At 38.3% G+C, this 110,000-nt stretch overlaps 1 protein-coding gene across 1 annotated transcript; it reads left to right on the forward strand.

The window, feature by feature from the left end:
* Positions 1–22,927: 22,927 nt before the first annotated feature.
* On the forward strand, positions 22,928–91,741 carry MIS18A (MIS18 kinetochore protein A). Its single transcript, XM_053705973.1, has 5 exons — positions 22,928–23,215; positions 60,632–60,698; positions 77,929–78,051; positions 81,165–81,261; positions 89,619–91,741. The coding sequence occupies exons 1-5, from the start codon at positions 23,020–23,022 to the stop codon at positions 89,694–89,696; spliced, it is 561 nt and encodes a 186-aa protein (XP_053561948.1). The 5' UTR covers positions 22,928–23,019; the 3' UTR covers positions 89,697–91,741.
* The last annotated feature ends 18,259 nt before the right edge of the window (positions 91,742–110,000 follow it).

The raw sequence follows: 110,000 nt of genomic DNA on the forward strand, positions 1-110,000 counted from the left end.
GTAGTAACTTCCTGACTTGTTGCTGCAGATGGTCCAGGAGTGAAACGGGAACTGGCTACACCCACAGCTTCAGCCTCCTGCTTACAGATCAGCATTCCCTCCTGTTAACAGAGCCTGCGCTCTGCTTGTCTGCCTGAAGCTGTCTATCCTTTCCCCTTACCACAGTACATGTAACTGCAGATAAGAGGAAATAGAATCTACACTGCATAACTCCAGCAGCAATAGGAAAGGGGCTATAGGGTACACTGAAGTATCTCTCACTGACATGCTGCAGGCACTCCCACCCCCGGCAGACAAAATATGCTAATGAGCTGTGCCTGTGTCTGCAATGAGCTCCGTAACTGCACTGACTGAAGCTGTATCTCTGTCAGAATCTCTCACTCGCTGTGCATTTTTAAAAAAATCAGATCTCTTCTGCTAGTGCTGTGCTGTGTATTGCAGGCTGTTTATTTGCAAGATAATCTTGCAAATAAACAGCCTGCAATACACAGCACAGAACTAGCAGAAGAGATCTGATTTGAAAACGCACAGTGAGAGAGAGATTCTGACAGAGATACAGCTTCAGTCAGTGCTGTCTGTTACAGAGCTCAGTCTCCACTCTCCTGCAGAGCGTCCCCTCAGTGACTGTCTACCTAAGCAGCACGGTTCAGGCAGTAACCCTATTTCACGCCCGAAATGACTAAAGTACCAGGCAATCTTACTTACTCCCTAACTCAGTCAGATTCTGCATGCCGCTGCCCCCCCATAAAAAAGCACAATTAAAACAATAAAAGTTTTCACTTAGCTGCTCTGATTCAGGGCCCCCTTGCCTGGCAGTAAGTCCACTCCTGCACATGCTGGCTGCTATCTTCTGGCTGCTGCCTGAGATGCTCCTCCCAAACACACAGTTCTTAGTGTGCGAGTGTCACGTGACAGCTGGCTCCCGCACACTAAGAGCTGTGCGATAAGGAAGGCAATGGGCTGGCCTGTAGGTGGCGCTGCAGTCAATGCAGGCTGAAAGTGGAAAAAGCTATTGCCTATACTTCTATCTATCGCACGTGCGATAGATAGAAATATAGGCAAAACAGCCCTTTCCACTTTCAGCCTTAAGAATTAAAAACTGCAGTTTTAATGTTTTTTTACTCAAAACTGCAGTGGAGCCTGCAAGATTGTTTTATTTTATCAACAATAAAGTTTTAAAAATGTATTTATTTATTTTTATTTCTAACTTTTTTTTTTTCATTAGGGGTCAGGGGGTTCCAGGGGTCAGGGGTTCCAGGGGTCAGGGGGTTCCAGGGGTCAGGGGTTCCAGGGGTCAGTCAGGGGGTGCACGTGCTCAAGTGCTCCTAGCCTCCACTGGGAGCTTCTCTCATAAGTCATTCAATGAACTGCAGAAAACATTTTTACTTGTGTGCACTACAGAATATAAAGCAGAATGCAAAAATAGAGGTACAGTACAGCTATTAATGAACAGAGGATTTCATAAAATGAACAGAAGATTTTATATACAGTACTGTGAAAAAGTTCTAGGCCACCATAATATTTCTTGTTTTAGCAATGGAATAATAACCATATATAATTATTTCTCGGTCTCTTTATTAGAATACAACCAGAAAATACAGGATATTTGTATGCAGTATTAAAAAACAAAAAAAAGTCAGACAAATGCTGCTAAAGTGGCAAGTATTTAGTGTGACCTCCCCTTACACTTGAGCAATAGCAGGAACCTGGCTCTCGTAAACATAAATGGAACCCTAATTAATGTCATTGCTAACACCTGTATGTGTCCTACTATTTCATGTCAAAATGACTGCTGTGAAAAAGGTCTATTACATCAGTTTTGTGCAAGACATGCTTCAGCATTACATACACAGGTGGTATGAGTTTAATTAATTGGACGCTTGCTAATAAGACAACCTTACAATCACATTATTCCATTCAAGAGGCCAAAGATCGCAAAATTTGACAGACATAAAATCATACTTTTGCATCAGCAAGACCACGAAAAAGGGGGGGGGGGGGGATAATTAAAATATATTGTAAAGTTGTTTTATTATGTATAACAACATTTTATATAAAAATCTCAAGGTGTTTACTGTCCCTTTAACCATGTCTTGTTTTTTTTACCTAATTTGTATATGTGTATCTTATTTATCTGCAATTAAACACTGCATTGCAAAAACTCTATACACAATAAAATTTATAAGCAATTCAACAGTTCTTTATTTTCAAATGGACATGAAACCCAAAAATGTTTTTTTTTCTTTTCATGATTCAGATAGAGCATAGAATTTTAAACAACTTTCTAATGTATTTATATTATAAAATTTGCTTCATTCTTTTTGGTATTCTTTGTTGAAGGAGCAGCAATGCATTATTTGGAGCTAGCTGAGCACAGTGACAATAGGCATATATGTGCAGCCACCAATCAGCAGCTATCTTGTTAGTCTTTTAAGGTATGATTTTTCAATAAAGGATACCAAAAGAGCAAAGCAAATTAGATAATAGAAGTCAATTGGAAAGTTGTTTAAAATTGTATGCTCTATCTTATTCACAATATATATTTTTTTATGTTCCATGTCCCTTTAACATAATTATCATTGTCTGCTTATGATATCAGCTCTGCTGTTTCCATTTAGAAAAAATATAAATGCGTTTGTGCACTGATCAAGTAATGACTTTGTAGCATATTGCAGGGCAAATTTTCACTCCTGAGTCATTCCAACTTAACATAACGAATATATAGATGTGTCATGAGTGTTTGATGGGCGTTCCATGGGAGTAACCTGTATTTCAATGGGGAAACATCTCTGGGAGTTTCTAATTTTCAAAGCACTGTCTTCCATGTTTGGGCTAGATTACAAGTGAAGCGCTATATATCGCTTTCAATAATGTGCTCTGGTATTACAAGTTAGCCGCAATGCGAACATGAGCTTGTGTTTGCATTACTAAGAAGCATTGTGCTCACGAGAGTGCACTTCCAAAGGCTCCTATGGGAGCCACAATCTGATGAGACAGAGACGGCAACAGAACTTCTGCACCTGCAAAGTGGGTAAGTCGCGCAGCGATGGCAGCAATTAAATATATATGTATATGCTGATAAACATATAAACAGTGGATATAAAAAGTTTCTGTGATGTAAAAAAAATAGACAAAGATAAATAATTTCAGAACTTTTTCCACCTTTAATGTGACCTATAAACTGCACAATTCAATTGAAAAACTGAAATCTGGGGGGCGGAGCCAGCCGTCGAAGAGACTAGCAGCACATTCAGTGAGCTCCTGGCTCTATATTTGATTATTGAGCTTTAATACTGAAAATTGAGCCTCTTTGGGGATTATTCTCAACATTTGTGTCAACATAGATTTAGATCTCCAGTTGAGAACGCATACCATACTTCTAAACAGGCGGAGAGGGCACTTTACATATGTGAGCCTGAACGCTGCCCAAACTGATTGGGAGACAGCGATAGCTAAGCTGTGATAGCAGACGATACCCTTGCTATAGAGCTTTGTGGTGGAATACCTTTTTCAAGGCAACAATGAAAGAGTTACTTGAAGACACACTCTGTAATTTACTAGGGGATTATATACTGGACTTACATCTAGTGCTTTTGGAGTGGCGTGAGAAAATAAATGTGCGCCACACATCCCAAGATGGCGCCGAATTACAGCTTAACACTCCTTCCCAGGGGGTGCCTTGCATTGTACCTGCTAAGGGGATCGCTATGGTGGAAGACAAAAAGGAGACAAGCTTTGGTGGTCAAGCGGAGGGGTTACTGGATGTACAAAAATTGAATGGCTATACACCTCTGTACCAGAACTATACTCCGGAGCTGATGGAAACATGCGTGAGAGAAGATGGAGGAGCAGCAGTTACCTTGAATCATATGGATGTCAATTTTGTTACTGGGCCTGGAGATAGTGCGATACCTTGCGATCTCCAGATAGAGGCTGGCCAGGCTCAGAGAAGGCGGAGGGACGACGGAGGTAGCCTGAAGCAAACTGGAAGGAAGCTGATTCTGAAGCCCGGCGGGCAAGATGACTTATACTTGCTGCTGCCAGAAATCCCCATGCACCTGGACTGTGTTCTCCAGTATTGTTCCGGTTCTGTGATTCAGAAACATAATGTGGTCTCTATGCTAAAATGGGCAGCTTGTGGAGGTGTGATACTGTGTAAGGCACAATCATTGTCACAATACAGATATGGCATCGGGTAAGGACATTTCTGACTGTACCTGATCCTTGCTGCCAGTTGTTTGAACTACCTAAGCTTACTACTGTCAACGATGCCTTTATTAGTTAGATGTTTTCTACCTCAAGTTCTAGAGTAGCACCCGATTACAAGACTCAGACTAAACAAAATAAGCATGGGGAAATCCTCTCTCAGCATGGGAACCCTTACACAGTTATTCTACAGAGTCTGCACATACTAGTTTATAAATATGCAGATGCCCTATCTCTGTTTTTGTTCTTTTTTTTGTTTTCAAGGTTTACTTCTGCTGACATGCTTATGTCAGTCATTTCAAGCTACACACTCAGCAATCTACTCTGTGACTAACCTCGATTAGTTAAACATTCAAGTTTGTCCATCCTATGGCTCTGGAGAATCGGAGTGGGCTATAATTTACCGGACACTAGTTTTGGGTTGTGTCAGGTGAACTTTATTATTCCAGCAGGAAGACATGTTAAAATGACTGCTAAATGTGTAGGGTACACTGCTAGTTGCAGACAGTTCCCCCCTCTATGTTATGCGTATTATTGATTTACTACATGTGTTGTTCTTTTTCTCTAATTTTTCACAGGTTATTTTATGTTTATCAGTCCTGCAGGCTGCTAGTCTATTCTATGATAACCTTTATATTGATTGGTGCTCTGATATATCATTGGCGACATGTCTGTATTACCTAGTTAGAAAATGTTTGCTTCTCTGTTTGTGAACATATTAATATCTGTGCATACAGTCTATTTTACTATACAAAAATTGCTGAGAATTCCGCTAGGCTTATTAATAACAAAGTTCTCTCATAAAAAATAGGTACTGTTGAATGTACATTATATTTTGTCTGATATTTTGGCCTTCTAGATAACTCAGATTGTGGGCTCATATATTGCACGGGCCAATACCTTGCATTGAACAATGCCCTGTTATGCTCCAATATTAATTTTATCCTTTTATTACTTTATAGTTAACGAGCATTATGGTTGATGTTATAGGATAGTATATTCATATATATTTTTGGCTTATACAGATTACTCTGATAGAGGACGGTACATTTTTGAGATCCAATACGCTTTCTAGATGTCACCACAGCCTAACTCACGATACCTAAGAGGCCATTTTCAAAATAATGTGTTATTTCTCCCTGAAACATATACATGTGTTAATGGTGGAAGTTTATTTGCTGAAGGATAGGTGAAGTGACACAATGTTAATTCTATCTAGGTCTGAACACGTGAACCGCCTTGTTGCGTGGCATAGGGCCCATGTCCACGCGATGGGGGGGTTTGACTTAAGTATAGACGACATTCACATACTTCACCATAGCTCAAGCACAATAGTATCTGAATTTATAATTTCCCTGCAAATGTGTTTTATTGGATGTTACAATTGTACCCCCATCAAGTTCCTTAGACTGTTTAATTGTTAATATGTATGTATACCCAATGATCTTATTGCTCTTAGCTCTCTATGTTTATTTACTCTTAAGATATGTAAATTGTTATTTAATGCCTGGCTGGCTGGCTCCGGTTTTCCCCCCCTAAGGGGTCTCCCCTTAGTAGTAGTTTAATTATTAAACATGGGAACACTGATTCCATTGAAAACCTCCCACTTATTATTCTTAAAGATGTGACAAGACAGCGGCTAATGATATTTTCCCCCCCTATTTGGTTTCAATCTGATAACTTATCTATCTATAAGCCTGAGGACCCAAAAAGAGTCCTATATGTTTGGTTTCAATCTGATAACTTATCTATCTATAAGCCTGAGGACCCAAAAAGAGTCCTATATGTTAAAGAACTAAAAAACCTGAGGCCAGCTGTTACGTTTCTTTTGACCACATAGAAATTACTACACTCCATGCAATATTTTTGTACCGATTTTAGGTATGGTTTGTTATGCTTAATGTATTGGAGGAGATGTATACTCTGGATAATTGTCCTTACGGGCTAAGGGCATATGGTTGTGGTTGTATGGTTATGCACTGTATTGTTTCTTTTTTTTGCCTCAATAAAAATATTTAAAAAAAAAAAAAAAAAAAAAAAAAGAAAAACTGAAATCTTTTAGGTTGAGGGAAGAAAAAAAAAAAAAAACTAAAATATTGTGGTTGCATCAGTGTGCTTATAACTGGGGATATAGCTGTGTTCAGAATTAAGCAATCACATTCAAAATCATGTTAAATAGGAGTCAGCATAAACCTGCCATCATTTAAAGTGCCTCTGATGAACCCCAAATAAAGTTCAGCTGTTCTAGTAGGTCTTTCCTGAAATTTTCTTAGTCGCATCCCAAAGCAAAAGCCATGGTCCACAGAGAGCTTCCAAAGCATCAAAGGGATCTCATTGTTAAAAGGTATCAGTCAGGAGAAGGGTACAAAAGAATTTCCAAGGCATTAGATATACCATGGAACACAGTCAAAACAGTCATCATTAAGTGGAGAAAATATGGCACAACAGTGACATTACCAAGAACTGGACGTCCCTCCAAAATTGATGAAAAGACGAGAAGAAAGCTGGTCTGGGAGGCTACCAAGAGGCCTACAACAACATTAAAGGAGCTGCAGGAATATCTGGCAAGTACTGGCTGTGTGGTACATGTGACAACAATCTCACGTATTCTTCATATGTCTGGGTTATGGGGTAGAGTGGCAAGACGAAAGCCTTTTCTTATGAAGAAAAACATCCAAGCCAGGCTACATTTTGCAAAAACACATCTGAAGTCTCCCAAAAGCATGTGGGAAAAGGTGTTATGGTCTGATGAAACCAAGGTTGAACTTTTTGGCCATAATTCCAAAAGATATGTTTGCCGCAAAAACAACACTACACATCACAAAAAGAACACCATACCCACAGTGAAGCATGGTGGTGGCAGCATCATGCTTTGGGGCTGTTTTCCTCAGCTGGAACTGGGGCCTTAGTTAAGCTAGAGGGAATTATGAACAGTTCCAAATACCAGTCAATATTGGCACAAAACCTTCTGCTAGAAAGCTGAACATGAAGAGGAACTTCATCTTTCAGCATGACAACAACCCAAAGCATACATCCAAATCAACAAAGGAATGGCTTTACCAGAAGAAGAAGTTTTGGAATGGCCCAGCCAGAGCCTAGACCTGAATCCGATTGAAAATCTGTGGGGTGATCTGAAGAGGGCTGTGCACAGGAGATGCCCTCGCATTCTGACAGATTTGGAGTGTTTTTGCAAAGAAGAGTGGGCAAATCTTGCCAAGTCAAAATGTGCCATGCTGATACTCCAAAAAGACTGAGTGCTGTAATAAAATCAAAACTTATGCAACCATATTATTTTATTTTTATATTTTTTCTTCCCTCTACCTAAAAGATTTCAGTTTGTTTTTCAATTGAGTTGCATAGTTTATAGGTCACATTAAAGGTGGAAAAAGTTCTGAAATGATTTATCTTTGTCTCATTTTTTTACATCACAGAAACCTGACATTTTAACAGGGGTGTGTAGACTTTTTATATTCACTGTATATGTATATATATATATATATATATATATATATATATATATATATATATACTCTGTATATATATATACACCATATATTGTACCCAGGCCAGAGGCACTTTCTAATAATAGTGCAAGAAGGTTCTTGGTGAGGGTGGAATAAGCAGCTCTCTTTACCAATGAACAAAAAGTGAGCGTTCTTGATTATAATGCCCTTAGGTCTTCATTCATAGGGGCCTATTTATTAAAGTACGGACGGACATGATACAATGTAGCTTATCATGTCTGCCACACATCGATAAATGCAGCATACTCTGTCAGCATTTATCATTGCACAAGCAGTTCTTGTGAACTGCTTGTGCATACCCCCCCTGCAGATTCGCGGGCAATCAGCCTGATCGTATAGGATCGGGCGGATTGATGTCCGCAGCCTCAGAGCAGGCGGACAAGTTATGGAGCAGCGGTCTTTAGATCGCTGGTTCATAACTGCTGTTTCCGGTGAGCCTGAAGGCTTGTGCGGAAACAGGGGCATCAACCTCCATTTGGAGCTTGATAATTCGGCCCCATAGTATGCTCTTCTTTAAAGTGGCAACAAAATAAAATTCACATGAATACATTACTAGAGAATTGTGAACAATAAAAGTTATTACTTAGGGGCCTTCAGGACAGTAGCCGCATAAGCATTTGCTCTTGGGTATTTAAAGGGACACAAAACCCCTAAAAATGATTTCATTATTTAGATAGAGCATACATTTAAACAACTTTCCTATATACTTCTATTATCACATTTGCTTCCTTCTCTTGGTATAATTTGTTGAAGGAACAAGTATGGAGTACTGGGAGCTAGCTGAATTGATTGGTGAGCCAATGACAAGAGGCATACAGGGAGTGCAGAATTATTAGGCAAATTAGTATTTTGACCACATCATCCTCTTTATGTATGTTGTCTTACTCCAAGCTGTATAGGCTCGAAAGCCTACTACCAATTAAGCATATTAGGTGATGTGCATCTCTGTAATGAGAAGGGGTGTGGTCTAATGACATCAACACCCTATATCAGGTGTGCATAATTATTAGGCAACTTCCTTTCCTTTGGCAAAATGGGTCAAAAGAAGGACTTGACAGGCTGAGAAAAGTAAAAAATAGTGAGATATCTTGCAGAGGGATGCAGCACTCTTAAAATTGCAAAGCTTCTGAAGCGTGATCATCGAACAATCAAGCGTTTCATTCAAAATAGTCAACAGGGTCGCAAGAAGCGTGTGGAAAAACCAAGGCGCAAAATAACTGCCCATGAACTGAGAAAAGTCAAGCGTGCAGCTGCCAAGATGCCACTTGCCACCAGTTTGGCCATATTTCAGAGCTGCAACATCACTGGAGTGCCCAAAAGCACAAGGTGTGCAATACTCAGAGACATGGCCAAGGTAAGAAAGGCTGAAAGACGACCACCACTGAACAAGACACACAAGCTGAAACGTCAAGACTGGGCCAAGAAATATCTCAAGACTGATTTTTCTAAGGTTTTATGGACTGATGAAATGAGAGTGAGTCTTGATGGGCCAGATGGATGGGCCCGTGGCTGGATTGGTAAAGGGCAGAGAGCTCCAGTCCAACTCAGACGCCAGCAAGGTGGAGGTGGAGTACTGGTTTGGGCTGGTATCATCAAAGATGAGCTTGTGGGGCCTTTTCGGGTTGAGGATGGAGTCAAGATCAACTCCCAGTCCTACTGCCAGTTTCTGGAAGACACCTTCTTCAAGCAGTGGTACAGGAAGAAGTCTGCATCCTTCAAGAAAAACATGATTTTCATGCAGGACAATGCTCCATCACACGCGTCCAAGTACTCCACAGCTTGGCTGGCAAGAAAGGGTATAAAAGAAGAAAATCTAATGACATGGCCTCCTTGTTCACCTGATCTGAACCCCATTGAGAACCTGTGGTCCATCATCAAATGTGAGATTTACAAGGAGGGAAAACAGTACACCTCTCTGAACAGTGTCTGGGAGGCTGTGGTTGCTGCTGCAAGCAATGTTGATGGTGAACAGATCAAAACACTGACAGAATCCATGGATGGCAGGCTTTTGAGTGTCCTTGCAAAGAAAGGTGGCTATATTGGTCACTGATTTGTTTTTGTTTTGTTTTTGAATGTCAGAAATGTATATTTGTGAATGTTGAGATGTTATATTGGTTTCACTGGTAAAAATAAATAATTGAAATGGGTATATATTTGTTTTTTGTTAAGTTGCCTAATAATTATGCACAGTAATAGTCACCTGCACACACAGATATCCCCCTAAAATAGCTATAACTAAAAACAAACTAAAAACTACTTCCAAAACTATTCAGCTTTGATATTAATGAGTTTTTTTGGGTTCATTGAGAACATGGTTGTTGTTCAATAATAAAATTAATCCTCAAAAATACAACTTGCTTAATAATTCTGCACTCCCTGTATATGTGCAGCCACTGATCAGCAGGTAGCTCTCAAGAGTGCAGCAGAATTTGTAGTGCCTAGGGCAGCAAAAAAACCTTATACATAAGCCACATATTTTAGCCATTCAGTGCTGACGCAAAAATAACTCCATGGGAGTGAGCACAATGTTATCTATATGGCACACATGAACTAGCGCTCTCTAACTTTGAAAAACTGTCAAAATGCTCTGAGATAAGACATAAGAGGCAGCATTCAAGGGCTTAGAAATTAGCATATGAGTTTATCTGGGTTTAGCTTTCAACAACAAAAACCAAGAGAACAAAGCAAATCTGAAGATAAAAGTAAATTGGAAAGTTGTTTAAAATTGCATGCCCTATCTGAATCATAAAAGTTTTATTTTGACTTTACTGTCCCTTTAATTCCTCATTGCATAGAAGATATATACGCATCACACAAAAAAGCCCTTGAAACATTACAGATTAAAGCAAACAACAACAAAAACTCCCTGTATAAAATATCCCATTCTAACATATACACTACAGAAAACTTGAAAACTATTAACCCCTGTAGTGTATATGATTGCACATCTGTAGTACATATGATGACCATCTGTTGTCATCCAGCGGGTGCTTTTGGAACTAATCGCAGCACCCCACGCACTTACCCCCACATACGATGTGGCCAAGTGGCCTCGATTTCCCGGGATGCCGGTAACGTCATTACACATGGTTGTGATAACGTCACCAGCCCTGGAGACCCAGAAGGGACTAGAGACCCACAAGAACCCTTATTTTAAAGCTCAGAAGCCCCTCTTGAAAAAAGTCCCTTTTAAAGGTCATAATAGCCGAGAGATGACTGTGGTAATAATGATCACCTAATGTGAATAAATGTGCACTTGAGTAGTCTCATGGTAGCCCCTATGTGCACCTCAAAGTTATATAACTATACCCAAAGGATCTTATTTATATGAGGATATCCCCCTTCTTGTTTTTATTATAGAGTTTAGACAAAAAAACACACACACACAATTTTTTGCAATCTTGTTTATTAAAATGTTAATGAAAATATTTATTTTTTCCTACACATTTTGATGTAGATTTCTAACATGTCATGCAATATACATAAAATAATGGTATAGTTTGAATCAGCTGGGACTTCTGAAGAAAAAAAAAACGCCAATATATAATATATATATATATATATCACATATATTTATATATATACATATATAAATGACCTACAACGTGAGCAGCATCTAAAAACTCCAAAACAGCTCAGCACAGGCTTTGAAATAGTGAGACTTGACAGTTCACAGGACAATAGAGTCTATGAATTCTGCATGTTGAAAAACCCGAACTCCATCTCTAGAACAACCTCACCAAGCCGATCCTGCTTGTTCTATCTAGAGACACTACTTTAATAAAACAGGCTCTGAAGCGTTATTTGTTTTCCTGTTGCTAGCAGTTCTTCTTTGAGGCATGCAATATTATGTATATGAGGCACTTAACCCAAAAATGTTATTTCATTATTCAGATAGACTACTGCTTTTCAAACCTCTCCTCAAGCCTCCCTAACAGGCCATATTTCCAGGATTACCTTGGGTGACAGCAAGTAAAATAACTATGTTTATTAATCAGCTGATTATATCACCTCTGCTCTAGTTCACATGTCCTCAAAACCTTGCCTGTTAGGGAGGCTTGATGACAAGTTTGAAAACCAGTGAGATAGAGCAGGCAATTTTAAACTTTCTAATTTACTTCTATTATCAAATGTTCTTCACTTTCTTGGTATCTTGTTGAATAAAAGAGATGTAAGCTTAGGAGCATGGCTGTGTCTGGAGCACTATGGTAGCAGGTTAGCAAGAATGTTATACATTTGCAAGAGCAATAGATAGCAGCACTATTTCCTGCCATGTAGTGCTCCAGACAAATACCTAGGTATCTCTTCAACAAAGAATACCATAAGAACAAAGGGAATTTGATAATAGAAGTAAATTGAAAAATAAATTGTATGCTCTTTCTGAATCACAAAAATAAATTTTGGGGTTCATGTCCCTTTAATGACAGGAATGCTCCCTAGAACAGATAGGGGATGGTAAGCTTCTGTGAATTTCAAACAAGATCTCATCTTTAAAGGGATATTATACAGTATGCGACTGTAATTTAAAATATCTAATCCCTTTACTTCTGTGAATTTCAGAGAAAAATTTGCCCAAAATACCAGAGAAATTTTAGCATTTTTGCTATCATTCCATTTAAACATAAATAGAGCCTTATTTTTTTGTATTGACCTATGAAAACTATATATATATATATATATATATATATTAAGTAAACAAGCCAAAGTATTGATCTAGGCCCGTTTTGGTATATTTCATGCCACCATTTTGCCGCAAATGAAACCAAATTTAAAAAAAATGGTTAACTTTTTTACAAACATTGGGTTTCTCACTGAAATTATTGTAAATGATTTAGATACGGTTGTGCAGTCATAACAATTAGTAATTAAAGGGACAGTATACACTCATTTTCATATAACTGCATGTAATAGACACTACTATAAAGAATAAGATGCACAGATACTGATATAAAAATCCAGTATAAAACTGTTTAAAAACTTACTTAGAAGCTGTCAGTTTGGCTCTGTTGAAAAGGTAGCTGGAAAGCCCACTGCAAGTGGCAAATAAGACACTTCTCCCCCTCCCCCTTCTTTTGCATATGAAAAGACCCTTTACACAAACAGGAGCAAGCTGGAGAAGGTAGCTGACCGTATTCACATAAAACTTTGGGGCTTGGTTAGGAGTCTGAAAATCAGAGCAATGTTATTTAAAAATAAGCAAAACTATACATTTATTTAAAAAAAAACGGGCTATATAAATAGATCATCTACAAAACATGTATGCAAAGAAAAAATGAGTGTATAATGTCCCTTTAAGTGGTAAGGGTAATAGTATTGTAACTTAACTGCAAAGGGCTCCAATGCACTTATATATATGTATGCATATGTATTTAAGTGTTTATATGTCTGTAAATATGTATATACACATATAAATCCATATGTACACACATATATATGTATATGAATACCAAGTGACAGCACTACCTTTCAATCAGTCCTTACATTAAATATGCTCATGCACGGGATAGAGTCTGGTCCCTTACTCTAAACTAATATCAAATAAATAAATCCCAGCATTCGAGTCTTAGAAATTTATGATTTTTATTCTCCAGAAAAAAATATATCAAATATATGGTGGATGGGGTTTGTGTGAATAAGAGCAGACGAACATTTGTACTCTTCAGACTATGCATATTATTTGATATATTTTTTCTGGAGAATAAAAATGATAAATTTCTAAGACTCGAATGCTGGGATTTATTTATTTGACACATATATATGTGTATGTGTATATATATATATATATATACATGCATATACATATTTAGACATGTGTATATATGTAATCTCTATGTTAAAGCCCTTTGCAGTCTTTTTTTTATATAACACCTCGTATCTTTGAGCCCTTATAACTTTTTAATGCAATAATTTTATTTAATATTTTTTTTATCAGATAGTGTTATTATGAGTGTAACTGTACTTTTAAATGTTGATGTGTTTTGTGACTTCAGCAAAGTATATCAAGGGAATTAAGCACATTTGATAATAGGAGTAAATTGGAAAATCGTTTAAAATTGCCTGTAATGTTCTATTGAATCCTGAAAGAACAAAAATGGGTTTCATATCCCTTTAGTAGGTCCCATAGAATGTAACCTGTAGTGTACTGCAAACATTTAACAATAAATGCTCTCAAGAATTAGAACATTATATTTTTTTTATCAAGGCATAAAGAATTTACTAGACGTGCAAAAATTCATACTTTATTATTCAGTTTGTAAACAAATAATGTAGTTATCCTCCTTCTTTGGCAAGTACTTTGATCAGACACCCGGTATTTGATATCAAAAGTGCAATTTAAAATATCTAAATAGCTAATTTCTAAGTATTAATAAGGCTGTTTTTCAAGTTCTCAGTATACTGTAATTAAGCCTTCTTTACTAGGTGTGTTACAGTTTGATGAGCTTGTTTTTTACATCATATATGAAAATGTGAGGATTTTGAAGTTTACATTTATGCAGTGTGGGTTACATTTTCTAAGGGAGGCCTGTCTGTTTATCCGAGTAGTGGTCCTATTATCGACCATTATGGCACTCACATAATGTAGTAGGCAACTTGGAAAATGGAGGCCTGCACTGAAATAAGCATGGACATAACTGCTAGGCATTTTAAAGTAATCCAGTTCCTGCTATCATTAACAGTTATTCTTTGTGTCCTCATATATAAATATACAAACATATTTATTGCAGATATGATATGTGCAGAACATCTGACCATTTAATAGTTTTAGGTAGGAACCCTTTTACTATGTCAATGGCACTTGGAAATCAGGCAACATCTTGAATCTTGAATCTGATATATGGAAACCTTATTATTGTATAGTAGTTCTGCTTACATACAAACCCAGTACAAAAAGAATGGTGTCTTGCAGGGGAATAATATATTGTAATACTACAAATGTAAAGGTTTTTTTCACTATAGGAAGGTTGTTTTGCCCTCGTTGGGGCTCTTCAGTATGATGTAGATGCTATGTTATTGGACTCAAGCATTGATTTTAGGTTTACAGCTTTATGCCAGTTTTGCTGATGATTACATTAATTTTTGTAACCACATTCACAAAGCGTGAAATTAATGCTTGAGCAGAAAAGCAGCACCAACCATAGACAGCCTGTTTGGCCCATTTGGGGCTCATCCCTCCATTGTATTAATCTTAGCAAAAAAATAAATATACTTATCTGTGCAAAATTGTAACACTTATAATTCAAAATCCATTTAAATATAATGGGCAGCCACATAGCAAAGGATAAAATGCTTGAGGACATCAGCATCAACCATAATGACTTGAGTAAGAAAGAGTCCAAACATAGCAAAACAGGCTGCCTATGGTTAATGCTGTGTTATTTAAGCCTCATGTATTTCACAGTTTGCTACACTTCTGGTTTAAACTGACAGGAGCATAAGGGTGTCATATTAAAAATGCATTTTGAATTAGTAATAATCTGGGGATAATTTGTATATTCTATCCATTCTATATTTAGTCCTTGCTGAACTAATTAAATGGAGGGTTTATCTCACTCTATTAACAACAAAACATTTATTTGGTACAATAGGAATCCCTGCTCTAAAGGATTCCCATGGGTGTAAGTGCAGACCCTGTTCCAAGGAGCTTACAATCTAGTATTTCATTTGTTTGATCAAAGAGCTTACAATCTTTATTTAAGGAGAACTTACCTCTGGCTACTTAAAGTGTAGAGAAATAAAATAAATCCCTGATGTAAGACTGCACAAAGCATGTCACATAACACAAGTCCCTCTGAAATCTTCAATCTTCCTGCCACTGCCATAGAGTATTACAGTCTTTGTTATACTGCTTGCCAGATATGAATCAGTCTATGCACATCTTGTAAGGATTTTTTATCCAATGCAAGAAAATAGGTGCATGACACACTATAACTTATAATGCAGTATTTTTTTTCATTTCTAATCTGAGGTATAAAATACAGGACCCATCCCATGACATATCGAATCTTGTGCTTCACTAGGACTCTCTGCTTCAAAAATCCAACAGTAGTATTTGTCCCGCGGTGACTGTAGACATTTAAAAGGGCAGTCAAGTCCAAAAAAAACTTTCATTTTTCAAATAGGGCATGTAATTTTAAACAACTTCCAATTTACTTTTATCAACAATTTTGCTTTGTTCTCTTGGTATTCTAGTTGAAAGCAAACCTAGGAAGGCACATATGATAATTTCTAAGCCCTTGAAGGCCGCCTCTATTTTATTTACTTTTCACAGTAGGGGAGAGCAAGCTCATGTAGGCCATATAGATAGCATTGTGATCACGCTTGTGGCTAGTGGCAGACACTGCACTAATTGGCTAAAATGCAAGTCAATAGATAATAACTAAAAGTCATGTGATTAGGGGCGGTCAGAAGATGCTTAGATACAAGTTAGTCACAGAAGTAAAAAGTGTATTAATATAACAGTGTTGGTTTTTCTTCATAAACAGCTCTCTAACCCCCCCCTTCTCCCACTATTGGCATCCATCTTAGGTACTGGCAGCTATCTGCCAGTGCCCAGTTTAAAGTATTTTTTTTTGTTTAATTTATTTATTAATTTTTTTTCTGATTGTGCTCCATTACTATATGAAGGCAGATACTGGAAGACCACAAACAGTAAGTCTTGGTTGTCACTTGACAACTGAGATTGCTTGGGGTTCCAGCATTATAGATTTATGTTATGTGGTACAATGTGCTATGTACCACATGATGTAGATCTATGTCCTTTTGGGCAAAGGGGACAATTAGGGTCCGATATAAAACAGGCAATAAAAGAGAGTGTGCAAGCAATGCTGTGTGGTACATATGGTTATCTAACAGGGTTCCCACCCAGTCTTCTTTGTATTGTATTTTATTGCATGATCTATATCTGTCCATAATTGTTCTCAGCAGAAGACAAAGATAGAATAGAAATAGAAAAGTAGTTCAAACATGGTGGCGCCCATTACGTTCTAGAAACTAAACCTTCACACTTATATATTTAAAGGGTTATAACACTTTTAGTTAGTTTAGTTAGTTAGTTTAAACATCACACTTCTTAATCAGCTTACTTTTATTTGTAAACAAAGCTTAATTTCCCATATAAATTATATTATTACATAAGCTGAAAACGTCTCTTACGACCGCCCATAATCGAAGGAAGGCTTACAAATAATATACGCAAAGCTATCATCCAATCGTGCAGCAGAACTCTATATCTTATTTAAATATTCATAAACGCCTTTCTTTTCCAACATCGCATGCGCATTGTACAGCTAATGCCATTGCCTCCATTTTTCTTTACCCACTGCCCCGCATGCTCACATAGCATAATCCATATACTCGTCAGTCTAGGGGGTTATACAAAAATTAAAAAAATTGCTTGTCAGTCTAGGGGTTTGAAAAATACTTACAGATGATGCTGCTGCTCCGTGCGCTTCTGACTGCCTCCGCTGTGTCTTTGCATCTTCAGCCACTCCCACTGCAACGTCACCAGCCTTCATCAGCACCCGGCACTGTGTTGATGATGCACCGGCTATCACTGAAGGAGTGAAGTTAGTTTTGCGCATGCGTTGCCACAGACTATTGCAAATGCGCATGCGGGCCACCATCATTGTTTTCCCTAAGTAGAACTCAGTTATTCACTCTGCATAATGATGTCCAAGTGGGGTTTGGCACAAAAAATAATTTCAAGAGCAAATTACAGGTAAACGCTAAAAAATGCCTAATATATGTTATTTGCATAATTAAACAACAGGATGTGATGCTTAGAAAAATGTAAAAACATTTTTTGGGTTTACTATCCCTTTAATATTTAAACAAAAATATAATTGTAAAAAATACATCTACATACTATTCTAAGGCTAATCTTTCCTTAGAATACATCAGTAAAGGGATAGGGTATGTTCTTTTGTGATTAAGACAGAACATACCATTTTTAAAAAGGTTTGCAATTTACTTCTATTACCAAATTTGCTTAGTTTCCATGATCTGTTTTGAAGAGATACCTAGGTAGACATCTGAAGCACTACATGGCAGGAAATAGTGCTGCCATTTAGTGCTCTTGCAAATGGATAACATTCTTGCAAAACTGCTGCCATATATTGCTCCAGAAATGGGACGGCTCCTAAGCTTATATCCTTGCTTTTCAACAAAAGATACCAACGGAACAAAGTAAATGTGATAAGAGACGTAAATTAGAAAGTTGTTTAAAATTGCATGTTCTATCTGACTCATAAAAGAAAATTTTGGGTTTCATATCCCTTTAAGTCTAACATGTATATACTGTTTAATATCCCTTTAAAAGGACATTGTAGTGGAAGATTATGGTCTCAAATTCATTAGAGCACATAATCTAATTCATTAGAACAAGTAATTAAAGGAGTTAAACATATATTAAAAGTACCACTCAAAAGCTGTAGAGCCCTGCTGGTCCTGAGTGGAAACTGCCGGTATTTTACTGACATGACCGGTATTTTTAAGTTTCAGGAAAAATAAATAAATACATTTAGAAATAAAGAAGCTATCATTGTCAAACGTCTTCTAATTGTATTGGAATCCAATTATAAACAAAAGTACATTTAAAATCAGGTCCAGCATCTTTAGTTCCTAATTTATTCTGTATAATTATATATGCAACTTTATGCTAGTAATGAGCGTGGCCTTGGACTCATGACATGAACATGACCTTTCATGACATGAACCATGACACTGACCCACCCCTCCGGATGTTGCCCTGTCCACAACAGCAATGGGCCACAATCCACAAGTTCCCTAATCTCCCAGAAAGACTCTAAAAAATCTTGTGAGTTATGCTTTCCCATAATTTACCTATTCAAAACTAAAGTTTTCTATTTATGAGAATTGGAAAGTAGGCTTCAGTTGCCTAACCTTACCCCATGTCTGTACCTAATTGCAGAGATTATAAGAAAACAAAAATGCCAAACAATGTACTGTTGGTGGCAAAACGAATGTGACTAGCTGTGTCTACTCCAGTAGAAAGTGCTGATTGGCTTTTCCAAATAAGGCAAGTGGGAAGGAGTGTAGCTATCGAAAAACAGTTGCAGTAAACAAAACATTAACATTTTAATCACACTCTCTCAGGATGTTAATGTAATTACAAGGTGTCTACTTGGCTTTGTAAGATTATTAAACTATTTCAGTATATTTTTTGTGGTTGTAATGTGACAGAACCATGTTTGGTGTTATATTATATAAAGTTGTTGCATATTTTTGAGCCTGTGGATCACACATTAAAATTGCACAATTTGATTTATTTTATAGTAAAATTGCACTGATCCATAGTGGCATCTGGATCTTATACAGGAAACAGACCTCAAATAGTGCATTACACCACCTTATAATGCAGTTTCTCTCACCCCCCCCCCCCTATATAATTCACTATAACACCAAATTTGTTTAAAGGTACAGTGTACTGTAAAATTGATTTTCCCTTCATGTGTTTCCAATGAATTGTTATACCAGCTGCAGTTTAAAATGTATAGGAAATTGCTCCTTTATGCTTATTGTTGTATACAAAATTACTGTATCTGCTATTGAAACCACAAACCAATTAAATGGGCTGAGTGTGTACAGAGAGCAGGCATAATTATCTTATCTGCCTAATTATTTACACATAGTCCTCCTTATCTTATTTCTCACTGTTTGCTCAGTGAGAAATAACTGATTACTTTCATCTAAACCTTCTGGCTTTTTATAACCGGTACTTAAAGGGACATTCCGGTCAAAACTGAATAAAATATTTGAATAGAAACATATTTGCAATATAAATTTAATGGAAAAACTGCTTCTAGTAAAAGTTATCCCTGTTTTAGTACTAGCATTTTTCTCTGCATGTGAAGCACAGCTAAATATCCTCAGTGCACCAGCATGATGATAAATTTCAGACTTTAAGATTGTTGCAATGAAAAATATATTAGTGTACTAGCAAAACCCCATAACTATTATTTTTTTTAAAAGTGTTTATATATATTAGAATAAAAGATATAATCCTACTTGGTATCTTCTGTTACTCCGCCCCCTTCATTTCCTCTTTTGGCTGGTGGACAGTGACATAAACGGCAGTCCCACCCACTCTCTACATAGGGGTAGATTTATGAAAGCCATTCTCCTTTATATCGGTCCAAAATATTGCATATGAACTGATTGTCATATTCATCAAAGCACTCTGCGCCTATAATTGCGCAAATCTGAGAGAAACTTCTTCGCACCCCACTTGCATTCGCCTAGGCGTACCGGTGTGCTCCCGAGTGCAACAATATACATTAGTAATAGGCCTAATTTAACAGCCTGACCTATAAATACGCCCAATTTCTTATTTATCATTGCTTTGCGCCGATAGGGAACTGAAATTTCGGCTTCAATTGTGTGTTGTATATTTCGCCATACAGACTGAGGCGAACACCATTATAATACATGCTTTCACATCTTGTGATGCAGTACTTTCTTCTTTTAACTAATTTTTCAAAGGCTCAGCACCAAGAAGAGACTGTTACTGCCAGAAATTTGCGCTTCCACAGGCGCATATGGGTGCCAACAGTTTTATATATATATATTGATATATTTATTTTTGCGATCTTAAATTATCAACATATGGCAAAAACAGCACAGAAACATTATATAATATAAATATAAGCTAAATAGTTAGCTAAAAAACGCTTTTTAATAATCAAAACATATTTATAGGGATGTACTGTAATAAATAGGGAGTAAATAGGGAGTAAACGCTTTTTCCGACAAGCGAAATTTATCATTATTACGCCCTAGCTCACCTGCACAAAGTTACGTCTATTTTTTTTATAAATTCAGGCGCACATGTGCGCTTATCAGGAGCATAGACTTCCTAAGGCAGTTATCCCAACTCTTCCGGAAGGTCCCGGAGTCTCCCGCATTGAAATAGCGGCTCCCTGACACCTGCAAATTAAACACAATCTCCCGGAAATAGCAGTACCAGAGAAAATCAAATGTGTGCCTGCACTTTTCATTTCTACCTCTAGATGTCACTGTTCCGCTATAGCTCAATGTAAATAGTTACTGCGTTCCTCTCTAGAGACTTTCCCCCCCCTTCCTGATCTCTACTCTAGTGCGGTACGAGACAGCAGCAGACCTGATATATATAGGTGAGATGTGCAGGCTCGACCCATACTCTTAAGAGGTCAGGTGGCCGTGGAGCAACCTGCCTGTTACAGAGGGGAGGGTGTCTTGTAATGGTGCGAGAAAGGTCATCTAAAAAATTATGTTTTCTAGTTCAGTTTTAAATTTCTGCCATGAACTGTACAAAGTGTGGATAACATTATATATATATATATATACACACATATATATATATAATTTGGTCAGGTAACAATTTAAAGGGACATTAAACCACTTTTTTCTGGGGGGGGGGGGGGGGGGTTGCGCAGTAGCTGGTGAAGCCACCTCCCTGAAATGAGTTTTTGCAGGTTGGGATGTCTGCTAAGGGCTCTTAAAGGGCTGGACTTTAAGAGTGTCATATGAAACACACACTGATTGGATGTTCATTGGAATTAAAAAAAAAATAATAAAGAGTTTATCGCATGTGGGCCGGTGTTCTAAAGTTAGTTGTCTACCGCGTAGGAATGTGACTACCGCGTCACTTCCGGTGACTTTAATCAGCTGCTGGAGGTTTGTGGCACTCACTGCTCATGCGCTAGAGGCCCAACCTCCTACAAACAGCTGTTTAAGGCAGAATAGCTGACAACTTACTTGAGAACATCGGTGTTGTAAAGTAAGTTGTGTACCGCGTAGGAATTGGCGCCTGATCGTTCTGTCCTTCTCTCCATAACATAGATTTTATTTTGCAATAGTTTTGAAATAGTTTTTACTTGCTGTATTTATTTCTTTTTTTTGCCGTTCTATACCTTTATAGCAATATCGCAAATTAGTCAACGCTGTACTGTGCTGTATTTTTGAGTTTTCTGAATGATCATTTCCTAAAGCCTCCAATATAATCCTCAGTCGTTTTTACCTCGTTATGAATTATCTTCTTGCTTCCACCAATGTCTAATGGAGGCTTTAGGAAATGATCACACAAAAATACAGCACGGTACAGCGTTTACTAATTTACGATATTGCTATAAAGGTATAGAACGGCGAAAAAGGAACTAAATACAGCAAGTAAAAACTATTTCAAAATGATTGCAAAATAAAATCTGTGTTATGGAGAGGACAGAGAGCGATCGGGCGGTAATTCCTACGCGGTAGACAACTTACTTTAGAACACCGGTGTTCTAAAGTAAGTTGTCAGCTATTCTGCCTTAAACAGCTGTTTGTAGGAGGTTGGGCCTCCAGTGAGCGCTGTTTATTGTGCCGTAAACATGCGCAGAGAGCGCCACAACCCTCCAGCAGCTGGCCACACGTCACCGGAAGTGACGCGGTAGTGAAATTCCAATGGTAGACATATTAATTTAAGACACCGGCATAACTTTCTAATATAGGCATTACTATAGACACTGATTTAACCCGTTTCAAGGACAGATGAGGCGGGGAAAAAAGGACACATACTTTTTTAATGGAAAAGATTACATTTATGGCACTCGATTAGCTAACGTTTACCATCACAGAGAGCTTATGTCAGAAATTAAGCAAATTGAATCAAAACATTACCAGATGACACAAGTACCCTAGCTCTCTGAGCAAGTGCTGTGTTTAAAATGATGGTGTACAGAGCATACTGAAGTACACTCTTAAAGCAGCTATAATACATGTACAGTATATTACAAAAATACTTATATTCAGAATAGAATCAGGATTCCACAGGCAATGTCGGCTATTTTTTTATGCTAAAGGTTTTTTTTTTTTTATAAACAATTTAATATATTATAGCAGATAAAAAGAACATTTGAAACACATTAAAGGAGCGGAAAAAAAAAATACAGCACTCCGTCCCTTTAAACTGATCTAAAACAGCGCCCGGAAATAATAACACCCTACATGACCCCTTATAGGAACTGTATTTCACTTTCTGTCTTCTTTAGAAAGTTTGCGAATAACAGCCCCATAGATTAAGATATACATTGGTTTTTCATCAACAAGCGCTGCCTTTTACAGTAGGTTTTATTCTAATATTGAAATCAATTCGCGAAACAGCACAGCTAATATCGCTACACCCATTCAAAGTCAAACACATGACAAAAAGTAACCACAGAGATACGGAAGTAGGCTAACGAGCTTTTAGCAGGAGACGCTCTATCCGTCGATCTCTGTGGTACAAGTCAAAACAGTCAGCGTTTGAATAAAGATGGCGGGAGTTATTAATGGCAGCGTTACAATGACATTGGATTCTACACAGGGGGATGATACGGAGACGCTGCTTGACAAGACCGGTGAGGATGATCCGCCCATGGTGTTCCTGTGCAGCAAGTGCAAGAGGCCACTGGGAGACACCTATGGATGGATGGGCAGTGACATGGAGGATCATACTATACTGCTGAAAGGTAGAGGAGAGGTTGCACAGAGGGGTCAGAATCATTATGTTGGTCCGATGTAGGAAAATTATAGGGGGTGGGACCATACCTCTGTAACCTACCCTAATGGTACATGCGCTATTAGACTACTATGTGTTTTAACATCTGCAAAGGGGTTAAACACTGGAGTCAAGCTATCAGACAGTTTAAAAATCCAAGTCAAGCTATCAGACACTTATTTGTTAGTACTTTCTTAAGACTATTAAAGGCTGTACCATACATATATGCTAATAAGAAATGTTTTAATGAATACCACAAGCATTTTTGTTGTAAATGTCACTCAAATGTAAAAAAAAAGTCATATTCCAGCATTTCTCTAAGCGTTAAAAACAAAATTCCCCATTGTGCCACTACATTTTCACCACAGCTAGTTCAAACAATGACCCTACTAAGATATCACAAAGTATGGAAACTTTTTAGTGTGGAATTTTAAAAATATAGGGCCCCAAACTTCCCTAAAATTGCAAAAATCATCACTTTCAAGCAATTTCACTTAGGGATAAAAGCAAAATCTCCCATTGTGCCACTACATTTTCACAATAGCTAGCTCACACAATGACCCCTCTACGATATCATAAATTTTGGAGAGTTTTTACTGTGGAATTTTAAAAATATTGGGCCCCAAATGTCGCTCGAATTGCATAAATTGGCCCTTTTCAGCAAATTCACTTAGGAATAAAAAAGAAATCTCCCATTGTTCCACTAAAATTTCACCACAGCTAGCTCACACAATGACCCCTCTACGGTATCACTAAGTTTGGACTATTTTTACTGTGGAATTTTAAAAATATTGGGCCCCAAATGTCCCTCAAATTGCAAAAATAGTCACTTTCCAAACATTTCACTTTGGGATAAAAAATAAATCTCCCATTGTTCCACTAAAATTTCACCACAGCTAGCTCACACAATGACCCCTCTACGGTATCACTAAGTTTGGACCATTTTTACTGTGGAATTTTAAAAATATTGGGCCCCAAATGTCCCTTGAATTTCATAAATCGGCCCTTTTCAGCAAATTCACTTAGGAATAAAAAAGAAATCTCCCATTGTTCCACTAAAATTTCACCACAGCTAGCTCACACAATGACCCTCTACGATATCACAAAGTTTGGAGACTTTTTACTGTGGAATTTTAAAAATATTGGGCCCCATATGTCCCTCGAATTGCATAAATAGGCCCTTTTCAGCAAATTAACTTAGGAATAAAAAATAAATCTCCCACTGTTCCACTAAAATTTCACCACAGCTAGCTCACACAATGACCCCTCTACGGTATCACTAAGTTTGGACTATTTTTACTGTGGAATTTTAAAAATATTGGGCCCCAAATGTCCCTCAAATTGCAAAAATAGTCACTTTCCAAAAATTTCACTTTGGGATAAAAAAGAAATCTCCCATTGTTCCACTAAAATTTCACCACAGCTAGCTCACACAATGACCCCTCTACGGTATCACTAAGTTTGGACTATTTTTACTGTGGAATTTTAAAAATATTGGGCCCCAAATGTCCCTCAAATTGCAAAAATAGTCACTTTCCAAAAATTTCACTTTGGGATAAAAAATAAATCTCCCATTGTTCCACTAAAATTTCACCACAGCTAGCTCACACAATGTCCCCTCTACGGTATCACTAAGTTTGGACCATTTTTACTGTGGAATTTTAAAAATATTGGGCCCCAAATGTCCCTTGAATTTCATAAATCGGCCCTTTTCAGCAAATTCACTTAGGAATAAAAAAGAAATCTCCCATTGTTCCACTAAAATTTCACCACAGCTAGCTCACACAATGACCCCTCTATGGTATCACTAAGTCTGGACTATTTTTTACTGTGGAATTTTAAAAATATTGGGCCCCAAATGTCCCTCAAATTGCAAAAATAGTCACTTTCCAAAAATTTTACTTTGGGATAAAAAAGAAATCTCCCATTGTTCCACTAAAATTTCACCACAGCTAGCTCACACAATGACCCCTCTACGATATCACAAAGTTTGGAGACTTTTTACAGTGGAATTTTAAAAATATTGGGACCCATATGTCACTCGAATTGCATAAATAGGCCCTTTTCAGCAAATTCACTTAGGAATAAAAAAGAAATCTCCCATTGTTCAACTAAAATTTCACCACAGCTAGCTCACACAATGACCCCTCTACGATATCACAAAGTTTGGAGACTTTTTACTGTGGAATTTTAAAAATATTGGGACCCATATGTCCCTCGAATTGCATAAATAGGCCCTTTTCAGCAAATTCACTTAGGAATAAAAAAGAAATCTCCCATTGTTCCACTAAAATTTCACCACAGCTAGCTCACACAATGACCCCTCTACAGTATCACTAAGTTTGGACCATTTTTACTGTGGAATTTTAAAAATATTGGGCCCCAAATGTCCCTTGAATTTCATAAATCGGCCCTTTTCAGCAAATTCACTTATGAAAAAAAATGAAATCTCCCATTGTTCCACTAAAATTTCACCACAGCTAGCTCACACAATGAGCCCTCTATGATATCACAAAGTTTGGAGACTTTTTACTGTGGAATTTTAAAAATATTGGGACCCATATGTCCCTCGAATTGCATAAATAGGCCCTTTTCAGCAAATTCATTTAGGGATAAAAAATAAATCTCCCATTGTTCCACTAAAATTTCACCACAGCTAGCTCACACAATGTCCCCTCTACGGTATCACAAAGTTTGGACCATTTTTACTGTGGAATTTTAAAAATATTGGGCCCCAAATGTCCCTTGAATTTCATAAATCGGCCCTTTTCAGCAAATTCACTTAGGAATAAAAAAGAAATCTCCCATTGTTCCACTAAAATTTCACCACAGCTAGCTCACACAATGACCCTCTACGATTTCACAAAGTTTGGAGACTTTTTACTGTGGAATTTTAAAAATATTGGGCCCCATATGTCCCTCGAATTGCATAAATAGGCCCTTTTCAGCAAATTAACTTAGGAATAAAAAAGAAATCTCCCATTGTTCCACTAAAATTTCAGCACAGCTAGCTCACACAATGACCCCTCTACGGTATCACTAAGTTTGGACTATTTTTACTGTGGAATTTTAAAAATATTGGGCCCCAAATGTCCCTCAAATTTCAAAAATAGGCACTTTCCAAAAATTTCACTTTGGGATAAAAAATAAATCTCCCATTGTTCCACTAAAATTTCACCACAGCTAGCTCACACAATGACCCCTCTACGGTATCACTAAGTTTGGACCATTTTTACTGTGGAATTTTAAAAATATTGGGCCCCAAATGTCCCTTGAATTTCATAAATCGGCCCTTTTCAGCAAATTCACTTAGGAATAAAAAAGAAATCTCCCATTGTTCCACTAAAATTTCACCACAGCTAGCTCACACAATGACCCCTCTATGGTATCACTAAGTCTGGACTATTTTTTACTGTGGAATTTTAAAAATATTGGGCCCCAAATGTCCCTCAAATTGCAAAAATAGTCACTTTCCAAAAATTTCACTTTGGGATAAAAAAGAAATCTCCCATTGTTCCACTAAAATTTCACCACAGCTAGCTCACACAATGACCCCTCTACGGTATCACTAAGTTTGGACCATTTTTACTGTGGAATTTTAAAAATATTGGGCCCCAAATGTCCCTTGAATTTCATAAATCGGCCCTTTTCAGCAAATTCACTTAGGAATAAAAAAGAAATCTCCCATTGTTCCACTAAAATTTCACCACAGCTAGCTCACACAATGACCCCTCTACGATATCACAAAGTTTGGAGACTTTTTACAGTGGAATTTTAAAAATATTGGGACCCATATGTCCCTCGAATTGCATAAATAGGCCCTTTTCAGCAAATTCACTTAGGAATAAAAAAGAAATCTCCCATTGTTCAACTAAAATTTCACCACAGCTAGCTCACACAATGACCCCTCTACGATATCACAAAGTTTGGAGACTTTTTACTGTGGAATTTTAAAAATATTGGGACCCATATGTCCCTCGAATTGCATAAATAGGCCCTTTTCAGCAAATTCACTTAGGAATAAAAAAGAAATCTCCCATTGTTCCACTAAAATTTCACCACAGCTAGCTCACACAATGACCCCTCTACAGTATCACTAAGTTTGGACCATTTTTACTGTGGAATTTTAAAAATATTGGGCCCCAAATGTCCCTTGAATTTCATAAATCGGCCCTTTTCAGCAAATTCACTTAAGAAAAAAATATGAAATCTCCCATTGTTCCACTAAAATTTCACCACAGCTAGCTCACACAATGAGCCCTCTATGATATCACAAAGTTTGGAGACTTTTTACTGTGGAATTTTAAAAATATTGGGACCCATATGTCCCTCGAATTGCATAAATAGGCCCTTTTCAGCAAATTCATTTAGGGATAAAAAAGAAATCTCCCATTGTTCCACTAAAACTTCACCACAGCTAGCTCACACAATGTCCCCTCTACGGTATCACAAAGTTTGGACCATTTTTACTGTGGAATTTTAAAAATATTGGGCCCCAAATGTCCCTTGAATTTCATAAATCGGCCCTTTTCAGCAAATTCACTTAGGAATAAAAAAGAAATCTCCCATTGTTCCACTAAAATTTCACCACAGCTAGCTCACACAATGACCCTCTACGATTTCACAAAGTTTGGAGACTTTTTACTGTGGAATTTTAAAAATATTGGGCCCCATATGTCCCTCGAATTGCATAAATAGGCCCTTTTCAGCAAATTAACTTAGGAATAAAAAAGAAATCTCCCGTTGTTCCACTAAAATTTCAGCACAGCTAGCTCACACAATGACCCCTCTACGGTATCACTAAGTTTGGACTATTTTTACTGTGGAATTTTAAAAATATTGGGCCCCAAATGTCCCTCAAATTTCAAAAATAGTCACTTTCCAAAAATTTCACTTTGGGATAAAAAATAAATCTCCCATTGTTCCACTAAAATTTCACCACAGCTAGCTCACACAATGACCCCTCTACGGTATCACTAAGTTTGGACCATTTTTACTGTGGAATTTTAAAAATATTGGGCCCCAAATGTCCCTTGAATTTCATAAATCGGCCCTTTTCAGCAAATTCACTTAGGAATAAAAAAGAAATCTCCCATTGTTCCACTAAAATTTCACCACAGCTAGCTCACACAATGACCCCTCTATGATATCACAAAGTTTGGAGACTTTTTACTGTGGAATTTTAAAAATATTGGGACCCATATGTCCCTCGAATTGCATAAATAGGCCCTTTTCAGCAAATTCACTTAGGAATAAAAAAGAAATTTCCCATTGTTCCACTAAAATTTCACCACAGCTAGCTCACACAATGACCCCTCTACGATATCACAAAGTGTGGAGACTTTTTACTGTGGAATTTTTAAAATATTGGGACCCATATGTCCCTCGAATGGCATAAATAGGCCCTTTTCAGCAAATTCACTTAGGAATAAAAAAGAAATCTCCCATTGTTCCACTAAAATTTCACCACAGCTAGCTCACACAATGACCCCTCTACAGTATCACTAAGTTTGGACCATTTTTACTGTGGAATTTTAAAAATATTGGGCCCCAAATGTCCCTTGAATTTCATAAATCGGCCCTTTTCAGCAAATTCACTTAAGAAAAAAAATTAAAACCTCCCATTGTTCCACTAAAATTTCACCACAGCTAGCTCACACAATGACCCCTCTATGATATCACAAAGTTTGGAGACTTTTTACTGTGGAATTTTAAAAATATTGGGACCCATATGTCCCTTGAATTTCATAAATCGGCCCTTTTCAGCAAATTCACTTAGGAATAAAAAAGAAATCTCCCATTGTTCCACTAAAATTTCACCACAGCTAGCTCACACAATGACCCCTCTACGGTATCACTAAGTTTGGACCATTTTTACTGTGGAATTTTAAAAATATTGGGCCCCAAATGTCCCTTGAATTTCATAAATCGGCCCTTTTCAGCAAATTCATTTAGGAATAAAAAAGAAATCTCCCATTGTTCCACTACAATTTCACCACAGCTAGCTCACACAATGACCACTCTACGGTATCATTAAGTTTGGACCATTTTTACTGTGGAATTTTAAAAATATTGGGCCCCAAATTTCCCTTGAATTTCATAAATCGGCCCTTTTCAGCAAATTCACTTAGGAATAAAAAAGAAATCTCCCGTTGTTCCACTAAAATTTCACCACAGCTAGCTCACACAATGACCCTCTACGATATCACAAAGTTTGGAGACTTTTTACTGTGGAATTTTAAAAATATTGGGCCCCATATGTCCCTTGAATTGCATAAATAGGCCCTTTTCAGCAAATTCACTTAGGAATAAAAAAGAAATCTCCCATTGTTCCACTAAAATTTCACCACAGCTAGCTCACACAATGACCCCTCTATGGTATCACTAAGTTTGGACCATTTTTACTTTGGAATTTTAAAAATATAGGGCCCCAAATGTCCCTTGAATTTCATAAATCGTCCCGTTTCAGCAAATTCACTTAGGAATAAAAAAGAAATCTCCCATTGTTCCACTAAAATTTCACCACAGCTAGCTCACACAATGAACCCTCTACAGTATCACTAAGTTTGGACTATTTTTACTGTGGAATTTTAAAAATATTGGGCCCCAAATGTCCCTCAAATTGCAAAAATAGTCACTTTCCAAAAATTTCACATTGGGATAAAAAAGAAATCTCCCATTGTTCCACTAAAATTTCACCACAGCTAGCTCACACAATGGCCCCTCTACGGTATCACTAAGTTTGGACTATTTTTACTGTGGAATTTTAAAAATATTGGGCCCCAAATGTCCCTCAAATTGCAAAAATAGTCACTTTCCAAAAATTTCACTTTGGGATAAAAAAGAAATCTCCCATTGTTCCACTAAAATTTCACCACAGCTAGCTCACACAATGACCCCTCTACGGTATCACTAAGTTTGGACCATTTTTACTGTGGAATTTTAAAAATATTGGGCCCCAAATGTCCCTTGAATTTCATAAATCGGCCCTTTTCAGCAAATTCACTTAGGAATAAAAAGGAAATCTCCCATTGTTCCACTAAAGTTTCCCCACAGCTAGCTCACACAATGACCCCTCTACGATATCACACATTTTGGAGAGTTTTAACTGTGGAATTTTAAAAATATAGGGCCCCAAATGTGCATTGAATTTCATAAATCGGCCCTTTTCAGCAAATTCACTTAGGAATAAAATAGAAATCTCCCATTGTTCCACTAAAATTTCACCACAGCTAGCTCACACAATGACCCCTCTACGGTATCACTAAGTTTGGACCATTTTTACTGTGGAATTTTAAAAATAGTGGGCCCCAAATGTCCCTTGAATTTCATAAATCGGCCCTTTTCAGCAAATTCACTTAAGAAAAAAAATGAAATCTCCCATTGTTCCACTAAAATTTCACCACAGCTAGCTCACACAATGACCCCTCTATGATATCACAAAGTTTGGAGACTTTTTACTGTGGAATTTTAAAAATATTGGGACCCATATGTCCCTCGAATTGCATAAATAGGCCCTTTTCAGCAAATTCACTTAGGGATAAAAAAGAAATCTCCCATTGTTCCACTAAAATTTCACCACAGCTAGCTCACACAATGACCCCTCTACGGTATCATTAAGTTTGGACCATTTTTACTGTGGAATTTTAAAAATATTGGGCCCCAAATTTCCCTTGAATTTCATAAATCGGCCCTTTTCAGCAAATTCACTTAGGAATAAAAAAGAAATCTCCCATTGTTCCACTAAAATTTCACCACAGCTAGCTCACACAATGACCCTCTACGATATCACAAAGTTTGGAGACTTTTTACTGTGGAATTTTAAAAATATTGGGCCCCATATGTCCCTTGAATTGCATAAATAGGCCCTTTTCAGCAAATTCACTTAGGAATAAAAAAGAAATCTCCCATTGTTCCACTAAAATTTCACCACAGCTAGCTCACACAATGACCCCTCTATGGTATCACTAAGTTTGGACCATTTTTACTTTGGAATTTTAAAAATATAGGGCCCCAAATGTCCCTTGAATTTCATAAATCGTCCCGTTTCAGCAAATTCACTTAGGAATAAAAAAGAAATCTCCCATTGTTCCACTAAAATTTCACCACAGCTAGCTCACACAATGAACCCTCTACAGTATCACTAAGTTTGGACTATTTTTACTGTGGAATTTTAAAAATATTGGGCCCCAAATGTCCCTCAAATTGCAAAAATAGTCACTTTCCAAAAATTTCACTTTGGGATAAAAAAGAAATCTCCCATTGTTCCACTAAAATTTCACCACAGCTAGCTCACACAATGACCCCTCTACGGTATCACTAAGTTTGGACCATTTTTACTGTGGAATTTTAAAAATATTGGGCCCCAAATGTCCCTTGAATTTCATAAATCGGCCCTTTTCAGCAAATTCACTTAGGAATAAAAAGGAAATCTCCCATTGTTCCACTAAAGTTTCCCCACAGCTAGCTCACACAATGACCCCTCTACGATATCACACATTTTGGAGAGTTTTTACTGTGGAATTTTAAAAATATAGGGCCCCAAATGTGCATTGAATTTCATAAATCGGCCCTTTTCAGCAAATTCACTTAGGAATAAAATAGAAATCTCCCATTGTTCCACTAAAATTTCACCACTGCTAGCTCACACAATGACCCCTCTACGATATCACAAAGTTTGGAGACTTTTTACTGTGGAATTTTAAAAATATTGGGCCCCAAATGTCCGTCAAATTGCAAAAATAGTCACTTTCCAAAAATTTCAATTTGGGATAAAAAATAAATCTCCCATTGTTCCACTAAAATTTCACCACAGCTAGCTCACACAATGACCCCTCTACAGTATCACTAAGTTTGGACCATTTTTACTGTGGAATTTTAAAAAAATTGGGCCCCAAATGTCCCTTGAATTTCATAAATTGGCCATTTTCAGCAAATTCACTTAGGAATAAAAATGAAATCTCCCATTGTTCCACTAAAATTTCACCACAGCTAGCTCACACAATGACCCCTCTACGATATCACAAAGTTTGGAGACTTTTTACTGTGGAATTTTAAAAATATTGGGACACATATGTCCCTCGAATTGCATAAATAGGCCCTTTTCAGCAAATTCACTTAGGAATAAAAAAGAAATCTCCCATTGTTCCACTAAAAATTCACCACAGCTAGCTCACACAATGACCCCTCTACAGTATCACTAAGTTTGGACCATTTTTACTGTGGAATTTTTAAAATATTGGGCCCCAAATGTCCCTTGAATTTCATAAATTGGCCATTTTCAGCAAATTCACTTAGGAATAAAAATGAAATCTCCCATTGTTCCACTAAAATTTCACCACAGCTAGCTCACACAATGACCCCTCTAAGGTATCACTAAGTTTGGACCATTTTTACTGTGGAATTTTAAAAAAATTGGGCCCCAAATGTCCCAATGACCCCTCTACGATATCACAAAGTTTGAAGACTTTTTACTGTGGAATTTTAAAAATATTGGGACACATATGTCCCTCGAATTGCATAAATAGGCCCTTTTCAGCAAATTCACTTTGGGATAAAAAAGAAATCTCCCATTGTTCCACTAAAATTTCACCACAGCTGGGGGCGGGTCCTAGAGGCTGACATGATCGGTCGCATTTTCATGGGCTCCTACCATATTATAAGCAATAAGCTGATAATATAATCTTCAGGCAATCCATTATATTGTTTGATACCTCTATTCGCATTACAAGCTATCAGTGCAAAATACTGAGACCATTATCTACAGTTTGCAAAGACCAGAAGCCTGCAAGTCGGATTGTTAGTACCAGCGGCAGAGAGGGGCCTACCGGACATATATCACGATCTCCCCCCCCCGGTTCCCCGGGTTAAAAAAGGAGCACACTGCTACAACCATGAAGGGATACTACACAAATCTCTTTAATCTGCTGGCAGAACTAGAAATTAAAGCTGTGAAGGAGTTCAACAATCTCATGGACACTATCAAAAATGGCGGCATGGAGGAAGATGCGGAACAACAGAGGGCTCAGGAGACTATTTCGGCAACACAGCTGGCAGAGCTTACAGACGCTAAACAGACTGCAACATCGCTTCCCAAGGCCTCAAGCTTGACCGCGGCACTAACAGGGCAAAATCCCCTAGCCTCAACTACAGAGAATATGACCCTGTTCATTTCGCTAAATCTCCACAGTATGGTGTCTTACAGGGAGCAACCACATTCGATGCATCTCATACACGTGGCCCTTGGTTGCGGGAGTGCGGCCGGCTCCTGCGGCTGGGGGGTGAGACATATCTGCGGGCTTCATCTGCCTTGCGGAAATATCGGATCAGAGTGGAGGAGATGGCGGCTTCTAGTCACGAGGAAAACATTACTACCCTTCATTTTTGTCTATGGCTGGGATCTCTGTGGCAGAGGGAATCGATGGCCACGCTTGGGGGTAGGATAGAGCTGGACTCTCGGTTTCATCCTTAAAAGATCTAGGGGAGCATTGGGTCAGCAAGATATGACTTTAACCCCTATTTAATATTCCTCCCCACAGGCAAAGTTTATGACATTGGTCTTATCAGAGACTATCCATACTCAATCCAAATAGCTCAAATTATTCTAGTAATATTATTCAACATTTATTATAGTTCAGGGTGCATGTTTGTTTGTTTTTAGATAACTGCTGGACTGTATAAATTATCATGTACCTGTTTAGGTGCTTTTTTCTTCTTGGTGTGTATATGTGAAGTATATTATAGCATCTCAATAATTTGCTCCACAAATTTAGGTTAACTCTCTGCACTCAGACATAATGAGGTCACATATAACGTCTGGCAGGGAAAGATTGTCACTACCTCCTCAGCGCACCTACTAAGAACGTGGCACAAATTCAGCTGAGCTCCCTACTTTAAACATAATACATGTGCCAGCTCCTGGAGCACGTTCTGTATTTTTCCTACTTAAGAATATTGGGGCCGCTTTTGGTATAGATAACATAAACCATGAGATGGATATGGATGATATAATGTCAGCTGCACATTGTTTTTCTCTTTTTTCTTTTTCTCTTTTTCTCCGCTTTCCTCTCTCCTTCATGAACACCTATTCCCACCCTATTTTCAGGGCTATATATACCAAAGAGTTGTACTCTACTATTTTTAGCAATCTATTTGTGTAGCTCCCAAAAACATAAGATTTTACACAATAATTACCTAAAATGGTAAATACCTAAGCGGTATTAATCCGCTTTTATGCACCCCCACACACAAGGCTGTCAAATAGTAATACCTCTCATAAATAAGTTTAATGAGGCTTATAAAGGACAGATATAAATTATCACTCTAATAGGCAGCAATGCATACTAAAGAGGTATAGGTATTTAGTTACATCATAAATTTAAAAAGAGGTATCAATATATTGTTGTTACATGGTAAAGTCTACATTAGTGTTAGAGACTATGTGAGTTAATTTACTGTATAAGATTTTATGTGTTATTTTCAGGTATGTCTGCTGGGTAAATTTTCTTTTTGTCTTTCAGTAGGAAATATGTATAACACTAGTATGCATAGGTTGTTTGCTGGGATCCCCCCAGATTTGAATTCTACAAATATGTTAACACAAGATATATGTTGTTTTATTGCATCACTAAGCCTGATTTACTGTTAGCGATAATGGGTATTCCTGTATTCTATAAGATTTTACATGTCACCCACAAGTATATTAGCTGGGTAAATTTTTCCTGTGTAGTAGAAAATGTGTAAAACCCTAGCATGTTTTTTTTTTTCTGTCGGTTATTGTGATCTTTACAAATCTGCATTCCACAATTATGTTGACGTAAATGTTTGATGTTTTCTAACATACCTCAATAAAAAAATTTGATTTAAAAAAAAAAATTTCACCACAGCTAGCTCACACAATGACCCCTCTAAGGTATCACTAAGTTTGGACCATTTTTACTGTGGAATTTTAAAAAAATTGGGCCCCAAATGTCCCTTGAATTTCATAAATCGGCCCTTTTCAGCAAATTCACTTAGGAATAAAAAAGAAATCTCCCATTGTTCCACTAAAATTTCACCACAGCTAGCTCACACAATGACCCCTCTACGGTATCACTAAGTTTGGACCATTTTTACTGTGGAATTTTAAAAATATTGGGCCCCAAATGTCCCTTGAATTTCATAAATCGGCCCTTTTCAGCAAATTCACTTAGGAATAAAAAAGAAATCTCCCATTGTTCCACTAAAATTTCACCACAGCTAGCTCACACAATGACCCCTCTATGATATCACAAAGTTTGGAGACTTTTTACTGTGGAATTTTAAAAATATTGGGACCCATATGTCCCTTGAATTTCATAAATCGGCCCTTTTCAGCAAATTCACTTAGGAATAAAAAAGAAATCTCCCATTGTTCCACTAAAATTTCACCACAGCTAGCTCACACAATGACCCCTCTACGGTATCACTAAGTTTGGACCATTTTTACTGTGGAATTTTAAAAATATTGGGCCCCAAATGTCCCTTGAATTTCATAAATCGGCCCTTTTCAGCAAATTCATTTAGGAATAAAAAAGAAATCTCCCGTTGTTCCACTAAAATTTCACCACAGCTAGCTCACACAATGACCCTCTACGATATCACAAAGTTTGGAGACTTTTTACTGTGGAATTTTAAAAATATTGGGCCCCATATGTCCCTTGAATTGCATAAATAGGCCCTTTTCAGCAAATTCACTTAGGAATAAAAAAGAAATCTCCCATTGTTCCACTAAAATTTCACCACAGCTAGCTCACACAATGACCCCTCTATGGTATCACTAAGTTTGGACCATTTTTACTTTGGAATTTTAAAAATATAGGGCCCCAAATGTCCCTTGAATTTCATAAATCGTCCCGTTTCAGCAAATTCACTTAGGAATAAAAAAGAAATCTCCCATTGTTCCACTAAAATTTCACCACAGCTAGCTCACACAATGAACCCTCTACAGTATCACTAAGTTTGGACTATTTTTACTGTGGAATTTTAAAAATATTGGGCCCCAAATGTCCCTCAAATTGCAAAAATAGTCACTTTCCAAAAATTTCACATTGGGATAAAAAAGAAATCTCCCATTGTTCCACTAAAATTTCACCACAGCTAGCTCACACAATGGCCCCTCTACGGTATCACTAAGTTTGGACTATTTTTACTGTGGAATTTTAAAAATATTGGGCCCCAAATGTCCCTCAAATTGCAAAAATAGTCACTTTCCAAAAATTTCACTTTGGGATAAAAAAGAAATCTCCCATTGTTCCACTAAAATTTCACCACAGCTAGCTCACACAATGACCCCTCTACGGTATCACTAAGTTTGGACCATTTTTACTGTGGAATTTTAAAAATATTGGGCCCCAAATGTCCCTTGAATTTCATAAATCGGCCCTTTTCAGCAAATTCACTTAGGAATAAAAAGGAAATCTCCCATTGTTCCACTAAAGTTTCCCCACAGCTAGCTCACACAATGACCCCTCTACGATATCACACATTTTGGAGAGTTTTAACTGTGGAATTTTAAAAATATAGGGCCCCAAATGTGCATTGAATTTCATAAATCGGCCCTTTTCAGCAAATTCACTTAGGAATAAAATAGAAATCTCCCATTGTTCCACTAAAATTTCACCACAGCTAGCTCACACAATGACCCCTCTACGGTATCACTAAGTTTGGACCATTTTTACTGTGGAATTTTAAAAATAGTGGGCCCCAAATGTCCCTTGAATTTCATAAATCGGCCCTTTTCAGCAAATTCACTTAAGAAAAAAAATGAAATCTCCCATTGTTCCACTAAAATTTCACCACAGCTAGCTCACACAATGACCCCTCTATGATATCACAAAGTTTGGAGACTTTTTACTGTGGAATTTTAAAAATATTGGGACCCATATGTCCCTCGAATTGCATAAATAGGCCCTTTTCAGCAAATTCACTTAGGGATAAAAAAGAAATCTCCCATTGTTCCACTAAAATTTCACCACAGCTAGCTCACACAATGACCCCTCTACGGTATCATTAAGTTTGGACCATTTTTACTGTGGAATTTTAAAAATATTGGGCCCCAAATTTCCCTTGAATTTCATAAATCGGCCCTTTTCAGCAAATTCACTTAGGAATAAAAAAGAAATCTCCCATTGTTCCACTAAAATTTCACCACAGCTAGCTCACACAATGACCCTCTACGATATCACAAAGTTTGGAGACTTTTTACTGTGGAATTTTAAAAATATTGGGCCCCATATGTCCCTTGAATTGCATAAATAGGCCCTTTTCAGCAAATTCACTTAGGAATAAAAAAGAAATCTCCCATTGTTCCACTAAAATTTCACCACAGCTAGCTCACACAATGAACCCTCTACAGTATCACTAAGTTTGGACTATTTTTACTGTGGAATTTTAAAAATATTGGGCCCCAAATGTCCCTCAAATTGCAAAAATAGTCACTTTCCAAAAATTTCACTTTGGGATAAAAAAGAAATCTCCCATTGTTCCACTAAAATTTCACCACAGCTAGCTCACACAATGACCCCTCTACGGTATCACTAAGTTTGGACCATTTTTACTGTGGAATTTTAAAAATATTGGGCCCCAAATGTCCCTTGAATTTCATAAATCGGCCCTTTTCAGCAAATTCACTTAGGAATAAAAAGGAAATCTCCCTTTGTTCCACTAAAGTTTCCCCACAGCTAGCTCACACAATGACCCCTCTACGATATCACACATTTTGGAGAGTTTTTACTGTGGAATTTTAAAAATATAGGGCCCCAAATGTGCATTGAATTTCATAAATCGGCCCTTTTCAGCAAATTCACTTAGGAATAAAATAGAAATCTCCCATTGTTCCACTAAAATTTCACCACTGCTAGCTCACACAATGACCCCTCTACGATATCACAAAGTTTGGAGACTTTTTACTGTGGAATTTTAAAAATATTGGGCCCCAAATGTCCGTCAAATTGCAAAAATAGTCACTTTCCAAAAATTTCAATTTGGGATAAAAAATAAATCTCCCATTGTTCCACTAAAATTTCACCACAGCTAGCTCACACAATGACCCCTCTACAGTATCACTAAGTTTGGACCATTTTTACTGTGGAATTTTAAAAAAATTGGGCCCCAAATGTCCCTTGAATTTCATAAATTGGCCATTTTCAGCAAATTCACTTAGGAATAAAAATGAAATCTCCCATTGTTCCACTAAAATTTCACCACAGCTAGCTCACACAATGACCCCTCTACGATATCACAAAGTTTGGAGACTTTTTACTGTGGAATTTTAAAAATATTGGGACACATATGTCCCTCGAATTGCATAAATAGGCCCTTTTCAGCAAATTCACTTAGGAATAAAAAAGAAATCTCCCATTGTTCCACTAAAAATTCACCACAGCTAGCTCACACAATGACCCCTCTACAGTATCACTAAGTTTGGACCATTTTTACTGTGGAATTTTTAAAATATTGGGCCCCAAATGTCCCTTGAATTTCATAAATTGGCCATTTTCAGCAAATTCACTTAGGAATAAAAATGAAATCTCCCATTGTTCCACTAAAATTTCACCACAGCTAGCTCACACAATGACCCCTCTAAGGTATCACTAAGTTTGGACCATTTTTACTGTGGAATTTTAAAAAAATTGGGCCCCAAATGTCCCAATGACCCCTCTACGATATCACAAAGTTTGAAGACTTTTTACTGTGGAATTTTAAAAATATTGGGACACATATGTCCCTCGAATTGCATAAATAGGCCCTTTTCAGCAAATTCACTTTGGGATAAAAAAGAAATCTCCCATTGTTCCACTAAAATTTCACCACAGCTGGGGGCGGGTCCTAGAGGCTGACATGATCGGTCGCATTTTCATGGGCTCCTACCATATTATAAGCAATAAGCTGATAATATAATCTTCAGGCAATCCATTATATTGTTTGATACCTCTATTCGCATTACAAGCTATCAGTGCAAAATACTGAGACCATTATCTACAGTTTGCAAAGACCAGAAGCCTGCAAGTCGGATTGTTAGTACCAGCGGCAGAGAGGGGCCTACCGGACATATATCACGATCTCCCCCCCCCGGTTCCCCGGGTTAAAAAAGGAGCACACTGCTACAACCATGAAGGGATACTACACAAATCTCTTTAATCTGCTGGCAGAACTAGAAATTAAAGCTGTGAAGGAGTTCAACAATCTCATGGACACTATCAAAAATGGCGGCATGGAGGAAGATGCGGAACAACAGAGGGCTCAGGAGACTATTTCGGCAACACAGCTGGCAGAGCTTACAGACGCTAAACAGACTGCAACATCGCTTCCCAAGGCCTCAAGCTTGACCGCGGCACTAACAGGGCAAAATCCCCTAGCCTCAACTACAGAGAATATGACCCTGTTCATTTCGCTAAATCTCCACAGTATGGTGTCTTACAGGGAGCAACCACATTCGATGCATCTCATACACGTGGCCCTTGGTTGCGGGAGTGCGGCCGGCTCCTGCGGCTGGGGGGTGAGACATATCTGCGGGCTTCATCTGCCTTGCGGAAATATCGGATCAGAGTGGAGGAGATGGCGGCTTCTAGTCACGAGGAAAACATTACTACCCTTCATTTTTGTCTATGGCTGGGATCTCTGTGGCAGAGGGAATCGATGGCCACGCTTGGGGGTAGGATAGAGCTGGACTCTCGGTTTCATCCTTAAAAGATCTAGGGGAGCATTGGGTCAGCAAGATATGACTTTAACCCCTATTTAATATTCCTCCCCACAGGCAAAGTTTATGACATTGGTCTTATCAGAGACTATCCATACTCAATCCAAATAGCTCAAATTATTCTAGTAATATTATTCAACATTTATTATAGTTCAGGGTGCATGTTTGTTTGTTTTTAGATAACTGCTGGACTGTATAAATTATCATGTACCTGTTTAGGTGCTTTTTTCTTCTTGGTGTGTATATGTGAAGTATATTATAGCATCTCAATAATTTGCTCCACAAATTTAGGTTAACTCTCTGCACTCAGACATAATGAGGTCACATATAACGTCTGGCAGGGAAAGATTGTCACTACCTCCTCAGCGCACCTACTAAGAACGTGGCACAAATTCAGCTGAGCTCCCTACTTTAAACATAATACATGTGCCAGCTCCTGGAGCACGTTCTGTATTTTTCCTACTTAAGAATATTGGGGCCGCTTTTGGTATAGATAACATAAACCATGAGATGGATATGGATGATATAATGTCAGCTGCACATTGTTTTTCTCTTTTTTCTTTTTCTCTTTTTCTCCGCTTTCCTCTCTCCTTCATGAACACCTATTCCCACCCTATTTTCAGGGCTATATATACCAAAGAGTTGTACTCTACTATTTTTAGCAATCTATTTGTGTAGCTCCCAAAAACATAAGATTTTACACAATAATTACCTAAAATGGTAAATACCTAAGCGGTATTAATCCGCTTTTATGCACCCCCACACACAAGGCTGTCAAATAGTAATACCTCTCATAAATAAGTTTAATGAGGCTTATAAAGGACAGATATAAATTATCACTCTAATAGGCAGCAATGCATACTAAAGAGGTATAGGTATTTAGTTACATCATAAATTTAAAAAGAGGTATCAATATATTGTTGTTACATGGTAAAGTCTACATTAGTGTTAGAGACTATGTGAGTTAATTTACTGTATAAGATTTTATGTGTTATTTTCAGGTATGTCTGCTGGGTAAATTTTCTTTTTGTCTTTCAGTAGGAAATATGTATAACACTAGTATGCATAGGTTGTTTGCTGGGATCCCCCCAGATTTGAATTCTACAAATATGTTAACACAAGATATATGTTGTTTTATTGCATCACTAAGCCTGATTTACTGTTAGCGATAATGGGTATTCCTGTATTCTATAAGATTTTACATGTCACCCACAAGTATATTAGCTGGGTAAATTTTTCCTGTGTAGTAGAAAATGTGTAAAACCCTAGCATGTTTTTTTTTTTCTGTCGGTTATTGTGATCTTTACAAATCTGCATTCCACAATTATGTTGACGTAAATGTTTGATGTTTTCTAACATACCTCAATAAAAAAATTTGATTTAAAAAAAAAAATTTCACCACAGCTAGCTCACACAATGACCCCTCTAAGGTATCACTAAGTTTGGACCATTTTTACTGTGGAATTTTAAAAAAATTGGGCCCCAAATGTCCCTTGAATTTCATAAATCGGCCCTTTTCAGCAAATTCACTTAGGAATAAAAAAGAAATCTCCCATTGTTCCACTAAAATTTCACCACAGCTAGCTCACACAATGACCCCTCTACGTATCACTAAGTTTGGACCATTTTTACTGTGGAATTTTAAAAAATATTGGGCCCCAAATGTCCCTTGAATTTCATAAATCGGCCCCTTTTCCCAATACATGTGCCAGCTCCTGGAGCACGTTCTGTATTTTTCCTACTTAAGAATATTGGGGCCGCTTTTGGTATAGATAACATAAACCATGAGATGGATATGGATGATATAATGTCAGCTGCACATTGTTTTTCTCTTTTTTCTTTTTCTCTTTTTCTCCGCTTTCCTCTCTCCTTCATGAACACCTATTCCCACCCTATTTTCAGGGCTATATATACCAAAGAGTTGTACTCTACTATTTTTAGCAATCTATTTGTGTAGCTCCCAAAAACATAAGATTTTACACAATAATTACCTAAAATGGTAAATACCTAAGCGGTATTAATCCGCTTTTATGCACCCCCACACACAAGGCTGTCAAATAGTAATACCTCTCATAAATAAGTTTAATGAGGCTTATAAAGGACAGATATAAATTATCACTCTAATAGGCAGCAATGCATACTAAAGAGGTATAGGTATTTAGTTACATCATAAATTTAAAAAGAGGTATCAATATATTGTTGTTACATGGTAAAGTCTACATTAGTGTTAGAGACTATGTGAGTTAATTTACTGTATAAGATTTTATGTGTTATTTTCAGGTATGTCTGCTGGGTAAATTTTCTTTTTGTCTTTCAGTAGGAAATATGTATAACACTAGTATGCATAGGTTGTTTGCTGGGATCCCCCCAGATTTGAATTCTACAAATATGTTAACACAAGATATATGTTGTTTTATTGCATCACTAAGCCTGATTTACTGTTAGCGATAATGGGTATTCCTGTATTCTATAAGATTTTACATGTCACCCACAAGTATATTAGCTGGGTAAATTTTTCCTGTGTAGTAGAAAATGTGTAAAACCCTAGCATGTTTTTTTTTTTCTGTCGGTTATTGTGATCTTTACAAATCTGCATTCCACAATTATGTTGACGTAAATGTTTGATGTTTTCTAACATACCTCAATAAAAAAATTTGATTTAAAAAAAAAAATTTCACCACAGCTAGCTCACACAATGACCCCTCTAAGGTATCACTAAGTTTGGACCATTTTTACTGTGGAATTTTAAAAAAATTGGGCCCCAAATGTCCCTTGAATTTCATAAATCGGCCCTTTTCAGCAAATTCACTTAGGAATAAAAAAGAAATCTCCCATTGTTCCACTAAAATTTCACCACAGCTAGCTCACACAATGACCCCTCTACGGTATCACTAAGTTTGGACCATTTTTACTGTGGAATTTTAAAAATATTGGGCCCCAAATGTCCCTTGAATTTCATAAATCGGCCCTTTTCAGCAAATTCACTTAGGAATAAAAAAGAAATCTCCCATTGTTCCACTAAAATTTCACCACAGCTAGCTCACACAATGACCCCTCTACGATATCACAAAGTTTGGAGACTTTTTACTGTGGAATTTTAAAAATATTGGGACACATATGTCCCTCGAATTGCATAAATAGGCCCTTTTCAGCAAATTCACTTAGGAATAAAAAAGAAATCTCCCATTGTTCCACTAAAAATTCACCACAGCTAGCTCACACAATGACCCCTCTACAGTATCACTAAGTTTGGACCATTTTTACTGTGGAATTTTAAAAATATAGGGCCCCAAATGTCCCTTGAATTTCATAAATCGGCCCTTTTCAGCAAATTCACTTAGGAGCTAGCAGCTAGCTCACACTTAGGAGCAGCTAGCTCACAAATTTTAGTGGAACAATGGGAGATTTCTTTTTTATTCCTAAGTGAATTTGCTGAAAAGGGCCGATTTATGAAATTCAAGGGACATTTGGGGCCCAATATTTTTAAAATTCCACAGTAAAAACGGTCCAAACTTGCGCCTAGATTTAGAGTTTTGTCGGTAACGACCCGCGTAGCTAACGCATGCTTTTTTTTCCCCTGCACCTTTTAAATACCGCTGGTATTTAGAGTTCACATAATGGCAGGGTTTTCAGTGCGTTAGGCTCCAAAAAGGGAGCGTAGAGCATAATTTAACGCCACTGCAACTCTAGATACCAGCGGTGCTTATGGACGCGGCCAGCTTCAAAAACGTGCTCGTGCACGATTCCCCCATAGGAAACAATAGGGCTGTTTGAGCTGAAAAAAAAAACTAACACCTGCAAAAAAGCCGCGTTCAGCTCTTAACGCAGCCCCATTATTTCCTATGGGGAAACACTTCCTACGTCTGCACCTAACACTCTAACATGTACCCCGAGTCTAAACACCCCCTAACCTTACACTTATTAACCCCTAATCTGCCACCCCCGCTATCGCTGACACCTGCATATTTTTTTAACCCCTAATCTGCCGCTCCGTAAACCGCCGCTACCTACATTATCCCTGTGTATCCCCTAATCTGCTGCCCCTATCACCGCCGACCCCTATATTATATTTATTAACCCCTAATCTGCCCTCCCTAACATCGCCGACACCTAACTTCAAGTATTAACCCCTAATCTGCCGATCGGAGCTCACCGCTACTCTAATAAATTTTTTAACCCCTAAAGCTAAGTCTAACCCTAACACTAACACCCCCCTAAATTAAATATAATTTAAATCTAACGAAATAAATTAACTCTTATTAAATAAATTATTCCTATTTAAATCTAAATACTTACCTGTAAAATAAACCCTAATATAGCTATAATATAAATTATAATTATATTGTAGCTATTTTAGGATTAATATTTATTTTACAGGCAACTTTGTATTTATTTTAACCAGGTACAATAGCTATTAAATAGTTAAGAACTATTTAATAGCTACCTAGTTAAAATAATTACAAAATTACCGGTAAAATAAATCCTAACCTAAGTTACAATTAAACCTAACACTACACTAGCAATAAATTAATTAAATACAATACCTACAAATAACTACAATTAAATAAACTAACTAAAGTACAAAAAATAAAAAAGAACTAAGTTACAAAAAATAAAAAAATATTTAAAAACATTAGAAAAATATTACAACAATTTTAAACTAATTACACCTACTCTAAGCCTCCTAATAAAATAACAAAGACCCCCAAAATAAAAAAATGCCCTACCCTATTCTAAATTAAATAAGTTTAAAGCTCTTTCTTCTGTTATGTGTGATCAGTCCACGGGTCATCATTACTTCTGGGATATAACTCCTCCCCAACAGGAAATGCAAGAGGATTCACCCAGCAGAGCTGCATATAGCTCCTCCCCTCTACGTCACTCCCAGTCATTCTCTTGCACCCAGCAACTAGATAGGATGTGTGAGAGGACTATGGTGATTATACTTAGTTTTTATAACTTCAATCAAAAGTTTGTTATTTTACAATAGCACCGGAGCGTGTTATTGCCTCTCTGGCAGAGTTTGAAGAAGAATCTACCAGAGTTTTTACTATGATTTTAACCGGAGTAGTTAAGATCATATTGCTGTTTCTCGCCATCTGAGGGAGGTAAAAGCTTCAGATCAGGGGACAGCGGGCAGATGAATCTGCATTGAGGTATGTAGCAGTTTTTATTTTCTGAATGGAATTGATGAGAAAATCCTGCCATACCGTTATAATGACATGTATGTATACTCTACACTTCAGTATTCTGGGGATGGTATTTCACCGGAATTACTCTGTTAAAAGTACATTAAACCTTTTAATAGGTATTTATTATGTTAAACGTTTTTGCTGGAATGTAGAATCGTTTGCATTTTCTGAGGTACTGAGTGAATAAATATTTGGGCATTATTTTTCCACTTGGCAGTTGCTTGTTTTAATTGTGACAGTTTCGTTTCTCTCTCACTGCTGTGTGTGAGGGGGAGGGGCCGTTTTTGGCGCTCTTTGCTACGCATCAAAAAATTCCAGTCAGTTACTCTTGTATTTCCTGCATGATCCGGTTCATCTCTAACAGATCTCAGGGGTCTTCAAACTTCTTTGGAGGGAGGTAGATTCTCTCAGCAGAGCTGTGAGACTTATATATTGACTGTGATTAAAAACGTTGCTCTGTAATTTTTATGTTTCAAATTTAATTATTGTTACTTTACTAATGGGAACAAACCTTTGCTAAAAGTTGTGTTGTTTTTAAGGATTGATGCTATAACTGTCTTTCAGTTCATTATTTCAACTGTCATTTAATCGTTTAGTGCTCTTTGAGGCACAGTACGTTTTTGTTAAATAAGATTGTAACCAAGTTGCAAGTTTATTGCTAGTGTGTTAAACATGTCTGATTCAGAGGAAGATATCTGTGTCATTTGTTCCAATGCCAAGGTGGAGCCCAATAGAAATTTATGTACTAACTGTATTGATGCTACTTTAAATAAAAGCCAATCTGTACAAATTGAACAAATTTCACCAAACAGCGAGGGGAGAGTTATGCCGACTAACTCGCCTCACGTGTCAGTACCTGCATCTCCCGCCCGGGAGGTGCGTGATATTATGGCGCCTAGTACATCTGGGCGGCCATTACAGATAACATTACAAGATATGGCTACTGTTATGACTGAAGTTTTGGCTAAATTACCAGAACTAAGAGGCAAGCGTGATCACTCTGGGGTGAGAACAGAGTGCGCTGATAATACTAGGGCCATGTCTGATACTGCGTCACAGCTTGCAGAACATGAGGACGGAGAGCTTCATTCTGTGGGTGATGGTTCTGATCCAAACAGATTGGATTCAGATATTTCAAATTTTAATTGGAGAACCTCCGTGTATTACTAGGGGAGGTTTTAGCGGCTCTTAATGATTGTAACACTGTTGCAATACCAGAAAAATTGTGTAGGTTGGATAAATACTTTGCGGTACCGGTACTGACGTTTTTCCTATACCTAAGAGACTAACTGAAATTGTTACTAAGGAGTGGGATAGACCCGGTGTGCCGTTCTCACCCCCTCCAATATTTAGAAAGATGTTTCCAATAGACGCCACCACACGGGACTTATGGCAAACGGTCCCTAAGGTGGAGGGAGCAGTTTCTACTTTAGCTAAGCGTACCACTATCCCGGTGGAGGATAGCTGTGCTTTTTCAGATCCAATGGATAAAAAATTAGAGGGTTACCTTAAGAAAATGTTTGTTCAACAAGGTTTTATATTGCAACCCCTTGCATGCATCGCGCCGATTACGGCTGCGGCAGCATTTTGGATTGAGTCTCTGGAAGAGAACCTTAGTTCAGCTACGCTGGACGACATTACGGACAGGCTTAGAGTCCTTAAACTAGCTAATTCATTCATTTCGGAGGCCGTAGTACATTTAACCAAACTTACGGCTAAGAACTCAGGATTCGCCATTCAGGCACGTAGGGCGCTGTGGCTAAAATCCTGGTCAGCTGATGTAACTTCTAAGTCCAAATTACTTAATATACCTTTCAAGGGGCAAACTTTATTTGGGCCCGGTTTGAAAGAAATTATTGCTGACATTACAGGAGGTAAGGGCCACGCCCTGCCTCAAGACAAAGCCAAAGCTAAGGCTAGACAGTCTAATTTTCGTCCCTTTCGGAATTTCAAAGCAGGAGCAGCATCAACTTCCACTGCACCAAAACAGGAAGGAGCTGTTGCTCGTTACAGACAAGGCTGGAAACCTAACCAGTCCTGGAACAAGGGCAAGCAGGCCAGGAAACCTGCTGCTGCCCCAAAGACAGCATGAACCGAGGGCCCCCGATCCGGGACCGGATCTAGTGGGGGGCAGACTCTCTCTCTTCGCCCAGGCCTGGGCAAGAGATGTTCAGGATCCCTGGGCGCTAGAGATCATATCTCAGGGATACCTTCTAGACTTCAAATTCTCTCCCCCAAGAGGGAGATTTCATCTGTCAAGGTTGTCAACAAACCAGATAAAGAAAGAAGCGTTTCTACGCTGTGTACAAGATCTGTTATTAATGGGAGTGATCCATCCGGTTCCGCGGTCGGAACAAGGACAAGGGTTTTACTCAAACCTGTTTGTGGTTCCCAAAAAAGAGGGAACTTTCAGGCCAATCTTGGATTTAAAGATCCTAAACAAATTCCTAAGAGTTCCATCGTTCAAAATGGAAACTATTCGGACAATCTTACCCATGATCCAAAAGGGTCAGTACATGACCACAGTGGATTTAAAGGATGCTTACCTTCACATACCGATTCACAAAGATCATTACCGGTATCTAAGGTTTGCCTTCTTAGACAGGCATTACCAGTTTGTAGCTCTTCCATTCGGATTGGCTACGGCTCCAAGAATCTTCACAAAGGTTCTGGGTGCCCTTCTGGCGGTACTAAGACCGCGAGGAATTTCGGTAGCTCCGTACCTAGACGACATTCTGATACAAGCTTCAAGCTTTCAAACTGCCAAGTCTCATACAGAGTTAGTTCTGGCATTTCTAAGGTCGCATGGATGGAAAGTGAACGAAAAGAAGAGTTCTCTTTTTCCTCTCACAAGAGTTCCATTCTTGGGGACTCTTATAGATTCTGTAGAAATGAAGATTTATCTGACAGAAGACAGATTAACAAAGCTTCTAAATGCATGCCGTGTCCTTCATTCCATTCAACTCCCGTCAGTAGCTCAATGCATGGAGGTGATCGGCTTAATGGTAGCAGCAATGGACATAGTACCCTTTGCACGTCTACATCTCAGACCGCTGCAATTGTGCATGCTGAGTCAGTGGAATGGGGATTACTCAGACTTGTCCCCTACTCTGAATCTGGATCAAGAGACCAGAAACTCTCTTCTATGGTGGCTTTCTCGGCCACATCTGTCCAGGGGGATGCCATTCAGCAGGCCAGACTGGACAATTGTAACAACAGACGCCAGCCTACTAGGTTGGGGCGCTGTCTGGAATTCTCTGAAGGCTCAGGGACAATGGAATCAGGAGGAAAGTCTCCTGCCAATAAACATTCTGGAATTAAGAGCAGTTCTCCATGCCCTTCTGGCTTGGCCCCAGTTAAAAACTCGGGGGTTCATCAGGTTTCAGTCAGACAACATCACGACTGTAGCTTACATCAACCATCAAGGAGGGACAAGAAGCTCCCTAGCAATGATGGAAGTATCAAAGATAATTCGCTGGGCAGAGTCTCACTCTTGCCACCTGTCAGCAATCCACATCCCGGGAGTGGAGAACTGGGAGGCGGATTTCTTGAGTCGCCAGACTTTTCATCCGGGGGAGTGGGAACTTCATCCGGAGGTCTTTGCCCAAATACTTCGACGTTGGGGCAAACCAGAGATAGATCTCATGGCGTCTCGCCAGAACGCCAAACTTCCTCGCTACGGGTCCAGATCCAGGGATCCGGGAGCGATTCTGATAGATGCCTTGACAGCACCTTGGGACTTCGGGATGGCTTATGTGTTTCCACCCTTCCCGCTGCTTCCTCGATTGATTGCCAAAATCAAACAGGAGAGAGCATCAGTGATTCTAATAGCGCCTGCATGGCCACGCAGGACTTGGTATGCAGATCTAGTGGACATGTCATCCTGTCCGCCTTGGTCTCTACCTCTAAGACAGGACCTTCTGATACAGGGTCCATTCAAACATCAAAATCTAACTTCTCTGAAGCTGACTGCTTGGAAATTGAACGCTTGATTTTATCAAAACGTGGTTTTTCTGAGTCGGTTATTGATACCCTGATACAGGCTAGGAAGCCTGTCACCAGAAGGATTTACCATAAGATATGGCGTAAATACCTATACTGGTGCGAATCCAAAGGTTACTCCTGGAGTAAGGTTAGGATTCCTAGGATATTGTCCTTTCTACAAGAAGGTTTAGAAAAGGGTTTATCGGCTAGCTCATTAAAGGGACAGATCTCAGCTCTGTCCATCTTGTTACACAGGCGTCTGTCAGAAAATCCAGACGTCCAGGCCTTTTGTCAGGCTTTAGCTAGGATCAAGCCTGTGTTTAAAACTGTTGCTCCGCCATGGAGTTTAAACTTAGTTCTTAACGTTTTACAGGGTGTTCCGTTTGAACCCCTTCATTCCATTGATATAAAATTGTTATCTTGGAAAGTTCTGTTTTTAATGGCTATTTCCTCGGCTCGAAGAGTCTCTGAGTTATCAGCCTTACATTGTGATTCTCCTTATCTGATTTTTCACTCAGACAAGGTAGTTCTGCGTACTAAACCTGGGTTCTTACCTAAGGTAGTCACTAACAGGAATATCAATCAAGAGATTGTTGTTCCATCCTTGTGTCCAAATCCTTCTTCAAAGAAGGAACGTCTTCTACACAATCTGGATGTAGTTCGTGCCCTCAAGTTCTACTTGCAGGCAACTAAGGATTTTCGACAAACGTCTTCCCTGTTTGTCGTGTATTCTGGTCAGAGGAGAGGTCATAAGGCTTCGGCTACCTCTCTCTCCTTCTGGCTTCGTAGCATAATTCGTTTAGCCTATGAGACTGCTGGACAGCAGCCTCCTGAAAGAATTACAGCTCATTCTACTAGAGCTGTGGCTTCCACTTGGGCCTTTAAGAATGAGGCCTCTGTTGAACAGATTTGCAAGGCTGCAACTTGGTCTTCGCTTCATACTTTTTCCAAATTTTACAAATTTGACACTTTTGCTTCTTCGGAGGCTATTTTTGGGAGAAAGGTTCTTCAGGCAGTGGTTCCTTCTGTATAATGAGCCTGCCTATCCCTCCCGTCATCCGTGTACTTTTGCTTTGGTATTGGTATCCCAGAAGTAATGATGACCCGTGGACTGATCACACATAACAGAAGAAAACATAATTTATGCTTACCTGATAAATTCCTTTCTTCTGTTGTGTGATCAGTCCACGGCCCGCCCTGTTTTAAGGCAGGTAAATATCTTTTAAATTATACTCCAGTCACCACTTCACCCTTGGTTTCTCCTTTCTCGTTGATTCTTGGTCGAATGACTGGGAGTGACGTAGAGGGGAGGAGCTATATGCAGCTCTGCTGGGTGAATCCTCTTGCATTTCCTGTTGGGGAGGAGTTATATCCCAGAAGTAATGATGACCCGTGGACTGATCACACAACAGAAGAAAGGAATTTATCAGGTAAGCATAAATTATGTTTTTACCTTACCAGCTCTGAAAAGGGCCCTTTGCGGGGCATGCCCCAAAGAATTCAGCTCTTTTGCCTGTAAAAAAAAACATACAATACCCCCCCCCAACATTACAACCCACCACCCACATACCCCTAATCTAACCCAAACCCCCCTTAAATAAACCTAACACTAAGCCTAACACTGAAGATCTCCCTACCTTGTCTTCACCTCACCGGGTCCCGATCTGTCCAGAAGAGCCTCCGATGTCTTGATCTAAGCCCAAGCGGGGGGCTGAAGAGTGACGTCCATCCTCGGGCTGAAGTCTGGATCCAATCGGCGGCTGAAGAACTCCATCATCGGGCTGAAGTCGGAAGTCCATCATCGGGATGAAGTCTTCTATCAAGCCGCATCTTCAATCTTCTTTCTTCCGGAGCGGAGCGAGCCATCTTCTTCCAAGCCGACGCGGAACATCCTCTTCAACCGACGCCTACTAGCCGAATGACGGTTCCTTTAAATGACGTCATCCAAGATGGCATCCCTCGAATTCCGATTGGCTGATAGGATTCTATCAGCCAATCGGAATTAAGGTAGGAATATTCTGATTGGCTGATGGAATCAGCCAATCAGAATCAAGGTCAATCCGATTGGCTGATCCGATCAGCCAATCAGATTGAGCTCGCATTCTATTGGCTTTTCCGATTCTGATAGAATCCTATCAGCCAATCGGAATTCGAGGGACGCCATCTTGGATGACGTCATTTAAAGGAACCGTCATTCGGCTAGTAGGCGTCGGTTGAAGAGGATGTTCCGCGTTGGCTTGGAAGAAGATGGCTCGCTCCGCTCCGGAAGAAAGAAGATTGAAGATGCGGCTTGATAGAAGACTTCATCCCGATGATGGACTTCCGACTTCAGCCCGATGATGGAGTTCTTCAGCCGCCGCTTGGATCCAGACTTCAGCCCGAGGATGGACGTCACTCTTCAGCCCCCCGCTTGGGCTTGGATCAAGACTTCGGACCCTCTTCTGGACAGATCGGGACCTGGTGAGGTGAAGACAAGGTAGGAAGATCTTCAGGGGCTTAGTGTTAGGTTTATTTAAGGGGGGTTTGGGTTAGATTAGGGGTATGTGGGTGGTGGGTTGTAATGTTGGGGGGGGGGGATTGTATGTTTTTTTTATAGGCAAAAGAGCTGAATTCTTTGGGGCATGCCCCACAAAGGGCCCTTTTCAGGGCTGGAAGGTAAAAGAGCTTTGTACTTTTTTATTTTAGAATAGGGTAGGGCATTTTTTTTATTTTGGGGTCTTTGTTATTTTATTAGGGGGCTTAGAGTAGGTGTAATTAGTTTAAAATTGTAATATTTTTCTAATGTTTGTAAATATTTTTTTATTTTTTGTAACTTAGTTCTTTTTTATTTTTTGTACTTTAGTTAGTTTATTTAATTGTAGTTATTTGTAGGTATTGTATTTAATTAATTTATTGCTAGTGTAGTGTCAGGTTTAATTGTAACTTAGGTTAGGATTTATTTTACCGGTAATTTTGTAATTATTTTAACTAGGTAGCTATTAAATAGTTCTTAACTATTTAATAGCTATTGTACCTGGTTAAAATAAATACAAAGTTGCCTGTAAAATAAATATTAATCCTAAAATAGCTACAATATAATTATAATTTATATTATAGCTATATTAGGGTTTATTTTACAGGTAAGTATTTAGATTTAAATAGGAATAATTTATTTAATAAGAGTTAATTTATTTCGTTAGATTTAAATTATATTTAACTTAGGGGGGTGTTAGTGTTAGGGTTAGACTTAGCTTTAGGGGTTAAAAAATGTATTAGAGTAGCGGTGAGCTCCGATCGGCAGATTAGGGGTTAATACTTGAAGTTAGGTGTCGGCGATGTTAGGGAGGGCAGATTAGGGGTTAATACTATTTATTATAGGGTTATTGAGGCGGGAGTGAGGCGGATTAGGGGTTAATAACTTTATTATAGTAGCGGTGCGGTCCGCTCTGCAGATTAGGGGTTAATAAGTGTAGGCAGGTGGAGGCGACGTTGTGGGGGGCAGATTAGGGGTTAATAAATATAATATAGGGGTCGGCGGTGATAGGGGCAGCAGATTAGGGGTACACAGGGATAATGTAGGTAGCGGCGGTTTACGGAGCGGCAGATTAGGGGTTAATAAGTGTAAGGTTAGGGGTGTTTAGACTCGGGGTACATGTTAGAGTGTTAGGTGCAGACGTAGGAAGTGTTTCCCCATAGGAAATAATGGGGCTGCGTTAAGAGCTGAACGCGGCTTTTTTGCAGGTGTTAGTTTTTTTTTTCAGCTCAAACAGCCCTATTGTTTCCTATGGGGGAATCGTGCACGAGCACGTTTTTGAAGCTGGCCGCGTCCATAAGCACCGCTGGTATCTAGAGTTGCAGTGGCGTTAAATTATGCTCTACGCTCCCTTTTTGGAGCCTAACGCACTGAAAACCCTGCCATTATGTGAACTCTAAATACCAGCGGTATTTAAAAGGTGCAGGGAAAAAAAAGCATGCGTTAGCTACGCGGGTCGTTACCGACAAAACTCTAAATCTAGGCGTAAGTTTGGACCGTTTTTACTGTGGAATTTTAAAAATATTGGGCCCCAAACGTCCCTTGAATTTCATAAATCGGCCCTTTTCAGCAAATTCACTTAGGAATAAAAAAGAAATCTCCCATTGTTCCACTACAATTTGTGAGCTAGCTGCTCCTAAGTGTGAGCTAGCTGCTAGCTCCTAAGTGAATTTGCTGAAAAGGGCCGATTTATGAAATTCAAGGCCCATTTGGAGCACTATATTTTAAAAATTCCACAGTAAAAAGTCTCCAAACTTAGTGATACCTTAGAGGGGTGATTGTGTGAGCTAGCTGTGGTGAAATTTTAGTGGAACAATGGGAAATTTCTTTTTTATTCCTAAGTGAATTTGCTGAAAAGGGCCTATTTATGCAATTCGAGGGACATATGGGTCCCAATATTTTTAAAATTCCACAGTAAAAAGTCTCCAAACTTTGTGATATCATAGAGGGGTCATTGTGTGAGCTAGCTGTGGTGAAATTTTAGTGGAACAATGGGAGATTTCTTTTTTATTCCTAAGTGAATTTGCTGAAAAGGGCCGATTTTATGAAATTCAAGGGACATTTGGGGCCCAATATTTTTAAAATTCCACAGTAAAAACTCTCCAAAATTTATGATATCGTAGAGGGGTCATTGTGTGAGCTAGCTGTGGTGAAAATGTAGTGGCACAATGGGAGATTTAGCTTTTATCCCTAAGTGAAATTGCTTGAAAGTGATGATTTTTGCAATTTTAGGGAAGTTTGGGGCCCTATATTTTTAAAATTCCACACTAAAAAGTTTCCATACTTTGTGATATCTTAGTGGGGTCATTGTTTGAACTAGCTGTGGTGAAAATGTAGTGGCACAATGGGGAATTTTGTTTTTAACGCTTAGAGAAATGCTGGAATATGACTTTTTTTTACATTTGAGTGACATTTATAACAAAAATGCTTGTGGTATTCATTAAAACATTTCTTATTAGCATATATGTATGGTACAGCCTTTAATAGTCTTAAGAAAGTACTAACAAATAAGTGTCTGATAGCTTGACTACTGTTTTAAACCTGTCTGATAGCTCCAAAACAGTGTCTGATAGCTTGACTTGGATTTTTAAACTGTCTGATAGCTTGACTCCAGTGGTTAAACACATAGTAGAAATACCACTTCGTACTTGCAGAGCACCATTGGTTCAGAGTAAAAAACTCTGCTAATCTAATCAGCAACTCTAGTTTCATGTCTAAGTCTTGCTTTTAGTGCTGCTGATTGCTCAGTGGCTTATTCTGCGCTGGACCAGCATTGCTCTGCGAGTTATGAGCAATATTTCTAATTTTTGTTTTAAAGTCCTAGGGTGTGGTGGGGTGGTATATATCACTGAAAGTTCTGGGGTTGTTTAGGAATGCTATGTATACCTGAAAGTCTGTGGGTTGTGGTTGAGCAGTATGTATTGCTGAAAGTCTGGGGGTTGTGGAGAAATGCTACGTATCCCTGAAAGTCTGGGGAGTGTGGAGCAGTGGTACGTATTGCTGAAAATCTGGTGAGTGTGGAGCAGTAGTACTTATTGCTGAAAGTCCGGGGGTATTGGAGGAGCGGTTATGTATCTTTGAAAGTCTGGGGGTTGTGGTGGAGTGGTAGGTATCACTGAAAGTCTGGTGTTTGTAGAGAAGCAATATGTATCACTGAAAGTCTGGTGTTTGTAGAGAAGCAATATGTATCCCTGTAAGTCTGGGGAGTGTGGAGGAGCGCTACGTATCCCTGTAAGTCTGGGGAGTGTGGAGGAGCGCTACGCATCCCTGTAAGTCTGGGGAGTGTGGAGGAGCGCTACGTATCCCTGTAAGTCTGGGGAGTGTGGAGGAGCGCTACGTATCCCTGTAAGTCTGGGGAGTGTGGAGGAGCGCTACGTATCCCTGTAAGTCTGGGGAGTGTGGACGAGCGCTACGTATCCCTGCAAGTCTGGGGAGTGTGGAGGAGCGCTACGTATCCCTGTAAGTCTGGGGAGTGTGGAGGAGCGCTACGTATCCCTGTAAGTCTGGGGAGTGTGGAGGAGCGCTACGTATCCCTGTAAGTCTGGGGAGTGTGGAGGAGCGCTACGTATCCCTGTAAGTCTGGGGAGTGTGGAGGAGCGCTACGTATCCCTGTAAGTCTGGGGAGTGTGGAGGAGCGCTACGTATCCCTGTAAGTCTGGGGAGTGTGGAGGAGCGCTACGTATCCCTGTAAGTCTGGGGAGTGTGGAGGAGCGCTACGTATCCCTGTAAGTCTGGGGAGTGTGGAGGAGCGCTACGTATCCCTGTAAGTCTGGGGAGTGTGGAGGAGCGCTACGTATCCCTGTAAGTCTGGGGAGTGTGGAGGAGCGCTACGTATCCCTGTAAGTCTGGGGAGTGTGGAGGAGCGCTACGTATCCCTGTAAGTCTGGGGAGTGTGGAGGAGCGCTACGTATCCCTGTAAGTCTGGGGAGTGTGGAGGAGGAGGAGCGCTACGTATCCCTAAAAATATTTTGAAAACAACTGACACTATTATGAGTACTTCCTCTGTATCTTTTTGGCAGATTAAATTAGGTGGAGCTGGAAATTATTTAAAAGGAATATATTTAGGCTCCCCTTAATAACAAAAACCTCCCACTTTCTTATTCCTTTCTCTGAGTATTCAGGGTTTCCGAAGGCAGGACAGTATAAATAGAGGAGAGTAGATTGAGGCGGTATAGGTATGACTGAAAAAGCCCCAGTTGGGTTTCTCATCACGCTTCCTCGGGGGGATACAGAGGTAGTACTCATAATAGTGTCCATTATTTTCAAAATGTTTCTATTGCACATACTTGTAGCACAGTATTGTTTTGAAACCAGAGGCAGCAAAGTCACCTGTTAGTATTTTGTATGTTTTTAAATGTAATACTAATAAAAGCTACTTTTTAAATATACTCTATTCTTGATATACTCTGTGGAAGCTGTAGATCTCGTTGGTTGTCTGATTATAATGTTCAACAATGATAAAATACATGCGTGATTTAGAGGGTTGCACCAGCTGCACCTCCGATGGATAATGGATTATCAGCCATACTGACGAAAAAGTAGGGTAAACATGGAGGATATGACCAAAATCAAAATGGTCCATCTCATATTAAAAACGGATCTTTTTATAGTAGAACAATCTTCATATAAACTTTCCATATTAGTTTTTGATCAGGTATTTTACTCCATTATATACAAGAGTGAAAGGATAGGGAAACTCTTATTCCAATCAACCCACTTACTAATAATAAAGACAATAATCCTATAAAAATGTGCCAAAAAATATATAACAAAAACAAAGGGAGAGAGCAAGAGGCATATAAAGAGCACTCGCTTAAAGTGATACACGGGAAGGAGACTATCACAGGTAAGTACTAAAACTTAACTTTTATTATACAAAGAAAAGAAAAATAAATTATTAAAATTCTTCTAATCCAAAGTGGATAGAATCCAAACAGCAGCAGAATACAAAAACACTCATCAGCAATAGAAAAGATGAGAGGTGCAGACATGGAGGAATCGGCAACGGTTGTCCCATTATGTGAGTTCCACTAAAAGCCATTTAGTAACTAAAGCGGACACAGTCCCCCAGACAATTAACTAAATAAAGGTAGAATTCACACAAATATTAAAACTGGTGGTTGGGTCAGTGCATCCATATACTGCAAAAATATTCTGACACCAAAAATACAATTAGGATACAAATAAGTGTGCTGTAAGGATTCATGATACGCCTGATGCGCATTTTGCTGTTAGGAATTCTACCTTTATTTAGTTAGTTGTCTGAGGGACTGTGTCCGCTTTAGTTACTTCATGTTTTTGGTTAGTGTGACCACATTGCCGCTTTAAAAATGGACACATATGAAAAATACATATGTCAGGGCTGTTTAAATAAATGTTTTGTATAAGAACCCTGGCATATGTATTTTTCATATGTGTCCCTTTTTAAAGCGGCAATATGGTTACCCTACTTTTGGTGGAACTCGCATAATGGGACAACCGTTGCTGATTCCTCCATGATTGCACCTCTGTCATCTTTTCTATTGCTGATGAGTGTTTTTGTACTCTGGTGCAGTTTGGATTCTTAGAATTTTTTTTTTTAATTTTTTTTTTTAGGAGGGTGTCATCAACACTGGAGACCACTTTTGGGCCTCCAATGATCAACCTCATTTTTTATTTTAAACAAATAGTTAACCCATATAAGCGAGTGTCTTAACTGCAGAAAAATAAATCCCCATATGGGAAACAATGGCCTCGCCTAAACCAATAACATCAACGTATATTATGTACAATGGAGCAAGAGGGGAAACACATCAAGTATTAGGTCTATAAGGCATCTCTTTGGACTCTTTACAAGCTTCTTGGGTTAGGAAATAGGTGAGCAACTATATTAATATAAAAATGCAAAATTGGCCGTCATACAATGGAAGTGTTAACACTTCTGTCGGTATCTAACATACATAGGGCATTATTATTTAATCTGATGCTGATGGAGCTAAAACAACGTGGGATGGGGAGGAAGTGGACTTAGCTTGCTTTTAATAAGTTACGTACACAATATGGCTCTATAAGGCTTATGTTATGAGGAAACATTGGGATACCAAACTATGGCGGTTACATATGGGCTAGAACATTATATTTAGTACTAATACTAAACGTAAATAGTCATAAACGTGTGAATATGCAGTTATGTACCAAAGGATATCTAAAGATCATCAACTCTAATGTACTCCATTTTAGGTATCTACATAGAAGGTAGAAAATGATAGCGCTTTTAAATAGGAGCTGTACTGTGTATGAATTAAGACAGACATATTTTACCAGACCAGGCTATCCCGACAATAGCCATCATGAAGTTCTGTGTCTGGGACCTATAGCTTAAGCTACTTATTACAAGAGAGACATGTCCACATTATATCACTTAAAGTACTTCAGTGTGACAGTTCTCTGAGGTAGCTGTATGATCCAGCAGCCCTTCAGCCCACACCAGACCGCCAGGCCAAGTGGTTCCCTGCAATCTCAGACCCGAGTTGGGACAACAATCGAAAATGACTTGTGGTGGCCATGATATCGAGGTCCATGGGCAAGATCACCTTAATATGAGCAGGTAGGATACTTGGTAGGAGCATCGGCGTGGGTGGCGGGATAGTGGACACGGGATGTAATACTTGCAATGGGAAAGCTTCTGTGACTAGAGCAGAGTTTACACCCGTGGTCCCTGTAGGTGCAAGGCCTCAGAGCTCCCGGAGCAGCACTGAGACCTGTCTGCCTGTATCTCCAGTGCCTACGTGTATACTCAGAAATGCTGACCCAGCTGCAATTTTCTCCTTCCACGCTGCAAAGCCCACATCAGTTGATTCCGGCTTGATCTGAGAGTCGTAAGGTATGGGAAGCGAACACTGGGGCTCCTTATCAGCCTCTCTAATATGCTCCGGAGAGTCAAGCTTAGGCAGGGTAGGTTTCTGAGCAGGGCAGCCGCCATTAGTACCCAGTGCTGCTGACAGTGATTCCTCAAATGCCACGAGGTGGTCAGCTAGTAGGTATTGCAGCTCCGCAAGAAAGCCCTCCTTGGTATATGGTTCCATGTTAGAAGCGTTAGGTAAAAAACTTATGTGGTGAACAGCCCACAATGGGGGCTGCGCGACAGTGGTTACCCGTATGGGAGTCACTGGGGGGGGGGGGGGTTCTGAAAAGGCCTCAGCCTCGAAATAGCTCCGGTAACCGAAAGTGCTGCACGATCCTAAGGAAGGAGGCATCAAATGAAAGACAAACTTTTTATAGTCTTGATTCTGACAATTTGAAGCCCAAATAATAGCTATATCTCGCTATATTCTGTAATCTCAGCAGGAAGGTGTGAGCAGCTAGCAGTTTTGGCGTCCATTGATGGCCGCTGCCCGGAAGGTCCCCGGATTCTTAGAATTTTTAATAATTTTAATATTTTTTTTTCTTTTATTTCACTCATAATGTCAGATTATTTTGTATATTTTTTTTTTATGTACATACTGCATGTTGAATGGCTATAGCACAGCTATCGGCTAAGAGATGAAAACGTCACCTTATAGAAAAATATAGGGTTCTGCCATGGGCGGCCGGAGGCAATCAGCTCGGCATAAATTCTCAGGCAGTTAAAGGGACATTCAACACCTGACACAACTGGATTCCATATGTTTATAACGCAAACAAAGATCCGCCTGCACCGGCTTCCTTCTCTACCTCTATCCTTGTCCTAGGAATCCTTCCAAATACATACGTTACTCTAGTCGAAATATGGCCGCCAAACTTCCCCCACGGTTACGTACTAACCACTTCTTTCAATCCATCCTCCAATCAGAATGGAATCCTCGGTCAGAATCTTCAAACTTGTTCACGTTGTTTCGCGCATGCACGATTCAATAGGAACCAAAAAAGCGGAACTTTATTCTCCCCAATAATTTCCGACGTATTACTTAACACCGATCTAATTAATTGGATGCTTCAAGTCCGATTGCTGTGTATGATCTGACAAATTTACGCATGCGCAATGACATATCGTGCGCGTCATCAATCCCTTCATGAACAAGCGGGATTTGGAAGTGAGATGGAGGAGGAGTTTGGCGGCCATATTTCGACTAGAGTAACATATGTATTTGGAAGGATTCCTAGGACAAGGATAGAGGTTATAGAGAACGGAGCGGTGCAGGCGTATCTTCGTTTGCGTTACAAACATATGGAATCCGGTTGTGTCGGGTGTTGACTGTCCCTTTTTAAAGGTACTTTCAGCATGAAGTATTTTTTATAATTCATGACTAAAAGTCCCCTTTTATTTATAGCACTGGTAAATCCTAACGTTTCAAAATCACTATGTGCAGAATTATGTAACATTTTTTTACATTTACTGTCCCTTTTAAAGGGACAGTTTACTCAAAATTTTTCTCCCCTTTAATTTGTTCCCAATGATCCACTTTACCTGCTGGAGTGTATTAAATTGTTTACAAGTAGCTCCTTTACCCTTATATTGGCATTTGAAATTGTTAATTTAGCATGTGGTATCCCCACCTATTCTGAAAGTTTGTGGCCGCGCGTACCAGCTATAGATAAGCTTTGTAAACACAGCCAGCAGAAGATATTACACTCCCAGTGTGATAAAGCAGAGATAAGGTAATAAAATGTTGATTTTCCATTGTTCTCTCAAAGTAATGGTGATTGTTTTAAGGACAGATATAAGATAAAGAAGCAGATATATGTGCACAATGTGATACAGTAATGAGATCTGATTATATCTACAAGCTCAACCCATTTTATTAGGTTGTGGCTTCAAAACACAAAATCAGAGCTTTAATATACACAAATAAACCTTAAAAAGCTAATTTTCATATATTTTTTACTCTGCAGTTGGTAAAAAAAGAAATTGTAAACACATTAAGGGAAAAACTATTTTACAGTATACTGTCCCTTTAAGTACTCCATGTTGTCACATTAGTGTGATCTTGAATAATTTTAACACATCATTTGATTTCCTTCTAGCCGTCTCTACATATGTTGCTGTTGAAAAGGTGCAAATTGTTTCAAAAGTTTCAAGTGACTATGGCTGGTAAGTAAAACATTACATTACTCTCTAATCCAACCATGAGTAGCTGTGATAGGAACATCATCCGGCAACTCCATTCTATGTAAAAAAGGGATTAGCACTAAAACAAATGTCTCTGTCTCTCTGTCTGTCTCTCTCGTCTCTCTCGTCCACATAGACCTGTTGCAACTTTCTTGTTTGCAGAGTCAAGTGCCATCCTTTATAGTTTTCATAGAGGAGGCGTGATCGCATTAGTCAGAGAAAAACATTTTTGTACAAATCCTATATAATAAAAGGCCAAGTATGTTTGTCCGACGCAGTCATGCGCAGTAGAGACTGCGCAAGACAAACATATCTGACCTTAACAATCAGCGCTGATGCGCAGTAGAGACTGTGCTAGACAAGCGCGAGGACAGCGCTGGTCATTAAGCCCCTATGGACCTCGGCCGCAATCTGGCTAAAAGTAGCAAGATTGCACTATTGCACAAGTGGAGCAGTGCAGAAATAGTATTGCAGAGGTACCAAAGTAGATGGGGACACTCTGGGTCCCTCTCTGCATCGGGCAGCAGTGGTGCCGATCGTTGGTGGCGTGGGAGGGTTAGGAGTGAGGCGGGTGGGCAGCCCATCGCTGGATGGGCGTGAACAGATGGGACCGTTACACTACAGAAAAAATGTATGGTTGGGAGGTGGAAGGAGGTGCCGGGGGATCCTTAAGTGAAGGGGGGGGGGAATAAAGGATAGGTTAAGGATCTTCGAGGAGGACATTTTGGCCCGTGTACACAGGCTTTAACACTAGTTTGTACTTAAAGGGACAGTCTACACCAGATTTTTTTTTATTGTTTTAAAAAAATAGATAATCCCTTTATTTCCCAATCCCCAGTTTTACATAACCAACAGTTATATTAATAAACTTTTTACCTCTGTGATTACCTTGTATCTAAGCCTCTGCAGACTGCCCCCTTATCTCAGTGCTTTTGACAGACATGCAGTTTAGCCAATCAGTGCAGACTCCTAAATAACTCCTTGGGAGTGAGCACAATGTTATCTATATGACACACATGAACTAGTACTGTCTAACTGTAAAAAACTTACAAAATGCTCTGAGCTAAGAGGCGGTTTTCAACGGTTTAGAAATCAGTTTGAGCCTAGCTAGGTTTAGCTTTTGAAAAATACATCCAAGGGAACAAAGCAAATTTAATGATAAAAGTCAATTCGAAAGTTGTTTAAAATGTCATGCCCTATCTGAACCATGACAGTTTTAATTTTGAGTAGACTGTCCCTTTAAATTAACTAATGTGTAAAGCTGCAATGTGCGATTTGCTGCATACTTTTACATGTTGGGAATTAATGCTATAATACAAGCATAACACAAAAGGATTTTTATTGTGTTTATTTAAAGCAGTAATTTAGGAGTTTTGTGAATAGCTACTTTGGTATTGGGGAAAAAAGGAATTGTATGTATTTCATTATCTACCTTCCCCATTTTGTGTTTATTGGGTATAGATTTGACCATTCAGGGGACATGAAACGCAAATTTTCTTTCATTTATCAGAGTATATAATTTTAAAAAAGCTTCCAGTTTACTTCAATTGTCACATTTTCATCGTTGTCATGTTATTCTTTATTGAAGAGATATCTGGATAGGTAACATGCAGATTTCTAGAGCTCTACATGACTGAATTGTGCTGCAGACACGTGCACACGACTGAACTTACCTTCCTGCTTTTCAACAAAGGGTAACAAGAAAACAAAGGCAAATTGATAATAGAAGTACATTGTTTAAAATTGTATGTTCTATCTGAATCATGAAAAAAACATTTGCGTTTTATGTCCCTTTCAAGAGGGGATAAAGTAATATTTTAGATATTTTGGGGTGAATAACGCTAAGAAACAAGTTTATGAATGGTAATTGTGGGAATACGCCAAGAAAAGTAACTTATATTACACATTTTTAAAGCTTTTTATTTCTACCATGAATGACTGGAAAACAGAAAACCATGTTTGTGGCCCCTTTAAAAAAAAAAAAAAAAAAAAAAGGGGGGGGGGGCGATTGTAAACACTTTTTTTGTTTTTTTTTTTTTTTTTTTTTTTTTTTAATATATATTTATGTGTTTAATAGATTGTATTATCAAATCTCTTAAATTTTTTTAAGTTCCTATTTTGCTTAAACCTATTTTTCCTTTCATGCTTGTGGAGACTTGTTTCTGTACACACATTGTGGGTGTTGTTCCTGTCAACCAATGAGCTGTTGATACTTCAGTATAATTTGTGTGCAAACATTCTTATATTTTAATTTAACACATTCCTTATTCTATCCATTTTCATCTGCTTTAAATGTACCCCTGCATAAATGTGAGAGGAAACGCGTCGGTTTGTTTGTTCCTAGCTCTCTCCTGAGCTTTCACGTACCCTGTATGAGTGTATAGACTTTCAATAAAGTCTGCTTTTTACTTGCATTACTAGTTGTGGTGCCTCTTTCCTTGCAGTAGGTAATTTCATTGCTATATATTTAAATGTACCCCTGTGGGTGACTAAGGCAATAGATACTCCAGCACTTGCCCTTTGGTTTTAGTTTTTTTACCCTTATCCAGCTAATGTAAACATTCAATGTATCATCGAAATAACTGATTCCAAGTTCTACCACAAAGCCCCTGTTACAGGCCGGATTGTATTTCCTGTGTTTGGTCAGCTGCACGCATGGGCAGGAGCTGTCAGACGAGACCGGGGAAATTAAAATTTTCCACCTAAGGTGACTGCTGCTTGATAAATACTGACTGCAGTCGTAGGGAGCGAAGGGCTTGATAAATCGAGCCCTTAGAATATGGCCAGATATAGCTATTTGAGGACTGGAGTTAATAAACACTGATAAAAAGTGTGTCCCGGGGAGAGTGCCAGATAAACTGTATTGCTTTCCAATGGCATGGAGAGTCCACAAATCCATTCAATTATTAGTGGGAATTAACCCCTTAATGACCACAGCACTTTTCCATTTTCTGTCCGTTTGGGACCAAGGCTATTTTTACATTTCTGCTGTGTTTGTGTTTAGCTGTAATTTTCCTCTTATTCATTTACTGTACCCACACATATTATATACCGTTTTTCTCGCCATTAAATGGACTTTCTAAAGATACCATTATTTTCATCATATCTTATAATTTACTATAAAAAAATTTATAAAATATGAGGAAAAAATTGAAAAAAACACACTTTTTCTAACTTTGACCCTCAAAATCTCCTACACTTCAACAACTACCAAAAAACTCCCATGCTAAATAGTTTCTAAATTTTGTCCAGAGTTTAGAAATACTCAATGTTTACATGTTCTTTGCTTTTTTTGCAAGTTATAGGGCAATAAGTACAAGTAGCACTTTGCTATTTCCAAATTTTTTAAAAAAAAATTAGCGATAGATACATTGGAACACTGATATCTGTCAGGAATCCCTGATTAACCCTTCACATATATATATTTTTTAAAAGAACACAACCTAAGGTATTAAACATGGGGTATTTTGACTCTTTCCATGCAACTATTTTACCACCAATCTATGCCAAAGTTTGAAAAAAAAAAAAAAAGTGGTGATTTTTTGACAAAATAGCAATTCAAGAATACATTTACTGAGAATGTTAAGGGTTACTGCCAAATAACACCCCAATATGTCTTCAGCAGCATCTCCTGAGTACAGTGATACCACCCATGTATAGGTGTGTTGGGTTCTCTGGGGGCTAAAAGGCCTTATTTTTAGGGGGCGCATTCCAGTTTTTCAACTTGGAATTTTCATATCTGTCATCATGCACCCATGTCCTATTTGGGACATTTCTGAAGCCGGGCAATGTAATTTACCCCCATCAAACCATATATTTTTGAAAAGTAGACACCCTAGGGTATTTCAAATGCTGGTATTTTAACACTTTCCATGCACTAATTCAACCACCAGTCTTTGTCAAACTATTGGGCAGTCATTTTTTGTGTTATTTTTCACACACATTGTACTTTAGACATGAATTCTCAGCTCCTGTTATGTGTTACTGCCAAAGAAGACCCCAATATGTGTTCACCAACATCTCCTGAGTACAGTGATACCACCTATGCATAAGTTTCTTGGCTTGTTCGGGGGGTGTAATGCCAAATGTCCAACATGCGTTTGTGATTTTTTTTTTTTCACATTTAACATTTTCTTTGCCTATTGTCTTTTTGGGGGTATTTTAACATACCCCAATTTATTTGTTTCCATGAATGTGCATATTTTTGAATTGTTGACACCCCAAGGTATTGTATATGGTGTGCTTTGATGCATTTGAAGTAACTGTTTTAGCCAAAAAAATTGGAGAAAGTGTATGGTGGCATTTTTTCAATTTTCATTTTTACACACACATTGCTTTTTGACTATGATTTAGGAGAGACTGTTGTAAGTTAGTGCAAAAAAATACTTCAGGTTGTTTTCTGCAAGGCACCCTGAGTACACCTATGCCCCCCATGCATAGGTTTGCCAGGATTTTGGGAAGGTTATGTTACAATTTTATGACTTGTGATTTTAGTTATTAAGTGAGAGTATTTCTTCTGATAGGCCTATCTTTAGTTTGGGGCCTATTGTAAACCCCACTTTTATTTATTGCCATGAATGTGCATATTTTTGAAATGTTGACACCCCAAGGTATTGTATATGGTGTGCTTTGATGCCTTTGAAGCAACCGTTTTAGCCAAAAAAATTTGAGAAAGTGTATGGTGGCAATTTTTCAATTTTCATTTTTACACACACATTGCTTTTTGTCTATGATTTAGGAGAGACTGTTGTAAGTTAGTGCAAAAAAAATACTAGTTTGTTTTCTGCAAGGCACCTTGAGAACACCTATGTCCCCCATGCATAGGTTTGACGGGTTTTTGTAAAAAAAAAAAAAACAGCCCCATTTTAGAAAAAAAAATATATTAGTGAAATGTAAAAATCTGGCACATTAAAAGTAAAAAAATAACAACAAAAAATTTAACAGTAAACATAACAAAAAAAATAACAGCAAATGTATTTATTTTTTAAAAATTGACCATTGTATGGTACCGCTTGAAGCAGTCCCCAATGCAGAGTCCAGGCTGTCCAGGGCAATCAGGACAGTGATATACAGTGTCCCTTCTCTGCCCCCTCTTGGTACAGACTCTGCATTTTTTTTGTGGTCTCTGCTTTGCGGCAGTAGGGGGGATTTTAAAAATAAAATGAGTAGCCCCAAGTCTGCTCTCTCCCATCACCGCCCGGGGAGCAGGTGCATCATGGTACAAAATCCCCGAAATGATCTGGAGCTGAAATTGTAAAAAAGTCTGTTTCATTCCGGGGTTTGCTTTTTTGAACAACAAAAAAGCGTTGTGGGTTGCAATCTGCATTAGGTAAATTGCAACCTTTTTGTACCAGGCCCTTGTCTTCCGCATAATTAGGTAGGGCTGCAGCAGCTGATCTGCCAAATCAACCCCACCCATATGCCGGTTATAAGACTTGATGCACACTGGCTTCCTTATGATCTCAGCTCTGCCACGTACAGAGACTGCCACCGTCCTCTCTGTGTGGATGGTGGTAAGAAGGTATACATCCTTCTTGTCTCTGTACTTAAGTGCCAACAGCTCCTCTTGGCGCAGAGCTGAGGTCTCCCCCCTTTGTAGCCGGGTGCGTACAAGTTGTCCTGGGAAACCTGTGCGGTTCTTTTTAATAGTACCGCAAGCTACTGTATCAAAGCAATACAGTAGCTTGAACAAAAGGACACTTGTATAAAAATTGTCTAAGTACAAGTGATACCCTTTGTTCATTAAGGGTAATATCAGGTCCCAGACAATCTTGCCAGTGGTTCCCATATGTTCTGGGCAACCTGGAGGGTCAAGGTGGCTATCCTTTCCCTCATACACCCGGAAGGCCTGAGTATACCCAGTCTCGCTCTCACAGAGCTTATACACCTTTACCCCATACCTGGAGCGCTTGGAAGGAATATACTGCTTGAATCCCAGCCTTCCCTTATACTTCATCAGGGATTCATCAACGCATATATTCCTTCCAGGTGTATAAGCCTCTGCAAACCTGGCAGAAAAGTGGGTAATCAGGGGGCGGATTTTATACAGCCTGTCAAATTCGGGATGCTCCCTAGGGGGGCACAGGCTGTTGTCGCTGAAGTGCATGAAATGAAGAATCATTTCATACCTCTGCCTCGACATACTCTGGGAGAAAATGGGGGTAGAGCAGATGGGGCTACTGCTCCAGTAGGAGCGAACGGAGGGTTTCTTTATGATGCCCATCAGCATAGTCAATACCCAGAATTTTTTAAATTCTGGCACATTGATGGGGGCCCATTGCTGCTTTGCCAAATATGTTTCAGGCTTTGCAGCACGGTACTGATGGGCATATAAATTAGTTTGGGCGACAATGTTCCCCAATACATCATCACCCAGAAACACCTCCAGAAACTGTTGGGGGCTAAAACCTGCCACATCTATATTTATGCCAGCATTTGCTGTGAAGGGTGGGATATCTGGCCTCTGGAGATGAGGCGTTACCCACTCTTCAGCGGCAATGGCAGCAACACGCCTCCTTCTAGCAGGGGGGCTAGCAGCCACAGATACATCACTATCAGTTGAGACTGCATCTAATGATGTATCTGAGCATATGGCAGGGTCAAAATTGGGGTCTGAGTCAGACATAGAGGCATCTGACTCTGACGCAAGGATGGCATATGCCTCCTCAGCACTATATGTTTTCTTTGACATTATTGTATCTGTCACAGAAAACCAAAATTAATTAACTAAATGGCCTTTGGTTTTTTTTAAAAAAAAGTACAGCTATGCTAATGCCAGTGATTTATAGCGATCACTGGCAAGCTAGGGGTTAAATACTCATTAAATTAACTAAATGGCTCTGAAAGGAGCGTTTGGGTTTTTAAAAAATTACAACAACAAAAATTAACCCCTAAAAAATGCACAGACAGCAAAAAAGTACAGCTATGCTAATGCCAGTGATTTATAGCGATCACGGGCAAGCTAGGGGTTAAATACTCTTTAAATTAAATTAGCTAAATGGCTCTGAAAGGAGCGTTTGGGTTTTTAAAAAATTACAACAACAAAAATTAACCCCTAAAAAAATGCACAGACAGCAAAAAAGTACAGCTATGCTAATGCCAGTGATTTATAGCGATCACTGGCAAGCTAGGGGTTAAATAGTCTTTAAATTAAATTAGCTAAATGGCTCTGAAAGGAGCCTTTGGGTTTTTAAAAAAAAAAATACAACAACAAAAATTAACCCCTAAAAAAATATGCACAGACAGCAAAAAAAAGTGCAGCTTTGCTACTGCCTGTGATTGATTTATAGTGATCACTGGCAAGCTAGGGGTTAATGGCTCTGAAAAGAGCCTTTGGATTTTAAATTTTTTAACAAATAAAAGAAATAAATCTCTCTCTGCTAAAATACAGGTCTCTCTCTCTCTCTCCAACAAAATAGCAAGTGAGGAGAGGGAGGGAGATCCACACTGATCAGAGTCAATATTTACAAATATTGACCTGATCAGACAAATGGGAGATTTTTTTTTTTTTTTGTGGGAATGCTCAGATTGGGTGACCCTAGCTTGCCCCTATGGTGAGGCAGGCTAGGGACACCCCCAGAGGCCCCATGATGCACTGGGCATCGCCATTTTGGAAGCCTCATGGGGGAGGGGGGGGGCTATATGTGGGGGCTTTTTTATTTTTTTAGCGTTTTTATTCCCATTTTTTAATTTTTATTTATACACTAACTAAGTGCCTCGACCCACCAAGGCACTTAGCACACTAGCAGAGCATCGGAAGCGTGTCCGATCTCTTCCGATGCTCTGCTGCACTGCCGGGCTCCACGTGGAGCAAAACCGGAAGTGATCACTAAAGGGGGAGTGATCAATCCGGTCCCGGCACTCCGGAACAGCACTGCAGGGATGCCTAGACATCGAGGCATCTCTGCGGTACTGTAATAGTGTCTGGAAGCGATCTTGATCGCTTCCAGCACTCACTTTAGCCGAGGACGTGCAGGGTACGTCGTCAGGCGTTAACTGCCTTTTTTTTTTTTCAGACGTACCCTGCACGTCCTCGGTCACTAAGGGGTTAAACTCCTGGCCACCAGGAGGAGGCAAAGAACACCTCAGCAAAGCTGTTAAGTATCACTACTACTTCCCATAAACCCCCAGTCATTCCATGCCTTGTACATCAGGAGGATGGTGTCTGAAGATGTTTAATCCTTTTATGGGTAGTTTCCCTGCAAGCAAGGATTGGTGCAATGCTGTGTCCACATAATCCTCTTAAGTAAGAGTAGTGGTGGCTTTTAGCAGTTGGAAGTTGGTGAGGTAGTCCTTGCTTATCTTCCAACATTTAGGCTAACCCCTATATAGAAATCCATGATTGGTTACTCTGAAATTATTTTTCTTCAGGTCCCTGTCAGAGGTAATACCTGAGACGCTGTTCCTGCCCAGTAGCTGAACTCCAGAGGTAAGTGCTTTTCCCTTCTAGGTGAGAAGGTCCAGCACTTTGGGGGTTAATTCCTCTATTTTATGGTATCTGGGGGCTATTATGAGATAATCTCTTCAATGTTGGGATTAAGTTTAGGCAGTTTTTACAGAGTGCTGTGTGTGTGTTAGTTCCTAGATTAGAATTGGAACAGCTAGTAAGCCTTTTCCCTTTATTGGCACCGGAGCTCCGGCCATGTGGGAGGTTTCTATGTTGTGTTTTAAGCACAGTAATACAGTTCTTTAGAACCATTATTGAATGCAGCTAGCTCTGGGGGTGTTTCATTGCGGTGGTTTTTTTCTATTGCATCCACCTCATAGCATCCTTGCCATAGGTTACTAGCCTATATTAGTTTGTGAGATGGTCCCATCCTTTTGCACTACGGGATGTGAGGGCAAGTTCGCAGGAAAGGATTTTACTTGCATGCTTTATTGTGCTTAGTGAGGTGCTTGCAGCGCCATTAGCTTGTTGGCATTTGCACTTCAATCTGTGGTTCCCACTGCGGGAGGTGCCTTGGCGACCTTTTATTTGTTGGCACCATGGAGGGGTTCTGTTTATGTTGCCTGGTGCGATTTTGGGATTAAGCAGACTGTGAGGCATGTTTAATACATGTTGCTCTATGATTTTCCTCTCTTTGACGTTAAAGACCTCAAAGTCGCTCCGGTTCTGGTCGAAGACCATACCGGAGCCGGCTGTATTGCTTTTATTACAAGTTTATGTGTCCTACTTTTGTATTGCTTTAGAACAAGAGGCCCCTGCTCTCGACAGAGCCTTTGTCATCTCTGGCGGTGTGCGGGTAAAAATCCTCTCTTCCAGCCACAATTATATTTGCCTTAGGCATTTTCTTGGCAGGTCTGTCGAGATGGTCTACTTTCTGTGGGACCTTGTTTGAATATTGTCTCGGTACAGAGTTCTGTGCAGAGCAGATTGGCACCAAGAGTTTGTTTTGTAGGTGCTCTCTGCAAAATCCTTTGGTTGGCTGGAGCGGCGGCATGACAAGGTAATTAAGTTCACGGAGCTCCGAAATCTCTCTACTGTTGTTCTAAAGGAAGAGTCCGCACTCCACTTCTTGTAGTTTGAGCAAGACTCTCTTGGTCCTGTAGGATAGCGGTAAGGTGCATTACCGTTGGTCTATCATATATATGCTACATAGGTACGATAGAGCAAGAAGGGGGTAATTTGTGTCTTCCCTTACTTTTTGTGGATCGGACTGCACTAATATATATTTTACACCTCCCATTTATAATCGATGAGATTGCAGTTTCATAGGAGTGGGTTTCAATGTTTATTCAACTGATTTGGGAGTTAGATTTTCTATCCCTTTATGTCTGTCAGCTGCTATGTGTTCAAGCCTTTTATTTTGTATCAGTTTCATTGTCAGACTTTAATCAGTCTCTTTCTGTTGTACAGTTTCCCTGTTTTGTACTAACTAGTGGCGGTTTGTTGTATTTACCGTCGATTTTATTAAAGCTCTTTAGATTTTGGTTACCATAATCTGCATAAGGGTGCAATTCTATCTCTCTCATACTGAGAAGTTTTCATCCTGTATTTGTATTATGTAATATACATATTTCTTTTTGTATCTTGCAAAATACTTATCTAAGTGACCTTAAGACGCTCAAAGAGGTCAATCTGTCACAAATATCGATGTAGATAAAAACAGTTCTTTATTTTTTTACAAAGGTTAAAATAAACAGTGGTTACAGCAAACCAGTGTGTTCAAGACAATTACGGGCGTAGCACTGTTGGGCTTACGCATTTCGGATAGAAATCCGTAGTCACAGCCTGGTTAATTTTCTTTCTCTCACCTTAAGACGCAGCCATATTTTATAGAAATTCACCGCTGAACATACCACTCGCATACAGACTACGAAACAGTCTTGACAAAGGTCCCTATGAGGAACGAAACCTTGACTGAAACCTTATTGATGAAACACTAATAAAACTAATGTTTATTAAGCCCTGTGAGTGCCTCTTCTTTCTTTGAAGTTTCTATATATATATATCTCTCATAATAACGTTTTTCTATGTTATTCTGTTTTGTACAGGGACTCCGTATAATAATCTTTCTCATATTGAGATGATTTTTTTTCTAATGTTTGGGGCATCTATATTGGCCTATTTTATATAGGGGGGCTTATATTATCTCTTTCATATTGAAGTGATATTTACTAATGTCTGTGACATTCTTGTCCCATGTGACACATATATATACTTCTTACGTGATCTTTTGACACTAATAGGTTTATTTTTAGTTAACCTATGTTGTTTTATGGACACTATTTTGTCTGTGACATCATATTTTGTCCGATGTTATATATAAATATGTATAAAGAGCCTAGTGATCCTGGGGCTCTTAATCTTTCTCTCGTTGAGGAGATTTTAATTTTCTGTCCGTGACATCCTGTAGGGTCCTAGGTTGGATGTTTTCTTTTCTTAATAATCTTAGGACTCTAATGGGTTATTTCCTTCTTTCAGTTCCTCTGGTTGAACCTATTCGTGATTCCCAAAAAAGAGGGGACTTTTCGACCCATTTTAGACCTCAAGTGTCAACTAATTTCTCAAGGTTCCGTCCTTTTAAATGTAGACTATCCGTTCTATTCTCCCTTTGGTTTGCCCCTCAAATCTTTACGAAGGTTCTAGGGGCTCTTCTGGCAGTGGTCAGATCTTGGGGAATTACAGTGGCTCCGTACCTGAACGATATCTTGGTCCAGGCACCATCTTTTCATTTAGCAAGATCCCATACGGATTCTCTATTGTCGATTCTCTGTTCTCACGGGTGGAAGGGGAATCTGGAAAAGAGTTCTTTGGTGCCAAATACCATTTTTTTTTTGTTTTTTTTGGGGGATGGTCATAGACTCGATCTCCAAGAAGATTTTCTTGACGGAGGTCAGAAAATCCAAGCTTCTTGCTGCTTGTCTTTCACTTCAGTCCTCTGGCCGTCCATCAGTGGCTCTGTGTATGGAAGCAATTGGTCTAATGGTGGCTTTCATGGACATTATTCCCTTTGTTTCCATCTGAGATCTCTACAGTTATGCATGCTCAGACAAAGGCTCCTTTCCTACATCCAAACCTAGATTATCTGAAGCTGACTGCTTGGAGATTGAACGCCTAGTCTTGTCTAGACGAGGTTTTTCGGAAAACGTTATGGATGCCATGCTTCGGGCTCGTAAGCCGGTAACTCGCAAAATTTACCATAAGGTTTTGGCTTAAATACCTTTTTTTTTTTTTTTTTAAATTTATTTATTATTTTTTTGTGTGTGCAAATCTAGGGGTTTCTCTTGGAGTCGGGTTAGGGTTCCCCGCATTCTGTCCTTTTCTTCATGAGGGCCTGGAAAAATACTTGTTAGCCAGTACCCTGAAGGGTCAGATCTATGCCTTGTCGATTCTTTTGCATATACGACTTGCTAGATGTTCAATGTTCAGGCCTTGGTCAGAATCTGGCCTGTGTTTAAGCCCGTTGCTCCTCCGTGGAGCCTTAATCTTTTTCTTTAGGGTTCTGCGGCAGGCTCCGTTTGAGCCTATGCACTCTGTTGATATTAAATGATTATCTTGGAAAGTTTTGTTCTCGCTATTTCTTCTGCTAGTCGAGTCTGAGATTTCGGCTCTGCAGTGTGATCCCCCTTACCGTATTTTTCATGCAGATAAGGCGGCCCTTTATGCTATGTTGGGATTTCTTCCTAAGGTGGTGTCGGACCGCAATATCAATCATGAAATTGACGTTCCTTCGTTTTGTCCTAATCCTTCTTCTCAGAAGGAACGTCTGTTGCATAATCTGAAAGTTGTGCGTGCTCTGATGTTCTATCTGCAGGCAACTAGAGACTTTCAACAATCTACTGCCCTTTTTGTTGTGTTCTCTGGTTAACGTAAGGGCCAGAAGGCCACTTCTACTCTTTCCTTTTGGTTAAGAAGTGTTATTCGATTGGCTTATGAGACAGCTGGACAGCAGCCTCCTTAGAGAATTACGGCTCATTCCACTAGGGCTGTCTCTACTTGGGCCTTTAAAAATGAGGCTTCTGTGGTACAGATCTGCAAGGCGGCCACTTGGTCCTTGTTGCATACTTTTTCCAATTTCTACAAATTCAAAGTTTTTGCTTCGGCTGAGGATTCTTTTGGGAGGAAAGTTCTTCAAGCGGTGGTGCCTTCTGTTTAGGTCTGCCTGTCTTGTTCTCCCTCCCTTCCGTTCTGTGTCCTCTAGCTTGGGTATTGGATCCAACTAGTAATTGAATGGATTTGTGGACTCTCCATGCCATTGGAAAGAAAACAAAATTCATGCTTACCTGATAAATTATTTTCATTCCTGGCATAGAGGGTCCACAACCACAACCCACCCTGAATTTTAAGACTGATTTTATAAATTTTAAACCTCGGCACCTCTGTAGCCTTGTGTCCTCTTCTCTTTCCATATTCCTTCGGCTAAATGACTGGGGGTTTATGGGAAGTGGGAGTGATACTTAAAGGGATACTAAACCCAATTTTTTTCTTTCATGGTTCGGATAGAGCATGCAATTACAGCTTTCTAATTTACGTCTATTATCAATTTGTCTTTGTTCTCTTGCTATCTTTATTTGGAAAAGCAGGAATAAAGGTTTTGGAGCCAGCCCATTTTAGGTTGAGAACCTGAGTTGCGCTTGCTGATTGGATGGCTTAATGCAGGCACCAATCAGCAAGCCCTATCCAGGGTACTGAACAAAAAATAGGCTGGCTCCAAAGCTTTCATTCTTGCCTTTTTGAATAAAGATTTGCTTAAAATTGCATGATCTATCCGAATAATGAAATAAAAAATTTGGGTTCAGTATCCCTTTAACAGCTTTGCTGTGGTGTTCTTTGCCGCCTCCTGGTGGCCAGGAGTTTAATTCCCACTAGTAATTTAATGGATTTGTGGACTCTCCATGCCAGGAAAGAAAAGAATTTATCAGGTAAGCATAAATTTTGTTATCAATGAAAAAGTGTCAGACATGTGCCAGATATAGTGCCACTGTTAAATATCACAAGGAAATATACCAGGTAAATCTATGCTGAAAGTATGCCACAATAAAATTAAGATGAGCTGTATATGTATTGGAAGTTCTTCCCTTTTTTTTTTTTTTGTTTTTTTTTTTTGTTGTTATTAACACTATTTAACTATGTGTTGTGTGGTGTTTTCTCTATAAGCTGATTTCTTTGTCTCTCTGTTTCCAAAGATTTGCTGTATTTACATTCAGATAAACCGGATTTAATTGAAAAAAAAAAACAAAACAAAAAAAACAAACAACTAAAAATGGAAATCTATATCTCATTGCCATGTTCTGGGTTATAAACACAGGACCAAACGGTTTTTTCTCAAGTGACTAGATGGTATTTTCTGGGTCAATGTGAGAAGAACAACAACATCCCAATATAAGCAAAAGTAGGCTATGTGAAAATCCCTGTAGAGAAGATGACTTTGTACATGTACACATGAACTCACCCAGTAGCTTCTCGGGCATCCACTCTCGCGGAAACAGAGTACCAGGCTCTGACTGCTCGGTCCGGGATTCTCGTCACCCAAATAACAGGAATCTTTAGAGACGCTGTTCAGTTCGGCTCACGCTGGTGAGGAAACAAACACAGCGTCACTTTGATCCTCGCTGAGGGAAGCTCCTCAATGGTCGTGACGAGATGACCCCTTCTCCAATGGAAACGGAGGCTGGTGAGTCACGTGGGGGGATGTAGCAAATCGCACTCTACAAAGTGATACTGTGTGATCTTCAACCCAATACCATACACAGGATAATACAAACTGTTAAACTGCCGGGGGTAGCCAAAATATAGCTGGGGAAATCAGGAAAAAATAGAAGGGGCCGTAATCAGGTTTATGATTACGGTCCCAGCCGAATCGCGTAAAACCTTTCAGTTAATGTGTACACCATGTCTATTTTAAATTTATACTAATAAAGCCTTTTTTTTTTTTTTTTTACTTATGGAATTCCGGAACCACTTTTCCTTTTTTATGGTTGTAATGACTCAGACCCATAGAAAGAGTTGGTAAATTAGTACATGAATACACTAAAAACCAAACAGTGCGGCTTAAAATCATTGAAACTGTCTAATCAAATGTACATTCACTTCCATTAGGCCGTATGTATGTATATGTATGTATACCCGTCCATTAAAGGAAAGGATCCGAGAACATTTACGTTCTCTAGATGAGAAAGAACCAAAAACACCAGTGGCTAAACATTTTAGAACTCATGGTATAGGCCCTAAATATTTTTCGTTTATTGGCATAGACACCATAAAACAACACCCCCGAGGGGGAGATAGAGGAAAAACTCTTCGCAAAAAGGAAATATTTTGGATAGTAAAATTACACACTAGGGCCCCAGAGGGAATGAATAAGAGGATGGACGTTGATCTCTTTACTGAATAGTTAAGAATATTTACATCTCTATATGACTGTAGAGAATTCTATTTCTCTGAATAGACAAGAAAGTAGTGAATGAAAAAGCCCTGATGGTGGGAGAATGAAAAAGCCCTGATGGTGGGAGATATACTTTCAACCAAAAAATCTTTCAAAAAACAAATTTTGAGAGAAGTAATCACTAATAAATATTATAACTCTCACGCATAATCAAATATAAAATCCACAATACAATGTAAATTACATAATACAAAAGTAAAATCTCTCTCTTCAATACTTGGTTTCCTTACTTTAATCTAACTTACTGTTTGAATAACTTCTAATTTGATCCTTAAGTGATCAGTGGGACTAATTCCCCTCCTCCAAGACTTACATACCCTTGTTCATATCTACCATATCCTTTATATAGCACTATCTACAACTTATGGCCGATTGAATATGTCTTTAAAATTTCTATTGGATATTAGATTGTCTCAGTATGATTTAGTACAGATAATTGAGTACCATTACTTTATCCCTAGGCACAGTCCTATAAGGTTTCTAAACTATAGAATTAAACCCATAGCAGGGATATAGCACAAAATAATATATGCTCTATCTGTACTATCAGACCATACAATCCACAAACACAGGATGTGGTCTTTTCAAGTGACCTGTGATAAAATAATAAAGTTTTTCCTAACCCATTGGTGCTTATTATGAGTCACCTATATCGAAGGTCCTTTTGTTTTGAATACCATTAATAATTTAGAACTGAGACATCACTTACAATAATTATTATTTGTTTTTTTTTTTTTTGTTTTTTTTAAATAATTTTTATTGAAGACAAAGTATTAAACATACAATTCACAGCATATCAAAACAAAATGAAAAGGTAAATAGTTGTTACAATCGTAAAATGCAGTATAATAAAGATTGCATATTCAGTCCTCTTTTTCTTTTTATGCTTCGATATAATCTATAAAACATATCTGAAACTCAGTAGTAATGTTCACAGGGTAGTTGTAGAAATAAATGTTATAACTAACTGATATTGTCAACATTAATCAATTTCATTAAGAACAAATGCAAAAGCCATATCATACTTGTACAGTTAATATGCAACAATGATGTTCTAGTTGGCTTGAGAGTATGCCTGTATCTAACACTTGTGTCCTTCAAAATTAAGATTATATGAAGGTTTATTAAATGCTCAGGTGGTGCTGTGTTTTGGCAGACGATTTCTCATCTAGGTAAGGTTTCTGCTCTATTTAATTTGTTCCCTATACTGTGTCCATTCCAGCAACATGTATTCATGGATATCTATTGTCCCCTTCTGCATGTGGTGATACCTCTCTAGCTGTATCAGGGTGTCTACTTGTTTTTTCCACTCTGTTATGTTTGGAACAGTCTTTGTTTTCCATTTTTGTGGTATGAGTAGTTTTGCGCTGTTAAGCATGACCAACAGTAAGGCTCTTACCGCCTTGTTCTCGATTCTAGGGAGGGAGAGATAAAGGAGTATTTTAGGGTCATTATTATTTGTTTTATATGTTATAACATTTATTAAGACTTTATTTTTAAATTTGTTTTTATTTTCTATTATCTTTTTAGTTGTTTCTTTTATTCTAACAATATTATATTACTTAGATGACATATTTAATTGAAATATTTTGATCTACATATGGGTTTTTTAACTAAAATCAAACAGTCAACATGTTATTATTTCTTCATATGTCACAGTAATTGGAAACTGATACTGTTGTTTTTCTGAAATAAGCAATAGATTTTTATTGTATCACGTTATTTTATCTTTATGAACAATATATCTTGCGAGACCTATTAGGGGGCAGGTAACCTCTCACAAACAATTAATCAACCATTACCTGCACATTTGCAATTCGCAAACTGACTGTTGATTGGCTACAGGCCCCAATATAGGTCTTGCTTCACAAAAAACTCATTAGCCTCTGATGAAGCGCATGTACGCATGCGCGAAACGCGTCAGGTGTCTACCTGTACTTGCACCTGTCATTTGGCCGTCTGGCTGAACTAAAGAATAAAAGATTTATATATCTTGTTTGCTGTCTCCGGGTCTCCTCCTTCATTCCCCCTGGTGGGACTTACCCTTTATATATATATATATATATATATATATATATATATATATATATATATATATATATATATATATATATATATATATATATATATATATATATATATATATATATATATATATATATATATATATATATATTGTGTTTTAAATGGGTGTCTTTAAAATTTTTGAAGTGTCTCTCCCTTTTTTTTCTTTTTTTTTTCTCTTGACAGGCGTTTTATTAGATCTTTGTTGTACATTACTGTCTTACTGATTTTGTTGTTTCTCTCTTTCTCGTATAAATTAGCACATTTGAAACTGTGTTCTGTACTGGATGTACCACGACTATAGGGAAAGTCTACAAATGCACTCCGAAACATCTTGACTTCAAAAGAGATTTATTCTGCCTAAACATTGACACTGTAGACAGGTATGTGAGAATTAAGTGGAAGGGAAATACTTTGAGAGCAAAAGGAAATATTTTTTTTTTAATGTGTTGACATATATCCTATTAAGGCATACTCTAATTCATTAGAATATATCCTATTAATAAGGCATACAGGTATACCCCGCTCATACAGAGCCCCGCTGTAAAGTGAAAACCGTCTTAAAGTGAAACAAGGTAGTTTTAGCTTTCTTTTCACTTGCCAGTGTGCTTAAAGACTTGAAAACATGTTTGAACTAGCATATATTAGGGGTGCAATAGTGCTATGTTTAGTTTAACACTACCACAGCACAGTATTCAATTATTACTGTACCTGTAAAATAGTGACAATCACTGTAGTACAATTTGCCAGACTTTAGCACTGAGACACAGATTGCACTGCAATGATGTAAACAGAGTGAACTAAGCATAACAAAATGGTGCCAGTCACTTTTCTCGCAATATCCCGATGATTACCAAACTGTTTCAAAATCCTTGGAGGTTGAACTTCAGTGACACAAAGCGCTGTATAAGCGAAGCGATGTAAAGTGAGGTATAACTGTACTCTAATTCATTAGAATAGATCCTATTAATAAGGCATACTCTAGATCATTAGAATAGATCCTATTAATAAGGCATACTCTAATTCATTTGAATGGATCCTATTAAGGCATTCTCTAATTCATTAGAATAGATCATATTAATAAGGCATTCTCTAATTCATTAGAATAGATCCTATTAATAAGGCATACTCTAGATCATTAGAATAGATCCTATTAATAAGGCATACTCTAATTCATTTGAATGGATCCTATTAATAATGCATACTCTAATTCATTTGCATGGATCCTATTAATAAGGCATACTCTAATTCATTAGAATAGATCCTATTAATAAGGCATACTCTAATTCATTTGAATGGATCCTATTAATAATGCATACTCTAATTCATTTGCATGGATCCTATTAATAAGGCATACTCTAATTCATTAGAATAGATCCTATTAATAAGGCATACTCTAATTCATTTGAATGGATCCTATTAATAATGCATACTCTAATTCATTTGCATGGATCCTATTAATAAGGCATACTCTAATTCATTAGAATAGATCCTATTAATAAGGCATACTCTAATTCATTTGAATGGATCCTATTAATAAGGCATTCTCTAATTCATTTGAATGGATCCTATTAAGGCATTCTCTAATTCTTTAGAATAGATCATATTAATAAGGCATACTCTAATTCATTAGAATAGATCCTATTAATAAGGCATACTCTAATTCATTTGAATGGATCATATTAATAAGGCATACTCTAATTCATTAGAATAGATCCTATTAATAAGGCATACTCTAATTCATTTGAATGGATCCTATTAATAATGCATACTCTAATTCATTTGCATGGATCCTATTAATAAGGCATACTCTAATTCATTAGAATAGATCCTATTAATAAGGCATACTCTAATTCATTAGAATAGATCCTATTAATAAGGCATACTCTAATTCATTAGAATAGATCCTATTAATAAGGCATACTCTAATTCATTAGAATAGATCCTATTAATAAGGCATACTCTAATTCATTAGAATAGATCATATTAATAAGGCATACTCTAGATCATTAGAACACTCCATTTCTGCACTATCGCTGCTCCAGTTCTGTGTGCTTAATCCCCATAAAGTCCCATTTGGAGCTACAAGTACTGAAGCTCCTGAGTTGAGCACAGCCAGTGATTGGTGGGGCCAGTTGGCTAACCAAATGTTTCCTGGTCAGGACCAGTGGTTCTCTGTCACTTGAGCATGACGTTAACTATATATTTAACCCCTTTTTATGGTTGGAATTAATTAAAACTATTTAAAGGGACACTGAACCCAATTTTTTTCTTTTGTGATACAGATAGAGCATGGAATTTTAAGCAACTTTTCTAATTTACTCCTATTATCAAATTTTCTTCATTCCCTTGGTATCTTTATTTGAAATGCAAGAATGTAAGTTTAGAGGCTGGCCCATTTTTGGTGAACAACCTGGGTTGTTCTTGCTGATTGGTTGATAAATTCATCCACCAATAAAAAAAGTACTGTCCAGAGGTCTGAACCAAAAAAGCTTATAAGGCTTTTTCAAATAAAGATTGCAAGAGAATGAAGAAACATTGATAATAGGAGTCAGAAAGTTGCTTAAAATTGCATGCTCTATCTGAATCACAAAAGAAAAAAATTGGGTTCAGTATCCCTTTAAAGTTACCTGAAACCCTACATTTTTCTTTCTTGATTCAGACAGAGCATACCATTTTAAACAACTTTCCAGTTTACTTTTGTTACCAAATTTGCTTTGTTCTTTAGCTGTCCTTTATTGAAGGAGCCAAAGGGCATTTTTGGGAGTTAGCTGATCATATCTGGTGAGCCAATGACACGACATATACAGTATGTGCAGCCACCAATCGGCAGCTACAGCATTACAGTTCCTGAGCCTACGTAGGTATGATTTTCAACAAAGGATACCAGGAGAATAAAGCACATTTGATAATAGAAGTAACTTGTAAAGTTGTTTAAAATCACTTGCTCTATTTGAATCATGAAAGTTTAATTTTAAATTCCATGTTCCTTTAAATTAATATTGAAATGGCATTTCTACAACACCACAATATAAACTTAGTTTAAAAAAAAAAAATCTATGCTCATTAAAACCACAAATTTTTCTTTCATGATTCAAATAGAAAAAAAAAACTTTCCAATTTACTTCTATTGTCAACTTTGCTTCATTCTATTGGTAGCCCTTGTTGAAGGAGCAGCAATGCACTACTGGGAGCTAGCTGAACACACCTAGGTATGCATTTCAGCTAAGGGTTTTAAATCAAAATGCAAATTACATAATCTAAGTAAATTGGAAAGTTGTTTTAAATTGCATGTTCTATGGGAATCATGAATGAAAATGTTTGGGTTTCATATCCATTTAGCAGAATGCACTCTAGGCCCTCTTGGAAAAGTGGGGAAAAAACTTTTTTTAGGGATAAACAGGTTGTCAGTATTAATGTATATGCATTGTGTGGGGCTTATTTTTGGGTTTATTGTTTCTTTAGATAAAGTATATTACGTGTATCCATTATTCAGTTATATCTTAGGATCTGCAAACAAACAGGCTGTTTCTGAGTTTGAAGAACCAATCACCTTGGATGCTCGTGCAGCTCTTGAAGAAGAGTTGGAGAAGGTAATGTAGTCCTATAAACTGCAACTCACAATCCCCTTTTTTATTTATTCACTGCTTAATGTGTGTTTCTGAAATAAAGAATTGGTTCTCTACAAATGACTTGCAGGGGCAATTTAGGGGTTAAATATAGCCTTGTGATCTCAATGTTAAAAGGAAAAAGGGGCATCTACAAATAAGGGTTATATAAAGAATGGACTTAAATACCCAACTCTGTTCATTTAAGTTTCACAAACCCCAAATTTTTCTTTCATGATTCAGACATAACATACCATTTTAAACATCTTTCCCCTTTAATTATATTATCACATTTGTTTAAAGGGACACTGAACCCAATGTTTTTCTTTTGTGATTCAGATAGACTAGAGCATGACATTTTAAGCAACTTTCTAATTTACTCCTATTCTCAAATTTTCTTCATTCTCTTGATATCTTTATTTGAAATGCAATAATGTAAGTTTAGATGCTGGCCCATTTTTGGTGAACAACCTGGGTTGTTCTTGCTGATTGATGGATAAATTCATCCACCAATAAAAAAAAGTGCTGTCCAGAGTTCTGAACTAATAAAAAGCTTAGATGTCGTCTTTTTCAAATAAAGATAGCAAGAGAACGAAGAAAAAATTATAATAGGAGTACATTATAAAGTTGCTTAAAATTGCATTCTCTATCTGAATCACAAAAGAAAAAATTTGGGTTCAGTGTCCCTTTAATTCTCTTGATATATATTTTTGAATGAGCAGCAGTGCACTGCTGGGAGCTAGCTGAACACATTGGTTGAGCCAATGACAATACTGCAAATTAAAACCTTTCTGTAATCCAAATGAAAGAGCAACATTTATACATCTTGGATCATACATACATACTAGAGCTGCAACAACTAATCGTCTTAATTGATAATAATCGATTATGAAAATAGAATCTCAATCGATTAGTTGGTTTGCAATTAGTTGGTCTGTGCACAGCACAAGCTGCTTCACTCCAATGAACTCCTGCACATGGTATTGTGTTTTATGGTTATGTCCTTAGCCTAAAGGACGTCTACAGACGTCTAATTTTCACTTTTTCAGGACAGTGTAAGTTTACAACTACCCCTGGCTTATGTGCAACCCAGATATAATAGTCATCATTTGGATTGTTTATTTTAAATCTGGTGATTTGGAACTATGCTTTTCATGATATAGTGCCAAGCTTGTTCTTTACATCTAGCTCTAGATTGATGGAAGTTATTTAAATTGATGTGCACTATTATCTGTTTGCACAATTATTAGCGTAATGCTTGCTATTGCTGATTATATGTACTGTATAAATAAATGTGTAAGGCTTTGTTCTGTTATTGATATACAGTCCTTAGCACTTTTGATTTTGTTTTTTTTATATTTTTAATTAATTGTTATATGTACCAGATTCAACCTTTATAAGTATATATCTGTTATTTTTAGAGCGGACCAGATATTTTCCCCTAACATTACAGCTGGTTGTTTACCATTGCATATAGATATTCAAGATATTTTTTATATAAGAATGAAGTCAAGGGTTACTTTACTGAGAGGCCCCTTGCCAAGATGAAAAACCCTTTGCATTGGTGAAGAGCTAACAAAGATAAATATTCCACTTTGGTGAAATGGGCAAAACCCTACTTATACATCTCAAGCACCTCAACACCATCTGTGTGCCTTTTCTCTGCAGCAAGAAATATAGCTGCAAACAGAGAACCAGCCTTAGCCAGAAGCATGTGGACATGTTGAAATTTTTGCATTTCAATGCAAAGTTTCTGAAAGAGTGAATAACAGAATGTTATTAACAGTGATAGTCCCTTTCTAGTTCTACCTCTTTTCAAACAGGTTTTGTTTGTTTTGTTTAATTATAAAACTGTTCTCTGCTGCTTAAAAATTGGACAAACAGTTGCGTTAATGTAAAGTTTTAGTCTGAAGTTTATATTTGTAACACTCAGTATGTGGATTTTATTTAAAATATAGGAAACAATTATTGATTCTTTTTTTATCCGATTAATCGAAAAAATAATCGGCCGATTAATCGATTATGAAAATAATCGTTAGTTGCAGCCCTAATACATACACACACACACACACACACACACACACACACACACACACACACACACACACACATATGTATGTGTGTGTGTATATCTCTATTATCTCTATCCTTGAGAAAACATGATCGGGTTTGTACTACTTGTTGGGTGTGTTTTTGTCCGTCTGTCCCCCATACACACACTTTTAGCGCTCTATTGAAGTCTATGGGGGAATATGTTAACACGGTTGCAATATTTAAAGTTCGGCTTTGTGTGTGCGTCAGGTTAGTGCTCGTGCGAAAACTTTTTACTGTCAACTTGTAATAGGCGTGATACCCGGCACGTGCAAAAAGCTTACTTCCAGCAGAGTTTATTCGCAAGTGCATGAAAGCTAGTGTAAATATTTCCTATTGTGTCTCGTAGAAGTATTGATTAATAACTTTACAAGATGAACACCCTTCTAATGAAGTTTTTTTTCTCAACCATGCTGTGTATATGATGAGTATGCATTTAGTTACTATTAAAGGGATATTCCAGCCAAAATTGGAAACATGGGTGCATTTCAGTATTTAACAGAAGCAATTTTGTAATATACATGCATTAGCAAAAATGCTTCTAATAAAAGCTATAGCTGTTTCAAAAGTGTATTTAAAGAGACACTGAACCCACATTTTTTTTTCATGATTCAGATAGAGCATGCAATTTTAAGCAACTTTCTAATTTACTCATATTATCAAATTTTCTTCATTCTCTTGCTATCTTTATTTGAAAAAGAAGGCAAGCTAAGGAGCCAGACAATTTTTGGTTTAGGACCATGGACAGCACTTGTTTATTGGTGGGTAAATGTATCCACCAATCAGCAAGAACAACCCAGGTTGTGCACCAAAAAGGGCCAGCATCTAAACTTACATTCTTGCTTTTCAAATTAAGATACCAAGAGAATGAAGAAAATTCGATAATAGGAGTAAATTAGAAAGTTGCTTAAAATTGCATGCTCTATCTGAATCATAGAAGAAAAAAATTGGGTTCAGTATCCCTTTTAAGTATGCACCGTGCACCAGCATTTTAAACACAGCACCTGCTAAGAGAGCCTAAGGTGTTTGTACCACTGGTAATGACTCAATTTGATAATTGCTGATATGATACAAGCCCCACTGATGATCTGAGCAGCTGCAGTATTTAAAATGTGGGGGCAGTGACAATATCTAGCTGTGCTTCACGTGCAGAGAAAAATGTTAACATTAAAACAGTGATAACTTTTACTAGAAACCTTTTTGCTAATACATGTATATTGCAAATATGTTTCTATTTAAACATGTAATTCCTCTATATGCATTTACATTTTGACTGGAATGTCCCTTTAACCCCTTAACGACCGAGGACATGCCAGGCACGTCCTACATTGGGTGTCAGTTAATGACCAAGGACATGCCTGGCACGTCCTCTGGGGTTTCAAGCGCTGGAAGCGATCAAGATCGCTTTCAGGATATTGCAGTGATGCCTTGATATTGTGGCATCACTGCATTACCCTTTTTTACCCACCGATGCAGAGAGCCACTTTTTGACCCTCTGCATCGGCCAGCGATGGTGCCGATCGTGGGTGGGCGGCCCATTGCTGGAGGATATCCGGTGCCGTTCGGATGGAAGAGGCGGGAGCGCGCGCAGGGTAGGGGAACCGCTACACTATGGAACAAAATTGTGAAAGGGAAGGCGGGAGAGGGGGGGATACATATTGGGAAAGTGATCTGGGAGTGGGGGTACGGTATTGAGGGGGGACAACTGACAGTAACAAGATATTTCAGGGCTTTTTTTTATTTAAAAACAAACAAACTCAAAAGGCTCAAAATCTAACAAACTGGGTACTGGCAGGCAGCTGCCAGCTGCCAGTACCCAAGATGGCGTCAGAGGGGGAGGGTTAGAGAGCTGTTGGGGGTATCAGGGAGAGAAATCTAAAGTGGTGTTTTTTTTTTGTTTTTCTCCAGTCTCCCATTTTTAAGATTTTTTTTTTTTTTTTTCCTGTCGAGGACTCCATTAAAGACCCTTGGTATACTGTACCCAAAGTTGAAGGGGCCATTTCCACTCTGGCTAAGAGAACCACTATTTCTATTGAGGCTAGATGCTCTTTTAAGGATCCGATGGACAAGAAGCTGGAGGCTTATTTGAAAAAGATTTATGTTCATCAAGGTCTCCAATGGCAACCTGCGGTGTGTATTGCCACAGTGACTAGTGCGGCATCTTATTGGTTCAACGCCTTGTCAGATTCTGTTCAAGTAGAGACTTCCTTGGATGAAATTATAGATAGGATTAAAGCTCTTAAATTGGCCAATTCCTTTATTGCAGGTGCCATTTTACAGGTTGTTAGACTAGGAGCTAAAACTTCTAGTTTCGCTGTCCTAGCCCACAGGAAGTTACGGTTGAAATCCTGGTCTGCGGACGTTTCCTCTAAAGTCAAGCTTCTGGCGATTCCTTACAAGGGCAAAACCTTGTTTGTTTGGACCCGGTTTCAGAGAAATTATCTCTGATATTACGGGTGGAAAAGGGTATTTTCTACCTCAAGATAAGAAGAATAGTAACTACAGAGGAAAGCCTTCCCGTTCTTCTTCCAAGCAGGAACAATCCAAGTCTTCTTGGAAACCCAATCAGTCTTGGAACAAGGGGAAACAATCAAAGAAACTCGCAGCTGATATCAAATCAGCATGAAGGGTTTGCCCCTGATCCAGGATCAGATCAGGTGGGGGGGGGCAGACTTTCTCAGTTCTCTCAAGCCTGGATACGAGATGTCCCAGATCCCTGGACTGTGGACATAGTATCCCAAGGTTACAAATTGGAATTTAAGACTTTTTCTCCCAGAGGCAGATTCCTTCTCTCAAGATTATCTGCAGACCAGATAAAGAGAGAGGCATTCCTGAAATGTATAAAACATCTTTCCTCCCTGGGAGTGATATTTCCAGTGTAGGAACAGGGTCTCAGGTTCTACTCCAACCTATTTGTGGTTCCCAAAAAAAGAGGGAACTTTCCTTCCCATTCTAGACTTGAAGTGTCTAAACAAGTTTCTCAAAGTTCCATCCTTCAAGATGGAGACTATATCCTCCATTCTTCTTTTAGTACAAGAGGGTCAGTTCATGACAACCATAGACCTAAAGGATGTGTATCTTCATGTTCCTATTCACAGGGACCATCAGATTCCTGAGGTTTGCTTTTCTGTACAAACATTTACAGTTCGCGGCCCTTCCATTTGGTCTAGCCACGGCTCCCAGAATTTTTTCAAGGGTTCTGGGGGCTCTCTTGGCAGGGATCTGTTCTCGTGGAATTGCTTTTGGAACCCTACCTGGACGACATATTGGTTCAGGTGCCATCTTTTTCAGCTAGCAAACTCTCACACAGAGATTGTTGTAAGCATTTTTCTTTGGGTGGAGAAGGATATAACATGGGAATTGGAGGAGGGTGTGTATGTAGGCGAAATATAAAAAGATTATCTAGAAAAAGATTTGGGTAAAGCCAGAGGGAGCCAGTGATCAGTACAGTTTCAGGCATGACTAGGGCTAGGTAGAGACGGGTTAATAACACATTGCCAGCTAAGAGTCCCTTGAGAGTAAGCATAGACAGTGTACACCAATGAAATCTAGATTTATTCAAAAGGGACAATAAACATTTTTCTGCACTACCAATCTGCGTCTATCCCTGTGACACACTTTAGGGCGATACATATAGCTTGTGACCCTCCCTGTGTATAATAGGCACTATGTACATTTAGCATGATTACGCAGCAGGAATAGGAGCAACATACATTTAAACCTTTAATCCTATTCTATGCTGGCCACAAACATTGAGAGGTTAGTATTAATGTTGGAAGTACCAATTGGACATGTTGCCGTTTACTCTTGTATCCTAACAGAAAGTGCAAGCCAGCTTTTCCTACCCATATACAGTGAGTAGCTTCTGCTACCTCCATAGTTGCACAGGGCATCATCCCTACCAAGTGCAGTGTCTCCTGCTGTACAAAACAATGGAACATGATCTTATAGCAGTTATGGGAAATTACAGATTTGTTTACCTGGATCATTAACCTTTTTCCATTTTATCATGTTTTCAACTGTTTTTCACACTCCATATCTTTTCACATTTCCCTGCTGTTTTACCCCACATGTTTTTTCAGTCTAGTTTCTTAAACTTCCTTTTTCCTTTCTCTCCATGTCGTTCCACCTTTCTTTTTTCTTCTCCCTGACACAGCACAACCATTTGTTCCACAATGATGCCCCGTGTGGGCTACACAGCTGTGATGGTGGCACTGTGGCAGTATAGGACTGAAGTCATTTAGAGAAATGTATAATCAGAGAGGTTGTTTTGCTTAAAAATGCTCAAAGGGTGTTGAAATAATATACTATCCATGTATATACTGTATATTATCAGGAATTACACAATGGAATTTTAACACTATAATAACCGTTTAACACACACGTTGCTGTAATGTTGTCTAATCCACAAAAAGGGTTAAACCTCACAAAGTACACCGAACAATGCTGGTCTGAACGTAAATTACCTCAGATCCAATCAGCAGCGCAGGTGTGACTAGCGCTGCTTATTGAATCGGCTGCATTTTCCACTCAGGACAATCATTACTCTGTGGGACCCGAGCAGATCTGTGTTCAACCTCTTTGTGGGGGTTAAGCAGCATTACAGAGAGGCTAGTGTTAATTTTAGCACTACATTGCCCTTTACCACTGCATTTCAACATCTACCTGCAAATATCATAAAAAGCCGGTGCCCCTTTTAATTTGTTAGCAAACGTTGTCATTGTTTTGCATCATTGACGCATTCCCATTGAAAATACTGTTGAGTGTATTTGTCTACAGTAAAACATATAAGCCAATTAGGAACAGATATTAACAAACTTAGATATAAATTCTTTAGAAATATCAGTGGCACTAATAGGGCTTTCTTTCAACTGATACAAGTGTATCCGCCTATATGCCCATACACAGATACATACGCCTATGTAGGTAAAGATCAATAGGTTCATTGTAAGAGGTACGGTACTGATCAAGCAGTCACTTGTAGCATATTGTAGGGTCGCAGTTCATGATCCTGCAGTATGGAATAAAACTTATTACAAGCACAGCAATGACGAATTCAGCTTTCTCCAATCATTGTGTGGCCCAACAAGCTGGACGCCAAAGGGGGCACACAACGATTGGAGGAAGCCGGATTCATCATCGATAATATGCTAACTACAGCAGGAGATGCGGGCGGAAGATCGCCGGTCTGTTTTTCATAAAGAAAGTTAAGTTTAAAAAAAAAAAAAAAGCTTCATTGTAAAGTTTAATGAATTAAAGTGCCCCTGTATTTAAGATTACTTTTAAGATACCAGGCTCTTCATTAAAAGGACAGTATACACTAATTTTCATATAACTGCATGTAATAGACTCTACTATAAAGAATAATATGCACAGATACTGATATAAAAATCCAGTATAAAACCATTTAAAAACTTACTTAGAAGCTCCCAGTTTAGTTCTGTTAAAAAGGTAGCTGGAATACCCTCTGCAGGTGGGAAATTGCAGACAATCCCTCCATCCCCTTCCTTTGCATATGAAATGACCCTTTACACAAACAGAAGCAAGCTGGAGTAAGGTATAAATCGGTATTCTCCTAAAACTTAGGGGCTTGGTTAGGAGTCTGAAAACCAGAGCAATGTTATTTAAAAATAAGCAAAACTATCCATTTAACCCCCCCCAAAAAAACAAACCAGTATGGGCTATATAAATGGATCATCTACAAAACATTTATGCAAAGAAAAATCTAGTGTACAATGTCCCTTTAAACTTTACAATTAAAGGGACACTGAACCCAATTTTTTTTTTCTTTCGTTATTCAAATAGAGCAGCAATTTTAAGAAACTTTCTCATTTACTCCTATTAATTTTTTCCTCGTTCTCTTGCTATCTTTATTTGAAAAAGAAGGCATCTAAGCTTCTTTCTTGGTTCAGAACTCTGGACAGCAATTTTTTATTGGTGGATGAATTTATCCACCAATCAGCAAGGACAACCCAGGTTGTTCACAAAAATGGGCCGGCATCTAAACTTACATTCTTGCATTTCAAATAAGATTCCAAGAGAATAAAGAACATTTGATATTAGGAGTAAATTAGAAAGTTGCTTAAAATTCCATGCTCTATCTGAATCATGAAAGAAAAAATTTGGGTTCAGTGTCCCTTTAAGTTTGATGTCCGTTTTAAACACGGAGAACATCATGTGCTTGAGTTATAATACCCAGACCCCTCTTTTTGTAATAACTCTCCTCTTTGTACTTATTTCTTTTTCTTTAGACTAAAGCCGTTCTAAGCGCATTACATTCCAGAGTCTCAACCATTGAAGCAGAAGTTTTCCACAAGGGTAAAAGCTGAAAAAAAACTTTTGAAGAGAGAAATGAAGCTGATAAAGAACTTTTAATTTTTTTTTTGTACAGGATCGGAGCACCCTACTTCCCATTTACAAAGACTGATAAAATAATGCTTTTTACTTCCCCTATTCCCCCTTGCTCTGATCAAGTTTGGGGTGACCTACAGTGCCTGGACATAGGTGTAAGTGCAACGAGTGTCCTGGTCTGTTTTTGTTTACTTTCATAATGATGAGACAAATGCATTGTGGGTATGTAAACTGGTCCAGCATTTTCTTCTCTTTCGGATATGCATAACTTGCTAGAACATGATCTAGTTTCCTGTTGATGACGGTCCAATTTGGCTGGTGAAAGCCATTGACAGCTGCTGCACAGTCCCTGCAATCCTTCTGGCATGTTGGACTCTAACCAGCTGATGAATAAATTATTATTATTTCTAAAGTCTTTCTAAGATAAATGGTGCATTTGTGCTGTATGACCAGTGTTGCTGGGATTGCAGATCATGCATCACACACACAATTCCATGCTATTGCAAAATAATTATGCCTAGTGGAGTGTGCTCCCAGTAACTGTTAGTGTGCACGTGCATTTGTAGTAAGGCTTAATACTTTACTGTGGCAATGGGCAGCTGGGTGTAAGTTTTTATAGATGTTAAAGTGTGTGATATATATTTATATTACATCATTTCCATATCACTTAAAAAATGAACATGCATATCTTGTTAGAGTTCAGAACATAAGCCTATCTCCAAAGCAAAAAATGTTTCTCTAATTTAAATCAACACTTAAGTGAGTGAAGCTCTCTGAAACCTTGGTATATTTTATTAGTTTTTTTTTCTCCAATGTGCTTCCTGTGTTACCTTACAGTATGACACTGCAGCATTCTGATCATCCGTTACCTTTCTGTCACAACATCAACTTGCTAAGCAAATGGCGATTTTAATATCTTGTTTATTTGCACTGGTTTTTCAGTTCCAGGTTTTGATACAATGAATTTCCGACATTATCCAGCAGAGGGCGAATGGAAATCGTGTTTGAAATGTGAGGATTGTCAAGGTTCTTTTTAGATTTTTATATATATGTGTATATATATATGAGAGTTGTTTTTTTTTTTTTTTTTTTTTTTTTTTAAACAACTTTCTAATTTACTTGTTACCAAGTTTTCGTTCTCCTTTTGATCTTTTGTTGAAAAGCAGGGGCATAAGCTTAGGAGGCTGCCTGTTTCTGGGACACTATTTGGCAGCCGTTTTGCAAGGGAGTTCGATGTCAGCACTATTTCCTGCATCTAGTGCTCCAGACACCTACCTAGGTAGCTCTTCAGCAAAGAATATCTTGGGAAGGAAGCAAATTTGATAATAGAAGTAAATTGGATTTATTTTATAATGGTATGATCTGTCTGAATAACAAAATAACATTTTTGGGTTTCATATCCCTTTTAAATACAAAGTGTTCTAAATAAAGGCCAGATGATTATATGTAAATGGAAAAGCCTGGCAAAATGACATTAAGTTATCCTTAATCCCTTTAACAAATGTGCTTCTGTAGGGCCAATCTGGCTAGTTTAGAGCCTCAGGTTTATTGATCTGTTCTCTTTATGAACTACTCATTAATGTGAATAAACCTCACTGTATATAAGTGAGCTGTTTTATAGTATTTTCTTATTGCATGAATAGCGATAACGAAGTCTTTTACCCCCTCAAAGGATATGCACACAATGTAAATCTGCTGCACTGGGCGCACTATCAAGCTGGTTCAGCGCCGGGCACAGCTGAGGAGTGGTGGCTATTGCATTCTTACAATAACAAATGCTCTATCGCTTTTAACAGTTACATTATCATGTTCATTTTCATATATTACCTTTCCCGTTCATACTGATATCGCAGGAATAAAAATCCAAAATGATACATTTCAGACAAATTCCAATGCTCATTCTTTATTAAGTGTAGGCAGGGGGTATTTAGCCTTGTAAATGTGTTTAGCTTTTGTAGAAAAGACCTTTATAAAAACAAATGCTGTTTTACTTCTAATAAACTTGAAGAACTAATGTTAAAAATGTTAACATTTTCTGTAGTTCAATATTATGCCTAAACTCATTTGACACCGAATGTGAACAGATTATATTAGGAAATCTTGGTTTTACTTGAAAGCTAATATGTTTCCATAGTGGAAATATGTTTTCTTTTATGATTGCATTAGCCAGTTTCCATGCTGATGTACTGGTATATTTACACCCCTACACACATGCGTAAAAGGACATTAATCTGCTCTGCACCACTACAAAAGAATAACTCTTCACTGTTATTGCAGCTCTTTTCAAATCAGTTTAATAGCTTAAAGGTGCCAGATACTGAAGCTCCGCCTCTTCACACTGGGCGCCGCCATCTTGGAGCTCGGGTATTCTCACAGCCTGTGACAGGAGCAGTGCACACTTACAGATTAATTATGTTTACTTATATTATCAAATTGTGCACAATATTTTTATGTGCACACTTGGAGGCACCAGCTACTACTGAGCAAGTGCAAGAGTTCAGTGTATACATATATCAGTCTGTGATTGGCTGATGGCTTTCACATGATACAGGAGACTGGTAAATTGAAGTAAATTTTGGAAAATCAGAGTAAGTGTTATTGCATTGAGTTTTTATTATGTACTTAATTATGCAATCCTACTATATTTAAAGATCAAACATATCCTTTCTAATGACAGTGAGTCCACGGATCATCAATTACTGTTGGGAATATCACTTCTGGCCAGCAGGAGGAGGCAAAGAGCACCACAGCAAAGCTGTTAAATATCACTCCCCTACCCACAATCCCCCAGTTATTCTCTCTGCCTGTAGTGCAAGGAGGAGGTGAAGTTTAGGTGTCTGATGAGAAAGTTTCTTCAATCAAGATTTTATTATTTTTTTAGCAGAGTAAGCTTACTCTGTTCCTTTCTAGGGTCTAGCCTAGTTCATATCAGTCTCTTCAGTAGGGCAGTGGTGGCTTTTGAGCACTTGAGAACTTGTGAGGTACAATCCTCACTGCGTTTTCTCAAGAATCTGCTGCCCTAACTAGAAAACCTGAGTAGGTTTATTCAGTTTTTCTCTCTTCACAGGTCCATGTGAGGTGCTGCACCCTCTCAAACCAGGTGAACTGTCCTGCTGCCGGACAGCACTTTCAGGTAAGTGCCATTTTAATTTTATTTTGCAAGGAGATTGCTGGTACTTGTTACAGCTAATAGCGGTCTTATTTAATATGGGACTTTATTAAACCTTCATGTTTGGGGTTTCTTTTAGGCAGTTTGGGCATTGAGACTGTGAGGTGATTTATGGTGGCTCATTGTGTTATAGTAGTTTTTATACTTTAACTTTTGGTCATGGAGATTACTGTTGTAAGCCTTTTTTTCGGCAGTTAGGGCTCTGTAACCGCTCTGTATTTGAAAAGGGGATTGTTTCTTTTGTGAGCGAGTCACTCTGTGAGCTGCAGGACAGGTAGACACCTCAGTAAAGCTACTGAGGTGTATAGGTAGCCTGAGGTGTCTTTGGTTTGTTGCACTAACACACATTATTACTTAAGGAGATTTTGGCTACTTTGGACGACACAGACACATCTATCGTAGTCAATCCTAAAAAGTCTAGTAAATTGAACTAATTCTTTGATGTTCCCTCCGCGGTGGAGGTTTTTCCGGTTCCTGACCGTGCTGCAGAGATTATTGTTCGAGAATGGGAAAGATCTGGTATTCCCTTTTCTCCATCTCCTATTTTTAAGAGGATGTTTCCTATAGCGGATTCTATTAAGGAGTCGTGGCAGACGGTTCCTAAGGTAGAAGGAGCGATCTCCACTTTAGCAATAAGGACTACTATTCCCATAGAGGATAGTTGTTCTTTTTAAAGATCCAATGGATAAAAAATTGGAGGCTTTACGAAAAAAGATGTTTGTCCACCAGGGTCTACAATGGCAACCTGCGGTGTGTATCACCACTGTTATCAGTGCTGCGGCTTACTGGTTTGATGCGTTGTCTGAATCTCTTCAGATGGATACCCCTTTTGATGAGATCCAGGACAGGATTAAGGCTTTCAAGTTAGCCAATTCCTTCATTACAGATGCTTCCTTACAGGTTATTAAACTGGGAGCCAAAATTTCTGGTTTTGTGGTCCTAGCCCGCAGGGCCTTGTGGTTGAAGTCCTGGTCTGCGGATGTTTCATCTAAATCTAAGCTCATGGCTATTAAGGGTAAGACCTTGTTTGTAAGAAATTATCTCAGATATTACTGGAGGGGAAGGGTTCTTTTCTCTATCTCAAGATAAAAAAGAATAAGCAGAAGGGACGTCAGAGTAATTTTCATTCCTTTCGTAACTTTAAAGGCGAGTCTTCCTCCCCTTCCTCCAAGCATGATCAAGCCAAGCCTTCCCGGAAGCCCAACCAGTCCTGGAATAAGGGAAAGCAATCTAAAAAGCCTTCAGCTGATTCCAAGTCAGCATGAAGGGTTGGCCCCAAATCTGGGAGCGGATCTTGTAGGGGGCAGACTCTTTTTTTTTTTTTTTTTTTTTTTTTTTTTTTTTTCCAGGCTTGGATAAGAGATGTACCAGATCCCTGGGCGGTGGATATTTTCTCCCAGGGATACAAAATAGACTACAAATCTTTTCCTCCCAGAGACGGGTTTCTCCTCTCCAGATTATCTGTAGACCAGATAAAAAGAGAGGCATTCTTATATTGTATTAAGGACCTTGCCGCCCTGGGGGTAATAGTTTCAGTTCCCTTTCAGGAAAGGGGGTCTGGGATTTTACTCAAATCTGTTCGTAGTTCCCAAAAAGGAGGGAAATTTTCGACTAATCCTAGTTTGAGAAACTTGTTTAAAAATTTTAAGAGTGCCATCCTTCAAGATGGAGACTATACGCTCAATTCTTCCCTTGGTACAAGAGCGTCAGTTCATGACGATCATAGACCTAAAGGATGCATACCTTTTTTATGTTCCCATTCACAGGGACCATCACAAGTTTCTGAGATTTGCCTTTTTGGACAATCATTTCCAGTTTGTGGCCCTTCCATTCGGCCTTGCCACAGCTCCCAGAATTTTTTCAAAGGTTCTGGGGACTCTTTTAGCTTTGCTTTGATCTCGGGGCATTTCAGTGGCACCTTATCTGGACGACATTCTGGTTCAGGCACCATCTTTTTAAACCAGCAGAATCTCATATGGAGATCTTGTTGTCTTTTCTTTGATCCCACGGATGGAAGGTAAATCGGGGGAAAAAAAAGTTCTCTGGTTCCAGCTACAAGGGTCATATTTTTGGTGACCATAATGGACTCCCTGTTAATGAAGTTTGTTTCTGATGAAGGTCAGAAAAAAGATTTTCACCTCCTTGTTTTGCCCTTCAGTCCTCTCCACGGCCGTCAGTGGCTCAATGTATGGAGGTAATCGGTCTGATGGTGGCTTCCATGGACATCATTCCGTGTGCTCGGTTCCATCTCAGACCTCTGCAGTTACGCCTATTCAGACAATGGAACGGGGACTATATAATGACCTGTCTCCGCATGTAGATCTAGATCAGGCGTCAATAGACTCTCTTCCATGGTGAATTTCTCAGGATCATCTCCCCTAGGGTACTTGCTTCCGCAGACCCTCCTGGGTGATTGTGACCACAATGCCAGCCTTCTAGGTTGGGGAGCAGTATGGGGCTTGTTAAAGGCTCAGGGCTTATGGACCCAGGCGGAGTCGGTCCTGCCCATAAACATCTTGGAGCTGAGAGGAATCTTCAATGCTCTTCTGGCCTGGCCTCAGTTAGCCTTAGCCCGGTTTATCAGATTCCAGTCGGATAACATAAATTCGGTGACCTACATCAACCACCAGGGGGAAACTCTGAGTTCCTTGACCATGACAGAGGTGGCCCGAATTATTCAGTGGATTTTCTGAGCAGACAGACTTTTTTCATTCCGGGGAGTGGGAACTTCATTCGGATGTGTTTTCCAGCTTGATCCTCAAGTGGGGGCAGCCGGAGTTTGATTTCATGGCTTCTCGTCAGAATGCCAAACTTCTGAGATACGCAGGCATTTCTGATTGTTGCTCTGGCAGTTCCTTGGAACTTCAGTCTAGCATACCTGTTTCCTCCATTTGCGCTCTCCTTCCAAGAGTCATTGCTCGAATCAAGCAGGAGAGGGCGTCTGTAATTCTCATAGCCCCGGCGTGGCCTTGCAGGATTTGGTATGCAGACCTAGTGGAAATGTCATCCTTTCCACCTTGGAGACTGCTTCTGAGGAAGGACCTTCTACTTCAGGGTCCCTTCCTTCATCCAAATCTCGTTTCTCTGAAGCTGACTGCTTGGAGATTGAACGCTTAGTTTTATCTAAGCGTGGATTTTCAGTCGGTCATTGAGACCTTGATTCAGGCTTGTAAGCTGTGACTCGCAGGATTTACCATAAGATCTGGCGTAAATACTTGTATTGGTGTGAATCCAAAGGATACTCTTGGAGTATAGTAAGGATTCCTAGGATTTTGTCCTTTCTCCAGGATTGTCTTGAGAAGGTTTTGTCGGCAAGTACTCCTAAAGGGTCAGATTTCGGCATTGTCTATTTTGTTACATAAGTGCTTGGCGGATGTGCCAGACATGCAATCGTTTTGTCAGGCCTTGGTTAGAATTCGGCCTGTGTTTTAAACCTGTTACTCCTCCATGGAGTCTTAACCTTGTTCTTAAAGTTTTACAACAGGCTCCGTTTGAGCCTATGCATTCTTTAGATATTAAGATGTTATCTTGGAAAGTTTTGTTTCTTGATGCTATTTCCACTGCTCGGAGAGTTTCTGAACTCTCTGCTTTACAGTGTGGTTCCCCTTACCTTATATTTTCTCTGATAAGGTGGTTCTGCATACTAGGTTTGGTGTCCTGCAAAGGTTGTTTCGGTCAAGAATATTAATCAGGAAATTGTTGTACCTTCCTTGTGTCCTAATCCTTCTCACAAAGAATGTTTGTTACATAATCTGGATGTTGTGCGAGCGCTAAAATTTTATTTGCAGGCAACTCAGGACTTTCGTCAGTCTTCTGCATTGTTTGTTTGCTTTTCTGGGAAATGCAAGGGTCAGAGAGCTATGGCTACTTGCAAACAGATTGGGATTAGTTCCCAGGAAAGAAATGCTATGTAGCACTCTCTGCCCAGACTGGGGTAGAGCCACTGATGCCTTTTAAAATTTAACTTTTATTTCTCACTTTAAAAAATGGGTGAACACAAACAAACAAATTAAAATCTCTCTATCTCTGAATAGCAAATGTCAATTATTTCTGGTTTTTGTCGAATTGCTCAAGTGACCGGCTTTTTTAATACTTATGTATGTGGTTTAGTTAGACTAGTCGGTACTTTGTTTTATTAATGAAACCGGATTGATCACAAACTTGTAATGGGTATTGGTTGTATTTGGTAGTCTCTTATATTCTTCGAGACTTAAATTAGTGTAAAGTAGGTTGTAATTAAACCTGAGTGACAGCAGGGATTGTCAGATTTTATTTATATTAATACATAGAACTTGGTAATAGTTGGGTATCTTGAGATCAGTTTTATTAAATTATGTAAAGGTACGTGTGCTCTTGTTTGGGTATCTCTTATATTCGAGGTTATTACATGAATTCTTCCCACATATGATTGGAAACCTGTGATTTTTCTTCACTCCTTATAAATAAAGTGATCTCATATTTGTGTTGCGTGTGTTTTTACTGTATAGTTCAGAATACTTGATTCAATAAAGACACCAATTTGCCTGAATTTTAACGAGTAGTTTTGCTCTAGGACCCACTATTCAAAATCTTTCTTTTTGTCTTTTTTATTTTTTATGCAAACCCTTTTTCATATGGATGGCGGGGTGATTATGTATGTATATATGTATGTATATATGTATATATGTATATATATATATATATATGTATGTATATATATGTATGTATATATGTATATATATATATGTATATATATATATATATATATATATGTATGTATATATATGTATGTATATATATATATATGTATATATATATATATATATATATATATATATATATGTATGTGTATATATATATATATATATATATATATATATATATATATATATATATATGTCAGAGTATATGAATATTATGATGAATATTACATATGTGTACATATATATATATATATATATATATATGTATATTTTATACACTGTATATGTTAGATGAGAACTCAGGATTAATTAAACATGAGTTTGTTGAACACAGCTTCTAATACACGTCTATCAGGATTGACGATCAGTAGAGCCTTTTTGAAACACAAACATTTCTTTTCTAAAGGAAATAGCTCAGTGACCCTATTCATTTGACTATATATGCAGATTTTTATAACCTCAGAACATTTGGTGAGGTGAGAAAAGAATGTGTTCAAGGACCCCTTTGGAATTTGACACGTGTGATACAACAGTTCTATCTCACTGAATCTCTATTTGAAGACTTACTGCAAAAACCCCTCTTGGGGGAAGGTGACACAAATAAAATCAAATACTCATCTGCACTGCTGGCTAAACAGGAAATATGCTGTTTTAAAGACTCTTACAACTCCTCATGGATTGACCCCATGTGGTGAGTATGAGACAAAAAGTCTGGCAACTGAAGTTACTGAAAAGTTAGAATGTTAGGATAATACAGTGAAGACAAATGACTTACATTATGATTCATGATATATATATATTAAAATTAAGCACATTGTATTAGGTGGATGATTGCTGCAGGGGATATTTATATAGGAAATAAATTCAGATATACATAGAAATGATGTATATGTTTTGAAAACACAAAAGATCTTACTTAGCCTCTGTGTGTTTAAAAACATGAATAGATGTTTATGGACCTGAAGAGAAGTGATTATTAACATTTATTTTCTTATTTCAGATCTACATAGACAGGATTCACTTGGAATACAGTACAATACTGAATTAAAAATAAGCTATTATTCACATATAAATGCCAGGATACCGATAAAATTGTAATGCATTTTAAGCTACTAATTAGCAGTATTAAATTGCCTTGATATAATAAAATGTTAATAATATATTTGGTATCAGAATAATCAAAAAAAAAATAACCTAATATTAACCATCTGTAATTGGGGTTATATATGATTAATGCAGAGAGTGTAATCTGATTAAATAACCATTTTATAAAAAAAAAAAAAAATTAACTTGCTTAAAAATGTCAGAAATGCTGTATTGTATTGCTATGTTGTACTGTATGCTGCCACCTGGTGTTATGTTGCGAGAACTACAGCCAGAAGGTTCTTTCTGGCTGTTAAAAATGAAATTTCCAAGGGCCAATCCGATTTAGACTTCCCAGATAACCAATGGGAAGGTCAGCTCCCGTAGTGCCACCCACATGATGTCATCAATGATTATATAATGGGAGTGTTGAATGCACAAGAGAGAGTTGTCTGTAACTTGTTGAAAATTAGTGATCTGATTTTGGCTGCGATATACCTGAAAAAAAAAAAAAAAAGTTCACTTCAGCAAGGAGCTTAAAACTTATCCTTGATTTGTGCAAAAACCTTCTTTCAAATGAGATGACCTAAAGACCGCTACGAATTGGTTCAAAATTGGTGAAGTATATTGTATTTTAAATTGGTAGTTATAAGCCTAGGTATTGTTCAAATCTGTGTCTGAATTGGCTAAGTAACTCAACTATACAAGTTCTGATATTGTCGGTTAATTTTGTATTAGGATAAATTGCAGTTAAATAGCAGAATATATATTTTATCCTATTGTTTTATAAACACTGTTTAGAATTGTATTGCTTGGATGTTAAAGGTTTTTAGTCCCATTGTGTTAAATAAATAAGGCTGAATTGTGAAGGTATATTGTTCTGGGTTTTGTAAGAAGAATAGCATATCTTAAGAGTTGGTTCTAACGCATATAAACTTTTATTTAGTTTCCTTTTATTGCAAATATAGTTCAATATGTTTATGGATATTAACTAAATAAAAGAATTCAGATATTTATATTAATTGTATGGTCTAGTAGGTGCATGGTTGATAAGGGTTTCTATTTCTTTGTATTGTGTTTATAACCCTGCCATAAACTTATATATATTATTTGGATAGCACTGCTAAGATTTTCATAAATATACTGACATAATAATTGGAGGCACTTTTTCTGAGATTTATTAATATTCCATCATAATTGATATAATATATTTGTAAGTAAATAGAAATTATTATAAAAGAGAAAAAAAATAAATTCATATTTCGATATTAATATTTTAAAGATATAATTTTTTTTTGAGAAGTTGAAATATTAATTTTCATGTTTCGAGATTGACATTAATATCTTGAAATATTATTAAAGATTAATTTTGAAAAATTAATAAAAATATTAATTTTTCATATTTCAAAATTAATCAAAAATATTAATTTTTCATATTTTCAAAGTTAATCAAAAATATTGATTTTTCATATTTCGGAATATTAATTTTTCATATTTCAAAATTAATAATATTTTTTTTTTGAAATATAAAATTTTTCTCTCTTTTTATTGGCAAAAAATTGTATTAGCATTTTAGTTAAATAAATACTAAACCAATACAATAATGTCTGTAGCCAGAAGTGACTCATTTAATTCTATACATAGCAATGAAATTGGTCCCATAACCATACCTATTACTAAAGGTCAGGTCCTTAAGAAAGATATCTTAAGTTACCTTAAAGGGAAGTTTAATATTGCGGGTGAATTAAATGATTTTATGGATATGCTTGAAACTAGGGCTAAAAATATTACCGTTAATAATAATATGTGGAATGAAGAGAATGAATTCTTCCAGGAATTATTAATGATTAATCAATGCAAAGCTCCCATAAAGCGAGACGAACTAATACTAAAATCCTGGCCCCTTTTAATATGCATAATTGACGAAATGTCGTTTTGTGTCACAGACAAACGATTGCAAATACAGGAGCTAGAAAATAGTATTCGTTCCTCGCGCAGACGCGAAGAGGGTTTAAAAACAGCCAAAAATAAAATGGATGAATTTGCCCAAAACCTAGCCACCTTAGATAAGCACAATATGGACTTAATCGCGCAGATACAAGATTTAAATAAACAGCTTGCGCAAAGCCAGAGAGAATTAAGCGATTTAAAAAGGTCATATCGCCATAATGAAAACCCCTATATTAGCAATGAGAATAATACAGATAATGCTAACTCCTTTAGCGAACGCGTCAGGGACGAGGTACGAAAATATATAGAACAACATAGACAAATGACCCCTAACGGGTCAGAAGTAGATTTCCCAAATAGACAATCCCCTCAGGATGTAAATCCAGAGGACAGCTGTAGCGCAGCTGATGCGGGGGAGGGAAACTCTAACAGAGAGTCCCAAAATAAGTCTGATAAAGTCTATGATTCCCATAAAATAATCACCTTCGTACAACGCGCAGTACCTATATTCTCCAATAAGGGAACAACATCTGTAATTGATCATTTACAGGCTTTTGAAAATGCGTTAGCTATAATGAATGTTACAAGTGAGAAATTGAAAATTGAATTTCTACCTTGGGTATTTGACAGTAAGCATCACAAATTCTTTGCCTCACTAAAGGATATGAATATTCATTCCTGGAATGGGGTAAAACGACAATGCAGAAAAGAATTCGGGCAATATCGCACTAAAACTGCCGCGAAGATAGCGGTATATGGTTTAAAGTGTCGTGCGAATCAGAGTCCAATCGAATTCCTTTCTGTATTGAAAAATGCGTACAGTATGGCTGAAGATAATCCCAGATTTGATGGCTCAGAATTTGTAAATTTATTTTTTGAAGCACTGCCTACACCCATCAAAATTAACTTAGCTAGAGATTTTGATGAGAACTGCTCATTGGAATGGCTGATCAAAGAGAGTACAAAATTATACTCTATTCAGCAGTCCAGTGAGCAGGGGGTTAAAAAGGAGTCAAAACCCAAAATTGTGGCAGAAACTAGGGTGTCACCTAGCCCCCTCAATTTGGAGTCTAACAAGAGGACTTATGCAGAGGTGGCCAGTCAAAACAGGCCATCTCCACAGAGGTTTAATTATGCCCCTCCCCCTACACAGGTTGAGGCGCAGGGAGACTATAACCAAAGTGGGGGACATAATCAGGTGAATAATTACTCACAAAGAGAATACTCACCAAATAATTGGTATCCGCGCAAGGGTAGATACAATAGACGGCGAAGATATTCTCAGGGTAACCAGACACCCCAGGTATATAATGCTCCCCAAAGTACTAATACTGAACAAGCTGAACCCCAGGGGCAACCACGCCAGAATAGAAATAGTGGCCCTGATTCTGAGGGAACCCAATGGTCCAGGAATCAGTACAATGGGGCACCAAGAGATAGGCCCAGGGGTAGAGGTAACTTGTACAATCAGGTAGATATGCTGTTTACCCAATTAAATCGGTTGAGCGAACAAATCGCTAATATGAGTCAAAAATCTACGGCTCAGCAACCGAACAATACTTTTTTAGGGGTACAGCCAGTGGTCAGCAGTGGACCACAGGCACAGTCATAAATACTGCAGTATCACCTGAAGGGGAGGGGAGAGATATACAAAATGTAGTAATAAATATCAATGATACTAATCATGTTATCTCCCCACAGACCGGAAACGGACAAATTAGCTGTGACAATGAGCGACATCAGCCGGAAAAAGTTAACAAATCTCTTCCTTTGCAGCTCTCTCTTAACCTTGTTTCCACAGATGCAGTACAAAAGAATCCAGCCGACCCTGTCATAGAGGAAACAGGTAGGTATGAAGCTTCTTCTGCATCGGAAAGCATGGCAAACTCAGGTAATACGTGGCGAAGCCCACAAATGTATGAGAATGCAAATTTTATGTGTGAAATGATAGAAACTGCAGGAAGATATTATGTACTAGTTGAGCTGCAAGATTCAGTCTCCAACCCTATCAGGGGATTAATTGACACTGGGTCACAGGCAACTATCTTATCCCACAGATACTACACACAGCTAAATGAGCTAACATCCCACAAACCTAAAATAAAAGAATTTGACGGTTCTCTAATAGGTGTTGGGGGTGACTCCCTAAAAGTTTACGGTACTGCCTGGTTAAAATTTAAATTGGGGAACAGGGTCATAAGACACCCTGTCATTATAGTGGATCTGCCAACTGATCGTTTAATTATTGGTAGTGATCTCCTGAAACGATTAAGCACCATAATTGATTGCATAAATAATGTAATTTGGTCGCAAGTTAAACGGCCTATCAATTATGAAAAATCTGGTACATCTCGCACCCGACACAGCTGTCACGTGGTGGAAGAGAAACCAGATGCTGTGGAGATTCATTTCAGGAATAACTCTACACCTGAAATCACTATTCTACAAATAGATGATCAGACTCCTTTTAGTGGCTCTGATGATAATACTTTTAAAATATCGCCTGGAAAGATAGCGAATATCTCCCTAGATGGCGATGTATTAACCATATCACTCCACAAGGGGGATCATAAAATCCCTAAGGGGGGAGGCCACGCTCAATACCTCACAGGGATCGAGAGAGTTAAAGAGGATCTATTTATCCCTATACAAGTGCATGACCTTGGTAAAACCAAGTATGCTAAAATAAATTTAAAACAGGAAGCTAGCTATATAAGCGAAGGTTTATTAGAGCAAATAGCTGAACCTAAAGTGATTAAATATCTTTCTCCCCAAGACCACTGTGTCAACGGCCTGGATGACAGGTCTGAAAGCTATAACATCACAGCTAAGTGCTTATTATCTATCTCTATTGGTAATAAGTCAGTGAAGCACCTGTTTTTAGTTTTAAATACTCCCCATAATCAAATATACATTGGCAATGATATCTTACATAGATATGCCATACAAATAGATTTGATTAATTCTTGCCTCTGGAGCAGGTTAAAGGGGGACCCTGAAGTATTTCAGGATGAAAATGCAGCCCTGAAATCAAACCAGCAATTGCCATATGCTGTGAATATGCAGGTATCTAGCGATGTTATAATTCCTGCTGGGGCTGATAAATTTCTTTTACCCTTACAGGTAAAGAGAGGTCAGAAATTAAAAACTTCTGAAACACTGATTTGCCTCTCCCATAGAATACAAGATCTGGGTGTCTCAGTAACCTACACTCCTATGGTGAATATTGGAACTGTTCCAATAAATATTATTGTGCATAACATGACCCCACAGGATATAACATTATCCAAGGGAACTACCATAGGATATGCACTGGAATCAAGTTATTACACTTTTGGATTCCAGAATAATGTAATTGGGCTAATACCTGAAGGATACCTAACTGAAGAACAATTAATAGAACAATCCTTTGCATCTATGCCAGAGGGTCTATTTAATATTCAGTCTATTTATCCCTTCAGCTCAGAGGAAGGCATCTGTAAAATTGAAGAAGCCTCTCTGGTGTTTGATCAGCCAATCAAACAGCAAGATTACCCCAATACCCAGAGTCATGGGAGCAATGTAAATTATAATCAAGGGGATCTCACCTCTAGACTGGAAGAAGCCTATGAAATAGGACAGCCTGAAATCTTTCCAGGATTTCAGCAAATAGTCGAAGAGCAAATATCCTTAGCCAATGGCTGTTCTAGCGATGATGAACGCCAACAGCTGCGAGAACTCCTGATGGAGTACAAGGATATTTTCACTAAGGATTCTTATGACTGTGGTACCACAGACTTGCACATTGCAAGAATACAAACAGATCCCGATGCACCACCTGTATTTGTCAAACAATACAGACTTCCCTTAGCCTCATATGATTCTCTTGCAGAGATCATAAGGAATTTGGAAGAAAGAGGTATTATCAGACAGGTGCACAGCTCTTATAATAATCCTATTCTAGGTGTCCTTAAGCCCAATGGACAATGGCGTTTGTGTGCTGACTTAAGACAGCTAAACAAACGAGTATACATGTCTGGCTGGCCTGTACCATACATTGACCAGTGCCTAGCACAAATGCAGGGATCCAAAATATTCACTGCCATTGATTGTGCACAGGGATATTGGACCATAAAGGTACATGAAGAGGACCAATATAAGCTAGCATTCTCCTTCCAAAAGGTTCAGTATGCATTCCAGAGACTTCCATTTGGATACATAAATTCTGGACATGAATTTGCTGTATTCATGCATAAGGCTATGCCTGACGCACTGGAAAGGGGGACCTTATCTTATGTTGATGATGTTTTAATCAAAAGCACAGACTTTGAAAAACACATCACAGAACTTAAACACGTCCTCAGCCAACTTAAAAGGGCAGGTGTCAAATTATCCCTGCAAAAAGCTCAATGGTGCCGCACTCGTGTAAACTTCTTGGGACATGAAGTTACCTCTGAAGGATTAAATCCCCAAAAGAAAAAGGTGGAAGCTATAGTGAATTCTAAAAACCCAACTAACCTAAAGGAATTGAGATCATTCCTGGGTATGACAAATTATTCTCGCAAATTCATTGATAATTATGCGGAATTAGCTAAACCACTACTGCTTCTTCTGAAGAAAGATGTGAAATGGCACTGGAGTGAGTCTCAAGAGACAGCCATCAGAGAGCTGAAGAGAAAACTCACTCAAGCACCTTGCTTAGCGTACCCTGAAGGTGGCAAACCTTTCTTCTTAGAGACAGGTTACACAGATGTAAGCATGAGTGCTGTGTTATACCAAAAGCATGATAATTTGAACAAAGCCATTGCTTATGCGAGCAAAAATCTATCCCCAGTAGAAATAAAGTTTAACGATTGCGAAAAAGCCCTCTTATCTACTGTATGGGCTCTACAAAATTTCCGCAGCTATATACAGGGCGAGAAAATTATTGTAGAAACGGCCCACCAGCCTTTGCTATATTTGCAAAGTGAGAGAATAAGAGATGGGAATTTGTCTAATAGCCGCATAACAGCGTGGACTCTTTCCTTGCAAGGCTGGCCATTAGAAATTCGCTACAAGCAGAATAAAAAGAATCCAGTCGCACAAGGACTTGCTGAGCTCCACGACTGTACTGATAGAGATCCTGGGGAAGAATTATCAGAAGATGATTTTCTGGAAGAACAATTGCTTTCCCCATATAAAATGTACAATGAGGACCATTGTCAAACATTACCTTGGGTATATGTTGATGGTTGTTCTTACCATGCCACTATTGATAATGAGCGCAGATTAGTCGCTGGCATTGGTATAACTGGGGCAAATGGATTCCCAAATATATCTATAGGTTTCAACATTGGACCAAGATCAAGTCAGGTTGCAGAACTAACTGCTGTTTTCAAAACCATTAAAATGGCTATTGAACATAGTATTAATGAATTTGTGATCATAACTGACTCAAATTATGTGCGTGACAGTTTTGTTGAATACCTGCCAACTTGGAAAAGAAATGGCATGCAGAAAAGCAATAACAAACCAGTCAAGCATGGTAAATTGTTCTGCGAGATTGATAATCTGGTAGTATCCAATGATTTAACCATACACTGGAAAAAGACCAAGGGTCATTCCAGAGTTTTAGGTCCTGATAAGGAAGGCAATGACCTTGCGGATTCATTAGCCAAATAAGGAGCCATAACTGGAGAACTCCTTAATATTGAACACTTAATGGGTGCAATTCAGGTAGAAGCCATTACCAGAAACCAGGCAAAACAACAGAGTGAGCCTAACTTGGTACAATGGAGTCAGGATTCTCCTAGTGAGGACCTGATCACTAGTCAAAAAGAAGACCCCATTGTAGGCATCTTCTATAAACACATAGAAGATCCTGAAAGCAACCCCATCTCAAAAGATGATTATATTGGCAAAGAAGATCTGAGAATCTTAATAAAATCTAAATCACAATTCAAATTACAGGATGGTTTGTTAATTAGAACCTCCAAAACTGGCATCCAACAGTGGGTAGTACCCACCAAGTTCAGAGGTCTAATGCTTCAACATGCCCATGATGCTCCCACATCTGGTCATCGCGGTGCCAAACTCACGTACGAAATATTGCGTGACTACGCTTTTTGGCCACACATGTTGAAAGATGTTCAAACCTACTGTCAAGGGTGTTTAATCTGTCCACAGTTCCAACCCACTGCACCAACGCATAGAGCGCCATTGCAGAAAAGGGGGATGGTAATGCCATGGTCAGATATACAAATTGATTTTATTGGTCCGGTAACAAGGTCATCAAGAGGTAACAAGTACATGTTAACAGTGACATGCCTGTTCACTAAATGGGTAGAGTGCATTAGTGCACCTAACAATAGTGCTGAAACATGTGCAGCATTGCTCATCAACCATGTATTTTCCAGATTTGGTTTGCCCCAAAGAATCGAATCAGATCGGGGGACCCACTTCACTAGCGAAGTGATGACAAAAATGTGGAAAATACTAGGGGTTAAAAGAAAGCTCCATATTGCTTATAGAGCTGCCTCAAGTGGTGGTGTAGAGCGTTACAACCAATCCATTGTTAAAATCCTCAAAAAGTTTGTGAGTGAAACAGGTAAAGACTGGGATATAAAACTACCTCTAGTCTTAATGGCATTAAGAGCAACTCCAAGTAGTGCTACCAAGATGTCACCTTTTGAGCTGATGACTGGTAGAAGAATGGTTCTACCTCAGCATCTGCTGTACCGTACATCAGACCAAAATTTGATAAACGCTGCCAATACACATCAATATGTGGAAAACTTAAGAAAGCACCTGCAATATGCCTTTGCATTTGCTCAAAGGAATTTAGAAAGAGCCGCAACTGCCACTAAAACCTATTATGATCTCAAAACATCCAAAAAGGAATATGAAATAAATGATAAAGTTTATCTTTATAACTTTGGAAGAGATCAGGTTAGGGAGAAGAAATTTCTTCCCTCATGGAAAGGTCCTTTTGTCATTACTGACAAAATATCTCCAGTGGCCTATAAAATACGGATCCCCAAAAATGAAGGTTTCATAGATAAATGGGTACATATAAATCAACTGCGGGCATGTCATCCCAGGTCCCAACTACAAGTCATAGAGGGAGAATGAAGTGTCATATCCCCAAATGCACTAAAGACATACTGTAATTTAAAGATGCCTAACTGATAAACATGAAAGCTCAAAATAACAAACTTTCTTCATAAGAGACTGTCTATGAGGTATACGGTTGATCCTCATCAAATACCACTGACTTTAAGCCAATTCAAATACATGTGTCCTACATCTATTTGAAGTTGGAAGGGGGATTTATGTCAGAGTATATGAATATTATGATGAATATTACATATGTGTACATATATATATATATATATATATATATATATGTATATTTTATACACTGTATATGTTAGATGAGAACTCAGGATTAATTAAACATGAGTTTGTTGAACACAGCTTCTAATACACGTCTATCAGGATTGACGATCAGTAGAGCCTTTTTGAAACACAAACATTTCTTTTCTAAAGGAAATAGCTCAGTGACCCTATTCATTTGACTATATATGCAGATTTTTATAACCTCAGAACATTTGGTGAGGTGAGAAAAGAATGTGTTCAAGGACCCCTTTGGAATTTGACACGTGTGATACAACAGTTCTATCTCACTGAATCTCTATTTGAAGACTTACTGCAAAAACCCCTCTTGGGGGAAGGTGACACAAATAAAATCAAATACTCATCTGCACTGCTGGCTAAACAGGAAATATGCTGTTTTAACCCCTTAATGACCACAGCACTTTTCCATTTTCTGTCCGTTTGGGACCAAGGCTATTTTTACATTTTTGCGGTGTTTGTGTTTAGCTGTAATTTTCCTCTTACTCATTTACTGTACCCACACATATTATATACCGTTTTTCTCGCCATTAAATGGACTTTCAAAATATACCATTATTTTCATCATATCTTATAATTTACTATAAAAAATATTATAAAATATGAGGAAAAAATGGAAAAAAACACACTTTTTCTAACTTTGACCCCCAAAATCTGTTACACATCTACAACCACCAAAAAACACCCATGCTAAATAGTTTCTAAATTTTGTCCTGAGTTTAGAAATACCCAATGTTTACATGTTCTTTGCTTTTTTTGCAAGTTATAGGGCCATAAATACAAATAGCACTTTGCCATTTCCAAACCACTTTTTTTCAAAATTAGCGCTAGTTACATTGGGACACTAATATCTTTCAGGAATCCCTGAATATCCATTGACATGTATATATTTTTTTTTAGAAGACATCCCAAAGTATTGATCTAGGCCCATTTTGGTATATTTCATGCCACCATTTCACCGCCGAATGCGATCAAATAAAATTTTTTTTTTACTTTTTCACAAATTTTTTCACAAACTTTAGGTTTCTCACTGAAATTATTTACAAACAACTCATGAAATTATGGAATAAATGGTTGTAAATGCTTCTCTGGGATCCCCTTTGTTCATAAATAGCAGACATATATGGCTTTGGCTTTGCTTTTTGGTAATTAGAAGGCTGCTAAATGCCACTGCGCACCACACGTGTATTATGCCCAGCAGTGAATGGGTTAATTAGGGAGCATGTAGGGAGCTTCTAGGGTTAATTTTAGCTCTAGTGTAGTGTAGTAGACAACCCCAAGTATTGATCTAGGCCCATTTTGGTATATTTCATGCCACCATTTCACCGCCAAAAGCAATCAAATAAAAAAAAATTGTTCACTTTTTCAAACTTTAGGTTTCTCACTAAAATTATTTACAAACAGCTTGTGCAATTATGGCACAAATGGTTTTAAATGCTTCTCTGGGATCCCCTTTGTTCAGAAATAGCAGACATATGTGGCTTTGGCGTTGCTTTTTGGTAATTATAAGGCCGCTAAATGTTGCTGCGCATCACATGTGTATTATGGCCAGCAGTGAAGGGGTTAATTAGGTCGTTTGTAGGGAGCTTGCAGGGTTAATTTTAGCTTTAGTGTAGAGATCAGACTCCCACCTGACACATCCCACCCCCTGATCCCTCCCAAACAGCTCTCTTCCCTCCCCCACCCCACAATTGTCCCCGCCATCTTAAGTACTGGCAGAAAGTCTGCCAGTACTAAAATAAAAGGTATTAAAAAAAATATATATATATTTTTTTTTAGCATATTTACATATGCTGCTATGTAGGGTCCCCCCTTAGCCCCCAACCTCCCTGATCCCCCCAAAATAGCTCCCTAACCCTCCCCCTCTGCCTTATTGGGGCCATCTTGGGTACTGGCAGCTGTCTGCCAGTACCCAGTTTGCAAATAAAAATGTTTTTTTTATTATTTTTTTTGATTTGTTTCTGTAGTGTAGCTTCCCCCCCACAGTCCAATATCCCCCCAGCCAAACCGATCAACAAACAAATACA

The sequence above is a fragment of the Bombina bombina genome, chromosome 3 (assembly GCF_027579735.1).
Source record: "Bombina bombina isolate aBomBom1 chromosome 3, aBomBom1.pri, whole genome shotgun sequence".
NCBI lineage: Eukaryota > Metazoa > Chordata > Amphibia > Anura > Bombinatoridae > Bombina > Bombina bombina.

What these genes read in the sequence shown, in the direction of transcription:
- MIS18A (XM_053705973.1), top strand. Translation starts at nt 23,020, where the DNA reads ATGGCGGGAGTTATTAATGGCAGCGTTACAATGACATTGGATTCTACA. An exon ending in TCATACTATACTGCTGAAAG is followed by an intron (nt 23,216 to 60,631) that starts GTAGAGGAGAGG and finishes ATTTCCTTCTAG; the next exon opens with CCGTCTCTACATATGTTGCT. An exon ending in TTGAAGAAGAGTTGGAGAAG is followed by an intron (nt 81,262 to 89,618) that starts GTAATGTAGTCC and finishes CTTTTTCTTTAG; the next exon opens with ACTAAAGCCGTTCTAAGCGC.